Source organism: Oncorhynchus mykiss, chromosome 8 (genome assembly GCF_013265735.2).
Source record: "Oncorhynchus mykiss isolate Arlee chromosome 8, USDA_OmykA_1.1, whole genome shotgun sequence".
Classification (NCBI taxonomy): domain Eukaryota; kingdom Metazoa; phylum Chordata; class Actinopteri; order Salmoniformes; family Salmonidae; genus Oncorhynchus; species Oncorhynchus mykiss.
The window spans coordinates 74,564,833-74,709,011 of record NC_048572.1 but is presented as its reverse complement, the minus strand read 5'-3'; the positions used below and the strand labels follow the sequence as shown (position 1 = coordinate 74,709,011).

Sequence of the window (144,179 nt, the reverse complement as noted above, 5' to 3'; positions counted from 1 at the left end):
ACTATGTTATCCATAAAAGGTACACATAACTTATAATATACAATAAAAACACAGAAATAAAATGTTTTAAATAAACTGGGATATGCTTAACACCCCGGCAGTCCTACAATCTGAGCTATATGCCCTCAATCTCACACAAATCATCAAGGAACCCACCAGGTACAACCCTAAATCTGTAAACAAGAGCACCCTCATAGACGTTATCCTGACCAACTGGCCCTCCAAATACAACTCTGCTGTCTTCAACCAGGATCTCAGCAATCACTGCCTCATTGCCTGTATCCGCTACGGGTCCACAGTCAAACGACCACCCTTCATCACTGTCAAACGCTCCCTAAAACACTTCTGTGAGCAGGCCTTTCTAATCGACCTGGCCCGGGTATCCTGGAAGGATATTGACCTCATCCCGTCAGTTGAGGATGCCTGGTCATTCTTTAAAAGTAACTTCCTCACCATCTTAGTTAAGCATGCTCCGTTCAAAAATTGCAGAACTAAGAACAGATATAGCCCTTGGTTCACTCCAGACCTGACTGCCCTCGACCAGCACAAAAACATCCTGTGGCGGACTGCAATAGCATCGAATAGTCCCCAGAATATGCAACTGTTCAGGGAAGTCAGGAACCAATACACGCAGTCAGTCAGGAAAGCAAAGGCCAGCTTCTTCAAGCAGAAATTTGCATCCTGTAGCTCTAACTCCAAAAAGTTCTGGGACACTGTAAAGTCCATGGAGAACAAGAGCACCTCCTCCCAGCTGCCCACTGCACTGAGGCTAGGTAACACGGTCACCACTGATAAATCCATGATAATCGAAAACTTCAACAATCATTTCTCAATGGCTGGCCATGCCTTCCTCCTGGCCACTCCAACCCCGGCCAACAGCTCCACCCCCCAGCTACTCGCCCAAGCCTCCCCAGCTTCTCCTTTACCCAAATCCAGATAGCAGATGTTCTGAAAGAGCTGCAAAACCTGGACCCGTACAAATCAGCTGGGCTTGACAATCTGGACCCTCTATTTCTGAAACTATCCGCCGCCATTGTCGCAACCCCTATTACCAGCCAGTTCAACCTCTCTTTCATATCGTCTGAGATCCCCAAGGATTGGAAAGCTGCCGCAGTCCGCAGTCATCCCCCTCTTCAAAGGGGGAGACACCCTGGACCCAAATTGTTACAGATCTATATCCATCCTGCCCTGCATATCTAAGGTCTTCGAAAGCCAAGTCAACAAACAGATCACTGACCATCTCGAATCGCACGTACCTTCTCCACTTGTGCAATCTGGTTTCCGAGCCGGTCACGGGTGCACCTCAGCCACGCTCAAGGTACTAAACGATATCATAACCGCCATCGATAAAAGACATTACTGTGCAGCCTTCTTCATCGACCTGGCCAAGGCTTTCGACTCTGTCAATCACCATATTCTTATTGGCAAACTCAGTAGCCTCGGTTTTTCTAATGACTGCCTTGCCTGGTTCACCAACTACTTTGCAGACAGAGTTCAGTGTGTCAAATCGGAGGGCATGTTGTCCGGTCCTCTGGCAGGCTCTATGGGGGTGCCACAGGGTTCAATTCTCGGACCGACTCTTTTCTCTGTATATATCAATGATGTTGCTCTTGCTGCGGGCGATTCCCTGATCCACCTCTATGCAGACGACACCATTCTGTATATTTCTGGCCCTTCCTTGGACACTGTGCTATCTAACCTCCAAACGAGCTTCAATGCCATACAACACTCCTTCCGTGGCCTCCAACTGCTCTTAAACGATAGTAAAACCAAATGCATGCTTTTCAACCGTTCGCTGCCTGCACCCGCACGCCCGACTAGCATCACCACCCTGGATGGTTCCGACCTAGAATATGTGGACATCTATAAGTACCTAGGTGTCTGGCTAGACTGTAATCTCTCCTTCCAGACTCATATCAAACATATCCAATCTAAAATCAAATCTAGAGTCGGCTTTCTATTCCGCAACAAAGCCTCCTTCACTCACGCCTCCAAACTTACCCTAGTAAAACTGACTATCCTACCGATCCTCGACTTTGGTGATGTCATCTACAAAATAGCTTCCAATACCCTACTCAGCAAACTGGATGCAGTTTATCACAGTGCCATCCGTTTTGTTACTAAAGCACCTTATACCACCCACCACTGCGACCTGTATGCTCTAGTCGGCTGGCCCTCGCTAAATATACAGACCCACTGGCACCAGGTCATCTACAAGTCCATGCTAGGTAAAGCTCCGCCTTATCTCAGTTCACTGGTCACGATGGCAACACCCACCCGTAGCACGCGCTCCAGCAAGTGTATCTCACTGATCATCCCTAAAGCCAACACCTCATTTGACCGCCTTTCCTTCCAGTTCTCTGCTGCCTGTGACTGGAACGAATTGCAAAAATCGCTGAAGTTGGAGACTTTTATCTCCCTCACCAACTTCAAACATCTGCTATCTGAGCAGCTAACCGATCACTGCAGCTGTACATAGTCCATCGGTAAATAGCCCACCCAATTTACCTACCTTATCCCCATACTGTTTTTATTTATTTACTTTTCTGCTCTTTTGCACACCAGTATCTCTACCTGCACATGACCATCTGATCATTTATCACTCCAGTGTTAATCTGCAAAATTGTAATTATTCGCCTACCTCCTCATGCCTTTTGCACACAATGTATATAGATTCTTTTTTTCTTTTTTTCTACTGTGTTATTGACTTGTTTATTGTTTACTCCATGTCTAACTCTGTGTTGTTGTCTGTTCACACTGCTATGCTTTATCTTGGCCAGGTCGCAGTTGTAAATGGGAACTTGTTCTCAACTAGCCTACCTGGTTAAATAAAGGTGAAATAAAATTAAAATAAAATAAATAATACATGATATATTCTTACGTTCAGACTTTTCGCTCTTAAAGTAGCCAACCAGTTTGATATCCTCCTCAATGTTATGGAAACCTTTAACCTCCGAATCGTTCTCAATGATCTCAACTGGGTCTTCAAGAACCTTGAACAGAGTAAAAGAAGGATGGATGTACAGAATATATTAGTAGTGGATAAATAGTCTGTTTCCTACAAATTGCAGCCAGGTAAAAGAGAGCATAAATAGATTACATTACTCTCACATACATCATAGATGAACTCCACAATTGTGTCTGCAGCAAGCTCCCCATCGTACTCAATGATCTCGTTCTCGGTGAAAATGTAGATGCTGTCGGCCTCCTCAAGTCCTGAGGAGACAACAGAATTTCAACTCGGGGCTTACATATCCAGTCATACCCGGGAATCCACTAGAGGTCAGGCTTGCTCATAGGTTGCCTGAGCACAGTGACACAAGATGTGCATCTCAAAAGTGTAGTGGCTTCTCCTTGTTTCCTTTACTTCATCATCATTGAGGTGAGATAATTAAAAAGGTGATGTCTCAGTGGGCAATGGGCGTCCAGCATATTGCTTTCTCCTATAATATATTTCCTAATTCTGGGAGAGTGTAAGTCTCAGTGACCCCTTCCTTCAAAATAACCTTTTTGAAAAACAGTACTCTGCAAAACTGTCATCGTAAGAGTGAGGTATCTTAGTCAGCAGCCTGTCGAAGTGTGACCCGCACAGCAGCTCGTGCACATAAACAAGTAGAAATGGGAAATAGTGTTCTGCAGCGCTCTCCACAGGGGAAATTATCTACATTGATAGTTGCAGAGGAAGGAGGCAAGACAAGGAGAGGAATCCATGTATGACTATTGAGATGCATCCATTGAGACCGGTCAAGCAGTTTACTCCACTGAGCACATACCTGGTCAGTGGTGATGTCTAGATTAGATTGTGACACTTTGACAAATGGATCATGTTTAAAGATGGTGACAATTTCACCATAACTGGCCTCAGAACTATAAATAATCCTGTGAATCTTGAATATCTGTAATAGTGTCTATTTCTGTGGGTATTTACCTAGTTTCTTAGCAACAACACTGCCCTTCTTCTCATCAACAAGGCCAAATCCAATATCCTCATCGTCAAGGTCATCAAGTACCTGAGCTGCAAGCTGTGAAAAAAAAAACACTTTCACATAACTGAAAACACAGTGGCAGTCTTATGCCTGAGCAGGAATATCTTCTGTATAATGTACGAAGAACTTATAAGGACTTTTGGGGAGTTTGTTTTTAAGTTTATTTATGAGTATTCTGTAAGGAAATTGATGTGCATTCACTTCACCCTCAGCTTTGTGGGTTTGCTGGAGGGACAGGTGTCATTCTCAGTGCAATGTGTACGCACTAAAGCAAACAGAAATGTTGTTGTTTTATTTCACACATTTTCATTCAGTTCCTCCACCATAAAAGCTTGGGACTCAGAGTGCTGTCCATGCACTTTCTAAATCTGTGTGAAACTTGACCCTTATAACTGACAACCGGCTCAACCAACGATGTTGCCACATCCGTGGCCTGCTTATGGAGGGGGTGGGATAACAGTTCTGCTGACTGCGTTGGGGTAACTGGGTGCTTGGATAGCAACAGGTGCAACCCTGCTTTCACATATCTCTTCTAGCACTTCATCAAGGAGGTGCAGGCACCCAAACATACATACACAGAGACACACAGACTGACATGAAGGATAAGTTATCAGTGCTTCTGTGCAGTTAATTTTATTGCATAGCAAAATCCCATAACCAGGCTGTCATGTTCCACACCATGGTAATGATGATAGCTGGCACTGATGGTAGGCCTAAAGGCCAGAAACCACAGGATGCAAGCAAAAGTGGCCCTTGCTTTATGTCTTGGTGTGCAGTTTGATATTATGTACCTTTTGAGGGAATGTTTATTTGTGATTAACTGTAAAACAGCGGCCCAAATGTCAGAGGTGAATTATTATACTGTATTATAATAGCAGGCTGTCCCAGGAAAGCTGATTTTCAGCTAAAGTCCCCACTATTTACTTGTCAGATTAATAGGTTTTTCCTCGTAGACACTTCCCACTGTGTACAAACTGGTTTAAACAAATTTGTTTCCATGTCATTTCAACAACAAAAAATTCAATCTGATGACGTTGAATCAACGTGGAAAATTGCATGAATTTAGGGACTTTTTGTATTTTTTTTCACCCAACCTAAATTCAATGACATGGTTTGACTTTTTGGTGTTTTCACTTTGAATTCATGTTAGATGACAACTCAATCAAATATGAATCAAAACTACACGCTGAACTGACATCTGTTCCCAGTGAGCTATGTGTCCATATTTGTCATGGGGGGAGTGGTATTCATATGAAGAGGTTCTAAGGGGGTCAGGATCTAGATCGGCCTGTTAAATAGATTGAGGGCTAAACTCAGCTAAAGGCTTTTAGCCAAACAGACTACTACAGCTATATAAGGTTGCTGTTTGGGGGCATGAGTTGTGAAGCGGGCAGGTTTGTTGCCTGAGTGCAAGGGGAGAGTTCGCTTCGTGACAAATCAGGGAAGGGAGGAGGGAGAAGCACATACTGTACATCTAAATGAGATGACATGCTATCCTCATCTATCTCATTGCCTGACCTAGATTATACCATAGAAATAGAATGAATAGAATGGGTGTCTCCATTCAAGTCGATGATGGCATAATGGGTGGACTGGCATCAATTCATGAGCTAGCCCACTGCAAAGGACATGAGGCCCAGCCTTTCATAAATATGTGGGACTGACTCATAAACGATATGTAAAATCTGATATGGACAGTGTTGTATAACAGTCTCATCGGTTGTTCCCTACAAATGCTGTTTTGAATTCAAAATAAATTCTACCTACACACTGAAGAAGGCTGCAAAGCCGGAACGTCTGTGTACGCTATCCCTGATGTAGTGAATTGTTTCTCTCAAAATTAAGTAAGTTTTATGAGACATCTTTTTGAGTGCAGACCCATTACACCTTTTTTACCAAGCTTCTGGGAGAGCGCGATGGTTCTCTTTTGATTAGCCATTGAGAGCAGCAAAGCAGGAAGAAAAAGCAGGAAGTGTACCCATCAATCTGTGCTGCGATTTGTTGAATCAACTCAACTGACACTACAAAAAAATGTATTCCATTCCATGAGCCACATCAGTTAGCATCATTTGAATGCAGTGGAGGCTCCTCAGATGAAGAAGAGGAGGACCATCCTCCTCAGTGAATTTCATAAAAATAGTGAAACATTAAAAAAAGTTAACATTTTTAGATAAAACCATATGCATGTCACCAAATAATTGATTAAACACACTGTTTTGCAATTAAGGTCTACAGTAGCCTCAACAGTACTCTCTGGGGTAGCTCCATGGTGTAGCTGGAGGACAACTAGTTTCCTTCCTCCTCTGGGTACATTGACTTCAATACAAAACCTAGGAGGCTCATGGTTCTCACCATCTTCCATAGACTAACACAGTAATTATGACAACTTCCAGAGGACGTCCTCCAACATATCAGAGTTCTTGCAGCATGAACTGACATGTTGTCCACCCAATCAAATGATCAGAGAACAAATCTGAAAGCATAAGCTACAGCTACCTAGCACTGCAGTGCATAAAATGGGATGAGTAGGTGACTCAAATAGAGAGTGACAATAGTTGAACAGTTTTGAATAAATAAATATTCAAAATGAAGGAGACACAAGAGATAGAGAGAGAGCTAGCTATATTTTGTTGTATACATTTTTCCACTTCAAGATGCACTATGTAGAAGTTGCTCTGCCATTTCCTTCTTGCTAAAATTCTAATAGTTCACTTAATTTCAGTTTGTAACAAAACAAGTATAGTGTAGATAATCATTGTACCATCTAAACTGCTGTGAAATAGTTAGCTAGCTAGCTAGTTTAGCCTACTGAGACACACGGCTCAAACAGAGGGATGCTATGTTAACTAGCTATGGCTTTCCAACACTGGAACTCTTCCAAGTCAAGGTAAACTTTTGGTTTTATTAATCTATTCCCACAGGGGCCTGTATCGCTTGCTGTACACTGTACTGCATGATTGTATCGGGTTTACTAACACGTTAGTTTTAGTAGCTATGGTGACAATGATGTAGGCCAGCATTTCCCAAAGGGTTGCATGTTTGTTTTTTCCCCTAGCACTGCACAGCTGATTCAAATGACCAAGGCTTGATGATTAGTTGATTATTTGAATCAACTGTGTAGTGCTAGAGTAAAAACCAAAACGTGCACCCCTTGGGGTCCCGAGGACTGAGTTTGGGAAACCCTGATGTAAGCTGTGTGTAGCGGTTACGGTATGAAGGTTTGGCTTAGAATTATTTTTTTTGCCTGGTCACAGAATAGCGTATAGCTGCGAGAAGGAATTATACAATGAGCAAAGAGATCATGCTGTTTGTATGTGGCTGTTATGAAAGTGAGCTGTGGTTGGGGGTGATCATGGGTGTATTCCTTTCACCGATTCTGTAAAAATTAATCTTAAACGGAAGCAAACGGAACAGAGTGCTGATAAACATACCTGAACTTGTCCAATAGAAACTCTTGTTTGCAACTGTTTGGACGAATGATTACACCCTAGATCAGCTAGATGCAGGCAAGAGTGTAAGGTGGTATTGAATAGGCACACTATGTGCTTACTTAAGTCCGATTTGGATATATTTGGCAGTTTTTGCTGCATAACATCTCTCTCTCTCTCTCTCTCTCTCTCTCTCTCTCTCTCTCTCTCTCTCTCTCTCTCTCTCTCTCTCTCTCTCTCTCTCTCTCTCTCTCTCTCTCTCTCTCTCTCTCTCTCTCTCTCTCTCTCTCTCTCTCTCTCTCTCTCTCTCTCTCTCTCTCTCTCTCTCTCTCTCTCTCTCTCTCTCTCTCTCTCTCTCTCTCTCTCTCTCTCTCTCTCTCTCTCTCTCTCTCTCTCTCTCTCTCTCTCTCTCTCTCTCTCTCTCTCTCTCTCTCTCTCTCTCTCTCTCTCTCTCTCTCTCTCTCTCTCTCAGACCAAAACAGAGTGCAGAGTGCACATTAATTTCACATAATGTCATGGCACTACTACCTTTCAAATAGCAACACAGCACTTTAGGATACACAAACATCCACAACAGCAGCACTCGATAAATATAGACCCAGAGCCACACCAGCCAAGGACTATTTTGGCAAGGTGCTGGTGACGCTCAAGTCTCTAGGATCCGCTGACAGGTACAGTACTGCAGCCGTCTGTCAGTCATCCCAGTCCAGTCAGCCGACACCGCAGTACTGGGGCCTGAACCTCCTGGTCTAGGCCTCGATGTCCCATAACATACAGAGGAGGGGGCAGGCAAGCATTCTCAGATGATGATTAATATATCATTAATCAAAACACCCTGCTGAGTAGACATATGTCTCTCACACACACGGACCTACATACATGCACACACACGGCCCTACATACATGCACACATGTCGGACCTACATACATACATACATACATACATGCACACATGTACTCCTATACACCCACATGCACACACGCAAGTGGATGTGTTCGTTTCCTGAAGCGTTTGTTTCCAACCTGGGAACCTGGTCATGGCCAAATTCTACAGTAGACTTTGGTATATTTGTTCGTGATTCGTTTTCCAGGTGATTAAATGAGTAAAAGAAAACCATACAACTCCTTAAGAGGCACCAGTCCCAAAATAGCTCTTCAGGCTTTCAGAGCTGTGTTGTGTTTCTCTTCAGGGAATCCTGGAAGTTGTAGTCCAAAGTGGTTAAATTGTAGTCCTAAGAATTTGGGCCAGTCCTGGCAGAGCTGGATTTGAGAGGATTAGCTCATTGGCCATCTGAAGAGCATTTATATTTCTTTATAAACCACCAGTCATTCACACCCATTTGTCTTCAATTTCAGGCCATCCAGGGGTACCTATGGGTTTCACTGCTGAATGAGATAGCCTTTGTGCCTCCTGAGAGGGCTACTGATTTCACTGGAGATCAAGAACCGGTATCCCCTTTCAAGGGTGAGAGAGTGCAGGGGTTTAAGATTGAAATCACACAATGTACACATTCTTGACATCCATATTGTGAATGAATGAGGAACAGCTGCACATCTCTCACTGAACGTATGGAATTGTGTTGACAGTAGGCCTATGTGGAGTTCTCTAAGTAACAGATTTACAATGGAGTGGTGTAGCCATTGAAATAGAATGTACACATTTTATTTCTATGGGTGAATTTTTCTTCTATGTACGGAGCTGTAGTCTGAAGCAGACCTACGGTGTAACTCTGTCAGACACTGTTGAAATGAGGTGATGACACGTCTAAATGATCATGCTATGGATGTAACCCTCTCACCAGGCTGAACGGGACTGTTCTGCAGCTGAACGTCTTGAGTGACAGGATGGAGCTTTAACCTTTGACCTTTAGCCTATCGTGAGGGGTTATTGGGATGGCATGTTGGCTGGTAGGAAGGCCAGTTGGAAATCAGGGAGAAGAAAAAGGGCAGTTGAGTGTGTGATGGATGTAGCGAGGGGCGTACTTCAAAGAACAGGGTTACATAAACAGACACACACAACACACCCATGGTGACACACACATATCAACATGGACATATGACCATTTACACACACATATGGATTTACTCCGCACACCCTATTACAATCAATACAAGAAATGTAGGACATTTCTGATAGAAGTTAGAAAGTTAGAAAAGATTATCCTTATGGATTGTAAAATTAGATCAGTCAACGAGCTGATGACTTGGGGTCCTGCTACTTCTGTCCATGTCATGTTTGAGTCATAAATGGTCGACAGTACAGATAGCAGGTCGAACACCTGCTATCTGTACTGTCAACCATTTGCCAGGACTGGTGATGGGATCCCGTGTCCTCACGACTCAGCACTTTGCATGTGAAGAATGCTGTCTCACACCCCCTCCATGCCACAGGCACGTGACAAATGTTTTTGTCTCAGTTGTCAGTATTTCTTATGTCTCTGCACTAATTCCTGCCCCACGCCATTCCTTAATAAAGACAGACCCATCCCTGCCATCTCCCATTTCATCTAAGACCACAAAATCATGAGTCAGTCTTAAAACAATACACCCCAGGGATATTTCCAGCAACCCAGAGATTTCTGGAACAGCAGGTGAGTCAACACAGTACCCCTACAGTCCCCTCCAGGCACTAGCGCTTATTTGGCAATTTATCAGCTGATTATTAATTTATGTTACTATCTCATGTCTGCCTCTACCCATTTACCCTGATGACCACATTCATTCACTAAAAAGCCTTTCAAATTCAGTAAACTGTCCAATCCATGCAATAGTGGGACCCTTGCAGCTTTTGCTTCTTATATATTGCCTTGAACATCTTAATTTAATCATTGTCTCTGTTGTGGCATGTTTCAAAGGCCACATTTGAGTTGCCTTACCCTTAACAACAACACTTAGTTACCTGTAAATACTGTCTGTATCCACGTAGCCCCTTAATACACACTATCATGCCTCATCCAGTTGATTAATTATAGCAGTGATGGTGCATCCCTACCCAGGCACTGTGTGTCCCACTTCTAACTCCCAGTTACCCATCCCCTCTCCTCACCATCCCCCACTCAGTTGCCCGAGTCCTTCCAGTCGCCTGACCCAGTCCTCTCAGTCCCCTGACCCAGTCCTCTCACTCCCCTGACCCAGTCCTCTCAGTCCCCTGACCCAGTCCTCTCACTCCCCTGACCCAGTCCTCTCACTCCCCTGACCCAGTCCTCTCAGTCCCCTGACCCAGTCCTCTCACTCCCCTGACCCAGTCCTCTCAGTCCCCTGACCCAGTCCTCTCAGTCCCCTGACCCAGTCCTCCCAGCCCCCTGACCCAGTCCTGCCAGTCCCCTGACCCAGTCCACTCAGTCCCCTGACCCAGTCCTGCCAGTCCCCTGACCAGTCCCAGTCCCCTGACCCAGTCCTCTCAGTCCCAAGTCCTCCCCACAAGAGGTTGGTGACACCTTAATTGGGGAGGACAGGTTGGTGGTAATGGCTGGAGCGGAATCAGTAGAACGGTATCAAATACATCAAACACATGGTTTGATGCCATTCTAGCCGCTCTGTTCCAGCCATTATTATGAGCCGTTTTCCCCTCAGCAGCCTCCACTGGTCCTCCCAGTCCCTTGACCGTCCTCCCAGTCCCCTGACCCAGTCCTCCCAGTCCCCTGACCCAGTCCTCCTAGTCCCCTGACCCAGTCCTCCCAGCCCCCTGACCAAGTCCTCCAAGAACCCCTTAACTTCCTAGACCCATGACCCAGTCCTCCCACCCCCCTGACCCAGTCCTCCCAGTCCCCTGACCCAGTCCTCCTAGTCCCCTGACCCAGTCCACCCAGCCTCCTGTCACCTGGCCCAGACCTCCTAGTCCCATGACCAAGTCCTCCTTGCCCCGTGACCCACCTCCAGGGCCAGTTCCTCGATTTCAAACTGTTTCTGGGCAACGGCATCGGATCCGGGATGCTCATGGTAGTACAGAACCATCACATCATGCGTCTTCATCACAGACTTGTAGTTCTTGTTAGTCAGCTCGATGACCCGGTCCATCCCATCATACTCAGGGAAGTCCAAACCCTGCTCACCCCATGACAGTCCCCCACAAGACAGAAGGACTGCCATAAGCACCCAGCTCCAATTCATGTTTCTTTGCTTATTTGGAAATTAATTGTAGTTTCAGTGAGTAAAAATGTAAATAATTTCTTAAAAATGAGGAAGGACTTCCGATCCCCACCACCCAGAGCAGAGCAAGACCAACTCCTCACACGTGGAGCTGGAAACAGGGCAGAGAGAGCAAGAGGGGGTGGGCTCAATTTTGGATGTGTGTGTGTGTGTGTGTGTGTGTGTGTGTGTGTGTGTGTGTGTGTGTGTGTGTGTGTGTGTGTGTGTGTGTGTGTGTGTGTGTGTGTGTGTGTGTGTGTGTGTGTGTGTGTGTGTGTGAGCAGAGGGCATTTCGGGCTGGACCATTTTTAGCTCAGTGCGCTTGTTTAACTTGTTTTGTTTTGTTTTGCACAAAATTGTCATTATATGGCTCATAATTAGTTCCTCAAGGGAAAAAAAATGGGCTGGTGTGTTAAAAATGGAGGGGCGGAGTCTGGTCCCAGACCGCGCCTGTGTGTGTGTGTGTGTGTGTGTGTGTGTGTGTGTGTGTGTGTGTGTGTGTGTGTGTGTGTGTGTGTGTGTGTGTGTGTGTGTGTGTGTGTGTTTGTGTGTGTTTGTGTGTGTGTGTGTGTGTGTGTGTGTGTGTGTGTGTGTGTGTGTGTGTGTGTGTGTGTGTGTGTGTGCTAGTTTTCATGGGTGTGTGTCTGCATCTGCGTGTTGGGTTAAAAGAAGGCAGAGTCAGAGAGGAATAACAGACTGCCCCCAACTCTCCTTCAGTGAGGAAGAGGACGGTGGGAGACAGAGGCGATGGTTTCAAATAGAAAGAGCAAGAGATCGATTGACAGCCCATTGGAAAAATGAAGACAGACTAGGAATGATGGGCGGGGGGATGGGCACAGATAGTCCTGGAACACTTTCCCCATACTTAGTTTTGATAGATTCCGATCCTGGCAAAAAAAATAATAGATTTAGGATGATGAGGGGACATGTTGGGAGGGGTGCTGGTCTAGTTTACTGCTCTTGCACTGCCCGGTGCTAGAATGTGGCACAAGGTCACACAGGGACAGGGGGACAGGGGCGAGAGATGAGAGTGACGCTTCTGGTTTGGTTTCACTAGAGTTACAGTACATAGGTCAGTTGGCCTGCCCTAGGGGATATCAGTCTTCACTCAATGGTAACAGACATAGTTTTACCATTGTGAAAGCATTTTCATTTGTTTGCGCTCTCTGAATTTGTTGATTTGCAAGTGTGTGTCTGTGTGTGTGTGTTGCCTGTGATATAACTTTACAAATTGAAAGGGGAGAAGTGAATTATAAATAAAAGTCTGCTACATGATCTCCCCCTCTGTATTCAGTGACAAGCAGTGCTAATTCCTGTTTAGTCACCCCCACCCCACCGGCTCTTGTAGAGGGAAATGAGGGGGAGAGGGATGTAGAGATGGGATATGTGTACTGTAAGGGGACAAGGTGACAAGGGGAGTGTTGACTGAGATGACAAGCATATTTGGTGTCATTGACTGTAGAAAATGTATGTTTGCTTAACCCATGGCCTGTTGTGTTTCATTTGTCTCTGTATCGGAGAGAAAGAGTGTTTAGTGAGGAGCTGTCATATTAATACTTACACAATACGACTTTTGTAAGCATTATGTATTTCAAACAACTGTGGAGTCCTATCCTAATGTGTCTTTGTGGGTGTTAGTTGTACAGGAGAAAAACAATAGTTTAGCTACATGGGCCAAGTGTGGTTGATGCGTAAACTCATGCAACTGAAACGCACTGCCTACTCTTAGGCAACAGCAGCCTCTAGTGGTGTAATATGGCATGGCACCAAATATGTGCAGTAATTTGGAGCAAAGCAGCCTCTCAGGATCGCTAGTTTCTCCAGCCTATGGACTGTTTTGAAATGATTGCTTTGATTGATTGATGTTTTGATACGTTTGGCACATATACCATTGTGTTGTAAACAGAAACTGAACACTTGGATTTAATTTAAGAATCTTTATTTTGGTCAGCAATTAACATAGAACAGATCAAAATTGGTTAAACAATTAAAAAATATATATACACACAGTATATCACAAAAGTGAGTACACCCCTCACATTTTTGTAAATATTTGATTGTATCTTTTCATGTGACAACACTGAAGAAATGACACTTTGCTAAAATGTAAAGTAGTGAGTGTACAGCTTGTATAACAGTGTAAATTTGCTGTCCCCTCAAAATAACTCAACACACAGCCATTAATGTCTAAACCGCTGGCAACAAAAGTGAGTACACCCCTAAGTGAAAATGTCCAAATTGGGCCCAAACTGTCAATATTTTGTGTGGCCACCATTTTCCAGCACTGCCTTAACCCTCTTGGGCATGGAGTCACCAGAGCTTCACAGGTTGCCACTGGAGTCCTCTTCCACTCCTCCATGACGACATCGCGGAGCTGAAGGATGTTAGAGACCTTGCACTCCTCCACCTTCCGTTTGAGGATGCCCCACAGATGCTCAATAGGGTTTAGGTCTGGAGACATGCTTGGCCAGTCCATCACTTTACCCTTAGATTCTTTAGCAAGGCAGTGGTCGTCTTGGAGGTGTGTTTGGGGTCGTTATCATGTTGGAATACTGCCCCGCGGCCCAGTCTCTGAAGGGAGGGGATCATGCTCTGCTTCAGTATGTCACAGTACATGTTGGCATTCATGGTTCCCTCAATGAACTGTAGCTCCCCAGTGCCAGCAGCACTCATGCAGCCCCAGACCATGACACTCCCACCACCATGCTTGACTGTAGGCAAGACACACTTGTCTTTGTACTCCTCACCTGGTTTCCGCCACACACGCTTGGCACCATCTGAACCAAATAAGTTTCTTGGTCTCATCAGACCACAGGACATGGTTCCAGTAATCCATGTCCTTAGTCTGCTTGTCTTCAGCAAACTGTTTGCAGGCGTTCTTGTGCATCATCTTTTGAAGAGGCATCCTTCTGGGACGACAGCCATGCAGACCAATTTGATGCAGTGTACAGAGTATGGTCTGAGCACTGACAGGCTGACCCCCCACCCCTTCAACCTCTGCAGCAATGCTGGCAGCACTCATACGTCTATTTCCCAAAGACAACCTCTGGATATGACGCTAAGCACGTGCACTCAACTTCTTTGGTCGACCATGGCGAGGCCTGTTCTGAGTGGAACCTGTCCAGTTAAACCGCTGAATGGTCTTGGCCACTGTGCTGCAGCTCAGTTTCAGGGTCTTGGCAATCTTCTTATAGCCCAGGCCATCTTTATGTAGAGCAACAATTCTTTTTTTCAGATCCTCAGAGAGTTCTTTGCCATGAGGTGCCATGTTGAACTTCCAGTGACCAGTCAGTATGAGGGAGTGTGAGAGCGATGACACCAAATTTAACACACCTGCTCCCCATTCACACCTGAGACCTTGTAACACTAACGAGTCACATGACACCGGGGAGGGAAAATGGCTAATTGGGCCCAATTTGGACATTTTCACTTAGGGGTAATCTTGATGTGATTGAAACATGGCTGAAACATGACTTAAGCCTGATGAATTTACTGTGTTAAATGAGGCCTCTCCTCCAGGTTATACGTGTGACCGTATCCCCTAGGCATCCCGATAGCAAATTTCAATTTACCCCCCAAAAATGACTGCGTTTTCATCTTTTGAGCTTCTAGTCATGAAATGTATACAGCCTACTCAATCACTCTTTATAGCTACTGTTTTACAAGCCTCCGGGGCCATATACAGCGTTCCTCACTGAGTTCCCTGAATTCCTATCGGACCTTGTAGTCATAGTGGATAATATTCTAATCTTTGGTGACTTTAATATTCACATGGAAAAGTCCACAGACCCACTCCAAAAGGCTTTCGGAGCCATCATCGACTCAGTGGGTTTTGTCCAACATGTCTCTGGACCCACTCACTGTCACAGTCATACGCTGGACCTAGTTTTGTCCCATGGAATAAATGTTGTGGATCTTAATGTTTTTCCTCATAATCCTGGACTATCGGACCACCATTTTATTACGTTTGCAATTGCAACAAATAATCTGCTCAGACCCCAACCAAGGATCATCAAAAGTCGTGCTATAGATTCACAGACAACACAAAGATTCCTTGATGTCCTTCCAGATTCCCTCTGTCTACCCAAGGACGCCAGAGGACAAAAATCAGTTAACCACCTAACTGAGGAACTCAATTTAACCTTCCGCAATACCCTAGATGCAGTTGCACCCCTAAAAACTAAAAACATTTCTCATAAGAAACTAGCTCCCTGGTACACAGAAAAAACCCGAGCTCTGAAGCAAGCTTCCAGACAATTGGAACGGAAATGGCGCCACACCAAACTGGAAGTCTTCCGACTAGCTTGGAAAGACAGTACTGTGCAGTACCGAAGAGCCCTTACTGCTGCTCGATCATCCTATTTTTCTAACTTAATTGAGGAAAATAAGAACAATCCGAAATTCCTTTTTGATACTGTCGCAAAGCTAACTAAAAAGCAGCATTCCCCAAGAGAGGATGACTTTCACTTTAGCAGTGATATATTCATGAACTTCTTTGAGGAAAAGATTATGATTATTAGAAAGCAAATTACGGACTCCTCCTTAAATCTGCGTATTCCTTCAAAGCTCAGTTGTCCTGAGTCTGCACAACTCTGCCAGGACCTAGGATCAAGAGAGACGCTCAAGTGTTTTAGTACTATATCTCTTGACACAATGATGAAAATAATCATGGCCTCTAAACCTTCAAGCTGCATACTGGACCCTATTCCAACTAAACTACTGAAAGAGCTGCTTCCTGTGCTTGGCCCTCCTATGTTGAACATAATAAACGGCTCTCTATCCACCGGATGTGTACCAAACTCACTAAAAGTGGCAGTAATAAAGCCTCTCTTGAAAAAGCCAAACCTTAACCCAGAAAATATAAAAAACTATCGGCCTATATCGAATCTTCCATTCTTCTCAAAAATTTTAGAAAAGGCTGTTGCGCAACAACTCACTGCCTTCCTGAAGACAAACACTGTATACGAAATGCTTCAGTCTGGTTTTAGACCCCATCATAGCACTGAGACGGCACTTGTGAAGGTGGTAAATGACATTTTAATGGCATCGGACCGAGGCTCTGCATCTGTCCTCGTGCTCCTAGACCTTAGTGCTGCTTTTGATACCATCGATCACCACATTCTTTTGGAGAGATTGGAAACCCAAATTGGTCTAGACGGACAAGTTCTGGCCTGGTTTAGATCTTATCTGTCGGAAAGATATCAGTTTGTCTCTGTGAATGGTTTGTCCTCTGACAAATCAATTGTACATTTCGGTGTTCCTCAAGGTTCCGTTTTAGGACCACTATTGTTTTCACTATATATTTTACCTCTTGGGGATGTTATTCGAAAACATAATGTTAACTTTCACTGCTATGCGGATGACACACAGCTGTACATTTCAATGAAACATGGTGAAGCCCCAAAATTGCCCTTGCTAGAAGAATGTGTTTCAGACATAAGGAAGTGGATGGCTGCAAACTTTCTACTTTTAAACTCGGACAAAACAGAGATGCTTGTTCTAGGTCCCAAGAAACAAAGAGATCTTCTGTTGAATCTGACAATCAATCTTAATGGTTGTACAGTCGTCTCAAATAAAACTGTGAAGGACCTCGGCGTTACTCTGGACCCTGATCTCTCTTTTGAAGAACATATCAAGACCATTTCAAGGACAGCTTTTTTCCATCTACGTAACATTGCAAAAATCAGAAACTTTCTGTCCAAAAATGATGCAGAAAAATTAATCCAGGCTTTTGTCACTTCTAGGTTAGACTATTGCAATGCTCTACTTTCCGGCTACCCGGATAAAGCACTAAATAAACTTCAGTTAGTGCTAAATACGGCTGCTAGAATCCTGACTAGAACCAAAAAATGTGATCATATTACTCCAGTGCTAGCCTCTCTACACTGGCTTCCTGTCAAAGCAAGGGCTGATTTCAAGGTTTTACTGCTAACCTACAAAGCATTACATGGGCTTGCTCCTACCTATCTCTCTGATTTGGTCCTGCCGTACATACCTACACGTGCGCTACGGTCACAAGACGCAGGGCTCCTAATTGTCCCTAGAATTTCTAAGCAAACAGCTGGAGGCAGGGCTTTCTCCTATAGAGCTCCATTTTTATGGAACAGTCTGCCTACCCATGTCAGAGACGCAAACTCGGTCTCAACCTTTAAGTCTCTACTGAAGACTCATCTCTTCAGTGGGTCATATGATTGAGTGTAGTCTGGCCCAGGAGTGGGAGGGTGAACGGAAAGGCTCTGGAGCAACGAACCGCCCTTGCTGTCTCTGCCTGGCCGGTTCCCCTCTCTCCACTGGGATTCTCTGCCTCTAACCCTATTACAGGGGCTGAGTCACTGGCTTACTGGTGCTCTTCCATGCCGTCCTTAGGAGGGGTGTGTCACTTGAGTGGGTTGAGTCACTGACGTGACCTTCCTGTCCAGGTTGGTGCCCACCTCAGGTTCTTGCCATGGGGGAGATCTTTGTGGGCCTTGTCTCAGGGTAGTAGGTTGGTGGTTGAAGATATCCCTCTAGGGGAGTGGGGGCTGTGCTTTGGCAAAGTGGGTGGGGTTATATCCTGCCTGTTTGGACAGGGCCACAGTGTCTCCCGAACCCTCCTGTCTCAGCCTCCAGTATTTATGCTGCAATAGTTTGTGTCGGGGGGCTAGGGTCAGTCTGTTATATCTGGAGTATTTCTCCCGTCTTATCCGGTGTCCTGTGTGAATTGAAGTATGCTCCCTCTTATTCTCTCTCCTTTTCTCTTTCCCCTCTCTCTCTTTCTCTCTCTTTATCTCTTCTCTCAGAGCCTTGATGTCCCCAGTCCACCTGGCTGTGATGTTGCTCCAGTGCAAATCAAATCAAATCAAATCAAATTATATTTGTCACATACACATGGTTAGCAGATTCCCATCAATTTCCATTATTAAAGTGGCTGGAGTTGAGTCAGTATGTTGGCAGCAGCCACTCAATGTTAGTGGTGGCTGTTTAACAGTCTGATGGCCTTGAGATAGAAGCTGTTTTTCAGTCTCTCGGTCCCTGCTTTGATGCACCTGTACTGACCTCGCCTTCTGGATGATAGCGGGGTGAACAGGCAGTGCTCGAGTGGTTGTTGTCCTTAATGATCTTTATGGCCTTCCTGTGACATCGGGTGGTGTAGGGTGTCCTGGAGGGCAGGTAGTTTGCCCCTGGTGATGCGTTGTGCAGACTTCAACAGCTTCAACTATTCTGCCTGCGGCTATGGAACCCTGACCTGTTCACTGGACATGTGATAACGTGCGTCTCGGCGAGAGGTGTAGGAGTCAGGCGCAGGAGAGCAGGGATGTCTGAGAAGCGTGTTTAATCATATAGTCCCCCAATACAAAAATGGCACAGACGAAAATACAAAAACTACGCTCTCGATATTCAGACGTTCCTCCGTGCAAACGCATGGAGTGTATCCGTGAAAACAACAAACATCAAAATACAATCGAGCGCAATACACACAAGTCTAATCCCGCACGAACTAAAGCAGGCAACAGGTACCCTATATACACACTGAAATAAACACAAATTAAACCAGGTGTGAAAAGAATCACAGACAAAACAAACAGAAAAGGAAAAAGGGATCGGTGGTGGCTAGTAAACCGGCGACGCCGACCGCCGAGCACCACCCGAACAGGGAGAGGAGTTACCTTCGGTAGAAGTCGTGACAGTACCCCCCCTAACGAGCGGCTCCCGCAGCGGACCCGGATGGAGGCGGTGAAACTCCCTTAGCATAGGTGGATCCAGTACGTCCTCCACCGGCACCCAGCATCTCTCCTCCGGACCGTACCCCTCCCAATCCACAAGGTACTGAAGGCCCCCCACCCGACGCCTCGAGTCCAGTAAGGACCGAACTGCATATGCCGGTGCCCCCCTGATGTCCAGTGGGGGCGGAGGGACCTCCCACACCTCATCTTCTTGAAGCGGACCAGCCACCACCGGCCTGAGGAGAGATACATGAAACGAGGGATTAATACGGTAATAAGGGGGTAGCTGTAACCTATAACACACCTCGTTTATTCTCCTCAGGGCTTTAAACGGTCCCACAAACCGCGGACCCAGCTTCCGGCAGGGCAGGTGGAGGGGCAAGTTTCGGGTCGAGAGCCAGACCCGGCCCCCCGGTCCGAACACCGGGGCCTCGCTTCGGTGGCGGTCAGCACTGGCCTGCTGCCCTTCGGCCCGTTTAAGGTACCCGTGGGCGGCCTCCCAGGTCTCCCTTGAGAGTCTCACCCAATCGTCCATCACAGGAGCCTCGGTCTGGCTCTGATGCCATGGTACCAGACCCGGCTGATAACCCAACACACATTGGAAGGGCGACAGGTTCGTAGAGGAGTGGCGGAGGGACTTCTGGGCCATCTCTGCCCAGGGGATGTACTTCGTCCAGTCCCCTGGCCAATCCTGGCAATACGACCGCAGAAACCTACCCACATCCTGGTTCACTCTCTCCACCTGCCCATTACTCTCGGGGTGACCGAGAGTAAGGCTGACCGAGACCCCCAAACGTTCCATGAACGCCTTCCACACCCTGGACGTGAACTGGGGACCTCGATCAGAAACAATGTCCTCAGGCACCCCGTGGTGCCGGAAGACGTGAGTAAACAGGGCCTCCGCAGTCTGTAGGGCCGTAGGGAGACCGGGCAAAGGGAGGAGATGACAGGACTTAGAAAACCGACCCACAATGACCAGGATCGTGGTGTTGCCCTGTGACGGTGGCAGATCGGTCAAGAAGTCAACCGACAGGTGTGACCAAGGCCGCTGTGGAAAGGGAAGGGGTTGTAGCTTCCCTCTGGGCAGGTGCCTAGGAGCCTTGCACTGAGCGCACACCGAGCAGGAGGCCACATAATCCCTCACGTCCTTGGCTAAAGTGGACCACCAGTACTTCCCACTAAGACATCACACCGTCCTACCGATCCCCGGGTGACCAGAGGAGGGGAACGTGTGAGCCCACCAAATTAGCCTGTCTCTACACCCATCCAGCTGGACACTGTGGTGGAGTAGGCTCAACACGCAATGCTCGTTCGATGTCTGCGTCCACCTCCCACTTCACAGGTGCCACTAGACAAGAGGCCGGGAGGATGGGCGCAGGATCGATGGCCCGCTCCTCCGTATCACATAGTCGGGACAGTGCGTCTGCCTTAGTGTTCTAGGAGCCTGGTCTATAGGAGATGATAAACCTAAATTGGGTGAAAAACATGTCCCACCTTGCCTGACGAGGGTTCAGTCTCCTCGCTGCCCGAATGTACTCTAGATTACGATGGTCAGTCCAGATGAGAAAAGGGTGTTGAGCCTCATCAAGCCAATGTCTCCACACCTTCAGGGCCCTGACAACAGCCAGCAGCTCCCGATCTCCACATCATAGTTTCGCTCTGCCGGGCTGAGCTTAGGAGAACATAAAGCACAGGGGCGGAGCTTCGGTGGCGTGCCCGAGCGCTGTGAGAGCACAGCTCCAACCCCAGCCTCGGATGCGTCCACCTCCACTATGAATACCATCAGCCGACCATCCCAGACGCAACGGCTCCCCCTTCAACAGTGACATAATGGGAGCAGCCACCTGCCCAAAACCCCGGATCAACCTCCGGTAGTAATTGGCAAACCCTAAAAACCGCTGCACCTCCTTTACCATGGTTGGAGTCGGCCAATTACGCACGGCTGCAATGTTGTCACACTCCATCACCAACCCCGATGTGGAAATGCGATACCCAAGGAAGGAGACGGCCTGTTGGAAGAACAAACATTTCTCAGCCTTGACGTACAGGTCATGCTCCAACAGTTGCCCAAGTACCTTGCGCACCAGAGAAACATGCACATGCTTGTAGCGGAATAGACCAGAATATCATCGATGTAAACCACCACACCCTGCCCGTGCAGGTCCCTGAGAATCTCGTCTACAAAAGATTAGAAGACTGCAGGAGCATTCTTCAACCCGTACGGCATGACGAGGAACTCATAATGTCCGGATGTGGTACTAAACGCTGTCTTCCACTCATCTCCCTTCCGGATACGCACCAAGTTATATGCACTCCTGAGATCCAGTTTTGTGAAAAAACGTGCTCTGTGAAATGACTCAATCGCCATGGCAATGAGAGGTAGCGGGTAACTATACCCCACCGTGATGGAATTTAGACCTCTATAGTCAATGCACGGATGCAGCCCTCCCTCCTTTTTCTTCACAAAAAAGAAACTCAAGGAGGCAGGTGAGATGGAGGGCCGAATGTACCCCTGCCCCAGAGATTTAGATATTTATGTCTCCATAGACACCGATACACGTGACTCCTGGGAAGTGCAGCGCCTACCAGGAGATTTATCGCACAATCCCCTCGTCGATGAGGTGGTAATTGGGTCACCCTCTTTTTACAGAAGGCGATAGCCAAATCGGCATATTCTGAGGGAATGCGCACGGTGGAGACTTGGTCTGGACTCTCCACCATCGTAGCACCGATGGAAACTCCTACACAACTGCTTGAGCACTCCTCCGACCACCCCTGTAGAGCCCTCTGTTGCCACCAAATCCTGGGGTTGTGATGGGCCAACCAGGGGATCCCCAGCACCACCGGAAATGCAGGAGAATCAATTAGGAAGAGACTAATTCTCTCCTCATGATCCTCCTCAGTGACCATGCCCAGTGGAGCCGTGGCTTCCCTGACTAGCCCTGCCCCTAATGGTCGGCTATCTAAGGCGTGTACTGGGAAGGGTTTGTCAAGCTGAACAAGGGTGATCCCTAACCTGTGCGCTAAACCGCGGTCAATAAAATTCCCCGCCGCGCCTGAATCTACTAGCTCCTTATGCCGGGAAAGAGGGGAAAATTCAGGAAAAACAATCAATACATACATATGACCAACAGGGGGCTCTGGGTGAGCCTGGTGTCGACTCACCTGAGGTGTCCGAGCAGTGCTCGGCCTGGGGTCACGACTCCCCCAGCACCGGTCAGCAGTGTGCCCTCTGCGACCACAGCTGGCACAGGAAAGGCCCCCCTCCTCCTGTTGCCCTCGCTGCAGCACCTCCGAGCTCCATGGGCGTTGGAGGGGAGGAGCTGGGGGATGGAACTGACAGAACGTCCGCGGGTCGCCAGCAAGTTGTCCAACCGAATGGACATGTCGATCAACTGGTCCAAGGAGAGGGTGGTGTCTCTACAGGCCCGCTCCCTACGGACGTCCTCACGCAAACTACACCTATAGTGATCGATCAAGGCCCTGTCGTTCCATCCCGCGCCAGCAAAGTCCTGAGCACTCCTCTTCTCCTGCCTCAGATGGAACAGCCGTTCACCCGCCACTCGGTCCTCAGGTGGGTGATCGAACACGGCCCGAAAGCGGCAGGTGAACTCTAAGTAGTGGTCCCTCGCCGAGTCAGGATCATTCCATACCGCGTTGGCCCACTCCAGGGCTTTACATGAGAGGCAGGAGACGAGGGCGTTCACGCTCTCACCTCCCGAAGGAGCCGGATGAGCGGTCGCAAGGTATAAGTACATCTGGAGTAAGAACCCCTGGCACCCGGCTGCCGTCCCATCGTACTCCCTCGGGATTGCGAGTCGAATCCCACTGTGCCCAGGCAATGAAGGAGAGGGTAGTGGTACTGGTTGGGGTGTGGCTGATGGAGGTGTGGGAAGGCCACCTCTCTCCCATCTTTCCATCGTCGCCATCACCTGATCCATGGTGGTCCCCAGCCGGTGTAACACTGCCTTGTGGTGTTGAACTTGCTCCTCCACGGACCCTGGGAGTGCGTCCGCTCCTGCTGACTCCATAGATTTGGTGCGGGATTCTGTGATAACATGCATCTCGGTGAGAGGTGTAGGAGTCAGGCGCAGGAGAGCAGGGATGTCTGAGAAGCGTGTTTAATCATATAGTCCACCAATACAAAAATGGTACAGACGAAAATACAAATACTATGCTCTTGATACTCAGAACTCGTGCAAACACAGTTCCGACACTTTACATACATGTGCGTAACCGTGAAAACAACAAACATCAAAATACAATCGAGCGCAATACACACAAGTCTAATCCCGCACGAACTAAAGCAGGCAACAGGTACCCTATATACACACAGAAATAAACACAAATTAAACCAGGTGTGAAAAGAATCAAAGACAAAACAAACAGAAAAGGAAAAAGGGATCGGTGGTTGGCGCTACCTTCGGTAGAAGTCGTGACAGGACATGATACTTTGTCCCGGACCTACTGTTTTGGACCCTCTCTCTACCGCACCTGCTGTCTCTAACTCTAAATGAGTTAGCCAACTGACAACTGAAAAGCCAACTGACATTTACTCCTGAGGTGTTGACCTGTTGCACCCTCTACAACCACTGTGATTATTATTATCTGACCCTGCAGGTCATCTATTAACGTTTGAACATCTTGGCCATGTTCTGTTTTAATCAGGTGGCCAGTCCTCAGAGCCTGGTCCCTCTCTAGGTTTCTTCCTAGGTTCTGGCCTTTTTAGGGAGTTTTTACCAAGCCACCGTGCTTCTACATCTGCATTGCTCACTGTTTAGGTTTTAGGCTGGGTTTCTGTACAGCTAAATTTTCCAAACCTGTTTTTGCTTTGTCATTATGGGGTATTTTGTGTAGATTGATGATGAAAATATTTATTTTATCAATTTTAGAATAAGGCTGTAACATAACAACATGTTGATAAAGGGCAGGGGTCTGAATACTTTCCGAATGCACTCTATATGAATGTGAATAGTGTGCATGGAAAGTATATTAATAGAAAAGGTGTATGCAGCATTAGCTACATAGGATGAGCCATGACTAGAATACAGTATATGAAGTGGTAAAGCAGTATTTAAATGTTATTGAAGTTACCAGTGTTCAATGAAGAGCTCCAAAAGTATTGGGACAATGACACATGTTTTGTTGTTTACATATACGTGAATTGGTCTCAATACTTTTGGTCCCATAAAATGTGGGGAACTATGTACGCAAAGTGCTGTAATTCATAAATGGTTCACCCAATATGGATGGAAACATCCTCAAATTAAAGCTGACAGTCTGCACTTTAACCTCATAGTCATTGTATAATTTAAAATCCAAAGTGCCGGAGTACAGAGCCGAAACAACAAAAACTGTGTCACTGTCCCAATACTTTTAGAGCTCACTAAACAGTTTAAGTCGAAAGTTTACATACACTTAGGTTGGAGTCATTAAAACTTGTTTTTCAACCACTTCACAAATTTCTTGTTAACAAACTATAGTTTTGGCAAGTTGGTTAGGACATCTAGTTTGTGCATGACACAAGTCATTTTTCCAACAATTACAGACAGATTATTTCACTTATAATTCACTGTATCACAATTCCAGTGGGTCAGACGTTTACATACACTAAGTTGACTGTGCCTTTAAACAGCTTGGACAATTCTAGAAAAGGATGTCATGGCTTTAGAAGCTTCTGATAGGCTAATTGACATCATTTGAGTCAATTGGAGGTGTACCTGTGGATGTATTTCAAGGCCAACCTTCAAACTCAGTGCCTCTTCGCTTGACATCATGGGAAAATCAAAAGAAATCAGCCAAGACCTCAGGAAAAGAATTGTAGACCTTCACCAGTCTGGTTCACCCTTGGGAGCAATTTCCAAATGCCTGAAGGTACCACGTTCATCTGTACAAACAATAGTATGCAACTATAAACATGGGACCACGCAGCCGTCATACCGCTCAGGAAAGAGACGTGTTCTGTCTCTCAGAGATGAACATACTTTGGTGCGAAAAGTGCAAATCAATCCCAGAACAACAGCAAAGGACCTTGTGAAGACGCTGGAGGAAACCGGTGCAAAAGTATCTGTATCCACAGTAAAACGAGTCCTATATCGACATAAGCTGCAAGGCCTCTCAGCAAGGAAGAAGCCACTGGTCCAAAACCACCATAAAAAAAGCCAGACTACAGTTTGCAACTACACATGGGGACAAAGGTTGTACTTTTTGGAGAAATGTCCTCTGGTCTGTTGGAACAAAAATAGAACTGTTTGACCATAATGACCATCGTTATGTTTGGAGGAAAAAGGGGGAGGCCTGCAAGTCAAAAAACACCATCACAACCGTGAAGCATGGGGGTAGCAGCATCATGTTGTGGGGGTGCTTTGCTGCAGGAGGGACTGGTGCACTTCACAAAATAGATGGCTTCATGAGGAAGGAAAATTATGTGGATATATTGAAGCAACATCTCAAGACATCAGTCAGGAAGTTAAAAGCTTGATCGCAAATGGGTCTTCCAAATGCACAATGACCCCAAGCATACTTCCAAAGTTGTGGCAAAATACCTTAAGGACAACAAAGTCAAGGTATTGGAGTGGCCATCACAAAGCCCTGACCTCAATCCCATAGAACATTTGTGGGCAGAACTGAAAAAGTGTGTGCGAGCAAGGAGGCCTACAAACCTGACTCAGTTACACCAGCTCTGTCAGGAGGAATGGGCCAAAATTTACCCAACTTATTGTGGGAAGCTTGTGGAAAGCTACCTGAAATGTTTGACCCAAGTTAAACAATTGAAAGGCAATGCTACCAAATACTAGTTGAGTGTATGTAAACTTCTGACCCACTGGGAATGTGTAAAATCTGAAAAAAAGAAAATCTGAAAAAAAGAACATTCTCTGCTATTATTCTGACATTTCACATTCTTAAAATAAAGTGGTGATCATAACTGACCTAAGATGGATTTTTTTTACTGGGATTTAATGTCAGGAGTTGTGAAAAACTGAGTTTAAATGTATTTGGCTAAGGTGTATGTAAACTTCCGACTTCAACTCTACATACGGCAGCAATCTTTTTTATTTATTTATTTTTATTTCACCTTTATTTAACCAGGTAGGCTAGTTGAGAACAAGTTCTAATTTACAACTGCAACCTGGCCAAGATAAATCACAGCAGATTGACACATACAACAACACAGAGATACACATGGAATAAACAAACATACAGTCAATAATACAGTAGAAAAAAAAGTGTATACACAGTGTGTGCAAGGTAAGATAAGGGAGTAAAGGCAATGAATAGGCCATGATGGCGTAGTAATTACAATATAGCAATTAAACACTGGAATGGTAGATGTGCAGAAGATGACTGTGCAAGTGGAGATACTGGGGTGCAAAGGAGCAAGATAAATATATAAATACAGTATGAGATGAGATAGTTGGATGGGCTGTCTACAGATTGCCTATGTACAGGTTCAGTGATCTGTGAGCTGCTCTGAAAGCTGGTGCTTAAAGCTAGTGAGGGAGATATGAGTCTCCAGCTTCAGTGATTTTTGTAGTTCGTTCCAGTCATTGGCAGCAGAGAGGCGGGGCTTTACCTAGCAGAGACTTGTAGATGACCTGGAGCCAGTGGGTTTGTTTACGAGTATGAAGCGAGGGCCAGCCAACGAGAGCATACAGGTCGCAGTGGTGGGTAGTATATGGGGCTTTGGTGACAAAACGGATGGCACTGTGATAGACTGCATCCAATTTGTTGAGTAGAGTGTTGGAGGCTATTTTAGAAATGACATCGCCGAAGTCAAGGATCGGTAGGATGGTCAGTTTTACGAGGGTATGTTTGGCTGCATGAGTGAAGGAGGCTTTGTTGCGAAATAGGAAGCCGATTCTAGATTTAATTTTGGATTGGAGATGCTTAATGTGAGTCTGGAAGGAGAGCTTACAGTCTAACTAGACACCTGAGGAGTGGCTTCCATCTGGCCACTACCATAAAGGCCTGATTAGTGGAGTGCTGCAGAGATGGTTGTCTTCTGGAAGGTTCTCTCATCTCTACAGAGGAACTCTAGAGCTCCAGAGCTCTGACCATGTATAGACAAGAGCAGCTTATGGACAGAACTGCATATGTTTTAAAAGTCACACATAGCTTACATACTGTATCAGTACAGACACACAAAATACAGTATCTGGGTCAGATAGGGGAGAGGGGTTGTGCCGTGAGGTGTTGCTTTATCTGTGTTTTGAAACCAGGTTTGCTGTTCACTTGAGTAATCTGAGATGGAACGGAGTTCCATGCAATCATGGCTCTGTATAATTCTGTACATTGTCTTGAATTTTCTCTGGATTTGCAGACTGTGAAAATACCCCTGGTGGCATGTCTAGAAGGGTAAGTCTGTATATCAGAGTTGTGTGTAAATTGACTATGCAAACCTTTTGGAAATTTCAACACATTCATGTTTCTTATCAAAAGAAGTGCAGCCAGTCTCTCCTCTACCTTTTGCAAAGAGAGACTGGCATGCATAGTATTGATATTAGCCCTCTGATTACACTGAAGAGCAAGATATGCCTATCTCCACCTTTTACATAGATGCTAACAGGGTGAATAGGCCGTGGCTCGAGTGGCTGAGGTCCTTGATGATTTTCTTAGACTTTCTGTGACACCAGGTACTGTAGATGTTCTGGAGGGCATGCAGTGTGCGCCCGATGATGTGTTATGCTGGCCACACCACCCTCTGGAGATCCCTGTGGCTGCGGGTATTGCAGTTGCCATACCAGGTGGTGATACAGCCTGACAGAATACATCTGTAGAAGTTTGTGAGGCCACATTTCTTCAGCCTCCTGAAGTTTTCAGTGTGAAGGGACCATTTCAGGTCGAGGAACTTGAAACTTCTGACCATCTCCACTGCGGCCCCATCGATTTGGATGGGGGCATGCTCTCTCTGCTGTCTCCTGTAGTCCACGATCAGCTCCTTTGTTTTGTTGACGTTGATGGAGAGGTTATTTTCCTGGCATCGCTCAGCCAGGGCTCTCATCTCCTCCCTCTCGTCGTTGTTGGTAATTAGGCATACCACTGTTGTGTCTTCAGCAAACTTGACGATGGAGCTGGAGACGTGCGTGGCCACGCAGTCATGGGTGAACAGGGAGTACAGTAGGGGGCTAAGCAGGCACCCCTGTGGGGCCCCTGTGTTGAGGGTCAGCGTGGCGGAGGTGTTGTTGCCTACCTTCACACCCTGGGGTTGGTCCGTCAGGTAGTCTAGGACCCAGTAGCTCAGGGAGGGGTTCCGACCCAGAGCCCTGAGCTTAATGATGAGCTGGAGGGCACTATGATGTTGAATGCTATTCTTACATAGGTACCCCCCCCCCTTCTGTAATTTCCTTCAAAGGTACACACGCAGTTCACAGAATGTAATTGCATTATTCAGCCACTCGAGGTCACCCTTGACCTGTTTACAACAGAGAGGAGAAGCTCAGAGTCCTGTTCCATCTACCCCCTTGGGTTGTGCCGTGGCGGAGATCTTTGTGGGCTATACTCAGCCTTGTCTCAGGATGGTAAGTTGGTGGTTGAAGATATACCTCTAGTGGTGTGGGGGCTGTGCTTTGACAAAGTGGGTGGGGTTATATCCTTCCTGTTTGGCCCTGTCCGGGGGTGTCCTCGGATGGGGCCACAGTGTCTCCTGACCCCTCCTGTCTCAGCCTCCAGTATTTATGCTGCAGTAGTTTATGTGTCGGGGGGCTAGGGTCAGTTTGTTATATCTGGAGTACTTCTCCTGTCCTATTCGGTGTCCTGTGTGAATTTAAGTGTGCTCTCTCTAATTCTCTCTTTCTTTCTCTCTCTCGGAGGACCTGGGCCCTAGGACCATGCCTCAGGACTACCTGACATGATGACTCCTTGCTGTCCCCAGTCCACCTGGCCGTGCTGCTGCTCCAGTTTCAACTGTTCTGCCTTATTATTATTGGACCATGCTGGTCATTTACGAACATTTGAACATCTTGGCCATGTTCTGTTATAATCTACACCCGGCACAGCCAGAAGAGGACTGGCCACCCCACATAGCCTGGTTCCTCTCTAGGTTTCTTCCTAGGTTTTGGCCTTTCTAGGGAGTTTTTCCTAGCCACCGTGCTTCTACACCTGCATTGCTTGCTGTTTGGGGTTTTAGGCTGGGTTTCTGTACAGCACTTTGAGATATCAGCTGATGTACGAAGGGCTGTATAAATACATTTGATTTGATTTGATCCACCACTCTCATTGAGCGGATTTAATTAAGCTGACTCGGGTTATACAAGGCTATGGCCTCATGTGAATGGGCAAAGCTGGTGAGGAAGGTTCGCCCTGCACAAATCTAACAGCAATCTGTGCCGCTCTGTCATGTTGTCAACAAGGTAGCATGATGCATCATTCAGAAATGTACAACATCTCTTTTCCATAAAATCCTAACCTTTTCCTAACCTCAACCTAATTATCCTATCCTGCAAAGTTAATCATCCTAACCTGCTGTGTTAGTTCTTCTAACATGCTATGTAAAATCATTTCAGACACAACCGTAGATGCCATTAGTTACCGAGAAACCATCAGTGTCACCACACATGTTCCAGAATGCAATCACTTCACCCGATGCAAACTACACCCAACCCAGTGCCCTGGTGAGATTAATCGAATAACCTCAATCTTCTCCGCCGCCTTAGACTGTTAATTTAAAGGTTGGTGGTTTAAAATCACCCAGGCCCGAAAGCTTTTCCGAGTTATTAAATTGTAATAATAAATGACATAACAATTGATAGGGTATAATTGGTATGTGGATCAATCAATCATGCGTATAACGATGCCATTTTGAGTGTCCTACAGGTGGGAAACAATTTTCGCCTAACTTCACTTTTTTACATTGTAATGGGAATTTTAATGTATGTTGCATTTCTTATAACTAATTTCTGTGTTCTATTCATGTGCTGTTCTATAAACCAATTTCTGTGTTCATGCAAGTGGCTGACTGAATGAATCCTCCCTATCAGTAGCTGCAATTTGGCAGTACGCCCAGAACTTGTTTTGAGAACGAAAGATATCTCAGTTTCAAGGTCTCAGCTGAGAGAGAAGAAGCCTCTTGAGCTATTGGTCTGCCACATGTTATGAACCTGTATTGGTCGGTCACATGAATTAAACAAAATGGTAATGCTTAATTAATTATGCTAAATCATGCAAATATAGCTTGTCTGTTATAGCCGTGTATAAGGCAACTGCTGGGACTGCCCAGGGAGAGCTCCTGATTGACATGTGTACTATGGTGCATTGAGTTGGTTGGAACCTCTCCAGCGCGCTGACAAATAAACAATGATTCATTTCAGATTGACTTTGAGTGTCCCTGTGTAAGAATTTCCACAACAACATATTCACAATATTTACATTAGATGACACGGTACATTATTTATATACAGACCCACATTTCCGGAGAAAGAAATCCTTCGCCGGAAAAGGAATGACCGAAAAACAGAAGCTGAACCGTCAAAACATAAACAGAGCTAGCACACACTCGTGAGCGCACATAGTCTTTAATTTGACTGTTTCTTTTGACACGCATTCTTCATGTCGTGTTTTTTTACTCCAAGATTTTCTATAGCTAGCTAAGTAACGTTAGTATAGTAGGTTGAAGACAGTAAATCTGCGCCGAAGATTAGAACAAACGACGTACTATTGCTAGCTACGCTCGTTGGGCCTACGACTTGTAGTTAGAGGTAACAGCTTTAGCTAGCATGCCAGCCATTGCTGTTTACTTCTTTTAACTGGCGTGAAATTGGTCAAACTCCTGAACAAAGTTTAACTAAATGTACCAAAATGTGTACATTTGCTAATCCAATCAACTAACAGAATAAGTAGTTAACATTATCTCTACAGCAGAATGGACATGGTGGCCAGTCAGCTGTTTTGACTTTTGTTAAATGTCAGTGTTGCTGCAGCAGCTAGCTAAGATTAGTTGGACAGCTAACGTTAGCTAGCTAACTTGCTTCCAATTCCAAACTACAGGCTGCAAGTCCTATGTTAGCTAACTAGAGACTGGCAGCTAGTGTCATGTGTTAGTGTGCACTCGATTTAATTTAGTTGCTGATATGTTAGCTAACTAGGTTGGCTAGTTTGCAAGATTTCCAATCATACCGTGACTTGAGAACATAATTCGTTCATCAGTCACAACTAGCTGACTTGTTGAGTGACATGTCATGCTACCTTGCTTTAATGAAGGCCATGTCAGTTGTTTGGACATATTGCAATTACTGGCAATCTATATGTATTATTATTATTAGGAGTCTTCAAAAGCAGCAGGCAGACTAATTAATTTGACCCTGCCTCGGTTTCATTCCAGGCTCTCCTCCTGTCCACACGAAGAGAGAAGCAGGATGGCTGAGGCAGATGGTAAATCCAGTGAGCTTAATGGTGAGGGATCACATAGGCCTCACTGATCACCCAGGCCTCACTGTTGCCGACTGGGAATACGAACATACACTGTTGTACTACTACTAGTAAGCCACACTACCAGAGCCAGCTACGTAAGACTAATGTGAATGTGTGGCCATATCTGTGTGTGTTTGTCAGGTGGGTCTGAGGAGCCAGATCCAGGAGAGGACCAGCGTGGGGAGGGAGATGCTTCCACAGCCACAGAGGAGCAGTCTGACTCTCAAGCAGGTAATCAATCATAGACTCAAACCGGAGGGACAGTCTGGCTCTCAAGCAGTTAATTATAGACTCAAACCAGTGCAGTATAAGAGAACTGTTGCTGTCATAGTCCAACATGTAGCCACAACACACAGGACACCATAACTGTGACATTATACACTCTACAAACAATTTGTTTTACAGTGGATAAGTTTCCTCCCTGCTTCTTGACAGTAGTGCTTTTTTTTGTCAATGTGTGACAACTTCCTCATCTTTCCCTCAGCTCCCAAAAAGGCAGAAGACAGAGCTAAGGACAAGCCAATGCCAGATGCAGAGGGTGAGAGGGTGCCTGGCGAGGGAGAGGAGGAGGAAGACACGGACAGCGTGGACGGCAGCGGCCTCTACTCCCTGAATGAGGAAGGGGAGCGAGATGGTGAGGGGGGTAGAAGAGAGCGAGTGAAGGAGAGAGATGCAGGTAAGAGGGCCGCCAGAAAGAGGAACCGCCCGAGCGGTGGCACCGCTCACCACTCCTCCAGCTCTGAAGTGGAGGATGAGGAGGAGGAGGAGGAGGAAGAGCAAGAAGAGGAAGACGAGCAGGCCATGGACGTGTGGCTGGGGGCGGAGCTGCGTGATCTTGGCAAGCCATCATGGCGGGCGGTGCCCTCCCTGCGGTTGAGGGAGATTGGCCGGTGCTCGCACCAGTTTGTGAGACGTGTGTGTGGCGCACGGGGGCTGGTCCAGAGGCTGGAGCTACAAGGGCGCCTGGAGAGACACACCGGCTGTGTGAACACCCTGCACTTCAACCCCTCAGGCACACGCCTGGCCTCTGGCAGTGATGACCTACGAGTGGTGGTGTGGGACTGGGCACGTCGTCGGGCTGAGCTGGAGTTTGACAGTGGGCATAAGAGCAATGTCTTTCAGGTGAGGAGGAGAGCACAATCAGGCTAGGTGAGGGTGAAACCGTAGAAAGGAGGGGAACACTTCTGGTGTTGTTGACACCCATTGAGAAACCATGTGAAAAATATGAAAGGAAAGCTAGAAATATGGTTCAGGACCTTTTTGAGAGATGTTGAAATGTACCTTTCTTCCTCCAAAGGCCAAGTTTCTTCCCCACAGTGGAGATTCCACTCTGGCCATGTGTGCCCGGGACGGTCAGATTAGAGTGGCTGAGCTCTCTGCCATGCAACGCTGCAAGAACACCAAGAGAGTGGCTCAGCATAAAGGGGCAGCACACAAGGTATGGTTTAATCTCGTTAATGATTCTGGCTACTGGTCTTACTGGCCTGACTTTGGCGGCGTCTCAAACGACACCCTTTCCTCCATACTGTGGGGAATGGGTTGTCATTTAAGATGCGAACGTTCTAAGCCTTTTTAGCTGAAAGCTGAGTTGATTTAAGTATGTTGTGTTTACTCTGTGTGTGTCAGCTGGCCCTGGAGCCAGACTCTCCCTGCTGTTTTCTGTCGGCTGGAGAGGATGCCGTGGTGTTTGGCATCGACCTTCGCCTCGACCGGCCTGCCAAGTGAGTGACATCACATGTCTGTCTGATATGCAAGTGTTAACGTCATTACTGCAAGATCGCCTGGATGTTACTGTACTAAGGCCATTTGTTTTTCCTGATCATGTGACCAGTCTGGGATAAACTTAAGTCCCAATGTAGAACATAACAGCCTTTTAACCCTTTTCTACTATTTGTTTCCTCTTTTCCTTTTCTCTCAGTAAGCTGGTGGTGGTGAAGGAGGGGGATAAGAAAGTGGGGTTGTATACCATCTTTGTGAATCCTGTCAACACACATCACTTTGCTGTGGGAGGGAGAGATCAGTATGTCAGGTTAGACTCAAATCCCTCTTGTGTCCGTAAAGCAGAGGAAGTGCATTGTCTTGGATTGTCTCTTACCTCTCCTCACCTTCTATCTCTGTAGGATCTATGATCAGAGGAAGATAAATGAGAATGTTAATAATGGCGTACTGAAGAAGTTCTGTCCATCTCACCTGGTGTCCAGCGAGTCCAAAACTAACATTACCTGCTTACTGTACAGTCACGATGGAACAGGTAAAACACAAGGACTCAAGCACACTTTTATTCGAAGTCGGAGTTCCTCTGGCTCTTGCTGTTATGACTGTCCTCATGTTTGTCCTCCCCATCAGTGACCAGGGATAGAAATGCCATGAATAGAGCAGAGGTGATTCCTTATTCTACATATGAGAGGAATGCTTTGTTCTACATAGGCTATTTCTATCTCCATGTTCCAAAATTTGTGTCCAGCTGAATGCGTCCCATGTCTGTCAATCTCTTCAGAGCTCCTGACTAGTTACAATGATGAGGACATCTACTTGTTTGACTCCAGCCACAGTGATGGTGCAGATTATTGCAGGCGATACAAGGGCCATCGCAACAACGCTACAGGTACTGAGTTAAAAGGGGAATGAATGATTATGAACTAGTCAATTATAAGTAACACGAACACTGGTGTTTTACCATGCTATAACTGTGACTTCCAGTATAATATTATCTCGCTGTCTCTTTCCCTACCCCTGTATTTTTCCATCTCACAGTGAAGGGGGTTAACTTCTATGGTCCTAGCAGTGAGTTTGTGATCAGTGGCAGCGATTGTGGACACATCTACCTGTGGGACAAGGTCTCAGCTCGCATAGTCCAGTTTATGGAGGGAGACAGAGGAGGAGTGGTGAGAGGGAGAGATGGTGTGTGGGTGGGAAGATGTATGATGGCCAAAAGAAATGGCTTGATAATTGGCAGGTGCAAGTAAAACCCTTAATTAAATGAAATTGAACACTTATCAGTTTCACAGTTTTATGCTCACTCACTAATCTGTCTATCCTTTAACTCTATCTCAACTTCTTCTCCAAGGTGAACTGCCTAGAGCCCCACCCTCACCTTCCAGGTCTGGCCACCAGTGGTCTGGATCATGATGTTAAACTTTGGGCCCCCACTGCCGAGAACCCCACAGGGCTCAAGGGCCTCAAAGACGTACGGTGGTTCATACCATTGATTCCACACACACAAACCTCAACATATCCCAAACATCCCACGGCATATAGGCTTGGATTCTGCATACCAAAGCTGTGAGTTTTGATGTGACTGGTGTTGTGGTCGTTCAGGTGATGAAGAAGAACAAGCGTGAGCGTGACGAGGACACTGTTCGACATGGAGATCAGTACGACACACAGCTCCTGTGGTTCCTCATGAGACACATGAGAAACAGACGGTCCCAGAGGGTGAGTGGAACACAACATAACACTGTAAGGGGTGTGTATGCTAGAGCCAGACCGATATGTGATTTTTGGATCCGATTTTAGTGGAAATATTTACCGATAACTGATATCTATTTTTATTAATATCACTGGATAGCACCAAAAATATGATTTTATTTTTGAATGAAAAACTGTTACTCTCGTGAAAGGAGGATGAACTGCACTGATTCCAGCTAAAAATGAGCCTCTGAAGACTGAGCTGCCTCATGCTATCCAGCTGGAAAACGAAATACCCATACATTGACAATGTGTACTATCTAGCTTCAGTATGTGTTAATCGATTGTGGGCTGTAGCTACTGAATTCTGTTGTCACTTGAAAGGAAAAGCATAAATCAAGCGCTATTTTGAACCTGCTATGTTTTTGTAGTGTCTCTGAAAACATTTGAATGACAGAGCTTGCGGAATACCCTTCGCAAAGAGCAAATATAACACCAGATTTCACAGGCTTCACTAAAGGGCTGTAACGTTAACACTACTACCGAATTGAACATTCTTAGCTCGGCACTTGCTTTACATTTGGGCATAGCATCCATTGTTTGTCACGGCGCCAACACCCTACTATTACATATATATGTATATGGCCAGTGCTAATTTTGGTCCGTTTGAGCTGACAAGCTTCTATCTTCTCAGCACTGACTAGAAGCAGTAACAGTTAGTTCACAGTTGTTCACTCTCTCTGACTGGTGTAGTTGCGTTGGCTGATAGTGTCCTGTCTTGCTGTAGCGCTCCAAGGCATGATAGCTATGAAATTATTAACGGGGTACCGCTTGCTATAAGGCAACAAAAAAACTACAAAAATATATACAGTTTAACTGTAGTTATACTTATCATTATGAAGGCAATTAAGTTCTAAAAATGACACAGCAATGCATTTGTGGAGATAGTAGATATTTTATAAAACTACAATTTATTTAGAAATAATCAGGGTAAAGCAATGAATGGAAAAATTGATGTGGCAAAATTATGTACTAATGTGATAGGCTACAGAATCCTTCACCTACATGGAATGATGATTAGAGGGCCTAAGATCAAACAAGCAGTTATTCTTCATATTTCAGAATGAAACAAAGCAGGGATTACAGAAGGAATATAGACAGTAATAATAAAAGTAACATACAGGTTACATGTTCAAGTTTAAATCAGGGAAAGAGGTGAGCTGGATACTCTTAGGTATTTCCTGTCTGGAACCGACAGTCTAAAGGGACCTCTCCATGCTGTAGAGTCCAAAACAAAGGAGTCAGAAGTCCAGTATCTCAAAGTCCCCGCAGGGGGTAGTGCTTGAATGATTCTGTAGTTCAGAAATGACAATAACCATATGGCTGGTTTACGGTCTGAACAAAAGGAGTGGTATTCACATTCTGTTTATAGTCCTGGACAGGAAGAGGTGAGGAAGAGGTGAGATGCAGAGCTGTGATTGGCTCAGGTGAGGGAATAATTCCTGGGACCGGGTCAGCCCCCATTCATCGACTACATTGTTTTGTGACTTATGGCAGGGCATGAGTTAATTAATTTTCTACATAAATGGAGGGGACTTTGTACACTCGTAACGTCTTCCACTGCCTTTGTGAAGACTGTGATTCCACAGATACCAAACGGTATACTTTTCCGTGGATGAATGAGGATACCTAATACCTGTTAATTGTCAGAAAAGCATATCACACACATTGTAAAATTCAGTCTTATTACACACGCATCTCAACACTTTTAACCATGTCATTTTCAGTCCGTTTACATTGTTTCATTGAGGAAATAAGAGTGTCACTGGGTGCTTTCCATTTTTCTCAATAGAAAAGTAGTTTGGCTGAGTCTTATTCTTCAGTGTTCATTGGAACCCTGCTGGGTCTCTGTCTCCAACAGGCCGTCTCAGTACCATTCGATTAAACTTACCACACGTGACCTGATAGGAACTTTGGTGTAGACTAGAGGTGTGAGATAAGCAAAAGAGGGGAAGGATGACTCCTGCTGGGAGCTTGTTATGAGTGCTCCCCTCCTTTGTTCTCTGGCCAGTGATGAGGCCCTTGTGTATTCTCGTTGGCGTGGATGTTAATTTGACGCTCCTCTACATCGTCCCCTGTTGGCCATCCTTTGAGGGCTGGACTGTTGAAGCTGATGGACAAATGGATCAGAGCATCAACAGCATTTGACATCACCTTTTCTTCTCCCCACATTTGATATGAGCTTGTAAATGTATATTTAATAAAGGTAGAGGAAAGACATGAACCTAGTGAGTGGGTCTTTAAAATAATTAAATCCTATTCAAAGTAATTATAGTTGATTCTAGGTTGTCATTTATGAGCAACACTAAATGGGTTCTTGGTTGTAAGCTTTGAAGAGGGTAGGGGACCTAAAGAAATAAGGGTGGTTAACCGGTGTATCAGTCTGCCCAAAATCTACATTACTGAGGACAGGTTTAGGCGTGTTGATAAAGATGTTATCAATGAGGGGTTTAGCGGAAAACAGTGGAAGCTGTCTGTTCAATGTCTAGAAAGGAAAAGGGCTAATCCCTCACACTTATTAGAAAACATATCTCTCGCCTCAGAGTTGACATGGATTGGAGTCACTGCATTCTGAATTCCTTCAGTGAATTTACGCACGTTAACCATCTGTACTTGGGCGTTGTCATGGGTCCTAACCAATGATGTGTATAAACCCTGGATGACTGACAGGGGGCGCTGTATTAAAGCCACAGGGAAGCTATAGAAATGCATTAATGTCTACATTAGTTTTTGACATGTTTGTTCTACTACAGACACCTTAATTAATGCATACGTTTAAAATATATTATGTGAGCTAAACATAAAAAATAAAACATTTTCCTGAAGGTATTTTCTTTTTAGTACTAATGTTACTGTTCTCACTACAACAACAAAATAAATGCATGTAATTTTGTCCTTTTAACATTTAATTGAAATACTGTAGAATTCCATTCTTTCCCTTGGAGGACTGCTCATACTAGGGAGTGCCAATATGGCCAACCGGCACCTTCAATACAGCATCAGCAATCCAGGGTTTATATACGTCATTGGTCCTACCTCGACAAATTCTGACAGAGGGAACTTTGAGTGCTGAATGCAGGTTGACTACGAGGAACGTACCCTCAAGTTTTACGAAAAAGATTAAAAGATAACACACAACCATTAATTATTTTATGCCTAACCAATACGATTCTGCGTCTACCTAAAATGCAGTTCACCCCGCTGGAATTCTTTCTGAGTTGCTTTGTAAAGAGGCTGTAACTGGTTAAAATGGGCAGCAAACTATGCAGCTTTTGCCTCTTTAGGGACATCTTGCGTCATCTGGACAATGGTCTCTTAAGTCGTTCCTGAGAGGTTATACCCCTGCAAGATGTACACATAAAAGAGCTTGTTGGCTCTGGAAAATGCATATACAAAATGATGAATGGTTCTGCATTGGGTGTGTACTGTAAATACAAAGGGATTTATGGCCTTGGAAAAGGTGTGCACCAATTATATTGGGTGGCAGTAAGAAATCACTAATTGAGTTCCAGTCAGATGGTTGAAATCAAAAAGGGAAATTAGATCAATGTAAATAACTAAGACTCATATGGAATGCGCAGAGATTAGTGTTCACTTAAAGTCTACGCCTACAGACTGGGAAAAGAGTGGGTTATTAATCTAATGGGTTAACCTTAACCCTGGGGCAAATTGGGTGACAAGTGGAGGTTGTGTAGCCTGTAATGCATAGGTTTTGATCACTAACAATGTTAATATGCTCCTGAAACAAAAACAGTACGCATAACTTATTAAAGAGCAGGGCACTTTCAGACATAAGTGTTAGATTTTCACCTAATGTAATTGTCAATCTAAATGATGGCTCAAGGTCAAGTTACGCTAGTATGGACAATTGAGGTAGAGCAGTGTCATTTGCTAGCAGAAAACCATTAGCAATACCAGTGGACCTCAAATATTAATTGGGTAAAACAATGTTACACCTAATTCAAAGAGTACGTTATCAAAGTCACAGCTTATCACTTACTACTAGAACATTTTAATTATGACTCGGTCTACTGAAGTCTCGGGGAGGGAGTTTTTCACTCAATTAGCAAGGGGTCTGAAACATTATCATCAGTAGCATCACACCCCAAGGGAAAACTTTTAAGTAATAGCGTTAGCTTATTCAACACCAAAGCAACCATTTGAATTGTTAAAGCAAGTCAAATCTTATGCAGTTTACACACACACAAATGATTAAGGGTGACTAACTTCTAGGGTAAAACCTTAACACGTCACAAGAAAAATGTAATGAGCCTACACTCTGGTAGGAGGTGAGTGGCTGAGACTGGGAGGGAGGATGCTCCTCTGCACCACCCACCAGGTCTCTTCCAGTAATCAAACCAGAACATCTCTCTCTCCCCTCTCTTTCTCCAGGAGTATCTACAGGGAATATTGTGTTGAGTGTTCTCTGTCTCTCTTTCTCCAGGAGTATCTACAGGGAATATTGTGTTGAGCGTTCTGTCTCTCTTTCTCCAGGAGTATCTACAGGGAATATTGTGTTGAGCGTTCTCTGTCTCTCTTTCTCCAGGAGTATCTACAGGGAATATTGTGTTGAGCGTTCTGTCTCTCTTTCTCCAGGAGTATCTACAGGGAATATTGTGTTGTGTTCTCCGTCTCTCTTTCTCCAGGAGTATCTACAGGGAATATTGTGTTGAGCGTTCTCTGTCTCTCTTTCTCCCGCTTTATTTCTTTCCCTCTTTCTTTTCTCTATTTCCTAGACACGTCGGGAGGGTGCAGAGGGAGACACTGATGAGTCATGGAGCTCTCCAGATTCCTCTGATGAAGAGGATGGAGGGCCAGACCACGTCCAGTGCATGTCCTCCTGAGCCAAAGAGATATATACAAGCCACACACACACACACACACATACAACGGAAAGGGAGTGTGACTAGTATAGATAGACACAAAACCTCACTTCTAATCAGACAGGGAGTGATTGTAGGCAATTGTGTTCATGCACAGTCTGAGGGGAGGGGGCTGATATACTCTCAACCCTGATTTTGTTCTAACCTGTGTTCTAGGGAGGCTGATGAGTGCTCACATCCTTACACAACCAGTAAGACTCATCTACACCCACACTTATGCTCTGCCAAGCCAGAGAACATAAGAACTCACACACATCTCACAATCAGCTGTCTGTCATCTGCAATGGAGACGTTACCCCCCTCTCTTTCCCCTCTACTTTTCTGTTGGGGGATTTGAAGAAAGGGGTTGATGTACCTTCAGACCTTTTGATCAACCCTAAAATGTGATTTTTTTTTTTCAAGGGCCAAACCAGAGCCCCTAACAACCTCTCTAGGGTTAGCCTCAGAACATCTGCATGTGGTCAATCAGCTTAGCCTGCAGATGGCTCATACCTGGTGACTGCATCCCTTATACTCTGCTGTGTTTTTTTTCACTCTCCCTCAGCCCAATACCTTCCAACCCCCCCCACACCTCCCATCCTACGCTACTGAGTGCACTTTAATCAGGGATGTTTGGGTTTTATAGACAAAGTGTGCGCTGGGGGGGCCAACCATGCATTGTTATGAAACATTGGCTACGTTGGCTCCCCAGAACACCTCAGTAAAGTAAAGGTGCGTTGTAAAATGAGAGGTATTTGACTAGTTGTTTAGTTTGGGATATGCACTTAGCAGGAGTGTCTTGAACAGAGCTCCAGCTGAAAGATTCCCTTTCCTTCCATCAACTTAACCCCCTCCCTCCTTCACACTCCTCCTGGACGAGTACCCTGACCTAAGCCTCTACCTCCCTAAAGGCCTTCCCACGCTGTACGTCAAAATCTGTATTTTACCATTATTACATGTCACACTGTGCGATGTTACCAAATTAAAATATTGATATCAACCTGGCCAGATTGTACAATTTGCTTCAGTTTTGTCGTCACATTCTGCGATTGGCTATTACAACTGCAGCAGTGTATTTGATCTGTGCATGTGCCAGCACCAGCAGCGCAAGCCTCCCAAGCATATTCGGAGAAAATTAAAGTATGCATCTTAGAAATAGTTTTCACATACAAACGTGTATATATGTCTGAATTCAGAATCAAATAGGCTTCCCAAAAATAACATGGTCGTTGTGGTGGAACTTTTATTTTGATTTGCGATTTTTAGCATTTATCAAAATCCCATCAAGTAGCCTGGTTTCAGATGTCATGTAAACAAGATAATTAGGGAAATCGTTCTTGCAAAGCATGTAAATGTTTAAATCAAACTATTATATTAATCTGACTTAATGTGTGCATAATCAGTGTCAGCCATGTTCTTATTAGTCGTAACACCAGCCACACAACACGTTAAAGGCCCAACATTTCTGACACGGCTAGAACTTCTGTCGAGCCATAGACACTGAACGACCCAAGATGTCCGACAATTGTTTACGACCTAAGAATTTGACCACGATGTGGATAATTTGGCTGTGATGGCAATATCGTGGCATAAGACGGCTGAAATCATAGTCTGTGCGAGCCTTAACCCATCTTTCTCTGAGAGTACACGTTATTGTGCTGGAGGGCTGCTCAGGAACACCTGAATGGTCTCATTGTGTACATCCAGTACACATACACATACAGTACATCCAAAAGGATTCTCACTTTTCTGTTTGAGGAGCCCTGAATATACATACATCCACGGCTCATGCCAGCTAGCAGTCTCTGCCAGAGTTCATACTCCGAAAAGAAGAAGCAGGGGTTTGATCAGTCTCTGGAGATCAAAGCATCTGGGTAGCAGTGCTGATCTTGGATCTGTTCATATAATCTTATTCATTAAGATCTGAAACTGATCCTGGATCAGCGCTCTTTGAGATGCTTTGTGGATACGGCCCAGATGTAAAGACTGCTGTTTGGCTCTCTTTGAACTTTGTGGGATTTAAGAAGCCGTTCCTCAATCTGTATTTGAGGCCATCTGCCCTGTCAGACCTTCCGGGGGGACAGGAGGGAGGATCAATCTGCTTGCCAGTTGTTTTTGTTTGAGAGCGATAAAGTCCATCTTTTTCTCTTTTTGTATGAGATTATAAATGTTTGATCAATTCATGTACATATATTAAAACTGTATAGAAATAATCTTTAGCAATGTTTGACTTAAGAAAATGTCAAAATATTGGATTGATATTGATGCAGAGGTTTATTATATATGAGGACGAAGTACTTTTAAAATGAAGATACGAAGATGGCTTTAGTTTTAGTTTTTCTTCTGTAAATGACATCCCCAATTGTTACAGTATATCGGTAGGATTCAGTTAAACAATGAATCAAGTTTGGTTCCTTCTCATTTTCAATTTACAATTTTCTCTCTCCCGCTCCCTGTTTTTATTTGTTCTTGTATATATATTTAGGCTTTTGATCAATGATTTATCCCACTGCTGCCTAATATTGTGTTCTACCGGTTCAGTTGGAAACATGTATGATTTGTGCAATAAACAGAAGACTGTCCCTTGTTATTTTGACATTGGTTGTTTTGAATTTGTTCAGGCATCAGGCTCTGTTATCCAACAACTGAAGACACTTCAAAATATTATTTTAATGTATGATTTTAATGAGTTATATTTTTTCATTCTCCTGTCCTTGTTTATTACTTATTTTGTTTTATGATGTGAAGCACTGTTACTTCTTTTGAAAAGCACCATATAAATAAAGTTAACTAGGAAGGAACTCAATTATTTAGAGTAAAACAGTATAGAATTTCACCCAAAAAATGCTTACGTTACACATGATTGTATAGTGGCCTAAGCCTGCATGAGGTATGGGGAACCGAACAAGTAGGGATATATGATAGACGACCTGGCTTCTAGTAAGGTTTGTCTGTGTGCTTTAGCCATTTCTTCTAACTTCTGTTATTTGTTGAACAGTGGAGGAGTTGCCTAATGCACAAACTGATCTGGCTAGTGGGCTAGAGACTACCCACATACTTGCTCAAACAGAAATCCACACACCCTTCAGCAAACCACTGGCTCTTTCTTGTCAGCAAGATAAAGACACAAATTAAGAAAATATTTGAATCAATATCTTCTTCACTGATACCTGTGAGACTGTTGGCAAATGGGTCATTACCTTGTCTCAGAGCTCTCCTTTTACCGTAAAAGCAAATCCATGAGTGATGGGTCCGAGCCAATGTCAAGTTTATTGCTGTGTGTATGTTTAACAGTGGCCTAGTTAAACAGTGACCATATTATTGATATAACAGTGTTTGCTACCTTTTCGATTCTCAGCATACAACCTCAGGCTCTATATTTATGCCCACAAATAACGCACATTCCCAAATGCTCAACTCTAAACCTTGTCTCAACTACTGCAACTCTTAAGACACAGGGATGAGACCTGAAATGTTGACTTTGATATACTCCTTAATTCTCTGCATTGTCAGCACTGGTAAGTCCTTGGTATATGTTTGTATTTATGTTAGGCTGTCTTACTCCTTAAGGTGTTGAGCAATATAATCATACTTTGATAGAAAATAAAAGTATAGCAAGAGTGTGTATATGACTATTAGTAAAGGCAAGAGTGTGTATATGACTATTAGTAAAGGCAAGAGTGTGTATATGACTATTAGTAAAGGCAAGAGTGACAGTTGTTTTTACCTGAACCCTGCTTTGCCTCAGACCTGTACAGAGCCATAGATACTTGTATTTATGCTGTACCTATAATGTTATGTTCGAACTATATTGCACACTTCTGCCAATTACTCAAGCACACACCCTCATCTCTCTCTCTCTCTCTCTCTCTCTCTCTCTCTCTCTCTCTCTCTCTCTCTCTCGCTCTCTCTCTCTCTCTCTCAGTAGTCTCGTCTGGAGTTTCTGTCTGCAGTACTGATGGCATGTCCATTCGAGGAGGGGAGTACAGTCTCTCAAATGGATCAAATGTGGGCAGTGAACTTTTGTACCACTGTCCTGATGGTTATTACCCTTACCCCAAACTTATGCACAGATGTCTGGGCCATAATCGCTGGTCCCCAAGCCCCAGTCGACGAGGCAGTGAGTGCAGGGGTGAGTATGGTGAATTGATGTTCAATTTGAAAAACTTAATTCTGTACTCTGTTCAAGATAACACACAACGTAGCACATCCACCCCTGAAAAGGTCCACCACCCTTGCCCAATCTGCCTTGTCATTCAAAGCAACAAAGAAATGGAATGGCCTTCCCTCCTCTCTGAAAGCGTGTAGTAGCTTCCAAGCCTGTCTGAGGCAAAACATGATAAAGTCCAATCAGACATGCTCACATTGATTTAAACCTAAAAGGCCACTGACTGGTTTTTATGCAACAGAAGACAAATCAGACGACTCACTGGACAGACGTTTTACATTTTCAAATCAAATGTTTGTACCTCCAATAAGTATGTTATGCTCGGTTTACAAATGCAACAATGGTATAGTTAATTAAGACAGAAATAAAAGTAGGGAGGTTGGTCATGGAGGATGGTTGGGCGTGTACTGCGACTGTCTAGCAATCAAAAGATTACATGTTCGAGTCTTGTTGGGGACAACTAACAATTTAGCTAACCCAGGTTTTCCAAACTCGGTCCCGAGGACCTCAAGGGGTGCACATTCTATCATTCATTGTTTTAATCAGCTGTGCAGTGCTAGGGCAAAAACCAAAATGTGCACCCCTTGGGGTCCCCAGGACCAAGTTTGGGGAATGCTGCCCTAATGTAACGTTATATATCATACTATACAGAGGGAATAACATTTACGTACCAAATAAAGTTGATGATGTGGCTGAGCATTTTAATCACCACTTCATTAAGTCAGGATTTCTATTGGACTTAGCCATGCCTCCTTGCCCATCCAACATTTCCTCATCTCCCACCCCTTCTAATGTGACTAGCCCCGATGCTCCTCCCTCTTTTCCCCCTGCCCCACTACAAAGTTTCTCCCTGCAAGCGATCACTGAGTCCAAGGTGCTAAAGGAGCTCCTTAAACTTGACCCCAAAAAACATCTGGGCTAGATGGTTTAGACCCTTCCTTCTTTACGGTTGCTGCCCATATAATCGCCAATCCTATCTCTGACCTTTTTTAACCTGTCTTTCCTCTCTAGGGAGGTTTCCATTGCTTGGACGGCAGCCACGGTTTGTCCTTTATTTAAAGAGATAGATAAAGCTGATCGTAACTGTTATATGCCTATTTCTATTTTGCCCTGTTTATCTAAAGTGTTTTAAAAACAATTATCAACTGACTGAATTTCTTGATGTCTATAGTATTCTCTTTGGTATGCAATCTGGTTTCCCTTCAGGTTAAGGATGTGTCACTGCAACTTAAAGGTCCTCAATGATGTCACCATTGCCCTTGGTTCTAAGCAATGTTCTGCTGCTATTTTTATTGACTTGGCCAAAGCTTTTGATACGGTAGACCATTCCATTATTGTGGGCCGGCTAAGGAGTATTGGTGTCTCTGAAGGGTCTTTGGCCTGGTTTGTTAACTACCTCTCTCAAAGAGTGCAGTGTATAAAGTCAGAACATCTGCTATCTCACATCAACAACATAGCTCAGGCAGTAGGAAGCTCTCTCATCCATTTATATGCAGATGCTAGTCTTATACTCAGCTGGCCCCTCCCCAGATTTTGTGTTAAATGCTCTACAACAAAGCTTTCTTGGTGTGCAACAAGCTTTCTCTGCCCTTAACCTTGTTTTGAACACCTCCAAAACAAAGGTAATGTGGTTTGGTAAGAGGACTGCCTCTCTCCCCACATTACTACCTCCTGAGGGTTTAGAGCTTGAGGTTTTCACCTCATACAAGTACTTGGGAGTATGGCTAGACGGTACACTGTCCTTCTCTCAGCACATATCAAAGCTGCAGGCTAAAGTTAAATTTAGACTTGGTTTCATCTATCGTAATCACTCCTCTTTCACCCCAGGTACCAAACTAACCATGATTCAGAAGACCATCCTACCCATGCTAGATTACGGAGACGTAATTTATAGATTGGCAGGTAAAGGTGCTCTCGTGCGGCTAGATGTTCTTTACCATTCGGCCGTCAGATTTGCCACCAATGCTCCTTATAGGACACATCGCTGCACTCTATACTCTTCTGTAAACTGGTCATCTCTGTAAGACCCACTGTTTGATGTCTATTTATAAAACCCTCTTAGGCCTCACTCCCCCCTATCTGAGATATCTACTGCAGCCCTCATCCTCCACAAACAACACCCGTTCTGCCAGTCACGTTCTGTTAAAGGTCCCCAAAGCGCACACATCCCTGGGTCGCTCCTCTTTTCAGTTAGTTGCTGCTAGCGACTGGAACGAGCTGCAACAAACACTCAAACTGGACAGTTTTATCTCAATCTCTTAATTCAAAGACTCAATCATGGACACTCTTACTGACAGTTGTGGCTGCCTTGCGTGATATATTGTTGTCTCTACCTTCTTGCCCTTTGTGCTGTTGTCTGTGCCCAATAATGTTTGGACCCTGTTTTTTGTTGCTGCCATGTTGTGTTGCTACCATACTGTGTTGTCATGTGTTGCTGCCATGCTGTTGTTGTTGTCGTCTTAGGTCTCTCTTTATGTAGTATTGTCTCTCTTGTCGTGATGTGTGTTTTGTCCTATATTTTTATTTATTTTATTTTTAATCCCAGCCCCCGTCCCCTTCAGGGGGCCTTTTGGTAGGCCATCATTGTAAACCAGAATTTGTTTTTAACTGACTTTCCTAGTTAAATTTTTTTAAATTACGAATATTCACTAATATTCTCCCTCTATCTCGCTCCCAACAGTCATGACATGCCCTGATCCCAGTGAGCTGAGAAATGGTGAGGTGTCTCCTGTCCTATTGCAGTATGTTGTTGGGGCCCAGACCACTTATGAATGCCATGACGGTTACGCTTTCGCCGGCTCCGCCTCCAGAGTCTGCCAGAGTAATGGGAAGTGGAGTGGTGACACGCCTATCTGTGATCATGGCTGTAAGTGAAAAGATCTCTTTGGTCCAACCTCTTACAAATCCCTTTACCAACCCCCAGAGATCCTGAAAGGCCCTGTGCAGTCCAAAACATTTTCCTGTCTTTTATGTATATTTCCACACTATTATGTTGGAATAACACTGAAATTGTGAAAATGATGATGATGCCCTTTTAATGTAATTGTTGATTGACAAAACCACCTGATATTTCTGCCTGTTTTGGTGGGATGGAGTTTTGGCCTTCCATGGTGACATCACCATGTGGTAAATTACTTAATAGACCAATAAGAAAGAGAGTTCCAAACTTCTCTGCCAATAACAACACATTTTTAGTTTTCCCCTCCCCACTCAGACCACTCCCAGACAGAAATTGCTCTTTGCTAAGAAGCTATTTTAGTTTCATTTTGACCATTTCAATTGAAAACAATCACAGTAAGGTACTTATTTCTTACAGAGAAATGTCTTTGTAATGAGATAAAAATGGCTGCATCGGGCCTTTAAGGGTTGATTAGGTCATGAGGACTGGAAGACATAGGGGAGGACTGGAAGACATAGGGGACGTCTGCATGTCACATGTAGAGTTGTCTGTGTTCCAAATGACACAGAGCGTTAGTCTATTGGAATAATGTGTTTTCTAAAGGTAAAGTTTTTGTATGTAAACGTAATTCCATTGTCCATTGTTTCCTTATCATACTCCACCTTATCCCACACCCTAGCTGGACATTGCCGTGACCCTGGCGTTCCCCCGGGGGCCAAGCGCAATGGAAATATGCTTGATATAGGTGACCGGGTGACCTATGAATGTTCTTTAGGACTGATGCTGCTGGGATCGAAGGAGAGGATATGCCTGGAGGGTGGAGACTGGTCAGGAACTGAGCCTGTCTGTTACAGTGAGGAACCATAAACCCATCCCTCACATTGTCAATAAACCCATGTAACACATAATACACAGATGCAGTTAGAAGCAGCTAAACTAGATACGTAGAGTTTGAACATTTACATTTTACAGGTAAAAACTACTACGACACCCCAGAGGAGGTGTCCAAGTACTTCTCTACATCCCTCGAGAATCGTCTGGCAATATCTGGCCTGGATGACAATAGTGAGTTGAGAAAGACCCATATGTAGTGAATGACATTGTTCCTCTTTTTGTTTTGTTTTATACACCCCGTGCTACATTTGTTTTGCTTTGAAATCTGAACCATGCGAATTGAATATTATCTTACAGCTGATGGGCAGCAAGTACAAAGGTCCATCCAGATGAGGCAGGGAGGCAAGCTCCACATCTACATTGCTCTGGATAATTCAGGGAGCATAAGCAGAGATAATTTTACTGTGGCCAAAAACTGTGTTAAAGCCCTCATCAACCAGGTACAGCATTACTAGTATTAAGACAAACGGACAGCTCAGATCTGTTGTACAATCTTTACACTACATTTAGGGCCCTATTCAGACTTGAGGTAAGTTTACTTAACGTGGATTTAAGTATGCTTCTTGGTTAACGTGACGTGGTGTGGCCACAACAACATACAGGAACTCAAGTCCTTCTGTTCACCTGATTTAGAATTCCTCACAATCAAATGTCGACCGCATTATCTACCAAGGGAATTCTCTTTGATTATAATCACAGTCGTATATATTCCCCCCCAAGCAGACACATCGATGGCTCTGAACAAACTTTATTTGACTCTTTGCAAACTGGAATCCATATATCCGGAGGCTGCATTCATTGTAGCTGGGGATTTTAACAAGGCTAATCTGAAAACAAGACTCCCTAAATTGTATCAGCATATCGATTGCGCAATCAGGGCTGGAAAAACCTTGGATCATTGCTATTCTAACTTCCGCAACGCATATAAGGCCCTGCCCCGCTCTCCTTTCGGAAAAGCTGACCACGACTCCATTTTGTTGATCCCAGACAGAAACTAAAACAAGAAGCTCCCGCGCTGAGGTCTGTTCAACGCTGGTCCAACCAATCTGATTCCACACTCCAAGACTGCTTCCATCACGTGGACTGGGATATGTTTCGTATTGCGTCAGACAACAACATTGACGAATACGCTGATTCGGTGAGCGAGTTCATTAGAACGTGCGTTAAAGATGTCGTTCCCATAGCAACGATTAAAACATTCCCGAACCAGAAACCGTGGATTGATGGCAGCATTCCCGTCAATATGAAAGCGTGAACCACTGCTTTTAATCAGGGCAAGGTGACCGGAAACATGACCGAATACAAACAGTGTAACTATTCCCTCCGCAAGGCAATCAAACAAGCTAAGCGTCAGTATAGAGACAAAGTAGAATCTCAATTCAACGGCTCAGACACAAGAGGTATGTGGCAGGGTCTACAGTCAATCACGGATTACAAAAAGAAAACCAGCCCAGTCACGGACCAGGATGTCTTGCTCCCAGGCAGACTAAATAACTTTTTTGCCCGCTTTGAGGACAATACAGTGCCACTGACACGGCCCGCAACCAAAACATGCGGACTCTCCTTCACTGCAGCCGACGTGAGGAAAACATTTAAACGTGTCAACCCTCGCAAGGCTGCAGGCCCAGACGGCATCCCCAGCCACGCCCTCAGAGCATGTGCAGACCAGCTGGCTGGTGTGTTTACGGACATATACAATCAATCCCTATCCCAGTCTGTTGTTCCCACATGCTTCAAGAGGGCCACCATTGTTCCTGTTCCCAAGAAAGCTAAGGTAACTGAGCTAAACGACTACCGCCCCGTAGCACTCACTTCCGTCATCATGAAGTGCTTTGAGAGACTAGTCAAGGACCATATCACCTCCTTACCGCCCAAATAGTTCCACAGACGATGCAATCTCAACCACACTGCACACTGCCCTAACCCATCTGGACAAGAGGAATACCTATGTGAGAATGCTGTTCATCGACTACAACTCGGCATTTAACACCATAGTGCCCTCCAAACTCGTCATCAAGCTCGAGACCCTGGGTCTCGACCCCGCCCTGTGCAACTGGGTACTGGACTTCCTGACGGGCCGCCCCCAAGTGGTGAGGGTAGGCAACAACATCTCCACCCCGCTGATCCTCAACACTGGGGCCCCACAAGGGTGCGTTCTGAGCCCTCTCCTGTACTCCCTGTTCACCCACGACTGCGTGGCCACGCACGCCTCCAACTCAATTATCAAGTTTGCGGACGACAGTGGTAGGCTTGATTACCAACAACGACGAGACGGCCTACAGGGAGGAGGTGAGGGCCCTCGGAGTGTGGTGTCAGGAAAATAACCTCACACTCAACGTCAACAAAACTAAGGAGATGATTGTGGACTTCAGGAAACAGCAGAGGGAACACCCCCCTATCCACATCGATGGAACAGTAGTGGAGAGGGTAGCAAGTTTTAAGTTCCTTGGCGTACACATCACAGACAAACTGAATTGGTCCACCCACACAGACAGCATCTCAGGAGGCTGAAGAAATTCGGCTTGTCACCAAAAGCACTCACAAACTTCTACAGATGCACAATCGAGAGCATCCTGTCGGGCTGTATCACCGCCTGGTATGGCAACTGCTCCGCCCACAACCGTAAGGCTCTCCAGAGGGTAGTGAGGTCTGCACAACGCATCACTGGGGGCAAACTACCTGTCCTCCAGGACACCTACACCACCCGATGTCACAGGATGGCCATAAAGATCATCAAGGACAACAACCACCGAGCCACTGCCTGTTCACCCCGCTATCATCCAGAAGGCGAGGTCAGTACAGGTGCATCAAAGCTGGGACCGAGAGACTGAAAAACAGCTTCTATCTCAAGGCCATCAGACTGTTAAACAGCCACCACTAACATTGAGTGGCTGCTGCCAACACACTGACTCAACTCCAGACACTTTAATAATGGGAAATGATGTAAAATATATCACTAGCCACTTTAAACAATGCTACCTAATATAATGTTTACATACCCTACATTATTCATCTCATATGTATACGTATATACTGTACTCTATATCATCTACTGCATCTTTATGTAATACATGTATCACTAGCCACTTTAACTATGCCACTTTGTTTACATACTCATCTCATATGTATATACTGTACTCAATACCATCTACTGTATCTTGCCTATCCCGCTCTGTACCATCACTCATTCATATATCTTTATGTACATATTCTTTATCCCCTTACACTTGTGTCTGTCTATAAGATAGTAGTTTTGGAATTGTTAGCTAGATTACTTGTTGGTTATTACTGCATTGTCGGAACTAGAAGCACAAGCATTTCGCTACACTCGCATTAACATCTGCTAACCATGTGTATGTGACAAATAAAATGTGATTTTATTTTATTTAAAATGTTGACTTGAGTCCTTGTTTTATTGACTTAAGTCCATGTTAAGTCTACTTATCTCAAGTCTGATTAGGGCCCTTAGTAATATATAATAATATATGCCATTTAGCAGATGCTTTTATCCAAAGCGACTTAGTCATGCGTGCAATACTTTTCTTTCAAGTAACACTATTGCAGTACAAATGGTCAGTTATGTGTTTTGATATCAAGAAACTTTTGTTTTGTTACGCTTTGGTTGTGTTTCTTTTGTCTCTCACACTTCCTCCTCTCCATTTTTGACTGGGCAGATATCTTTTTTTGAAGTCATCCCAAGGTACGGAATTCTGACCTTTGCTTCTGAGGTCAATGAGATTGTTGATATCTTATCTCCTTCCTCACACTCAGACATGGTTTTACAGAATTTAAATAATGACACCTATGGTAAGAACACAGTTTTTATTATTTGACCATCACAATCTACAGTATGTAAATAAATGATGTATTATTGTTCATTTTTTTTCCTTTTGTGTCTGACTGGCAAACATGTTAGTGGCAATGCATAGTTCTCAGAGTAAGATTTCCTCCTTCAACAGGTAAATTAAATGGTACTGGAAGTAACCTCTCAAGGGTATTTAAAAAAATCCTTGAAAAGATGGCTGTCTTTAAGGAACGAAATGAGCTTGAAGATACACAGCAGGCCATTATTATGTTTACAGATGGTAATGTTGTTGTGTGTGTGTATTTGGTTTTACTATCCTTGTGGGGAACATAAGTCCTCACAGTTAGTGGGGACATTTCCCGGTCCCCACAAGAAAACATGATATTTTAGGCTTAGGTGTTAGGTTTAGGGTTACACTTAGGGTAAGTTGTTAGTTGTTTGGGGTTAGGTTTAGGGTTAAGGAAAATAGGATTTTGAATGGGGCTCAATTGATTGGTCCCCACAAGGAAAGTAAAACAAATGTGTGTGTGGGTGTACAGGTGTGTGTGTGTGTGTACAGGTGTGTGTACAGGTGTGTGTGTGTACAGGTGTGTGTGTGTGTACAGGTGTGTGTGTGTGTGTGTACAGGTGTGTGTGTGTACAGGTGTGTGTGTACAGGTGTGTGTGTACGTGTGTGTGTGTGTGTCTGTGTGTGTGTGTATGTGTGTGTGTGTGTGTGCACGTGCGCGCACTGTACCAGTCAAAAGTTTGGACACACCTACTCATTCAAGACTTTTTATTTTTTATTATTTTCTACATCGTAGAATTATAGTGAGGACATCAAAACTATGAAATAACACATATGGAATCATGTAGTAACCAAACAAGTGTTAAACAAATCAAAATATATTTTATATTTCAGATTCTTCAAAGTAGCCACCCTTTACCTTAATGACAGCTTTGCACACTCTTGGCCTTCTTTCAACCAGCTTCATGATGTAGTCACCTGGAATGCATTTTTATTAACAGGTGTGCCTTGTTAAAAGTTAATTTGTGGAAGTTATTTCCTTGTTAATGTGTTTGAGCTAATCAGTTGTGTTGTGACAAGGTAAGGGTGGTATACAGAAGATAGCCCTATTTGGTAAAATACCAAGTCCATATTATGGCAAGTACAGCATAAATAAGCAAAGAGAATCAAGAGTCCATCATTACTTTAAGACATGGTCAGTCAATACGGAAAATTTCAAGAACTTTCTTGAAAGAAAGTTTCTTCAAGTGCAGTCGCAAAAACCGTCAAACGCTATGATGAAACTGGCTCCCATGAGGACCGCCACAGGAAAAGAAGACCCAGAGTTACCTCTGCTGCGGAGGATAAGTTCATTAGGGTTTCCAGCCTCAGAAATTGCAGCCCAAATAAATGCTTCACAGAGTTCAAGTAACAGACACATCTCAACATCAACTGTTCAGAGGATACTGTGTGAATCAGGCCTCCATGCTCGAATTGCTACAAAGAAACCACTACTAAAGGACACCATTAAGAAGAGACTTCTTATCATTTGTTTTTTCAACAATGACCCAACACACCTCCAGGTGTAATTGCTGTAAGGGGTATTTGACCAAGAAGGAGAGTGATAGAGTGCTATGATGACTTGGCCTCCAATCACCTGACCTCAACCCAATTGAGATTGTTTGGGATGAGTTGGACCGCAGAGTGAAGGAAAATAAACCAACAAGTGCTCAGCATATGTGGGAACTCCTTCAAGACTGTTGGAAAAACATTCCAGGTGAAGCTGGTTGAGAGAATGCCAAGAGTGTGCAAAGCTGCTATCAAGGCAAATGGTGGCTGCTTTGAAGAATCTCAAATATAAAATATATTTTGATTTAACACTATGATTTCTGCATAATTCCATATGTGTTTTATAGTTTTGATGTCTTCACTATTAATTTACAATGTAGAAAAGGGTCAAAATAAAGAAAAAACCTTGAGTGAGTAGGTGTGTCCACATTTTTGACTGGTACTGCATGTGTGAATGTATAATACAATTCAAGGTAGATTTAATGTATTTAATCCTCGCCATTCCTGCAGGAAATACTAACATGGGGGGAAGTGCAGAGCCCACTGTTATCAGGATTAGGAACCTGATGGAAGGAATACATGGCAAAGACTGGCAGAAATATCTGGGTAAGATTAAGTGCTGAACACTCTTGTTATAAATGTGCTCTATTCACCTTATGTAGGCCCGCCCACTTGACCCAGTTCTTGATCGAACGCTTTTGTCTTTCAAACAAGCAAAGCCAAACAAGCAAAACCATTGTTACGGTGCCTTCAGAAAATATTCACACCGCTTGACTTTTTCCACATTTTGTTGTTACAAAGTTGGATTATCTATGGATTGAATTGTCATTTTTTTGGTCAACAATCTACACAAAATACTCTTGTCATGAAAAATAATAAGAGTGTATCTTGATTAGATAAGTATACAACACCCTGACTCAATACATATTAGAATCACCTTTGGCAGCATTTACAGCTGTGAGACTTTCTGGGTCAATCTTTCCACACCTGGATTGTGCAAAATTAGCCCATTATTCTTTTCAAAATTCTTCAAGCTCTGTCAAATTGGTTGTTGTTCATTGCTAGACAACTATTTTCAGGTCTTGCCATAGATTTTCAAGCAGATTTAAGTCAAAACTGTAACTCGACCAAAACTAACTCAAACATTCACTGTCTTCTTGGTAAGCAACTCCAGTGTAGATTTGGGCTTGGGCTTTAGGCTATTGGCCTGCTAAAAGCTGAATTCATCTCCCAGTGTCTGCTGGAAAGCAGACGGAACCCGATTTTCCTCTAGAATTTTTCCAGCGTTTAGCGCCATATATATTTTTTATCCTGAAAAACACCTCAGTCCTTAATGATTACAAGCATACCCATCACATGATGCAGCCACCACTATGCTTGAACATATGGAGAGTGGTACTCAGTAATGTGTTGCATTGGATTTTCCCTAAACATAACACTTTGCTTTCAGGACAGAAAGTTAATTGCTTTGCCACATTATTTGCACTATTACTTTAATGCCTTGTTGCAAACAGGATGCATGTTTTGGAATATTTTTTAACCTGCACAGGCTTCCTTTTCACTCTCAGTTAGATTAGTGTTGTGGAGTAACTACAATGTTGTTAATCCATCCTCAATTTTCTCCTATCACAGCCATTAAACTCTCTAACTCCCATGTTGAAATCCCTAAGCAATTTCCTGCCTCTCCAGCAACTGAATTAGGAAGGACACCTTTTGTCTTTGTAGTGACTGGGTGTATTTATACATCATCCAAAGTGAAATGAATAACTTCGCCGTGCTTTAAGGTTGATGTCCGCGCCCCCGCAGAAATCTAATTAGCACAATAAAAAAATCCCCATAAAAATCTGTCAGTTTAAGATAGTTATCTGCATTGCATGCGTCTCAATCCACCGCATCCGCCTATGTCACACGTCCGCGTCTGCTGTGAAAGGTGACAGAGAAAGAGGGTGTTTGTCAGACTGAGTCATCCCAAAAATTGGTGTTCTCACAAAATCTGTATCGTGACCCCTCTCTTGAACGATGGGAATCTCACGAACACGATGGTGTTCTCCGTGTTCACCTACGACCACCACAAGCTACTCGTCTGAAGTCGGTACAGCCGATTTGCTAACTTCTGTCTGTATTGTAATGTGAGCAAAGTTGAGACTCTCACGAACGTGTCGGTTGTTTTGCTCTAAGACACCCACAGGCCTCACAAGGCTTGTCTTAAAGTGCCCTGGTACCAGTTGAATGGAAGTACAGTGCCTTCGGAAAGTATTCAGACACCTTGATTTTTTCCATATTTTGTTACAGCCTTATTAATTATTTAATTATTTTTTTCAGCAGTCTACAATACCCCATAATGACAAAGCGAAAACAGGTTTTTAGATTTTTTTTGGAAAATGTATTTAAAAAAATAAAATACCTTTACATAAGTATTCAGACCCTTTGCTATGAGACTCAAAATTCAGCTCAGGTGCATCCTGTTTCCATTGATCATCATTGACTGGTGTCAACCTGTGTTATATTCAAATGATTAGACATTATTTGGAAAGGCACACACCTGTCTATAAATCAAATTGAATAAAATGTATTTGTCACATACACATGGTTAGCAGATGTTAATGCGAGCGTAGCGAAATGCTTGTGCTTCTAGTTCCGACAATGCAGTAATAACCAACGAGTAATCTAACTAACAATTCCAAAACTACTACCTTATACACACAAGTGTAAAGGGATAAAGAATATGTACATAAAGATATATGAATGGGTGATGGTAGAGAGCGGCATAGGCAAGATGCAGTAGATGGTATCGAGTACAGTATATACATATGAGATGACTAATGTAGAGTATGTAAACAAAGTGGCATAGTTTAAAGTGGCTAGTGATACATGTATTACATAAAGATGCAGTAGATGATATAGAGTACAGTATATACGTATACATATGAGATGAATGATGTAGGGTATGTAAACATTATATTAAGTAGAATTGTTTAAAGTGGCTAGTGATATATTTTACATCAATTCCCATTATTAAAGTGGCTGGAGTTGAGTCAGTGTGTTGGCAGCAGCCACTCAATGTTAGCGGTGGCTGTTTAACAGTTTGATGGCCTTGAGATAGAAGCTGTTTTTCAGTCTTTCGGTCCCAGCTTTGATGCACCTGTACTGACCTCGCCTTCTGGATGATAGCGGCGTGTACAGGCAGTGGCTCGGGTGGTTGTTGTCCTTGGTGGCGTAGGTGTCCTGGAGGGCAGGTAGTTTGCCCCCGGTGATGCGTTGTGCAGACCTCACTACCCCCTGGAGAGCCTTACGGTTGTGGGCGGAGCAGTTGCCGTACTAGGCGGTGATACAGCCCGACAGGATGCTCTCGATTGTGCATCTGTAGAAGTTTGTGAGTGCTTTTGGTGACAAGCCGAATTTCTTCAGCCTCCTGAGGTTGAAGAGGCGCTGCTGACCCTTCTTCACGATGCTGTCTGTGTGGGTGGACCAATTCAGTTTGTCTGTGATGTGTACGCCGAGGAACTTAAAACTTACTACCCTCTCCACTACTGTCCCATCGATGTGGATAGAGGGGTGTTCCCTCTGCTGTTTCCTGAAGTCCACAATCATCTCCTTAGTTTTGTTGACGTTGAGTGTGAGGTTATTTTCCTGACACCACACTCCGAGGGCCCTCACCTCCTCCCTGTAGGCCGTCTCGTCGTTGTTGGTAATCAAGCCTACCACTGTCGTGTCGTCCGCAAACTTGATGATTGAGTTGGAGGCGTGCGTGGCCACGCAGTCGTGGGTGAACAGGGAGTACAGGAGAGGGCTCAGAACGCACCCTTGTGGGACCCCAGTGTTGAGCATCAGCGGGGTGGAGATGTTATTACCTACCCTCACCACCTGGGGGCGGCCCGTCAGGAAGTCCAATACCCAGTTGCACAGGGCGGGGTCGAGACCCAGGGTCTCGAGCTTGATGACGAGTTTGGAGGGTACTATTGTGTTAAATGCTGAGCTGTAGTCGATGAACAGCATTCTCACATAGGTATTCCTCTTGTCCAGATGGGTTAGGGCAGTGTGGTTGAGATTGCATCGTCTGTGGACCTATTTGGGCTGTAAGCAAATTGGAGTGGGTCTAGGGTGTCAGGTAGGGTGGAGGTGATATGGTCCTTGACTAGTCTCTCAAGCATTTCATGATGACGGAAGTGAGTGCTACGGGGCGGTAGTCGTTTAGCTCAGTTACCTTAGCTTTCTTGGGAACAGGAACAATGGTGGCCCTCTTGAAGCATGTGGGAACAGCAGACTGGGATAAGGATTGATTGAATATGTCCGTAAACACACAGGCCAGCTGGTCTGCGCATGCTCTGAGGGCGCGGCTGGGGATGCCGTCTGGGCCTGCAGCCTTGCGAGGGTTAACACGTTTAAATGTTTTACTCACCTCGGCTGCAGTGAAGGAGAGTCCGCATGTTTTGGTTGCGGGCGTGTCAGTGGCATTGTATTGTCCTCAAAGCGGGCAAAAAAGTTATTTAGTCTGCCTGGGAGCAAGACATCCTGGTCCGTGACTGGGCTGGTTTTCTTTTTGTAATCCGTGATTGACTGTAGACCCTGCCACATACCTCTTGTGTCTGAGCCATTGAATTGCGATTCTACTTTGTCTCTATACTGACGCTTAGCTTGTTTGATTGCCTTGCAGAGGGAATAGCAACACTGTTTGTATTCGGTCATGTTTCCGGTCACCTTGCCCTGATTAACAGCAGTGGTTCGCGCTTTCAGTTTCACGCGAATGCTGCCATCAATCCACGATTTCTGGTTTGGGAATGTTTTAATCGTTGCTATGGGAACGACATCTTCAACGCACATTCTAATGAACTCGCTCACCGAATCAGTGTATTCGTCAATGTTGTTGTTTGACGCAATACGAAACATATCCCAGTCCACGTGATGGAAGCACTCTTGGAGCGTGGAAGTCTTGGAGCGTGGAATCAGATTGGTCGGACCAGCGTTGAACAGACCTGAACAAATCCTCAGCGCGGGAGCTTCTTGTTTTTGCTTCTGTCTGTAGGCAGGGAGCAACAAAATGTAGTCGTGGTCAGCTTTTCCGAAAGGAGGGCGGGGGAGGGCCTTATATGCGTTGCGGAAGTTAGAATAGCAATGATCCAAGGTTTTACCAGCCCTGGTTGCGCAATCGAGATGCTGATACAATTTAGGGAGTCTTGTTTTCAGATTAGCCTTGTTAAAATCCCCAGCTACAATGAATGCTGCCCCAGGATATGTGGATTCCAGTTTGCAAAGTGTCAAATAAAGTTCGTTCAGAGCCATCGATGTGTCTGCTTGGGGGGGAATATATACGTCTGTGATTATAATCAAAGAGAATTCCCTTGGTAGATAATGCGGTCGACATTTGATTGTGAGGAATTCTAAATCAGGTGAACAGAAGGACTTGAGTTCCTGTATGTTGTTGTGACCACACCATGTCTCGTTAACCATAAAGCATACGCCCCCGCCCCTCTTATTACCAGAAAGATGTTTGTTTCTGTCGGCGCGATGCGTGGAGAAACCGGCTGGCTGCACCGACTCCGATAGCGTCTCTCGAGTGAGCCATGATTCCGTGAAGCAAAGAACGTTACAGTCTCTGATGTCCCTCTGGAATGCTACCCTTGCTCGGATTTCATCAACCTTGTTGTCAAGAGACTGGACATTGGCGAGAAGTATGTGTAACAGTATAATTTTAAACCGTCCCCTCGCCCATACCCGGGCGCGAACCAGGGACCTTCTGCACACATCAACAACTGACGCCTACGAAGCGTCGTTACCCATCGCTCCACAAAAGCCGCGGCCCTTGAAGAGCAAGGGGAACTACTACTTCAAGGTCTCAGAGCAAGTGACGTCACTGATTGAAACGCTATTTAGCGCCCACGCTAACTAAGCTAGCCGTTTCACATCCGTTACACTCACCCCCCTTTTGACCTTCCTCCTTTTCCCGCAGCAACCAGTAATCCGGGTCAACAGCATCAATGTAACAGTACAAATTTAAACCGTCCCCTCGCCCATACCCGGGCGCGAACCAGGGACCTTCTGCACACATCAACAGTCACCCTCGAAGCATCGTTACCCATCGCTCCACAAAAGCCGCGGCCCTTGCAGAGCAAGGGAAACTACTACTTCAAGGTCTCAGAGCAAGTGACGTCACTGATTGAAACGCTATTTAGCGCCCACGCTAACTAAGCTAGCCGTTTCACATCCGTTACATATGCTAGGGAGTGGTGCGCGATGTGCCCGTCTCCGGAGTCTGACCAGAAGACCGCTTCGTTTTCCTCTTTTACGAAGTCATTGTTTTGGGTCGCCGGCTGGGATCCATTCCGTTGTCCTGGGTGAAAGGCAGAACATAGGATCCGCTTCACGAAAGTCATATTCTTGGTCGTACTGATGGTGAGTTCTTCCCGACTGTATGTAATGAAACCTAAGATGACCTGGGGTACCGATGTAAGAAATAACACATAAAAAAAACAAAAAACTGCATAGTTTCCTAGGAACGCGAAGCGAGGCGGCCATCTCTCTCGGCGCCGGAAGAGAGGTCCAGTGGTGGAAAAACAACCCAATTGTCATACTTGAGTAAAAGTAAAGATACCTTAATAGAAAATGACTCAAGTATAAGTGAAAGTCACCCAGTAAAATCCTATTTGAGTAAAAGTGAAGTATTAAAATAAAAAATATGCTTAAGTATCAAAAGTAAATGTAATTGCTCAAATATACTTAAGTATCTAAATAATTTCAAATAACTTCTATTAAGCAAACCAGACAGCACGTGTTCTTGTTTTTTTTTACATTTACAGATAATCAGGGGCACACCAACACTCAGACATGATTTACAAACAAAACATTTGTGTTTAGTGTGTCTGCTAGATCAGAGGCAGTAGGGTTGACCATGGATTTTCTCTTTAAGAGATCATTTTGTGTGTCAGGGAAGATGTATGGAGTAAAAAGTACATTTATTTTCTTTAGTAATGTAGTGGAGTAAATGTGAAAGTTGTCAAATATAAATAGTAAAGTAAAATACAGATACCCCCCAAAAAACTACTTAAGTAGTACTTTAAAGTATTTTACTTAATAACCTCTTACAGCTACCCCCCTACTTTGTGCAATTTCCGCCTGAAGACATACCCAAATCTAACAGCCTGTAGCTCAGGCACAGAACCAAGGATATGCATATTCTTGGTACCATTTGAAAGAAAACTAAAGTTTGTGTAAATGTGAATTGAATATGTAGGAGAATATAACACAATAGATCTGGTTTAGATAAAACAATGAAAAAAAACATATGTTTTTTATTTTTATTTTTGTATCATCTTTAAAATGAACAAGATAAAACAAACATTCAGATAGGATGATGGGGACAATTTCAGTGAATAATATAAGAGGGCAGCAGTACTTGTGCAAAGTGTCAGAATGATAACTTCCAAAATGAGTGTGCTACATGACATTTATCATGAAATCACCCAGGTATCCCACACAAGTAGCCCAAATGTACCCAAGTGGCCAAATTGGTGAAGGTATACATTTTGAAACAAATAACTATATACAAAATACCAAAATGGTATTCTAACACACCCCCCCCCAAAAAAAAATATTTAAAAAAATGGGTAAAAAAAATTATTGATTCAAAAATATATGAAAATATATATATATATACATTTACAAAATAACATGGGTAACTATTTACACACTTTCAATATTTGGAAGACCCTCAGTCCTCTATCAAATCAAATCTATTTATATAGCCCCAGCCTAAAACCCCAAACAGCAAGCAATGCAGGTGTAGAAGCACGGTGGCTAGGAAAAACTCCCTAGAAAGGCAAAAACCTAGGAAGAAACCTAGAGAGGAACCAGGCTATGAGGTGTGGCCAGTCCTCTTCTGGCTGTGCCGGGTGGAGATCACAGTGGTTGTAGAGGGTGCAACAGGACAGCACCTCAAGAGTAAAAATGAACAGTTTAGGGTTCCATAGCCGCAGCCAGAACAGTTGAAACTGGAACAGCAGCAAGGCCAGGTGGACTGGGGACAGCAAGGAGTCATCATGCCAGGTAGTCCTGACGCATGGTCCTAGGGCTCAGGTCCTCCGAGAGAGAGAAAGAGAGAATTAGAGAGAGCATTCTTAAATTCACACAGGACACCGGATAAGACAGAAGAAGTACTGCAGATATAACAAACTGACCCTAACCCCCCCCCCCCCCCCCCCCCCCCGACACATAAACTACTGCAGCATAAATACTGGAGGCAGGAGGGGTCAGGAGACACTGTGGCCCCATCCGATGAGACCCCCGGACAGGGCCAAACAGAAAGGATATAACCCCACCCACTTTGCCAAAGTTCTACATAATATTGTGCTGCTGATGCCAGGTGCATTGCAGTCTATTTCTGCTGTAAAGCAGGGGGTCACCAAGCATGTGGCGCAGGTGATGGGGGACTTAATTTTGCAAAGAACACAGCGACGCCTCCATGCTGTGCCCTTTTGGCCCTGAGGCACATCCATGCCTGCAGAAATACATTTGGGCAGATGAACACCACTTGTGGCAGGAGCTGGATGAACCAGCTTCAGTGGGGGATGGAAACCTTGGCCCTGGGGGCTGCCATTCGGAGTCTGTGTCACTGTGAAAGAAAATCTTCAGTTAGAATAGTTTCACAAATGAGCCCTGGTATAATAAACATATATATATATATATATATATATATATATATATATATATGAGTACAGGGAACATAAGGTTGAATATATTATTATGACCTGCTAGATCTACTGTCTCTTTTATATTATGACATTTCAGCTAGATCTACTGTCTCTATTATATTACGACAGACCAGCTGTATCTACTGTCTCCATTTCACTTTGGCCATTGTTGTGGGCCTGCCCTCCCCTCAACAGCCTCAAATAGGCTATTTCATGTGGGTTGGGGTGGGGCGGCAGACACACGCATCTCACATTTCATGACATTACATGTTTATATATTGCTTCTAAAATGTAAAAAAAATCACAAATAATATTTTATATTATTAATTTCAACCAAGGGCATTAGCATGATAAGAACTTACCAGTCCAAAACTATGTCCTCTCCCGTTAAAAAAATATTCCTCCACAATCGCTAAATTAATCGTCCTACAACAATCTCTGTCTCACTTTCCCAATCAATTTATTCTAAAATTGTGTGTACATCTGTATATCTGGACTTAGATTTAGCTTTCCCAGACTTAGTCGCCATACTGATTGATATATAAACAGCTGAATCTGCGCGTTTACCAAACAATGCAGTGCGTACTATGTGTTTCTCCTTCCGGTATGAAACTTCAATAGCAAATGACTCTCTTTACGCTGGAGCTTACTACATGGGTTGGTCTTGCAACACATAAACATGACCTATTGCCGTTTACCTCAGCTCATTGGCTATCTACCCAGCTAGATTTCAATACGATCAGTGGTCATTGGGTTAAAAGACAGTCAATCAACGAAACAGTGGTCAAATCATTGGTGCACAATGATGTCATGACTTGTTGTCTTCAAATCGGTTTCTTTCAGTCAATACATCCCGCGAAATGGCCCATCATGTTTGATTGTGTTACAAACAAACAAGTTGATTGCAGTGAAACCAAACATGACTGGAAAAGTCACGTTCTGTGTGGGTTATTTACCTGGAATGTGTTGTCGAAAATGGAATGAGACGGAATTCACGACACAAGCGGTTCACAAAATGTTTTGTGTTAGGCTATAAAAACGGATTTTATCAAACAAAAGATCATTCATTGTGTAACAATGAGCATTGGAATTGCAAACAAAGACCGTCAAAGGTAAACTATTTATTTTAATGCAGTTTGTGCTGGTTGAAATTGTTGTTTTTTATGGGGCTCTATGCTCAGATAATCGCATCGTATTCTTTCTCAGTAAATCATTTTTTAAATCTGACAACGCAGTTGGATTAGCAAGATTCTAGGTTTTCGATACATGTGAGACGCTTGTATTTTCATGAATGTTTGATATGACTATTTATGTAGCGATCACCGTATGTTGTGGAATTTCAGCCCGCTAGCGGGTTCCGTGCGGAGAGAGGTTAAGTACTTTACACCACTGATAAGGTACCACAGTTAGTTGACAGTGCATGTCAGAGCAAAAACCAAGCCATGAGTTCGAAGGAATTGTCCGTAGAGCTCCGAGAATGGACTGCGTCGAGGCACAGATCTGCGGAAGGGTACCGAAAAATGTTACCAAGAACACAGTGGCCTCAGTCATTCTTAAATGGAAGACGTTTGGAACCACCAAGATACTTCCTAGATCTGTCCGCCTGGCCAAACTGAGCAATCGGGGGAGAAGGGCCTTAGTCAAGGAGGTGACCAAGGGCCTTAGTCAGGGAGGTGACCAAGAACCAGATGGTCACTTTGACAGAGCTCCAGAGTTCCTCTATGGATATGGAAGGACAACCATCTCTGCAGCACTCCACCAATCAGGCCTTTATGGTTGTAACGGTTTTCTTTAGGCGAAGGAGAGTCGGACCAAAATACAGCGTTGTGATGATTCATGTTTGTTTAATAAAGGAAAAACTATACATGAATAAACTACAAAATAAAGAAATGTGAAACCTAAACAGTCCTATCTGGTGCAAACACAGAGACAGGAACAATCACCCACAAACACACAGTGAAACCCAGGCTACCTAAATATGGTTCCCAATCAGAGACAATGACTAACACCTGCCTCTGATTGAGAACCATATCAGGCCAAACATAGAAATAGACAAACCAGACACACAACATATAATGCCCACCCAGCTCACGTCCTGACCAACACTAAAACAAGAAAAACACACACGAACGATGGTCAGAACGTGACAGTACCCCCCCTCCAAGGTGCGGACTCCGGACGCACAACCTAAACCTATAGGGGAGGGTGTGGGTGGGCATCTGTCCCGGTGGCGGCTCTGGCGCTGGACGTGGACCCCACTCCATAATAGTCTTAGTCCACCTCCTTAGCGTCCCTAGATAGGCGACCCTCGCCGCCGACCTTGGCCTAGTAGTCCTCATCAAGGGCCCCACTGGACTGAGGGGCAGCTCGGGACTGAGGGGTAGCTCGGGACTGAGGGGTAGCTCGGGACTGAGGGGAAGCTCAGCACTGAGAGGAAGCCCAGGCAGGTAGTTGGCTCTGGCAGATCCCGGCTGGCTGGCAGTTCTGGCAGATCCTGGCTGACTGGCAGTTCTGGCAGATCCCGGCTGACTGGCGGATCCTGGCTGACTGGCGGATCTGGAAGATCCTGGCTGACTGGCAGCTCTGGCTGCTCCATGCTGACTGGCAGCTCTGGCTGCTCCATGCTGACTGGCTGCTCTGGCTGCTCCATGCTGACTGGCTGCTCTGGCTGCTCCATGCTGACTGGCTGCTCCATGCTGACTGGCGACTCTGGCTGCTCCATGCTGACTGGCGGCTCTGGCTGCTCCATGCTGACTGGCGGCTCTGGCTGCTCCATGCTGACTGGCGGCTCTGGCTGCTCCATGCTGACTGGCGGCCCTGGCTGCTCCATGCTGACTGGCGGCCCTGGCTGCTCCATGCTGACTGGCGGCTCTGGCTGCTCCATACAGACTGGCAGCTCTGGCGGCTCCTTGCAGACTGGCAGCTCTGGCGGCTCCTTGCAGCCTGGCAGCTCTGGCGGCATCCTGCAGACTGGCAGCTCTGGCGGCTCCTTGCAGACTGGCAGCTCTATGCAGACTGGCAGCTCCTTGCAGACTGGCAGCTCCTTGCAGACTGGCAGCTCTATGCAGACTGGAGACTCCGGCAGCGCTGTAGAGACGGAAGGCTCTGGCAGCGCTAAACAGGCGGGAGACTCCGGCAGCGCTGGACAGGAGGAAGGCTCCAACTGCGCTGAACAGGCGGGAGACTCCGGCAGCGCTGTAGAGGCGGAAGGCTCTGGCAGCGCTAGATAAGCGGGAGACTCCGGCAGCGCTGGACAGGCACTGGCACTGTAGGCCTGATGCGTGGTGCTGGCACTGGTGGTACTGGGCCGAGAACACGCACAGGAAGCCTGGTGCAGGGAGCTGCCACCGGAGGGCTGGTGCGTGGAGGTGGTACTGGGTAGACCGGACCGTGCAGGCGCACTGGAGCTCTTGAGCACCGAGCCTGCCCAACCTTACCTGGTTGAATGCTCTCGGTCGCCCTGCCAGTGCGGCGAGGTGGAATAGCTCGAGGTGGAATAGCCCGCACTGGGCTATGCAGGCGAACCGGAGACACAGAGCGCAAGGCTGGTGCCATGTAAGCCGGCCCAAGGAGACGCACTGGTGTACTGCACCGGGCTATGCACCCGCACTGGAGACACTGTGCACACCACAGCATAACACGGTGCCTGCCCGGAATATATTTTTGGGGCTGACTCTCATTTTTTGGGGCTGACTCACATGTCTGTGGAACTTGTTCAGTTTAAGTCTCAGTTGTTGAAACTTATGTTCATACAAATATTTACACATGTTAAGTTTGCTGAAAATAAACGCAGTTGACAGTGAGAGGATGTTTCTTTTTTTGCTGAGTGTATATATATGGAGTGCCGAAACAAGAGGTTAAATAAATGTAAAAAAAGAAAAGTTACCTGATCTTTCTTATATCTCTCACATATACACCACCGGTCAAAGGTTTGGGGTCACTTAGAAATGTCCATGTTTTTGTCCGTTAAAATAACAGCAAATTGATCAGAAATACAGTGTAGACATTTAAAAAAATGTAATTTCATTTACAGTGAGGGAAAAAAGTATTTGATCCCCTGCTGATTTTGTACGCTGACAAAGAAATGACCAGTCTATTATTTTAATTGTAGGTTTTATTTGAACAGTGAGAAACAGAATAACAACAACAAAATCCAGAACAACGCATGTCAAAAATGTTATAAATTGATTTGCATTTTAATGATGGAAATAAGTATTTGACCCCTCTGCACGGTAGGCAATTAAAGTCACAGTTATGAAAACTTAGTACACCAAAGAGGCCTTTCTACTGAATCTGAAAAACACCAAAAGACTATAAATTACTATTGTAGCTGGAAACAGCTAATTTTTTATGGAATATCTACATAGGTGAACAAATGCCCATTATCAGCAACCACCACTCCTTTGTTCCAATGGCACATTATGTTAGCTAATTATTATTGTAACATTCTTTTTTTTAAACTTTTTTTATTTAATTTAATTTTTACCCCTTTCTCCCCAATTTCGTGGTATCCAATTGTTATTACTATCTTGTCTCATCGCTACAACTCCCGTACGGGCTCGGGAGAGACGAAGGTCGAAAGCCATGCGTCCTCCGAAACACAACCCAACCAAACCGCACTGCTTCTTAACACAGCGCGCATCCAACCCGGAAGCCAGCCGCACCAATGTGTCGGAGGAAACACTGTGTACCTGGCGACCTTGGTTAGCATTGGTTACACTGCCCGGCCCACCACAGGAGTTGCTGGTGCGCGATGAGACAAGGATATCCCTACCGGCCAAACCCTCCCTAACCCGGACGACGCTAGGCCAATTGTGCGTCGCCCCACGGACCTCATGGGAACATGGCCAAATGTCCTTAGGACATCCCCTGTTTGCTGGGTGCAATGTAGTCGGGCAGGAACTCAACCAATGTGAATACTTAAACTCAAGGAGAAATTTTAAAAAAGATCAACACACAGGAAATAAGAGGTGAAGGACACGTGTCGTAGATATCATAAGCTGTCTGTCACTTTTCTTTCAGATATTTATGTTTTCGGTGTGGGGGCAAAAATGAACGAGGAGGAAATCAACAAATTGGTGTCGAAGAAGAGTTCAGAAAAGCATTTCTACAAACTAAGAGATGACACCAAACTGACATCCTTGTTCAAGATGATTATAGGTCAGTGTAGGATTGCATGGGTGTATATGTAGTGTGTACAGATTTAATTAGTGCACCTTGGTGTACACGATCATAGGTGTGTTTTTTCTTTCTCTGCTTCTCTATAGATGAGAGTAACAGTGTAGACCTGTGTGGTCTATCCTGGGACCGTGATGGTGATGATTCCACTACATCCAAACGGCAAGAATACCCTTGGGTAGTCACAATCTCTGTCTTGGTGAGTCAATTAACAACAAATAGATCTTAGAGAAACATTTTACATGAAAGAGGAACTACTATACGGCTACTGTGTAGGCATGCTACAGTATTTATCTATTTCTCCTTCTTCCATTCAGGTCGGAAATGAGCACAGCTCTTGCATGGGTGCCCTTGTTACGCCTAGATTTGTCCTTACAGCTGCTCACTGTTTCAGGGATAAGCAGATAGATATGATTAAAGTGAAGGTATTTGACCAGGAAGGTACTGTGCTTCTCTGAACTTCTCTGGGCAATGTGTACAATGTACAATTCAATAATGGTGCCGGAGGGGAGGGCTGCCGTTTTACAGGCTCCTAACCAACTGCTATTTTTTTCCCCGCATTGCTGTAAACTCGTTTTGTACATAATGTTGTTGCTGCCATCTCTTATGACCGAAAAGAGCTTCTGGACATCAGTACAGCGGTTACTCTCCTCAATCTGGACGAATACTTTTTCTTTAATGAGTCGGACGCGGAGGATATACTGCTTTGTCGAGACAAGGACCAAATCCGCATCATCAGCGTGAAGAAAAGACAGAGAAAAGGGGGAGGAGGGCGGGCCTTGTAAGAATTTGCAGACGAGTAGGTAAACCACCACTACCCTCGAAATGTATTGGCCAACGTGCAATCATTGGAAAACCAACTGGACGATCTACCATTGACTATCCTACCAACGGGACATTAAAAACTGTAATATCTTATGTTTCACTGATACTTGGCTGAACGACGATGCGGATAATATGGAGCTGGCTGCCTTCTCTGTGTTTCGGCAGGACAGAGCAGCTACGTCTGGTAAGACGATGGGGTCGGGAGTGTAAGTTTCTGTTGGTCAATAACTGCTGGTGCGCGATGTCTAATATTAAAGACGTCTTGAGGTATTGCTTACCTGAGGTAGAATACCTCATGATAAGCTGTAGACCACACTATCTACCAAGAGAGTTTATATTATATTATATTATTCGTAGCTGTCTATTTACCACCACAACCGATGCTGGCGCTAAGACCGCACTCAACGAACTGTATAAGGCCATAAGCAGATAAGAAAATGCTCATCCAGAAGCGGCGCTCCTAGTGGCCGGGGACTTTAATGCAGGCAAATTTAAATCCGTTTTACCAGCATATCACATATGCAACCAGAGGAAGAAAAACTCTAGACCACCTTTACTCCAAACACAGAGATGCATACAAAGATTTCCCTCGCCCTCCATTTGGCAAATCTGACCATAATTCTATCCTCCAGATTCCTGCTTACAAAAGCTAAAGCAGGAAGTACCAGTGACTCGCTCAATATGGAAGTTGTCAGATGACGCGGGTGCTACGCTACAGGACTGTTTTTTTAGCGCAGGCTGGAATATGTTCCGGGATTCATCCAATGGCATTGAGGAGTATACCACCTCAGTCACCGGCTTTATCAAGAAGTGCATTGACGATGTTGTCCCCACAGTGATCATACGTACATTTCCCAACCAGAAGCCATGGATTACAGGCAACATCCGCACTGAGCTAAAGGCTAGAGCTGCCGCTTCCGGACGCTTACAAGAAATCCTGCTATGCCGTCAGGTGAACCGTCAAACAGGCCAAGCGTCAGAACAGGACTGAGATTGAATGGCTTTGACGCTCGTCGGATGTGGCAGGGCTTGAGAACTATTACGGACTACAAAGGAAAACCCAGCCACGAGTTGCCCAGTGACGCAAGCCTACCAGACGAGCTAAATGCCTTATATGCTCGCTTTGAGGCAAGCAACACTGAAGCATGCATGAGAGCACCAGCTGTTCTGGACGACTGTGTGATCACGCTCTCCGTAGCCGATGTGAGCAAGACCCCATAAACAAGTCAACATTCACAAAACAGTGGTGCCAGACGGATTACCTGGACCTGTACTCAAAGTATACGCGGACCAACTGGCAAGTGTCTAAACGAATATTTTCAACCTCTCCCTGGCAGCGTCTGTAATACCTACATGTTTTAAACAGACCATCGTCCCTGTGCCCAAGAAAGCGAAGGTAACCTGCCTAAATTATTACCGCCCGTGAAGCACTCACGTCTGTAGTGCTTTGAATGGCTGGTCATGGCTCACATCAACACCATCATGCCAGAAACCCTAGACCCACTCCAAGTCGCATACGGCACCAACAGATCCACAGATAACAGAGTCTCAATCACACTCCACACTGCCCTTTCCCACCTGGACAAAAGGAACGCCTATGTGAGAATTATTTTCATTGACTACAGCTCAGCGTTCAACACCATAGTGCCCACAAAGCTTATCACTAATCTAAGGACCCTGGGACTAAACACCTCCCTCTGCAACTGGATCCTAGACTTCCTGACAGGCCTCCCCAGGGGGTAAGGGTAGGCAACAACACATCTGCCTGGCTGATCCTCAACACTGGGGCCCCTCAGTGGTGCGTGCTTAGTCCCCTCCTGTACTCCCTGATCACCCACGACTGCGTGCCAAGCACGACTCCAACACCATCATTAAGTTTGCTGACGACACAACAGTGGTAGGCCTGATCACCGACAACAACGAGACAGTCTTTATTGGGAGGAGGTCAGAGACCTGGTGCCAGGACAACAACCTGTCTCTCAATGTGAGCAAGAGAAAGGAGCTGATTGTGGACTACAGGCAAAGGAGGGGCCGAACAGGCCCCCATAATCGACGGGCTATAGTGGAGCGGCTCGAGAGTTTCAAGATACTTGGTGTCCACATCACCAACAAACTATCATGGTCCAAACACACCAAGACAGTTGTAAAGAGGGCACAACAACACATTTCCCCCTCAGAAGACTGAAAAGATTTGGCATAGGTCCCCAGACCCTCAAAACGTTCTACAGCTGCACCATCAGAGCATCCTGACCAGTTGCATCACCGCCAGGTATGGCAACTGCTCGGCATCTGACCGTAAGGCGTAACAGAGGGTAGTATGACCCAGTACATCACTGGGCCAAGTTTCCTGACATTCAGGACCTATATACTAGGCGGTGTCAGAGGAAGGCCCCAAAAATTGTCAAAGACTCCAGTCACCCAAGTCATAGACATTTCTCTATGCTACCGCACGGCAAGCGGTACCAGAGCGCCAAGTCTAGGACCAAAAGGCTCCTTAACAGCTTTTACCCCCAAACCAGAAGACTGCTGATCAACTAATCAAATGGCCACCCGGACTATTTACATTGATCCCCTCCCCCCTCCTCAATTTGTTTTTACACTGCTGCTACTCTGTTTATTATCTATGCATAGTCACTTTACAAATTACCTCGACTAACCTGTACCCCCACATATTGACTCGGTACCGGTACCCCCTGTATTTAGCCTCGTTATTGTTATGTACATTTCTTGTGTTACGTTTTGATTGAATAGCTTTGTAAAAAATATTTTATAACTATTTCTTGAACTGCATTGTTGGTTAAGGGCTTGTAAGTAAGCATTTCACGGTAAGGTTGTTGTATTCTGCGCATGTGACAAATAAAATTAGATTTGATTTGATAATTCATTGTAATGCATTTCAATTCAATTGTAGCTTATTCTCTGATGCCTTGATTTCAGCACATGGTCATTTGTGAGGCAAACACCTGACTAATAAGATCATATTTGTCTGTTGATTCAGATATGACGTTGGAGCAGAAACCTATAATTCATCCAGATTATGATGTCTTTAAGAAGAAGGACAAAGGGGTTTCAGAGTTTTATGACTACGATGTGGCACTCTTGAAGTTGAGTAGTGATGTCCAAAGGTCTAAATATATCAGGTAAGTCAGGACATGGCAAACCCAAAATATGGCATGGTTTATGAGGACAGAGGACAATGAGAAATGTAGCTGTATTTTGCAGGCCCATCTGTATTCCTTGTACTATATCCTCCATCCGTGCGTCAGGTCTCCATACATCAACAACCTGTAAGGCGCAAGGTGAGTGACATAATTTATCTAATGAATGTAAGTGTGTCATAACTACCCAAACATAAGCACACAAAATATGAGCAGAAACTATTTATAGCGCCAATTATCAATAAGCAGAGGCTGCGCAACCATTTTGAACCGTCCCGTCCCACCCCCACAGGACACCTCTTTCCTTTTTTGTTTTTTAAATAAATAGATTAATTCGTATAAATACAAATCTGTTTTCACGTCAATACATGGGGTTCATTATTAGACTACTTAACATGATTTACGTATTTAATAGTGTCAATGGACAACTTGTTGGCCAGCTTCTTCTTTTTAATTCCGTTTATAGTTGTTTAAACAATGTTTGAGGGGACAAAAAGTATTTTTGTCTTCCAAATCTTATTGTTCACAATGCGTATTATTGTCCACCATAGATCTTTAGTACGCCTCTTTCCCATAGACAAACAACCATAGTATAACATTCTGCTCATGTGTTTCTTTATGCACACATTTCTTTACATAGCTCCTGCTCACCCTCCCCCTCACGTCTTGTTTCTCTTTTTACTCGCACTGTTTTTAACCCTTCCTATCATCTTTAAATTCTTGGGGGTCTTGATTGTTGACCAATGACCAGTCATCAGCATTGGCATGCAAAAGCAGGCTCACATATACTTGGGGCAGGGGTGGTCCAAAATAGGGGAGGATTGTCTAACTTTTGTTTTTACTTTGGGAAGGGTTGTGTGATGTTTTTTATTGGGCACATGGGACGATATTGCGTTTTTTCCCTGGTTTACGTTACCTCTTTTGCCGGTTTTACTATATAATTTCTTCCATCCTATCCAAATTTCTCGATCCAACATTAATAGTAACATTGATTGGATATTCTCTGAACTCTTTGGCCTGAATTCCAAGTGTCACGTCTGGAGGAAACCTGGCACCATCCCTATGGTGAAGCATGGTGGTAGCAGCATCATGCTGTGGGGATGTTTTTCAGCGGCAGGGACTGGGAGACTAGTCAGGATCGAGGGAAATGTGAATGGAGCGCTCAGACTTTAGACTGGGGTTAAGGTTCACCTCCCAACAGGACAACAGCCCTGAGCACACAGCCAAGACAACGCAGGAGTGGCTTTAGGACAATCAATCAAGCAATCAAATTTATTTATGAAGCCCTTCTTACATCAGCTGATGTCACAAAGTGCTGTACAGAAACCCAGCCTAAAACCCCAAACCGCAAGCAATGCAGGTGTAGAAGCACTGTGGCTAGGAAAAACTCCCTAGAAAGGCCATAACCTAGGAAGAAACCTAGAGAGGAATCAGGCTATGAGGGGTGGCCAGTCCTCTTCTGGCTGTGCTGTGTGGAGATTATAACAGAACATGGCCAAGATGTTCAAATGTTCATAGATGACCAGCAGGGTCAAATAATAATAATCACAGTGGTTGTCGAGGGTGCAACAGGTCATCACCTCAAGAGTAAATGTCAGTTGGCTTTTCATAGCCGATCATTCAGAGTATCTCTACCCTGCTGTCTCTAGAGAGTTGAAAACAGCAGGTCTGGGACAGGTAGCACGTCTGGTGAACAGGTCAGGGTACCATAGCCACAGGCAGAACAGTTGAAACTGGAGCAGCAGCATGGCCAGGTGGACTGGGGACAGAAAGGAGTCATCAGGCCAGGTAGTCCTGAGGCATGGTCCTAGGGCTCAGGTCCTCCGAGAGAGAGAAAGAAAGAAAGAGGGAGAAAGAGAGAGAGAATTAGAGAGAGCATACTTAAATTCACACGGGACACCGGATAAGATAGGAGAAATACTCCAGACTGACCCTATCCCCCCGAAACATAAACTACTGCAGCATAAATAATGGAGGAGACAGGAGGGGTCGGGAGACACTGTGGCCCTGTCCGATGATAACCCCGGACAGGGCCAAACAGGCAGGATATAACCCCACCCACTTTGCCAAAGCACAGCCCCCACACCACTAGAGGGATATCTTCAACCACCAACTTACCACCCTGAGACAAGGCTGACTATAGCCTCCTCAGTGTTGGGGGCTCCATAATCCTTCTTTGGGTTGTGTGCCTTGTTGCTATGCATTTTGCTTACATAACAACCTAAACTAGCCTACATGCAGGGTTTGTACTTTCTAATGTAATCCGTTAGTTACTAGTTACCTGACACAAATTCTAATCAGTATCTTTTGGATTACCCAAACTAGTAATGTAATCTGATTAATTTCAGTTACTTTGGATTACTTTCCCCTAAAGAGGCATTAGAAGAACACAAAAAGGATCCATCAAACGCATTTGCTGTGTCATCATAATGGTTTCAGGTGGAACAAACTTAAAAGTGCACCTTTACTTTAACACTGAATTTAATTTAATTGAGAAAACAAAGGTTGCATAATGTATTTTTTTCCCCGCAAAAATGCTTTCTGAATTTAAAAGTAATCCAAGAAGTAATCATATACTTTTTCAAAAGTATCTGTAATCTGATTAAAATGTTTTTGCTGGTAACGTAACAATTACAGTTACAGGTTTTTTTGTAAACAGATTAACAATGCCAACAATGCCTACATGTAGCCCAGCCCTGTCTGCAAATTGCATTGGGGCAGAACAATCTGCGATTTAACAATAAATAACATACAATTGTTAGTTCGCTTCTCAGTGACCAAGCAACACTGCACTATTTGATGGACAGCACATCATTGAAATTCGCCAGAGTAGCCTACTGTTCCACCTCTGTGCAACATGTCAATCATGTTGTTTCTTATCAACAAAGGTCGTTTATAGTTATAACAGACTAAGAAGTTTGTACAACATGTCAAAGTTTTTACAGCAGACAAAGAGATCATTGCCATGGGAGGTGAGGGGAACAGGAAAGAGGGGGAAGCAGCAGTGGAGGGATCAGCAGCTACGTATACAATTGTGTCCATAAAGCAGCACATGCTCAGAAAGTACGGTTGTTTAGCTATCGTTATTAATATTCAATGTGCATTTACGGTAGTATGCTATCTAATGGTAGTTGATCTTTCTTTGCCCAGAGGAATTCCTGTTGAATCAGAATTCTGTACCTGCCAGATTCATGTCTGAGTGGAAGGGTCAGATGTACGAGAAGGATGTTCAAATCAAATTGAAAGAAAAGGTGAGAATGTTTGTGTGAAAACCTTCTCGCCAGCAGAGAATCATGCTTTGAGATGGCCATGAGCAGGCAGGAACTCAATCAAACATGCCATAGCAATGTTTATGCAGTGTCTAGGCTTACACACTTTCACCCAAATACATGTAGTTACTTTTTATTCATAAAGCTGTAAGCATCTGCCTGTGAGGATGGTCTACTTGCTAATACAAGTAGTAGTAAGTCTGGAAAGTATTTTAACCTCTCTAGGGTTTGTGGGACGCTAGCGTCCAATCTGGCCAACATCCAGTGAGGTTGCAGAGCGCCAAATTCAATTACATAAATGCTCATTGTTTAAATTCAGAAAACAAAACATATTTTACATAGGTTTAAAGATTAACTTCTTGTTAAACCAACCACAGTGTCATATTTATAAAATGCTTTTCGGCGAAAGCATACCTAGCCCAGAACATACCTAGCCCAGAACATAGCCCAGTTGACAAATTATTACAAACAGTAACCAGCCAAGCAGAAGTGTTACAAAACTCAGAAATAGAGAGAAAATTAATCCCTTACCTTTGATGATCTTCATATGGTGGTAATCACATCAAACTCAATAAATGTTCGATGAAGTCTCTTTATATCCAAAAACCTCCGTTTTGTTAGTGCGGTTTCTTCAGTAATCCACAGTCTCAAACTCAGTCAAAACAATCAGACAAAAAAATCCAAATTGTACCCGTAAAGTTCATCGAAACATGTCAAGCGATGTTTATATTCAATCCTCAGGTTGTTTTTTAGCCTAAATGATATTTCAACCGGACAATAACGTCATCAATATTTACCTTTATTTAACTAGGCAAGTCAATTAAGAACAAATTCTTATTTTCAATGACAGCCTATGACGGTGGGTTAACTGCCTGTTCAGGGGCAGCTCGGGGGTTTGAACTTGCAACCTTCCGGTTACTAGTCCAACGCTCTAACCACTAGGCTACCCTGCCGCCCCGCTCCAAAGGTAAACAAGAAATGCACATGCGCCTGAAAAAACTCTGCGTCACGTTAGGGTCCACTCGTTCAGACTGGTCTTACTCCCTCATTTATAAGAATACAAGCCTGAAACGATTTAAAGTAACTAAAGTCTGTTGACATCTAGTGGAAGCCATAGGAACTGCAAATGGAGTCCTAAGTCAATGGATACTGTAATGGCATTGAATAGAAAACTACAAAAACCCCCAAAAACGACTTCCTGAATGGATTTTCTCAGGTTTTCGCCTGCTAAATCAGTTATGTTTTACACAGACACTATTTTAACAGTTTTGTAAATGTTATAGTGTTTTCTATCCAAATCTACCAGTTATATGCATATCATATCTTCTGGGCCCGAGTAGCAGGCCATTTAATTTGGGCATGCTTTTCATCCAAAATTCCGAATGCTGCCCCCTACCCTAGAGAGGTTAAACAATTCCACAATCTGATTCGTCCATGGGCTATAAGAATAAGAATTACGGAGTGAATACCACAATGATGGGTTCTCTGAACTCTGACAGTCTCGGTTCCTTTTTCACAGAGGGAGAGCTGTATTAAGGATGCAGAGGAAGCTGAGGGCATTAAAAACTACAAGGAGGCTGTGACTAAGAACTTCCTGTGTACAGGAGGGACAGAAGACAAAGTTGAGGACATTGCCTGCAAAGGTACATTCAATCAATGTATCAAGGAAATGTATCACTATGGAAACTAAACACAGTATTACAGGATAATTCTGCATTTTTATACAGTCATTTTTATATTTTCTAGCACATCCCATAGCTGTGTAACCTTTATGAATGGTCATTTACATGTATGGTGTCTCACCTGGCAGTGTGAAAATACAGTTAGGCTATATGACATTGTATTACATGTACAGTATGTGTGCATTCAAAGGTGACTCTGGTGGCGCCCTGTATCTGAAAAATCTAAAACGTCGGATTCAGGTGAGTGTACATTATATAACCTATACTTCCACGTTTAAATACTATGTTTCTTTTATCAGCATGGTGCTGGTTGTATCAAGATAAACAGGAAATTGCACCGGTGACATTCTCGTGAAATGTTCAGAATTAGGTTTCTCTTGAAATGTTGGACCTCTCTAGATGTTTTAAGGCCTTTTTAGTTCAAACTCTCAATTTGTGATGTACTACTATTCCTTTGAATGTGTTTTTGGGAGTTAAACTTGGCCACGTTAAAATAACAATGTCTGTATATCATTAAAGTAATCAACTTATTTTTGTCTTAGGTGGGTGTAATCAGCTGGGGAGTTAAGGACCTGTGTATGGGTAATATCCCAAAGCCTCTTTCAACTGCAACTACTAGAGATTACCACATTAACCTATTCCGAATGCAGAAGTTCCTCAAGGAGCACCTGGGAGAAAAAAAAAATGAAACTAATTATGAGCCTTTAAAATTTGTTGACTGATAATCATATGTGTAACTTGCATACATACTTGCTAAATACAGTAGGCCTATATCAACAATTCAAATAAAATGTAGAAGTTGTGCCCATGCAGAAGTTGTGAAGAGTAGTTCGTTATTTTCAGTCAATGTGATTTTGTCTGTATGTTTATTGTAGGAATATGAAATTAATGTCTGCAACGGTTTAGATTTTTACTACAAATGAACATGATTTGGTTTAGTTCAAATGTGTGTTTGTTGACAGTTCAGTCAAATATCTAATGAAAATCTGCCGTCTTTGACCTGTTGTGTAATTGGTTATGCATCAAAACACAATGATTGTCTTTGGACTTTACTTTGGTCAAGACCCAAAAGATAGTTTTACGGTAAGGGGCATGTCCTGGTTAATTTTCAACCCAGTCAAGTGTTCCGAGAAATTATTTTGAATTTTGCCAGTGGAGATGACAGTTGTGACAATGATGTTTTGTGTGTCATTGTTAGATTACAGTGGCTTTTGGGCATGGCATATTTTTTAAATCCAATACATTTTTCATTTTTTATTTCAATCTATGTGGGTACATCTTCTCATTCTAAATCAGGGATGGGCAACTTTGATGGGGGTGGGGGCCACAAATATCCGGCACTCATCATGAGGAGCCACAGTGGTTCGTGGGTTTGCATTCCCACATCCATACTCCCCCCCTCCACCTTGCGAAAAAAACATTTTAGCAGCCCCCCCCTCATCAAATCAAATCAAATTTTATTGGTCACATTCACGTGTTTAGTAGATGTTATTTGGAGGCCCTGCAGTTGTGAGCAGTACCAGGCGGTGATGCAGCACAACAGGATGCTCTCAATTGTTCATCTGTAAAAGTTTGTGAGAGTTTTCTCTCCGTGCTTCTTCACCTGCATTGCTTGCTGTTTGGGGTTTTAGGCTGGGTTTCTGTACAGCACTTTGAGATATCAGCTGATGTACGAAGGGCTATATAAAATAAATTTGATTGATTGATTGAGTTTTAGGTGACAAGTCAAATTTCTTCAGCCTCCTGTCTGTGTGGGTGGACCATTTCAGGTTGTCATTTAGTTCAGTTACCTTGCGTTCTTGGTTAATGACAGGGAAGAGAAACATTTTCCATTTTAAAGTTAATTTCCAATTCTGCACACTTGGCCATGGGGCATAGAGAAAGTTTTTCCATTTTAAAGCAAGTTTTCTGCAATTCTACACATTTTGCCATGCGGCGGAGAGTTAAATGTGTAGTTTTACAGCTAATTTCCTGCAATTCTACACATTTTGCCATAGGTTGGAGGCAAATGTTTGCAGTTTTTAATATGATAACTGATGATCAATGGGTCCCACCCCTGTCGGTAATTCTGCCATGCTTACTACAAGTTTAGATAGCTGGCCGCAAGACTAATTTACCAATCTAAAAATGTTTTGCTGACAAGGGCTAAATGAGTGACTGCTGATGCACAACCGAATTTCGAAATTGCACCTTGTGTATTCTATTATTATTGAATAAAATAAAATGTGTCAAATTGGTCCATGGGTCTACAAAAGGGATAGGCCGCCAGTTGCCCATCCCTGTTCTAAATCAACTAATATGGCAGTTGAATTACTCTAAGTCATTTCTACCATTATGAGAACATTGTGTCACCAGCAAGATTAGTAACACCAATGATGGGAACACCAATGACAAATCTGCGGTAAATTTAGTAACTCCAACGACACGTTAGATTTAGACATATCAAAATGTCACGACATGAAATGAAAGCATGCGATTTATTGGGCTACAGATTAAATAAATTAGGATGAACTTCACAGGGTGGTGAAAGTGCACAGTGATGAACTGGATGCTCCTTTCAATAAATATCAAGGGTCTTATTCTGGTACCATGAGGATTGATGCTTGGCTGCTGTTTGACAAATAAAAATAATCTCACACTTTTGTCCATAATAATCTCATCATGTACAGTATACCGCACTGTATCTGCAAGCTGTTGGCTATTTAATTTCATTTTTTATTTAACCTTAATTTAACTACGCATGTCAGTTAAGAACAAATTCTTATTTACAATGATGGCCTACTTGTAAAGCCCCCCACCCCCCCCACCCCACCCCGGCCAAACCCTCCCCTAACCCGGACAAAGCTGGGCCGATTGTGCGTCACCCTATGGGACTCCCGATCACGGTTGGTTGTGATACAGCCCGGGATCAAACCCGGGTCTGACGTGACGCCTACTAGCACTGCGCTACCCGGGAGCCCCCAAGCACACATGCCAATACCAGAGTTGATACTTTCACTATGCCTACGCACAACATTTTGTGACAGAACCAGTAGGCCAGTAGTAACTTTTATTTTTGATACGGCTCATGGGAATTTATGTCCACTACGTATTTACGCACAGACTTTTATCCACAACAAGTCAGTTTGATAGAAACGCAACTCTGATAGGAAAATGCACTGTGGTTTTTATTTTAGATTTTAGAATAGTGACATGAAAATCTGTCACCAATTCGATGGAAACCTAGCTATAGACACCCACAAAACAAGCTTGTAAGAATTATACTTAAACTCCCCCTCATACTCATCTGGATATCAAGCATTTTAAGCAGCTTTGCTGGCTATCATTGAAAAAAAAATGAAAAAGAGAAAAAGAGTAGTATTGATTCAACTTGGTCTGGTTCACAGAATTATCAAGGACTAGCCAGACATTATAATATTCACTGTTTTGAATATAGGAGTCTATCTGGTAAGAACAAATGCCTATATACCGGCGCTGTTGAGTGGAACAAACTACCACAGCAACCAAAAGCCATACCAACCATAAACACTTGTAAAAAATAATGTAGAAAGCATCCTAATGTGTGAACTGTAGAACCTTTTTTTGTCTGTCTGTAATGTCTGTATCTATGTAATTGTATATGTATTTATGTAAACAAGTAGGGACCATAATGGAAACTAGTGCCCAACATTATTGTGCAATCCTGGTCACTTAAAAAAAATATTTGTACTCTGTGTAGATATGTATTTTTTAACTGAGACACAAAATCAATCAGTCAATTCAAACTGTGCAACGGCCATTTGATAAATGGAAAAAGACGTATGTTACAAAACGGCAAAAAGTTGAATGACATTCAGAGATGGTCAAGCCAAGCCTTCGATACTGGGTAGGCCTACTATGTAGGGAGCGATGTATTTTCTGTTTGTCCAGACTGACATAGTCTATTTATTGTGGTGTTGAAAATGCAACACATGACCTTGAAGTGCATGAAGTCGGTATGCTTTGTTTATTGGTTGTGTGGTGCATCGGCACAGAAACCTGTTGGTGGAAAATGAGTTGCATATATTTGTAATAATTATACTGAACAAAAATATAAGCGCAACGCGTAAATTGTTGGTCCCATGTTTCATGAGGTGAAATAAAACATCCCAGACGTACAAAAAGAATATTTCTCTCACATTTTGAACAAAAATTTGTTGACATCCCTGTTATTGAGCATTTCACCTTTACCAAGATAATCCATCCACCTGACAGATGTGGCAAATCAAGAAGCCGATTAAACAGCATGATCATTTTAAAGGTGCAACTTGTGCTGGGGACAATAAAATGCCACTCTAAAATGTGCAGTTTTGTCACACAACACAATGCCACAGATGTCTCATGTTCTGAGGGAATGTGTGCAATTGGCATTCTGACTGCAGGAATGTCCACCAGAGCTGTTGCCAGATAATTTATGTAATTTTAGAGAATCAGGCAGTACGTCCAACCGGCCTCACAACTGCAGACCACGTGTAACCATGCCAGCCCAGGACCTCCACATCCGGCTTCTTCCCTTGTGGGATCGTCTGATACCAGCCAACAGGACAGCTGATGAAACTGGGTTTTCACAACTGCATAATTTCTGCACAAACTGACAGAAATCGTCTCAGGGAAGCTCCTCTGCGTGCTTGTCCTCCTCACCAGGGTCTTGACCTGACTGCTGTTCGGCATCGTAACCGACTTCGATAGCCACTGGCATGCTGGAGAAGTGTTCTCTTCACAGATGAATCCTGTTTCAACGGTACCGGGCAAATGGTAGACAGTGTGTATGGCGTTGTGTCAGTGAGCCGTTTGCTAATGTCAACTTTGTGAACTGAGTGCCCCACTGTGGTGGTGGAGTTATGGTATGGGCAGGCATAGGCTAAGAACAGCGAATGCAATTGCATTTTATCTATGGCAATTTGAATGCACAGAGATACCTTGACGAGATCCTGAGGCCCATAGTCAGGCAATTCATCAGCCGCCATCACCTCATGTTTCAGCATGATAATGCATGATAATCCATGTCATAAGGATCTGTGCATAATTCTTGGAAGCTGAAAATGTCCCCAGGTCTTCCATGGCCTGCATATTCAACAGACATGTCACCCATTGAGCAAGTTTGGGATGGTCTGGATCGATGTGTACGTCAGCGTGTTCCACTTCCCACCAGTTTCCAGCAACTTCACACAACCGTTAAAGAGGAGTGGGACCACATTCTACAGGCCACAATCAACAGCCTGATAAACTCTATGCGAAGGAGATGTGTTGCACTGAATGAGGCAAATGGCGGTCACACCAGATACTGACTGGTTTTCTGATCCACTCCCCTACTTTTTTTTGATGGTATCTGTGACAAACAGATCGATATCTGTATTTCCTTCTCGCTGTTTGTTGTCTGCAGCTGGCTCTGATCATAGTTTAGGCTAATGAAACAGGCAGGGAGAGTGGTCCGTGTTGTTCGGCGAACCCAAGTCGATTTCCACGTTTGTAAACACAGGGTTGCTACAGTACAGGGACAGCCGAAGAACCCTTAAAGGTTCTAGATGGCACCTTTTTTTCTAAGAGTGTACTGGCAAGTGACAATATGTCTAAAGATAAGCAGTTAGCTACAATTGCACTGCCTTCAATATTATGGGATGAAGATGTAACATGGCAAATTGATGAACATATTTGTGAGTAAGAACAGAGCTACCCAGCTGGCAATGAGCACTGTTCAGGCAGGCTGCCCTCAAAAGTGATGGTGTGGTGCAGACAACATGCTTTCCATCAGATCCTGCAACCTCTGCTACAAGTAGGTCATATGATTTTGCTTTCTCTGGACACCAGAAAAGTGACATGATATATCCCTAGTTGATAGTGACTGCTAACATAAATAAGATGCAGCTCCAGTTGCAGTTGTAAAACACAGTTTATTTATCTAGTATATCTTGCCTTTATAAAGTCTCAGTTTATGGCTGTAATGACAGGCTACATTTGCACGGTGATTTGTGCGTGCACGTGTGTGCACACTTGCACATGCATGCGCGGGGGGTAGCGAGTTCTGTACCACTCCTTTTTGAAGGTCTCAGGTCAAAAAGTTTGTATGGTCAAAAAGTCTATATGGTAGCTACAGATGTAGCTACCAGTATTTCTTACAATCTATTTTGACTGGAATTGTGTTTGGAATTGACTGGAATTGTGCGATTTGGAATTGTGTTGGTAAGTGCAGCATTTATTCCAGTTCAAAAATAGTTTTGTTAAATACTTTACACATGAGATGTTGCCGCTTTCCCCTCTTGTAATAATTGCTCAACTAGTTTGTGACCGCAGTTACAGTTCCGATTAACTTTTTTTTGTTTGAGCACATGCCCCTCAAACGGTCTGTGCATGGCCCTGGACAAAATGGTGTTCTAAGAGGACCTGACTTGTGAGTTATTTTAATAATACCTCTATAAGACTAAAATGTATAATAATAGTAAGAAATTGATTAATCTGATGGTATGAATTATTTGGTGTTCTTTACCAAAATAACAAAACAAACACTTTATTTTTTATTCAATCAACATTTAATAATGCTAATGAAGAAGTAGGAAATGGAATGAAAGATAAGAGACCTGGAGATATTTGACTATTAGGAATGTTACACTCAATCGGTGAGGAAAGTCTTTGTTCTCTATGTGGCCAAGTGTAACGGATGTGAAATTGCTAGCTAGTTAGCGATGGTGCGCGCTAAATAGCGTTTCAATCGGTGACTTCACTTGCTCAGAGACCTTGATGTAGTGGTTCCCCTTGCTCTGCAAGGGCCGCGGCTTGTGTGGAGCGATGGGTAACGATGCTTCGTGGGTGACTGTTGTTGATGTGTGCAGAGGGTCCCTGGTTCGCGCCCAGGTATGGGCGAGGGGACGGTCTAAAGTTACACAAGGATCAAAGGTTGAAGATAGCTGTTTGTGCATTGGTCCTGAGTTGAATTTCCTCTGTGCTCTTTTCCTCTCCTCAGAGTTTGGGGCTGCTTAATCCTTTTTTGGGTTGTGTCCCTTGTTGCTCTGCATTTTGCTTACATAACAACCTAAACTAGCCTACATGCAGGGTTTGTACTTTCTAATGTAATCCGTTACAGTTACTAGTTATCTGACACAAATTCTTATCAGTAACTTTTGGATTACCCAAACTAGTAATGTAATCTGATTAATTTCAGTTACTTTGGATTACTTTCCCCTAAAGAGGCATTAGAAGAACACAAAAAGGATCCATCAAATGCATTTGCTGTGTCATCATTTGCTGTGTCACCTTTCAGGTGGAACAAACTTAAAAGTGCACTTTTTTTTAACACTGAATTTAATTTAATTGAGAAAACAAAGGTTGCATAATTATTTTTTTTCCCCGCAAAAATCCTTTCTGAATTTAAAAGTAATCCAAGAAGTAATCATATACTTTTTCAAAAGTATCTGTAATTTGCTGGTAACGTAACAATTACAGTCACAGGTTTTTTTGTAAACAGATTAACAATGCCAACAATGCCTACATGTAGCCCAGCCCTGTCTGCAAATTGCATTGGGGCAGAACAATCTGCGATTTAACAATAAATAACATACAATTGTTAGTTCGCTTCTCAGTGACCAAGCAACACTGCACTATTTGATGGACAGCACATTATTGAAATTCGCCAGAGTAGCCTACTGTTCCACCTCTGTGCAATATGTCAATCATGTTGTTTCTTATCAACAAAGGTCGTTTATAGTTAGAACAGACTAAGAAGTTTGTACAACATGTCAAAGTTTTTACAGCAGACAAAGAGATCATTGCCATGGGAGGTGAGGGGAACAGGAAAGAGGGGGAAGCAGCAGTGGAGGGATCAGCAGCTACGTATACAATTGTGTCCATAAAGCAGCACATGCTCAGAAAGTACGGTTGTTTAGCTATCGTTATTAATATTCAATGTGCATTTATGCTGTATGTGTTTATGTGTATGCTATCTAATGGTAGTTGATCTTTCTTTGCCCAGAGGAATTCCTTCCTTCAAATATTATTTAGCCCATGCAGAAGTTGTGAAAAGTTGTGAATTATTTTCAGTTTGTGATTTTGTTTGTATGTGTATTGTAGGAATATGAAGCAAATTTCTGCAACAGTTTAAATTTTTTACTACAAATCAACATTAGGATTTGATTTGACAGCTCAGTCAAATATCTCATTGAAATCTGGCATCTTTGACCTAGTTGATTATGTGTCAAAACACAACGATTGCCTTTGGACTTTGCTTCGTTCAAGAACCAAAATATAGTTTTACGGTAAGAGGCATGTCCTTGTAATCATTATCCCAAGTAAGTATTGCGAGAAATAATTAGGGATTTTGCCAGGGTGAATGACAGTTGTGAAAATGATCTTTTGTGTTTTACAAGCATCTTATTATGTATACTACTGTGGAAATTGGATAAATACTTCTGTGTCGTTGTACATCATGACACTGTACTCAACTTAGTGAAACCCACATTGCAACCAGTTACAAATAGGCCTTATACTGTAAATATAATTATGTTGTCAAATAAACTGTTTACCAGCATACAAAACTAACTTTTCAGTGTGTGTGTGTGTTAGTGAGAGAGAGAGAGCTGCTGCATCATTTGGGGGATTTGGATTTGGGATTATACTTTTTGACAATCAAAAGTGATTTTTGCAGTATGCGGTTGATAGATTTCATTTTTGAACACGTGAGATTTTTTTTTGCAATTGTTGAAAATTGGTGCGTGTTTCTGTCTGTCTGTCTCAGTCTGGTCCAGGTCATTGTTCCTTTGCTATGGTAAACAGTCATAGTTTAGGTCCTCACTCCAAGTTAAAAATTAACACTGACTGAGTACATTAGAGGGGACTAGGCACTTCATCTGGACAGTGGTTTCATTGCTGACAACATGGGGTATTCAAAGCTCCTTGCAGCTTTCCTTCTCATCCTCTCCCTCTGCCGTTCATCTCTGGGTCAAACGTAAGTCTCTAAACCTTGTTTTGTCTCTCGGGTAACTGGTTACATGATGACTTAGTTATGATCTTATACATTTCTATAATATATAAAAAAAACAATGTTTTAAGTGAGAATAGGCATTGGTCTGAAGTCGAAAAAGAAAGCACCACAATGCCTACCAAAGTTTTCCAGCACACAGCTTTGACCTATTACAGTAGCTATGTTGGTATTGTATTTCAAGCTATGTGTAAATCAAATCAAATCAAATTTTATTTGTCACATACACATGGTTAGCAGATGTTAATGCGAGTGTAGCGAAATGCTTAAGCATGTTGATGAGGATTCATACCTTCTCAAACAGCCTAATTCATACTCTAAAGATTGATAATGGACTTTACAGTGTTGTGCTATTAAAATTATGTATACCGGTGTGTGTGTGTGTATATGTACACACTACATGACCAAAAGTGTGTGGACACCTGCTCATCGAACATTTCATTCCAAAATCATGGGCATTAATGGTCCCCCTTTTGATGTTGGAACATTGCTGTGGGAACTTGCTTCCATTCAGCCACAGGAGCATTAGTGAGGTTGAGCACTGATGTTGGACGATTAGGCCTGGCTCACAGTCACCATTCCAAATCATCCCAAAGGTGTTCGATGGGGTTGAGGTCAGGGATATGTGCAGGCCAGTCAAGTTCTTCCAAACCGATCTCAAAAAAACATTTCTGTATGGACGGGGACATTGCCATGCTGAAACCGGAAAGGGCCTTCCTCAAACTGCTGCCACAAAGTTGGAAGCACAGAATCGTCTAGAATGTCATGCTGTAGCATTAAGATTTACCTTCACTGGAACTAAGGGGCCTAGTCCAAACCATTATTCCTCCTCCACCAAACTTTACAGTTAGCACTATGCATTCGGACAGGTGGCGTTCTCCTGGCATCCGCCAAACACAGATTCGTCCATCGGACTGCCAGATGGTGAAGCGTGATTCATCACTCCAGAGAACGCGTGTCCACTGTCCCGGAGTCCAATAGCGGCGAGCTTTACACCCCTCCAGCTGATGCTTGGCGTTGCGCGTGGTGATCTTATGCTTGTGTGCAGCTGCCCGTCCATGGAAATCTATTTCATGAAGCTCCGGACTAATAGTTATTGTACTGACATTGCTTCAAATCAAATTTTGTTTGTCACATACACATGGTTAGCAGATGTTAATGCGAGTGTAGCAAAATGCTTGTGTTTCTAGTTCCGACCATGCAGTAATATCTAACAAGTAATCTAACCTAACAACTTCACAACAACTAGCTTATACACACAAGTGTAAAGGAATGAATAAGAATATGTAGATACAAATATATGAATGAGTGATGGCCGAACGGCATAGGCAAGATGCAGTAGATGGTATAGAGTACAGTATATACATATGAGATTTTTTATTTATTTTAATTGAATTTATTTCACCTTTATTTAACCAGGTAGGCAAGTTGAGAACAAGTTCTCATTTACAATTGTGACCTGGCCAAGATAAAGCAAAGCAGTTCGACACATACAACAACACAGAGTTACATATGGAGTAAAACAAACATACAGTCAATAATACAGTAGAAAGAATAAGTCTATATACAATGTGAGCAAATGAGGTGAGATAAGGGAGGTAAAGGCAAAAAAAGTTAAACACTGGAATGGTAGATTTGCAGTGGAAGAATGTGCAAGGTAGAGAGAGAAATAATGGGGTGCAAAGGAGCCAAATAAGTAAATAAATACAGTGAGGGGGGGGGGGGGGGGGGGGGGGGTCGTGGCAGAATAAGAATTAGTTAGGTAACATTGATAAATAAGATGTTTTATCAATTTTCATAAGTATGCTTATGTGGGAAAAGAGAGAGGGGAGAGGTCAGCCTTTTCTTCATATGTGAACGTATCTTTTAAACCATGTGAAGAGATGATTGAGGGGGAACCAATTATCTCTTGGCTCCACAATGTCTGTGTGCTAGTCACTCCCTACTTTTCCCATTTGGGGGAAGAGTATGGCAGTGTCTGGAACCATTGTATGTCCCCTCTGATGTTGACCTAGTATATGACCTAAGAGGCTCACTGTCTTTTCTGATCTTGTCCGGGAGGGGGTGTATTTGAGATGGGAGTATCTAGAATTGACAATTGATATATGCCATTGGATGAGGTAATGGTTTGGTACTATGTTTTACCAAGAACGAGATAAGAACTTCGTTTTAGAAGAGCAAACTTGTGTGGATTGTAGACTCCGTCTCATGCTACCACTAGAGTGAAAGCACCGCCAGCATTCAAAAGTGACCAAAACATCAGCCAGGAAGCATAGGAACTGTGAAGTGGTCTGTGGTACCACCTGCAGAACCACTCCTTTATTCGGGGTGTCTTGCTAATTGCCTATAATTTCCACCTGTTGTCTATTCCATTTGCACAACAGCATGTGAAATTTATTGTCAATCAGTGTTGCTTCCTAAGTGGACAGTTTGATTTCACAGAAGTGTGATTGACTTGGAGTTACATTGTGTTGTTTAAGTGTTAAATTACCACAACAGGAGGTAGTTGTTTGGGCTAAATTATAGATGGGCTATGTACAGGTGCAGTAATCTGTGAGCTGCTCTGACAGCTGGTGCTTAAAGCTAGTGAAGGAGATAAGTGTTTCCAGTTTCAGAGATTTTTGTAGTTCGTTCCAGTCATTGGCAGCAGAGAACTGGAAGGAGAGGCGGCCAAAGGAAGAATTGGTTTTGGGGGTGACCAGAGAGATATACTTGCTTGAGTGCGTGCCGCAAGTGGGTGACCGGCGAGATGAGATAAGGGGGGACTTTACCTAGCAGGGTCTTGTAGATGACATGGAGCCAGTGGGTTTGGCGACGAGTATGAAGCTTGGGCCAGCCAACGAGAGCATACAGGTCGCAGTGATGGGTAGTATATGGGGCTTTGGTAACAAAACGGATGGCACTGTGATAGACTGCATCCAATTTATTGAGTAGGGTATTGAAGGCTATTTTATAAATGACATCGCCGAAGTCGAGGATCGGTAGGATGGTCAGTTTTACAAGGGTATGCTTGGCAGCATGAGTGAAGGATGCTTTGTTGTGAAATAGGAAGCCAATTCTAGATTTAACTTTAGATTGGAGATGTTTGATGTGAGTCCGAAAGGAGAGTTTACAGTTTAACCAGACACCTAGGTATTTGTAGTTGTCCACATATTCTAAGTCAGAACCGTCCAGAGTAGTGATGTTGGATGGGCGGGCAGGTGCAGGCAACGATCGGTTGAAGAGCATGCATTTAGTTGTACTTGTATTTAAGAGCATTTGGAGGCCACTGAGGGAGAGTTGTATGTGGCATTGAAGCTCGTCTGCAGGGTTGTTCACACAGTGTCCAAAGAAGGGCCAGAGGTATACAGAATGGTGTCGTCTGCGTAGAGGTGGATCAGAGACTCACCAGCAGCAAGAGCGACATCATTGGTGTATACAGAGAAGAGAGTCCGTCCAAGAATTGAACCCTGTGGCACTCCCATAGAGACTGCCAGAGGCCCGGACAACAGACACACTGAACTCTATCAGAGAAGTAGTTGGTGAACCAGGCGAGGCAATCATTTGAGAAACCAAGGCTATCGAGTCTGCCGATGAGGATGTGGTGATTGACGGAGTCGAAAGCCTTGGCCAGGTCAATGAATACGGCTGCACAGTATTGTTTATTATCGATGGCGGTTAAGATATCGTTTAGGACCTTGAGCGTGGCTGAGGTGCACCCATGACTGGCTCTGAAACCAGATTGCATAGCGGAGAAGGTATGGTGGGATTCGAAATGGTCTGTAATCTGTTTGTTGACTTGGCTTTCGAAGACCTTAGAAAGGCAGGGTAGGATAGTTGTAGGTCTGTAGCAGTTTGGGTCAAGAGTGTTCCCCCCCCCCCCTTTGAAGAGGGGGATGACCGCAGCTGCTTTCCAATCTTTGGGAATCTCAGACGACACAAAAGAGAGGTTGAACAGGCTAGTAATAGGGGTTGCAACAATTTCGGCAGATAATTTTAGAAAGAAAGGGTCCAGATTGTCTAGTCCGGCTGATTTGTAGGGGTCCAGATTTTGCAGCTCTTTCAGAACATCAGCTGACTGTATTTGGGAGAAAGAGAAATGGGGAAGGCTTGGGCGAGTTGCTGTGGGGGGTGCAGTGCTATTGACTGGAGTAGGGGTAGCCAGGTGGAAAGCATGGCCAGCCGTAGAAAAATGCATATTGAAATTATCAATTATAGTGGATTTATCGGTGGTGACAGTGTTTCCTATCCTCACTGCATTGGGGAGCTGGGAGGAGGTGTTCTTATTCTCCATGGACTTTACAGTGTCCCAGAACTTTTTTGAGTTTGTGTTGCAGGAAGCAAATTTCTGTTTGAAAAAGCTAGCCTTGGCTTTTCTAACTGCCTGTATATATTGGTTTCTAGCTTCCCTGAAAAGTTGCATATCACGGGGGCTAATGCAGAACGCCATAGGATGTTTTTGTGTTGGTTAAGGGCGGTCAGGTCTGGAGAGAACCAAGGGCTATATCTGTTCCTGGTTCTAAATTTCTTGAATGGGGCATGCTTATTTAAAATGGTGAGGAAGGCATTTAAAAAAAATAACCAGGCATCCTCTACTGACGGGATGAGATCAATATCCTTCCAGGATACCCTGGGCCAGGTCGATTAGAAAGGCCTGCTCACTGAAGTGTTTCAGGAGAGCGTTTGACAGTGATGAGTGGGGGTCGTTTGACCGCTGACCCATTACGGATGCAGGCAATGAGGCAGTGATCGCTGAGATCTTGGTTGAAAACAGCAGAGGTATATTTAGAGGGCAAGTTGGTTAGGATGATATTTATGAGGGTGCCCGTGTTTACGGCTTTGGGGTGGTACCTGGTAGGTTCATTGATAATTTGTGTGAGATTGTGGGCATCAAGCTTAGATTGTAGGATGGCTGGGGTGTTAAGCATGTTCCAGTTTAGGTCGCTTAGCAGCACGAGCTCTGAAGATAGATGGGGGCAATCAGTTCACAAATGGTGTCCAGAGCACAGCTGGGGGCAGATGGTGGTCTATAGAAGGCGGCAAAGGTGTGAGACTTGTTTTTAGAGAGGTGTATTTTTAAAAGTAGAAGTTTAAATTGTTTGGGTACAGACCTGGATAGTAGGACAGAACTCTGCAATATAGCTAGCTAGCTTTCCTTGTTTGTTGGTTAGCTACCTAGCCAACGTTAGCTCTCATCTGACTGGTATAATGTTACGTTCGCTAGCCAGCTACCTAGCTAAATAATCAAAACAAAAGCACATTCATTGGCTTATTTTCCTGTTCGCTAGTAGCTAGCTTTCAGGTGACTGTTGTTTGCTAGCTACAGAGGCTAGCTGCTGGACTTTCTACTAGCAAGCTAACGTTCGCTAGTTAGCTACCTAGCTAATTAAAATATATGCTTGCATTTATTAAATTAAGCTTGAATACCACCATATAGCTAGCTATATACAATAGCCTAGGTTTGTTCGCAAACAATTCTTAAGACTGGCGGCATGGTGCAAGCAGCTCTGTTGTTGCCAAGCAACCTACCCGGTGTTCGAACTCTGAGATTCGGCTGAAAATATGTTGGTATTGTAATGAAACTTATAAACCCAGGGTCGTTACAGTATTATCAGAAATGCTACATAAAGGTAACACATTCTTGGTTCTTAACAGACAAACATGAGAGAGAAATTATAAATGTAATCAAAACTACAAACATATTCAGTCCTAAAGCTGGCAAGTCAAATGGTCACTTTATGGATGCTGTCGTCTCCACCGAGGTAAAGACAGATTCAGGTTGGTTATTCGCCTGTAGTTTCCCCAACAGCAGTTAGGGACTGTCAACAGTGACAAATCAAATTTTTCAAATTTCATTATCTCTAGCAAAACCGATGGCATAGACACACATTGCACACACTTTTTTTGTTGTTGATTTACACCTCGCACTATTTAAAATAATTTATTTAAATGTTTGAATTTCAATAGCTCCTTGGTCATTTGACCTACAAACTTCAAACAAGGTTCAGAATGTACAATCAGTGGGCCTACACATTGTTTGTCCATTTTCTTCTCATGCAATTTTACAAACTTTCGAATTTCAATTGCTCCTTGGTAATGTGACCTACCTACCTCAAACAACTTTCAGAATGTCCATGGAGTGGCGGTCATGGGCTCACGAGGCATCCAGTGCGGTAATGTGACCAATCCCGGAGAATCTGTCGGGAGCCCCGGGGAGAGTTCTCTTTTCTTTGTGAAGGGCAGGGCGCCCTGGAATGGGTTCGCCCCGAGAGAGGGTCCCAAGCCCTGGAAAGCGTTGCGGTTTCGGCGGCATCCGATGAGCTCTCCCTGGCTCTTGAAAATCCGGGGGAGATGGTTTAAATCTCACGCAGGGCCATACCCATATCTGCAACAGGTCTCCAAGGTGAACAGCCTCTGGCATGTTATAACAATGTAGGTAAGGGAAGTTGGCAAAAAAAGATCCATAACTTCAGGATAAGGATTGTCTAAGGGCTGGGTCGGTTGGGCTGGTGTGCGAAGCGGGGCTGGGACCGTGCCGCGGTTAGGGGAGCAGTCGCTCTGTCACCCTCCTCTCACCACCATTGGAAGTTTGTTGTGCAGCCCATCTCGCGGTCTCTCGTGTGTGGTCTCGCAAGGGGCTGCATGCGGGGGTTCATCGGGGTGGTGTCTGTCGGCGGGCCGAAGGCGGACCGGTGGGGGGTTGGCGGCGGCAACTCTGAACACACGCCAGGCCCTTATCGCGGATCTCCCCAGCTACGGCGCTCGCCGACCCCACACAATGTAGGTGGGAAGGTCTCTTCTAAGCTCACTAGACTTAAGGCGGAGACTAAACCCATTGCCCCCACAGTGATAAGGCATTGCATGGATCTGGCTCATGCCCTACAACGTGGGGAGAGGCATCTCCAGCTTGTCTGGGAAGGGAGGCCTACATCTGATGTGGGTAGTACCATCCACGCCCGTTGATTTGCTGCTGAACCATAAAACGGACAGAAAAAGCCTAGGTTCCCACTGGGCACAGATCACTAAATGTCAACTTGATGAAATTCAAAGGAGCGTACACACCTGTTGCGGTCACACTCAAATCACCCATGGGGTGACTGTGACACCCCCCCCCCCCCCCCCCCCCCCCCCCCAAAGTGAGGAATATCGATGAAGTGCTGGTAAAGGTGGTTCCTATGGTTCTGGGCTAAGTGCTTGCTTTTCAACCGATCGCTACCAGCACCTGCCCGCCCGTCCAGCATCACTACTCTGGACGGTTCTGACTTAGAATATGTGGACATCTACAAATACCTAGGTGTCTGGTTAGACTGTAAACTCTCCTTCCAGACTCACATAAACAATTTAAATCTAGAATCGGCTTCCTATTTCGCAACAAAGCATCCTTCACTCATGCTGCCAAACATACCCTCGTAAAACTGACTATTCTACCGATCCTTGACTTCGGCGATGTCATTTACAAAATTCCTCGTTTGGCCGCCTTTCCTTCCAGTTCTCTGCTGCCAATGCCTGGAATGAATTGCAAAAATCACTGAAGCTGGAGACTCTCTATCGCCCTCACTAGCTTTAAGCACCAGCTGTCAGAGCAGCTCACAGATCACTGCACCTGTACATAGCCCATCTGTAAATAGCCCATCCAGCTACCTCATCCAAATACTGTTATTTATTTATTTGCTCCTTTGCACCCCAGTATCTCTACTTACACATTCATCTCCTGCACATCTATCACTCCAGTCTCTATCACTCCAGTGTTTAAATGCTCAATTGTAATAATTTTGCCACTGTGGCCTATTTATTGCCTTACCTCCCTTATCTTACCTCGACTGTATGTTTTGTTATTCCATGTGTTACTCTGTGTTGTTGTTTGTGTCGCACGGCTTTGCTTTATCTTGGCCAGGTCGCAGTTGTAAATGAGAACTTGTTCTCAACCTGCCTACCTGGTTAAATAAAGGTGAAATAATGTTATTTAAAAAAATGTAAAAAGCCTGACTGGGCAAGCAAATTATTGAAAGGGGATGATTATTTTCTGTTGCTTCTTCCGACACCCGGTTGATGGTGCCACTAGATACTGAGAGGGGTATTTGGTTCTCAAGCTTATAAGTATTGCGCTGGCACTTGATGTCGATTGGGTGTAAAAACTCAGTTAAAGTCTGCTGAAGGTTAGTAGCGGCAACTGATGTCCAGTTTGTAAGACAGAAAAGCCTCTGATGATACCACCGGGTGTTACTCGGGCTGGGGGCAGGACTCAGGTTGTGGAGGTTGGGTTGGGGACTTATGCTCTGAGTGGATAAAAGCGGAAAGGTCACCAGGTGCACAGAGCTTGTTTCAGGTTACCAGGTGCACAAGGAGGCCTCCGTCAAGGCACTTAGAGTCCAAGCAAGGGCAGCCGGACTCTGGGGCTGGGGACAGCACTCAGGCCATGGAGGTTGGAGTGGGGACTTAGACTGTGATCAGAAAAATGCAGGCGGGTCACCAGGAGCACAGAGCCTGTTTCGGTCAATGGGGGCCTGCCTGGAGGTCAGGAAGGCCCCAGGGAGAAGGGCCAAGTGAATAGGTGTGTGAGTGACACTATCCTTCAGGGGGGCAAAGCAGGCAAATTAATGTAAAATCGTGTGAGATGAAAATGGACAAACTGAAGGGTGTGCAATTTGTAGGCCCACTGAGTGTACAGTCTGAACCTTGATCGAAGTCAGTAGGTCGCATAACCAAGGAGCTATTAAAATGTTAAAGATTTAAAAATTCATGTAAAATCGTGTAAGATGAAAATGGACAAACTAACTTGTGTGCAATGTGTAGGCCCACTGGTTGTACATTCTGAACCTTGTTTGAGTCCAGTAGGTCACATGATCAAGAAGCTATTGAAATTCTAAAGTTTGAAAAATTAATGTAAAAACGTGTGAGATGAAAATGGACAAACTAAAGGGTGTTCAATATAGAAGGGTAATCAGTGGACATTCTGAACCTTGTTTGAGGTCATTAGGTCACATGAGCAAGGAGCTATTGCATTTTTTTATTTTGAAAAATGTATGTAAGATTGTGTGAGTTGAAAATGGACAAACTAAAGGGTGTGCAATGTGTAGGCCCACTGAGTGTACATTCTGAACCTTGTTTGAAGTCAGTAGGTCACATGACCAAGGAGCTATTGAAATTCAAATGTAAAAAAAAAGGTTTGTACTAATTAAACTAGGAATACAAAATGCTGCTCACATTTCCACATGTTTATTAGCTTTGCAAAGGGAATTAAGGTCCAAATCGTGAAAATATGACCTGTGCAATTTTTCCAACATCGTGACACTTATTTGGAGTCTGTGGCTCAAGTGGTTTGAAAGCGTGAATATCCGTCTGGCTTTACCTCGGTGTAGTCTCATTCTTATCCAAGGCTAGATATTGAGCTCATTCTGGGCAAAACATTGTCTGACAACGTTAATGCTAACGACTCTGTTTAAAAATCCGGTATTTGGTTCTCGGTAAAGGACAGAAGGTTCATGAGGAGAGGCGAGGAGTGTGTTGTGTATCTCTAATCAAGTTGATTTGTGAATTGTCATCGAGATTGGTGTCATATTGGTTTAGATATGATGGTATGGAGATTTGAGCACTGAGCTTCAACCAATGCCTATATTGTTCACCATAAAGCAATGCTGAACTGATCAATGGTTTGCAAAAAAAAATTGAATTGACAACATCTGTAAAAATGTTGCATATATTTAGCTGTTTTAATATTTTATTTCAAGCCCACCTACATTATAAACTATGAGTACTATTTTGGTAATGTGTCCGTTTGTTGCAGGTACATAATGGTGGCCCCAAACATCCTTCGGGTTGGCAGTGAGGAGAACATATACTTGGAGAGCTCTGTGGGTGGTGAGGTGAACCTTATTGTGATGGACTTTCCTTTGAAAAGATCTAAGCTTTATGAAAAAAAACAGATCCTTGGAGACAACAACCAGGCTCTGCATCAGCTAAAGGTAAGATATTTGATTTGGATGAATTTCACATGCTCACAACACAGACCTAAGCCAAATGTATACCTTACGCAAGTTAACATTTGTGCTGCTGCAAACTTTGCATATTTTTGTGGCGCACGTATGCAGGGAAAACATTTTGTATGGCTGCGTTCTTACATTATGTACTTACATGATGTATACCTTATTATTTTAAATTCCATGCATTGTTTACAGTATATATATATATATTTTTTTTTTTAACACTTCCCTTCTCTCAAGGTAAGAATACAATTTAGATTGGGGTGAAAATCTCAAACCATCCCTTTAATTGTCCCTTTAAGGCTTTACAGTAAGGCACCCTTTATAAAGGCTTCATACAAGATTTAAAAGTGGTTAATAGATTGTTCACTATTCTCATTTATAGTTTATAAATCATTTATAAAGCCTTATTACAGTGATTAGCAAACTCCCCAATGGGTGCTCATTTTGGGGTTTTGCCATAGCACTACACAGCTAATTCAGATAATCAAATCGTGATGAGTTGATTATATGAATCCGCTGTGTAGTGGTAGCCCCTTGGTGTCAGAACCGAGGTTGGAGAAACGCTGCCTTATTACATATTGTTAAGGTTATTAACAAATGTGTGCTTGTCATTTTGGTCCTTTTGAAATAGGGAGATCAAACATAATAAAGGGTATGTTACTGTAATTGAATTATACCAATATGTATTCATTAATAGAATTCCCTTAATCTATTTTATGAGAATTTGTAAGATTCTTGTTTGCATAAAATAGACGGGGACCAGTCTTTTCAATAATAGGTAACAGAATTTATTCTCGGAGAGTGCTGCCACGTTACCACGAGCAACAGTTTATATACAATAACATGACGTCATTTAATTGCTTCTAGAATGAATCCCCTCCTCCCGACCTAGAATCAAGTGAGGTTAAAAGTTCATTCTAACTCACTAACACACTCACAGGTCACCCAACATAACTGAATTAACTTTTGACTCCTCAACATTATCGATCACCACTTAGCTGACAGTTCTAATTAACAGAAAACCTAGGAATGCACTCACCGTCTTATCTAAAACACCCCAGAGCTAAGTTTCGTCAGTTCAACCATAGGTTAACTACCTTATCTGTTTACTTAATCCACAACCCATTTCTTTCTTCCTAGTTGGAATGCTGTTCATTAACTTTAATTACTCCTTGTCCGTGTCACACAATCCCTTCTTATGAACTCATATTGTTAATCAGATATAATAAAACAGAGTATAAGTTTATTTAGTTACAGTTCCATACCTGTTGCGACGACCAAACCCGGATCCGGGATTCTATTTATAGACCTAAGCTCATTACCATAACGCAACGTTAACTATTCATGAAAATCGCAAATGAAATGAAATAAATATGCTATCTCTCAAGCTTAGCCTTTTGTTAACAACACTGTCATCTCAGATTTTCAAAATATGCTTTTCAACCATAGGAAAACAATCATTTGTGTAACAGTAGCTAGCTAGCGTAGCATTTAGCGTTAGCATTAGCGTTAGCATTTAGCAGGCAACTATCACAAAAACAAGTAAAGCCTTCAAATAAAATAACTTACCTTTGAAGAACTTCTGATGTTTTCAATGAGGAGACTCAGTTAGATAGCAGATGCTCAGTTTTTCCAAAAAGATTGTTTGTGTATTAGAAATAGCTCCGTTTTGTACATCACATTTGGCTACCCAAAAAAAAAAAAAAAAAAAAAAAAAAAAAGAAAATTCAGCCCTCAAAACGCGAACTTTTTTCCAAATTAACTCCATAATATCGACTGAAACATGGCAAACGTGGTTTAGAATCAATCCTCAAGGTGTTTTTCCACATATCTCTTCGATGATATATCCTTCGTGGAAGCCTGGTTTTTCCTTGTTCTCAAATGGAAAAATAATTGGACCTGGCTTTGCGCTCCAATTTCGACGCAGGGACACCAGGCGGACACTTGGAAAATGTAGTCTCTTATGGTCAATCTTCCAATGATATGCCTACAAATACGTCACAATGCTGCAAACACCTTGGGGAAACGACAGAAAGTGTAGGCTCATTCCTTCCTTTCAGAGTGTTTTCTTTCCAAAACGGTCAATAATATGCATAGTCGAGCATCTTTTCGTGACAAAATATTGCGCTTAAAACGGGAACGTTTTTTATCCAAAAATGAAATAGCGCCCCTAGAGATCCAAGAGGTTAAAATGATTTGTTCAGTCATTTAATCATAATTTTCCTAACAGGGTACCTTATGTGTAGTGCTACTGTTACCATTGTGCATTTGGGAAAAATGTTTTGTTAGCTATTAATAATTATCATGCCTTTGAACAAGCTTCACTAACATCCATTCTCTCTCCCTCGCTCTCTCTCTCTTGGAAGCTTGATCAAAAAGACTTCAAAAGCAATGTTAGAGGCAATCAGTATGTGCACCTGACAGCAACATTCGGAGGCAGACAATTGGAGACAGTTGTTTTGGTGTCCTTCCAGGCAGGTTATGTCTTCCTCCAGACAGATAAACCTATCTATAACCCTGGAGAGGACGGTAAGTATGCAGAAAACCTATCCTGTGCCTCATTCAAAGTGCTCCATCATTTTGCATATACAAAATTTGTTTTTTAGTGTATTCAGTCAACAATGGCAGAATGTCTTAACACATACATCACCATATTATTAAGGTGCAATGCATACAAAAAAGAATCATAGGCAGTTATGAAGCCTACAAAGGTAATTCATATCAAGAGAGCTTCACGTTAGGTTTAATTTTAGACTTTACTTGAATAATCCTCCCATTTGTGCATAATAAAAATGTGGTTTCCCCTTTTCAGTTAAGTACAGGCTATTTGTCACAAACCTTGACGCAAAGGCAGCAAAAGGTATTGTTGGTGTTGGTTTAAAGGTAAGATAAAATTATGCAATAGCCTACTTTACAGGTATCACATATTTGGAAAAGCACAGTGAAATATAGATCAACACAGAACAATTTTTGAAAAAAATCAGATGAATGTAGGATTATTTTATGAGAGCAATTTTGTAAGTCACTTTTGTTACTTCTAAAATATGTTGAATCAGTTGTTTGGAATTAGAATAACAATTGATTATCTACCTAGCAACTACTTAGCTCTAATCTGATTGGTCAGATGTTTGTTAATTGTTGCATGAGAAAAGGAAGTAGGGCAGTTAATTAATGACTGTAACAGGGTATTGACTAGATGGTAGTGCTGAGCGATAAATGCTTTTTCAAGTCAGTATGGTTTAGGTTCAATTCAATAAAAATATCTTGGTTTTCAGTTTCGGTTTAGATTAGTATTTTTTAAATTAAACGCACTATCATTATGTGCGTTGAAATAAATAATTAATAAAAGTCCCATGATGGTAGTGACTGCCCATTACTGCTAATCACTTATTAACCATCATTTATTCACATTATTTTACTGTACTTTAATCAAATATTTCAGTTGTGTATATTACATTTTTTTTTATGACTTTATTTAATTCCAAGTCATCTTATCTCTGTTGAGCTGCTGCCTATGTTCTTCAAAGTAAATAAGGCATACTTGACTGCTAAATGAATATCAATCACTTAGATCATGTATTTTCAGGTAGAGATACCTCATGAAGCAACTGCTCTCTATCCCTCTCTATCCCTCTTGATTTAAGCGTACTTCTGTCTCCTCTCTGTGTCTGCCCCACACAGACCGGACAAGAAGAAGCGCAATGGATTTTGGTCTTTGTAGTTAATTACCAATTTTTTTTGCACTAAACTATGGATACTATTAGTAATGTGTCAGTTTGAGTAACTTTTATTGTAAATAAGAATATAATGTTTCTCAACACTTCTACATTAATGTGGATGCTACCATTACGGAAAGTCCTGAATGAATCGTGAAAAATTATAAGTGAGAAAGTTACAGACCCACAAATATCATACCCCCCAGTTATGCTAACCTCTCACCATTACAAGCAAAACATTTTTTGGGGGTATGATATTTGTGCCGGAGTAGCTTTCTCACTCATCACTATTCATGATTGATTCAGGAATTATCCGTAATTATGGTAGAATCCACGTTAATGTAGAAGTGTTCAGAAGCATTACATTCTCTGGTGGACATCCCTGTAGTCAGCATGCCAATTGCACAACATTTTAGAGAAATGCGCTTTTTGTGCGAATGGAAAATGTGTCTGGGATATTTTATTCCAGCTCATGAAACATGGTACCAGCACCTTACATGTTGAGTTTGTTCAGTGTTACATGAATATCACGACACAATTGTTCTGATCTCTGAACAGTTCTGAGCTCATTGTAACTGTCGGCCTACATATACAGTGGGGAGAACAAGTATTTGATACACTGCCGATTTTGCAGGTTTTCCTTCTTACAAAGCATGTAGAGGTCTGTAATCTTTTATCATAGGTACACTTCAACTGTGAGAGATGGAATCTAAAACAAAAATCCAGAAAATCACATTGTATGATTTTTAAGTAATTAATTTGCATTTTATTGCATGACATAAGTATTTGATCACCTACCAACCAGTAAGAATTCCGGCTCTCACAGACCTGTTAGTTTTTCTTTAAGAAGCCCTCCTGTTCTCCACTCATTACCTGTATTAACTGCACCTGTTTGAACTCGTTACCTGTATAAAAGACACCTGTCCACACACTCAATCAAATAGACCAACCTCTCCACAATGGCCAAGACCAGAGAGGGTGTAAGGACATCAGGGATAACATTGTAGACCTGCACAAGGCTGGGATGGGCTACAGGACAATAGGCAAGCAGCTTGGTGAGAAGGCAACAACTGTTGGCGCAATTATTAGAAAATGGAAGAAGTTCAAGATTACGGTCAATCATCCTCGGTCTCGGGCTCCATACAAGATCTCACCTCGTGGGGCATCAATGATCATGAGGAAGGTGAGGGATCAGCCCAGAACTACACAACAGGACCTGGTCAATGACCTGAAGAGAGCTGGGACCACAGTCTCAAAGAAAACCAGTAGTAACACACTACGCCGTCATGGATTAAAATCCTGCTGCGCACGCAAGGTCCCTGCTCAGGCCAGCGCATGTCCAGGCCCGTCTGAAGTTTGCCAATGATCATCTAGATGATCCAAAGGAGGAATGGGAGAAGATCATGTGGTCTGATGAGACAAAAATTGAGCTTTTTGGTCTAAACTCCACTCGCCGTGTTTGGAGGAAGAAGAAGGATGAGTACAACCCCAAGAACACCATACCAACCGTGAAGCATGGAGGTGGAAACATCATTCTTTGGGGATGCTTTTCTGCAAAGGGGACAGGACGACTGCACCGTATTGAGGGGAGGATAGATGGGGCCATGTATCGCGAGGTCTTGGCCAACAACCTCCTTCCCTCAGTAAGAGCATTGAAGATTGTTCGGGGCTGGGTCTTCCAGCATGACAATGACCCGAAACACACAGCCAGGGCAACTAAGGAGTGGCTCCATAAGAAGCATCTCAAGGTCCTGGAGTGGCCTAGCCAGTCTCCAGACCTGAACCCAATAGAACATCTTTGGAGGGAGCTGAAAGTCCGTATTGCCCAGCGACAGCCCGAAACCTGAAGGATCTGGAGAAGGTCTGTATGGAGGAGTGGGCCAAAATCCATGCTGCAGTGTGTGCAAACCTGGTCAAGAACTACAGGAAATGTATGATCTCTGTAATTGCAAATAAAGGTTTCTGTACCAAATATTAAGTTCTGCTTTTCTGATGTATCAAATATTTATGTCATGCAGTAAAATGCTAATTCATTACTTAAAAATCATACAATGTAATTTTCTGGATTTTTGTTTTAGATTCCGTCTCTCACAGTTGAAGTGTACCTATGATAAAAAATTACAGACCTCTACATGCTTTGTAAGTAGGAAAACCTGCAAAATCGGCAGTGTATCAAATACTTGTTCTCCCCACTGTATATTGTTTACCGGATCAGCTGGTGTACGAATAATTTCAAGGTGCTCCTTAAAATATTTTTATAATGTTAATTATTTTATTTTCTGCTTTTCAACAGAGTGTTGATGGCACTATAATCTCGCAGACCAAAATGAGTCTGAGTGTCAATGGACTTTTTGCCCACCAATTTTTGCTCCCAGATATCGTCAAGTAAGATTAATCACCTTTGTGTGTGTGTGTGTGTGTGCGCAGGGTTATAAAGTACTTAAGTAAATATATATATATATATATATATATATATATATATAGTTTTTTGGGGTATCTGTACTATACTATATATATTTTTGACAACTTTTACTTTTACTCCACTACATTCCTAAAGAAGATAATGTATGGTTTACTTACATTTTCCCTGATGCCCAAAATTACTTGTTACTTTTCGAATGCTTAGCAGAACAGGAAAATGGTTCAATTCGCACCTTTTCAAGGGAACACCCCTGGTCATCCCTACTGCCTCTGATCTGGCGGACTCACTAAACAACAAATTATTTGTTTGGAAATTATGTCTCAGCGTTGGAGTGTGCCCATAGCAGCTATCCGTAAATATATATATATATATATATATATATATATATATATATATATATATTATTTTTTTTACAAATTCTGCCATCAGTTGTTGAATCTTATGTCAAATCAAATCAAATCAAATCAAATTTTATTTGTCACATACACATGGTTAGCAGATGTTAATGCGAGTGTAGCGAAATGCTTGTGCTTCTAGTTCCGACAATGCAGTAATAACAAGTAATCTAACTAACAATTCCAAAACTACTGTCTTGTACACAGTGTAAGGGGATAAAGAATATGTACATAAGGATATATGAATGAGTGATGGTACAGAGCAGCATAGGCAAGATACAGTAGATGGTATCGGGTACAGTATGTACAAATGAGATGAGTATGTAAACAAAGTGGCATAGTATAGTATAAAGTGGCTAGTGATACATGTATTACATAAGGATACCGTCGATGATATAGAGTACAGTATATACGTATGCATATGAGATGAATAATGTAGGGTAAGTAACATTTATATAAGGTAGCATTGTTTAAAGTGGCTAGTGATATATTTACATCATTTCCCATCAATTCCCATTATTAAAGTGGCTGGAGTTGAGTCAGTGTCAGTGTGTTGGCAGCAGCCACTCAGTGTTAGTGGTGGCTGTTTAACAGTCTGATGGCCTTGAGATAGAAGCTGTTTTTCAGTCTCTCGGTCCCAGCTTTGATGCACCTGTACTGACCTCGCCTTCTGGATGATAGCGGGGTGAACAGGCAGTGGCTCGGGTAGTTGATGTCCTTGATGATCTTTATGGCCTTCCTGTGACATCGGGTGGTGTAGGTGTCCTGGAGGGCAGGTAGTTTGCCCCCGGTGATGCGTTGTGCAGACCTCACTACCCTCTGGAGAGCCTTACGGTTGAGGGCGGTGCAGTTGCCATACCAGGCGGTGATACAGCCCGCCAGGATGCTCTCGATTGTGCATCTGTAGAAGTTTGTGAGTGCTTTTGGTGACAAGCCGAATGTTCATATATTCAGATGTTCATACAATGTTAAGTTTGCTGAAATTAAACGTAGTTGACAGTGAGAGGACGTTTCCTTTTTTGCTGAGTTTATTTTGCCGGGTGACTTTCACTTTTACTTGAGTCATTTGCTATTAAGCTAACGTGGAATTTTAAGATGGTCATACCAAAGATAATTTAGCTATTATATTTTCAATTTTAAAACCCCTCAAGTTATAAAAAAAAGACATAAAAAAATTATTGTATGCAACATTGAATTTGACATTACTGATATTAGCCAATAGAAACACATTGAATAACAGAGTCACCACATGGGAAAACAGATAGTCCCCCCCAAAAAAATCTAAAGGAAGTATGTTCTGAAGTATCTTTCCTATATCACAGAGATATAAGATCAGGAAACAAAAAAATATATATTTTTCAAAATATATTTATCCCCTTATTTTAGTGCCTAAAATATCTCCATTTATACTTCCATTCATTTTTAAACTGGTACCTGGACCTTCAGATTAGGCTTGTGGGCGTCCTAGTGCAAAATGGAGAACCCCATCGTGTTCGTGAGAGTCTCAGCTTTCAATGGAGTGGTCATTGTAGGCAAAAGCGTTTGTATGCTACAGATGTGTTCGTGAGAAAAATTTTTTTTCGGGATGTTATGTTTTAACATCGCTCTAGCTCTGCCACCTTTCACCCCAGATGTGGAGGGCAATATTGGCGGATGAGATGGATTGAGACGCAACCCATGCAAAAAAAAAACATATCTCTCACTTAAACAAACAGATTTTTAATGGGATTTTTTTGTATTATGTTAATTCAATTTCCCGCCGTGCGCGACCATTGTATGCCAATGGTTAAGGGTATCTTTACTTTTACTGAAGTATGACAATTGGGTAAATTTTCCACCAGTGTGTGTGTGTGTGTCTGTGCACCCATGAATGTGGCCAAAAAGTGTTCCATTTATTTTGTTACTCCACATTGCAAATGTGAAATTAGAAGTGGAACATTATTTACAATGTGTAAATAATCTCATGTATTCTATTCCCTTCAGGGAGGAAGGAACGTGGACCATCGAGGTGAAATTACAGAGTGAACCTGACAGGGTCTTTAACACCTCATTTGATGTGAAGAAACATGGTGAGACATCCATTCAAACACAACAGTATAGATTATCCATCTAACGGCAGGATTTTTTATTTCATTTTTTACTGTCCGCTGTCATTATGTGATTGTATTTTTTGTTGTTGTTATAGTGTTGCCAACATTTGAGGTCACATTGAAAACCAGGAAGCAGTATTTACATGTTCTGGACAAAGACTTTCAAGTGGATTTAGAAGCTATGTGAGTTTGAAAAATAATATCCAGCCTGGGGTGCTTGATCTGATGCCCTCTGGGAAATGTATTTTATTTGACATTTAATTTAACAGATAGTGAGCGAAGATGATAATGGGGAGAGAGAGAGGTTGTGTCAAAGGGCAGTAGGTGAGATTTGAACCTATGCTAACACTGTAGATATGTCAGAGGCTAATATACAGTGCATTTGGAAAGTATTCAGACCCCTTGAATTTTTCCACATTTTGTTACATTACAGCCCTATTCTAAAAATGTGTTAAATTGTTTTTTTTTCCTCATTGATCTACATACAATAACTGATAATGACAAAGCAAAAACAGGTTTTTAGAAATGTTTGAAATATCACATTTACCTAAGTATTCAGACCCTTTACTCAGTACATTGTTGAAGCATCTTTGGCAGCAATTACAGCCTCAAGTTTTCTTGGGTTTGACGCTACAAGCTTGGCACACCTGTCTTTGGGGAGTTTCTCCCATCCTTCTCTGCAGATCCTCTCAAGCTCTGTCAGGTTGGATGGGGAGCATTGCTGCACAGCTCTTTTCACATCTCTCCAGAGATGTTCGATGTTCGGGCTCAAGTCTAGGTTCTGGCTGGGCCATTCAAGGACATTTAGAGACTTGTCCCGAAGCCACTCCTGCGTTGTCTTGGTTGTGTGCTTGGGGTCATTGTCCTGTTGGAAGGTGTACCTTCGCCCCCAGTCTGAGGTCCTGAGTGCTCTGTAGCAGGTTTTCATCAAGGATCTCTCTGTACTTTGCTCCGTTCATCTTTCTCCCGATCCTGACTAGTCTCCCAGTACCTGCCGCAGAAAAACATCCCCACAGGATGATGCTGCCACCACCATGCTTCACCGTAGGGAGGGTGCCAGCTTTCCTCCAGACGTGACGCTTGGCATTCAGACTAAATAGTTCAATCTTGGTTTCATTAGACCTGAGAATCTGTTTTCTCATGGTCTGGGAGTATATTAAGTGCCTTGGCAAACTCCAAGCGGGCTGTTGTGCCTTTTACTGAGGAGTGGCTTCAGTCTGGCCACTCAAATTAGCATTTTTTTTTTTTTTTTTACTGTTTGTCATCTTTGTCATCATGGAGTATTGTGTGTCGATTGTTGAGAAAATGTTTATAGTTAATCTATTTTAGAATAAGTATTTAACGTAACTAAATTTGGAAAAGGTCAAGGGGTCTGAATACTTTACTGTACGCACTGTACGTTTTATATTTAAATAATCTGGTCAACAGTCATTTCAATTCTTGATATTTACCCCATTGATTTAAAAAATAATAATAAACTTGCCATGAGCTTAGCACACATTTCTTTCTCCATCATAACCCAAAATAAGTCTTTACAACAATATGCCATTGATAATATCTTGAAATAAACATTGTTAATATTGAAGTATACATTATATAAAGCATTGGAATTGTATTGACTTTAATGAAATTCTATAATAAATAAAACATTGACATCCTATAGTATTTACTCTATTTCAATTTTAATTCAAGAAGTAAATCTCAATTGACCCTTCACTAAGCCCCGCCCCAGACCTTTGGGAAACTAATTGCAGTGCTCCAATGGATACCAACTCTTGTCTAGTCCGACACCTCGGACAAGCTTATGTTTAAATCGCATGAAAGCTATGGCAAGTATGGAGTTTCCTTCAAAAAAATAAATGTTTAAATTACTAAATAGTTGAACAGTACATGTTGTGGAAAATCTTGAGTCAAATATTTACACAGATACCGGAACTTGTGAATTCAATTTAGACTTTATTACACACGTAACAGAGCCGAGCCCTTCCATGGAAAATATTAAATTCTCATATTACAGAGTCCTGCCTTTATAGTATTCTGTCTTTGCATAAAGTATAGAGTCCCCTCCCTCTATATGAAAATAGTTTCCCTTGACCTTTCTCCACCATTATCTTTTCATCTCAGTTCTTGCTTGTTAACGCCCACATCTGACAGCTGTATAGGTTTTAATGGTAGCGGGGCCCTGGTCCTATATGTTCCATGCCTTATATAGCCATTCTGTCTCTGCTCTTCAAAGTGGACAGCCTAGATGCTGCTAATAATGGAAATGTAATCATAGGCATGAGTTTTGCTCCCACATGCACCAGAAGTAGTTGCTCCTGTGATTCCTGAAATGCAGAGTCTGTTAGAGTATTTTTTGGAATCCAAAATTATACTTTTGTTACATTGCTTGCTAAGTCAGCTGGTTATCTAGCTAGCTCCCAGTCTCATTGACCTCCAAACATTTCAAACACTAGCTAGCTAGCCACTTAATATAACTTGTTTTCTCAAAATGTATGTTAGCTAAGTTAGCAATGCTATGAATACAACTCCCATCTGCTGTCAACATCTGGATACGATTAGAGAGCACTAATGAGCTCCTAAGTTGTTATAGCTTTGACTGCATGCATGCTGAAGGTGAATTCAGAGCAATTGAGTGGCTAGCCACACAACAAACATAATTTGACAAGGTTCCCGTGAATATATTGTAATGACAGTCCACCACAACATAAGCAAAAGTTTCCTGATTAGCAAGGGGTAGTCTGTGTTTAATTTAATTGTGTATTAGAAACACCGTTTGAGATCATTGGGGAGGGAATTTCGCCAATGGTTGAATGGGGAATTGGGTTTCCCGGGGAAATGTTGTCTGAGGTTGCAACAGTAACTAAGGGCGGCGGAGCTTAAGCGCAGATTCAATTTCATTTAACACTTGTTTCTCAGGTACTTCTCTGGAACGGCGGTTGTAGGCTATGCATATGTCATGTTTGGATATGTGTGCAAAAATGGCATGAAAATCCAGTTATCCACCTTACTACAAAGGCACCAATTACAAGTAAGTTTTTCTTGAACTGTGCTTTACTGATGATGCCCTTACAGCAAAGTTATTATGATCACTGGAATGTTTCCACAAGGTATGTTATGTATTATTTGGCAGCATATTATTGATAAAGTAATTGTACAATCTCTCAGCAATTCAAACTCAAATTCAAAGCAGTGATTTAGGGCAGGATTTACAATGCTATGATAAAGTATTGCCCCCTTTCTGATTTTCTGTGTTGTTGCATATTTTTTATACTGAATGTTTTCAGATCTTCAACCAAAACCTAATATTAGGTAAAGGGAACATGAGTTTACAAATAACACAAAAAAAGTATACTTATTTTATTTATTTCATTAACAAAGATATACAACACCCAATTTCCCCGTGTGAAAAAGTAATTGCCCCTTTACACTCAATAACTGGTTGTGCCACTTTTACCTGCAATGACTCCAACCTAACGCTTCCTGTAGTTGTTGATCAGTCTCTCACATCGCTGTGGAGGAATTTTGGCCCACTCTTTCATGCAGAAATGCTTTAACTCAGAGACATTTGTGGGTTTTCAAGCATGAACTGCTCGTTGGTAGACATTTGGTGAAAACCAAACACTGCATTCCCCAGTAAGAACCTCATACCAACGGACAAGCATGGTGGTGGTAGTGTCATGGTTTGGGGACGGTTTTCTGCCTCAGGACCTGTACGACTTGCCTTAATAGAAGGAACCATGAATTCTGCTCTGTATCAGAGAATTCTGTGGGAGAATGTCAGGCCATCCGTCTGTGAGCTGAAGCGCAGCTGGGTCATGCAGCAAGACAATGATCCAAAGCACACAATCAAGTCTACATGAAAATAGCTAGAAAGCAACAAATGTAAAGTTTTCGAATGGCCTAGTCAAAGTCCAGACCTAATCCCAATTTAGATGTTGTGACAGGATTTGAAACGAGCAGTTCATGCTTGAAAACCTACAAATGTCCCTGAGTTACAGCAGTTCTGCATGAAAGAGTGGGCCAAAATTCCTCCACAGCGATGTGAGCGACTGATCAACAACTACAGGAAGCGTTAGGTTGCAGTCATTGCAGGTAAAAGTGGCGCAACCAGTTATGGAGTGTAAGGGGGGCAATTAACTTTTTCACACAGGGGCATTGGGTGTTGCATACCTTTTGTTTATTAAATAAATTAAATAAGTATGTAATTGTTATGTTATTTGTTCACTCAGGTTCCCTTTATCTAATATTGGGTTTTGGTTGAAGATCTGATAACATTTAATATAAAAAATATGCAAAAGTAGAGAAAATTAGAAAGGGGGAAAATACTTCTTCACGGCACTGTACCCTTAGAATACTGATTTGTCGATATTCTACATTTAACCATCTTTTTGATTTTGTCTCTCAGACAGGGACAACCACAGCCATAGTGACAGTTGCTCAAATCATTGCTGCCGCTAAAGACGTTAATAGTATTGATGATATCCTTGAATGTTCTCTCTATGCAAGAGCTACTGTCTTCACTAGCTCAGGTGTGGTAATACCTATTGTGAATGCTATATGGATTCATCCATTCATATCCATCAGACCAAGGTCAAATACTTATGCAAAATACTTCAAAATTCTTGAAAGTATTTGAGGTGTGCTTGAATTAGCTTTGTGTGTGCATTTTTGGAGCTACTCTATTGGTTCCATGGAAAACTAAATCAAGCACAGCTCAAGTATTATATAATCATTGTTGTGTGTTCATAATCCCTTTATTACTGTTGCATGTTCAGTTTAATAGATTTTTTTAAAAACATGGAAACACTTATTAAGGCCGCATTGGGTGTCTTTGTTTTTGGACGATACATAATTCAAAGAGCATCTTCAATCCAGCCTGTTCTACTAGTGACTTTTACTAGTGACATCCATCTTTTTTTTCTGTAAATATACATAAGAGCATTTGGAATGTGTATTTGACCCTAATATCCACAGATTATATTTGTTACATCCCATATAACACCTTGTTTTCTCCTGGTCCGTCTCTTTCCTAGGCAGTGACATTGTAACAGCAGAACTCACAGGCATCAAAGTGGTTAAATCTCCTTACTCAATTTATTTTACCAAATCCTCCAAATTCTTCAAGCCAGGCCTACCATTTAATCTTCATGTAAGTTGCATACGTCACAAGGGTAAACTTTTGTCTTTAGAAATAAGCAGAATTATACCCTTACCAAGTCCTTAAATGTATATTGTATGTGAACTCTAAAAAATAAAAAATAGAAACAACACATTTACTTATTATATGTCTAGCAAACACTTTACTTGACACCCAGCGTCATAACACGTTATGACACTGTCATAGCCATGTTGTAATATGTCATAACAGGCTACCTGTGTAATTACCTGTTATAATATGGTCATAACACTATCATTACATATTTAGACCTGTTGTGACATATATTGCATTATTATATGGCTGGTTATGACACCTACATAAGAGTGTAAAAACCCACAAAACCTACCACACAAGTCAAAACATTACGTTACACCATAGCCTACGTATCAACAGTATGTTTGTTATATATACTTTTTAGAAATATACCATGTTAAATTATAATTGTAATTGTGCAAACATTGATGTCAGACATGCACATACCCCAATGCTCTGCTGCTGATGACTGGGATGAATGCAGGAGCAGATTTCCGGAGCAGGACAACAAACCCTCTTTCTGACTGATGACTGATATAGGTCATGTACGTGATAGGCCTATCTGGGTTATATGGTTATGACGGTCATAATGCTTCTTGACATTAACATAAAGTGTATTTTCTTAGTCCAAGTAAAAGTGACACATGATGGTCATAATGCTTCATAACAGGGTCATGAAGTTATTTAAAATACAATGAAAAAAGCGTTACTAATGAATTCATTACAACAAAAACTAAAGATTAAAAAGACAAACTTTCAAACAAAAGGGAACTTATTGTCAGGGAAAAAACTAATTTGAATAACTATGGGTTTTGAGACTTAAGTAAGTGTCATAACCAGCCATAAAATAACGCAATGTATGTCACAACAGGTGTAAATATATGGGTCATGACAGTGTTATGACCATATTATGACATGGTTATGATCGTGTCACAACTTACACTGGGTGTCAAATAATGTGTTACCTATGTTTATTTCTCTTTCAAATATCAAGGAATATTACTTTCGCTATAAAATTGTGTTTTCATGCACTTTAATGTTGCTAAAACTTCACTCTGAAAAAGTTCACTTGGAGCATAGTTTTTCTATATTTAAACACATACTGTATACTTTCAGTATATTATTGAAGTATACCAAATTATTCTACAAATTAGACAGTGTGTGGAATTCTGAAAAACATGCATTTTCAAGATAATCGCTAAATAAGAGAAAGGACACTTTTATTTGTTATGTATTCTGTGTATGCATAAACGATATTATTCAAAATATTAAAAAGAATACATATGAACAAAAAATACACTAAAAGTAATCTATCTTAAGACATGAAGTACATATACACCAAAAAAGTTCAAAAACACTTATTTAAATAACATTTCAAGGACTTTTTATTTAAGCATAATGATACATTAAAGTACAGTATAACTTTTTTTGATTAACTTCATTTACATAAGGGTAACTCAAACACATTAACACAAACGGCCATGCAACCTTTCTCACACTCATGCCCTCTCAACCCCTGTTAAACACACCCTCTTTCTTTCTCTCTCTCCAGGTATACCTGACTGACACTACTGGCTCTCCTGTAAAGGGCATTGAAATAGAGCGTGAGGGACTGAAATACTTCACAGACAGCCACGGAATAGCTGTCATCACCATTAACACTGTTCGCACAGACAAAACAAAAAATGTCCAAGTGACAACCGCTGTCTCTGGTTTACATAATTCTAGTCACCAGGCACGAAAAGATATCACACTTTTAGCATACGAGACAAAGACAGTCAAAGAGTACATCCACCTTTCTGTGGACAAATCTGTTGTGAAGAAGGATGAGAACCTCTACGTTGCCGTTAACTTCCTTGGAGAAAATGGGGCCCAGGTTTTTCAACAGGATTTCATTTCATACATGGTAAAACAACTGTAAATTAACTATGTTTTTCTTTATTGTTTTGCAATTCTATATTTTTGATTTTTATTACAGTCCGGTTTAAATGTTATATTAGGTGGTCAGCAAAGGGCGGATCATGGAAATGGGGAAGTGGAATTCAAAGGACAAAGCTCTCCTCAAAGAAACCTTGAAAGTAACTCCAGACATGCTCCCTTCCTTCCGCCTGGTGGCTTTCTACATTGTGCCATTGCAAGGTTATGACGTGGTGGCTGACTCACTGTGGGTGGACGTGGAGGACCAGTGCATGGGACAGGTAAACTCTAAAATATAACTTTTTTAACAATATACAGTGAGCTCCAAAAGTATTGGGACAGTGACATTTTTTTTGTTTTGGAATTGAAATGATACAATGACTGAGGTTAAACTGTCAGCTTTAATTTGAGGGTATTTCCATCCATATCAGATTAACTGTTTAGAAATTACAGACCTTTTGGTACATAGTCCCCTCCATTTTAGTCGGAAGTTTACGTACACTTACAGTGCCTTGCGAAAGTATTCGGCCCCCTTGAACTTTGCGACCTTTTGCCACATTTCAGAATTCAAACATAAAGATATAAAACTGTATTTTTTTGTGAAGAATCAACAACAAGTGGGACACAATCATGAAGTGGAACGACATTTATTGGATATTTCAAACTTTTTTAACAAATCAAAAACTGAAAAATTGGGCGTGCAAAATTATTCAGCCCCTTTACTTTCAGTGCAGCAAACTCTCTCCAGAAGTTCAGTGAGGATCTCTGAATGATCCAATGTTGACCTAAATGACTAATGATGATAAATACAATCCACCTGTGTGTAATCAAGTCTCCGTATAAATGCACCTGCACTGTGATAGTCTCAGAGGTCCGTTAAAAGCGCAGAGAGCATCATGAAGAACAAGGAACACACCAGGCATGTCCGAGATACTGTTGTGAAGAAGTTTAAAGCCGGATTTGGATACAAAAAGATTTCCCAAGCTTTAAACATCCCAATGAGCACTGTGCAAGCGATAATATTGAAATGGAAGGAGTATCAGACCACTGCAAATCTACCAAGACCTGGCCGTCCCTCTAAACTTTCAGCTCATACAAGGAGAAGACTGATCAGAGATGCAGCCAAGAGGCCCATGATCACTCTGGATGAACTGCAGAGATCTACAGCTGAGGTGGGAGACTCTGTCCATAGGACAACAATCAGTCGTATATTGCACAAATCTGGCCTTTATGGAAGAGTGGCAAGAAGAAAGCCATTTCTTAAAGATATCCATAAAAATTGTCGTTTAAAGTTTGCCACAAGCCACCTGGGAGACACACCAAACATGTGGAAGAAGGTGCTCTGGTCAGATGAAACCAAAATTGAACTTTTTGGCAACAATGCAAAACGTTATGTTTGGCGTAAAAGAAACACAGCTCATCACCCTGAACACACCATCCCCACTGTCAAACATGGTGGTGGCAGCATCATGGTTTGGGCCTGCTTTTCTTCAGCAGGGACAGGGAAGATGGTTAAAATTGATGGGAAGATGGATGGAGCCAAATACATGACCATTCTGGAAGAAAACCTGATGGAGTCTGCAAAATACCTGAGACTGGGACGGAGATTTGTCTTCCAACAAGACAATGATCCAAAACATAAAGCAAAATCTACAATGGAATGGTTCAAAAATAAACATATCCAGGTGTTAGAATGGCCAAGTCAAAGTCCAGACCTAAATCCAATCGAGAATCTGTGGAAAGAACTGAAAACTGCTGTTCACAAATGCTCTCCATCCAACCTCACTGAGCTCGAGCTGTTTTGCAAGGAGGAATGGGAAAAAATGTCAGTCTCTCGATGTGCAAAACTGATAGAGACATACCCCAAGCAACTTACAGCTGTAATCGCAGCAAAAGGTGGCGCTACAAAGTATTAACTTAATTAAGGGGGCTGAATAATTTTGCACGCCCAATTTTTCAGTTTTTGATTTGTTAAAAAAGTTTGAAATATCAAATAAATGTCGTTCCACTTCATGATTGTGTCCCACTTGTTGTTGATTCTTCACAAAAAAATACAGTTTTAAATCTTTATGTTTGAAGCCTGAAATGTGGCAAAAGGTCGCAAAGTTCAAGGGGGCCGAATACTTTCGCAAGGCACTGTAGGTTGGAGTCATTAAAACTCGTTTTTCAACCACTCCACAAATTTATTGTTAGCAAACTATAGTTTTGGCAAGTCGGTTAGGACATCTACTTTGTGCATGACACTTGTAATTATTCCAACAATTGTTTACAGACATATTATTTAATTTATAATTAACTGTATCGCAATTCCAGTGGGTCAGAAGTTTACATATACTAAGTTGACTGTGCCTTTAAACAGCTTGGACAATTCCAGAAAATTATGTCATGGCTTTAGAAGCTTCTGATAGGCTAATTGACATCATTTTAGTCAGTTGGAGGTGTACCTGTGGATGTATTTCAAGGCCTACCTTCAATCTCCGTGCCTCTTTGCTTGACATCATGGGAAAATCAAAAGAAATCAGCCAAGACCTCAGAAATAATTGTAAACCACCACAAGTCTGGTCCATCCTTGGGAGCAATTTCCAAACACCTGAAGGTACCATGTTCATCTGTACAAACAATAGTATGTAAGTATAAACACCATGGGACCACGCAGCCGCCATACCTCTCAGGAAGGAGATGCATTCTGTCTCTTAGAGATGAACGTAGTTTGCTAACAAGAAATTTGTGGAGTGGTTGAAAAATGGGTTTTAATGACTCCAACCTAAGTGTATGTAAACGTCCGACTTCAACTGTATATTTATATATGTGTATATATACATGTGTATTAAAGTAGTAAAAAGTTAAGTATTTGGTCCCATATTCATAGCAAGCAATGACTACATCAAGACTGTGACTCTACAAATGTGTTGGATGCATTTCCTGTATGTTTTGGTTGTGTTTCAGATTATTTTGTGCCCTATAGAAATTCATGGTAGATAATGAATTGTTTCATTTTGGAGTCACTTTTATTGTAAATAAGAATAGAATATGTTTCTAAACACGTCTACATTAATGTGGATGCTACCATGATTACGGATAATCCTGTAGGAATAATGATGAGTGAGAAAGAGGAATAAATATCGTACCCCCTGTCGTGTCTTTGGCTATGCCGGATTAAGTGATATGACATGCTATTCTATAAAATAATTTATCCGTAATTAATATCACCTGATTGAGCTAATCATGTAAATCTAATTAACTAGAGAGTCGGGCACCACAAAATAATATTTATAGAGCTGTTATCTTCCGAATAAACAAACTAGTAATATTTTACATCAATAGCAGTCAACATTAATCTTTATCTTACTTCAGTCTCATAATCTGAAAGTTGTAAATTATTTTATCTGCAAGAACCCTGGCTAACAATTTGAATCAGCAATACAAAATTGGGGTTAATTATTTATTTACTAAATACCTAACTAATCACACAGAATTCACATGCACACAATTAATCATAACTTGATTACAAATTACGTCATAAAGGAAAACGGCCCTGGCGGGCGGAACAGATATGACAGCTGGTTACACAAAGGAAAAGGGGCTGGGTTGAGTGAAAGAGCGGGAAAACCGGAACAAAGGCGAAGCTGTGCTATCGTAAATACAGTATCTTATGCATTCTAAATTACCGCCCATTTGGAAAAGGAAAATGCAATAAATATTTACTCTGAGCTGCGCTTCAGTAGGTTGGTGGTAGATGGAAAGCCGTGTTGCCAAACCAAGTCCTCTGTCCTTTGAAGAATGTCTCTGGTTGTCTATTGAATACGTTGTAGTAACGTTGTGTGTGATAGACGGGATACTCTGTCTGTTCCTTCCTAACCTGCGTTTGCAGCTGTGGTCGCTAACTCAACAGCTAGTAGGTATCACTTCTGTAGTGAATAAGAGTTCAAAAGTTCATACCATTCGCAACCAAAGCTCATGCTGATGTTGGCTTCGTTCTGTAGTTATTATCTGAACCATTCTGACATAGGACTGTAGCCCTCATATCCTCAGAACAGGAAGTTATGTTGTCGCCAAGGGCTTATATAGGAAGGGAGAGGAGGGTTTGTTTGAAAAGTTTTATAGCCCTTGTCCCTTCACAAGGGAGGGCCACTGAGCAGCCCTATCTTATGAACACCCAAATGTCACATTTTAGAAGCTAAAATCACATTTCATCCCATCACAAATAATTTAATATTCAAACATTTAAATTGAACAACAATTCCATGTGAATCCGATAACTCTGATGTGTAGACTTTCCACTGTAGAGTTTGTCATCTTATCATTGATGAGAAGGTCTCAGATGACAACCGAACTGACATCATATTCATTAAGTACCACCGCATATGTTCAGTTGTTCGGATTACCAGAATATACAGTGGGGCAAAAAAGTATTTAGTCAGCCACCAATTGTGCAAGTTCTCCCACTTAAAAAGATGAGAGAGGCCTGTAATTGTCATCATAGGTACACTTCAACTATGACAGACAAAATGAGAAGAAAAAAAATCCAGAAAATCACATTGTAGGATTTTTTATGAATTTATTTGCAAATTATGGTGGAAAATAAGTATTTGGTCAATAAACTTTTGTTATCTCAATACTTTGTTATATACCCTTTGTTGGCAATGACAGAGGTCAAACGTTTTCTGTAAGTCTTCACAAGGTTTTCACATACTGTTGCTGGTATTTTGGCCCATTCCTCCATGCAGATCTCCTCTAGAGCAGTAATGTTTTGGGGCTGTTGCTGGGCAACATGGACTTTCAACTCCCTCCAAAGATTTTCTATGGGGTTGAGATCTGGAGACTGGCTAGGCCACTGGCTTAAGCAGGGGGACACGTCTGGCACTGCAGGATTTGAGTCCCTGGCTGCGTAGTGTGTTACTGATAGTAGGCTTTGTTACTTTGGTCCCAGCTCTCTGCAGGTCATTTACTAGGTCCCCCCGTGTGGTTCTGGGATTTTTGCTCACCGTTCTTGTGATCATTTTGACCCCACGGAGTGAGTTCTTGCGTGGAGCCCCAGATCGAGGGAGATTATCAGTGGTCTTGTATGTCTTCCATTTCCTAATAATTAATTCAAAACAAGCTGCTTACCTATTGCAGATTCAGTCTTGGTGCAGGTCTACAATTTGGTTTCTGGTGTCCTTTGACAGCTCTTTGGTCTTGGCCATAGTGGAGTGTCTTTTATACTGATAACAAGTTCAAACAGGTGCCATTAATACAGGTAACGAGTGGAGGACAGAGGAGCCTCTTAAAGAAGAAGTTACAGGTCTGTGAGAGCCAGAAATCTTGCTTGTTTGTAGGTGACCAAATACTTATTTTCCACCATCATTTGCAAATAAATTCATTAAAAATCCTACAATGTGATTTCTGGATGTTTTTTCTCATTTTGTCTGTCATAGTTGAAGTGCACCTATGATGAAAATTACAGGCTTCTCTCATCTTTTTAAGTGGGAAAACTTGCACAATTGGTGGCTGACTAAATACTTTTTTGCCCCACTGTAGTTAATTTCCCCCCACATTCTGACGTTCCCAGAATGTCTATGTTAACCAAGGGTTTTGCAAATGTAACCTTAGTAGGGTAGAGAGAGGGAAAAGGGGGGGGGGAGGTATTTATGACTGTCATAAACCAACCCCCCAGGCCAACATCATGACACCCCCAAAAAGCTAACCTCACCTGTTATTGTAATGGTGAGAGGTTAGCATGTCTTGGGGGTAGGATATTTGTGCATCTAGCTTTCTCACTCATCATTATTCACGAAACATTCAGGACTATCCATAATCATTGTAGCATTCACATTAATGTAGAAGTGATTTGAAATATTTATATTATATTCTTATTTACATTATAAGTGACTCCAAAATGACACAATACGTTGTTTTCCATTCATTTCTATGGGGGGACTATGTACAAAAAGTGTTGTAATTTCTAAATAATTTACCCGAAATTGATAAAAAATACCCTACATTTATAGCCGACAATCTGCACTTTAACCTCATAGCCATTAACCATTTCACATCTAAAGTGCTGGAGTACAGAACCAAAACAACAACAAAATTGTCACTGTCCCAATACTTTTGGAGTGTACTGTACATTCAATATGTCACATCACATTTTTTTGTTCTCATTAATGTTCTTTGCATCTGTCCATGTTCTGATTTTTAGCTAAAACTATCCATAAAGAAATCTAATAAACGCACAAGAGACTTCCGCCCAAGAGAAGAGTTCTCTCTGAACGTCGAGGGAGACCCAGGTGCCAAGGTTGGGCTGGTGGTGGTTGACAAGGCTGCTTACATGCTGAGTAAAAAGGGCAATCTCACGCAGGCCAAGGTGACTCACTGAAATCTTGTTACATTTTTATATTCTGCTGCTTGAACCATTTTGACACGCCCCTTCTATCTCACTTTATTTCAGATCTGGGATGAAGTAGAGAGGAGTGACAAAGGGTGCACAAGGGGAGGGGGGCGAAACAACATGGCAATTTTCTCAGATGCTGGCCTCCTGTTTGTATCCAATCAAGAAAAAACAGCACCTAGACAACGTAGGAGCAATCTGCATAATATTATTTTATATACTATTACTACATTCCAGATAAGCATACGCTTGTTGAGATGCACTGATCACTGCAGCATTTGAATTACTAAGCTACTGGACAAATACTGTAGTTGATGTTCTCTTGGTTTCTTCAATTATGTTAGTTAAGAATAGACCCTTTTATCAGCTTCAGTTGCTTTTCAATCATCTCTTAGGATTCAGTTGTGACACAGAGGTACCTAAAAGGAGGCGACGGGCAGAGTCTTTACAGGAAGCCAAATATGAGCTAGGTGAGTAAGGGCTGATGTAACAGATCATAAATAGAATGAGGGTGAATTAACCGATATAGCTGCGTTATGTTATCTACTTCCCAAGCGAGACAGTATGAAGAGAATGCGAAGAGGTGCTGTCATGATGGCATGATGGACTTTCCCTTGGACTACTCATGTGAGAAGCGCTCGCACTACATTACAGAAGGGCCGAAGTGTGTGGAGGCCTTTCTACGCTGCTGTCAAGGAATCCAGAAAGATAAGATAAGCTTCACCACCCCAGAACTGATCCTCGCTCGCAGTAAAAGCATTTTTTCTCTCTTTTTTTCAGTCTGTCTTTGTCTGACATACATTTCATAGGCAAATCGATAGATTGTGTAAATATAAATGTCTATCGAGTTCTCTCACTCTCTTTCTCTTCTTCAATCTTGTTTAATTTTTCTGAAGCAAATGAAGATTTGTATGATGAAGTTGAGGAGGACATTATTATCCGCTCTAAATTTGATGTCAGCTGGATGTGGACCACCATACTGCTGAGTGATAAAGAAACAGATGCTGGGTAAAGACAACATTTAACAGGCAGTAAAACATGATTGTTCCTCATGTGTTACTGATTATGGAAAATTGATGGATTTAATCAGGTATGGGTTTCAGAATTTGGGAACCAGGTAGGTATCTCACATACTCGAGATCTGACCAACCAAAGATAAGATATTCAAAGGGCTTTCAAATGTAAGCGAAGCCCCAGTTTAATGCAATTGCAAGCAAATGTTCTGTTTTCTATTAGACCTACAGCATGATGCATTGTTTTCTAATGATGTGGAGGAAGTAGTAGTTTAGATACTTTTGATAATATAATAATAATTTCCCACTGGTTCTGCTAAAGCAATCCCTCACATGTTAAATGCATCCAGCAGATAGAAATGTATATCATTCTCTCTTGCTCCCTTATTCAGTATTGTCACACATGAAAAGACTAACATGGTTCTTCAAGACTCCATCACACAGTGGATGGTCCTCGGCATCAGTACCTCTGAAACCAAAGGTGAGTGGCTCCAAGTACCATCTCAATTTCTAGCATGATGGTACGGGAAACATTTCAGATGGAGACATTGTTTTTTCAATGGGAGTCATCCATTATTGATGAATGACAACCGAGATGATGTCCAACAAAAAATCCACAATATATCTGCCTTTAAAGGGTCAATCTGGTTATGCTACATCCATTTTTGTACTTGGTAAAAAAAACATATGTATGAAAATACACTAGATTTTTACATGCATTTTTACTTATCTTATTTATCGTTCATTAGCCTAAAAATCAATGGTATGCCTATTTCTAACAATAAAGTAAATTATCATCTCTCAAGGTTTTGATTTAAAATGGTTATTTAGTCACAGCATAAAATAAATGAAATATGAACCACCATGACTACACAAACGTGGACTATATAATACAATTAAATTAACAAGTTATTAAGAACCCAGCAATTATTATTTTCGATTATTACTATTCTCCATGAGAATTAGAGTGAAAAGTGGTTGATCAATCCCCTTAGCCCTCATAGGTAAACATGCCTGTTACATGTTAAGTACACTCAGCGACTTTAAAACATCCAAGTAATAAAATAAACCATCATATCATAAGAGACTATCATATCCATCACATTACCATCCTGCAACCTCTAATCATGGTCACAATGATGTAGAAACGAAACAAATAAAATATGTATTCACAAATTAACCTTCAAGAGCTAACTTTCTTCAGTCTTGACACTGGTTTAAATAGTCTTCCTGCCCTTGACCTAATATGACCCAGAGTACCTTCAACTGCATAAGGAGTAACAGTGTTGTGTATTGTTGCAATAGTGGGTCTGTCAACACAGTCAGTGCGTAACTGATCAGGTAAGGGATGGTCTGAGTTTGGTAGGTCAGTACGGATATTGTAAGCAGACTGGTCAATTAGCTCACTCATGACACTGTTACGTCATGGTCAGATTCTTCAAGACTCTCTGATCGAGGCAGACCTTCCAGCTGCAGTATATCTTCCACAGAATGCAAAGGTGGAATATCCTAAGCATCCAAGGATTGCACATCACCCTCCAGGCTTGTGTCACCTGTTCCTTCAGAAGGCAACTCCGACACCCACAGTTTTATTCTGTACTCAGCATCATCATCCACTGCAATGTCCATGGCAGCTGAGACCACAAGGCCGTCATTCATGTCCTCAGACTCTGTTAATCCAGACATGTCTGTTCCATCATCAACGACAGCATGGGGAAGAGGAAGAAAGTTGACTGGCATTATCAGGTTGCGATGTACTGTCTTCTCCTGCCAAGTGGAGCTGTTCTGAATCTTAAAAGTGTGACTATCAGCATTCAATCCAGTGACAAGGTAGACAGTATCCTCCCAACGGTCAGCGAGGTTCCGCTTTCCGCGCTCCCCCTTGTTAGCCAGCAACACTCGATCACAAATCTCCACTGGTGCTCCTCTGACTCTTCTGTCATAGAGGTCAGCATGCCTCTTCAACTGCTTCTTCAACTGCTTCAACTGCTTCGCTTCAACTGCTTAGCCTCTTCAACTGCTTCGCCTGTGCTGTATTCATGGCTTCTTTCAGATCTCTCCTCAAGGACTGAACAAACTGGTCATAGTCGACAACTTCTGGGTTCTCTATGACAGAGGCAAAGACTATGTCAACAGGCAGTCTTGGCTTCCTCCCAAACATTAGCAGGAAAGGGGCAAAGCCTGTGGTCTCGTGGATTGTACAATTGTACGCAAACGTGAGGGACTTCAGCGCCTGAGTCCATCTGTGCTTTGCTTTCGTCGACAGGGCCCGGATCATGTTTCCCAACGTCTTATTCATCCTTTCGCAGGACCCATTCCCCATCAGATGGTACGGCATGGTGTGAGACTTCTGAACACCTGCAACACTCAACAGTTTGTCTATTAAGCACTCTCAAAGTTGGGTCCCTGATCTGAGTGTATACGGCGAGGCATCCCATAGACACAGAAATAGTTGTTCCTCAATTGATGAGCTACAGACTTAGCAGACTGGTTCGGACACAAGAAGGCATGAGCTAATTTGGTAAAGTGGTCAGTAACAACGAGCACATCCAGGGACTTGTTTGAAGAATCTTCTGCAGACCAAAAGTCTATGCACACTAGTTCAAGAGGCTCAGTTGTTATTATGCTCTCAAGAGGAGATCTTGCTTCCGGATCAGGAGTCTCGATCACGACGCATCTCCTGCAACACTTCACATATGCTTTAACCTCCCTATCCAGGCCATGCCTCTGTCTTGTCAGGTAGACTGTTCTCTGTTGGCCCTGGTGGCCAGCTTCATCATGGACACCCTTCAACAGCATTCATGGAGGCTGGAACCACATACAGTTACTTTCTCCTCTTTGTAACCACATTCTTCGAAACACGATACAGTACACCTATCTTCATGGTCAACTTGTTCCAACTTCTGAGAAGACACACGACCTCAACACTCTCATGGGCACGCCCTCTCCGGGATGGTCTTCTCCCCCTTTTCACAAAGAAGATCACTCTGCTGATCACGTTGTCATCATGCTGCTTACTCATCAGTAGGTTGTGTGGCATTCCACATTTTGTTAGGTTACAGCCTTATTGTATTTATAGAACATTTTCCCCCTCAATCTACAAACAATACCCCATAATGACAAAGCAAAAACAGTTTTTTAGAATTTTTTTGCTAATTTATTATGAATAAAATACTGAAATATAACATTTACAAAGGTATTCAGACCCTTTACTCAGTACTTTGTTGAAGCACCGTTGGCAGCGATTACAGCCTCAACTCTTCTTGGGTATGACTCTACAAGCTTGGCACACCTATATTTGGGGAGTTTCTCCCATTCCTCTCTGCAGATCAAATGAAATGTTATTTGTCACATGCACTGAAAATAACAGGTGTAGACCTTACAGTGAAATGCTTACTTACAAGCTCTTAACCAACAATGCAGTTTTAAGAAAAATAAGTGTTAAGTAAAAAATAGATAAGTAAAACATTTAAATAAAAAGTAACAAATCGGGTTGGATCGGGTTCAAGTCCGGGCTCTGGCTGGGCCACTCAAGGACATTCAGAGACTTGACCCGAAGCCACTCTTGCGTTGTCTTGGCTCTGTGCTCAGGGTCATCGTCCTGTTGGAAGGTGAACCTTCGCCCCAGTCTGAGGTCCTGAGCACTATGGAGCAGGTTTTCATCAAGGATCCCTCTGTACTTTGCTCCGTTCATCTTTCCCTCGATCCTGACTAGTCTCCCAGTCCCTGCCTCTGAAAAATATCCCCACAGCATGATGCCGCCACCACCATGCTTCATCGTACGGATGGTGCCAGGATTCTTGCAGACGTGACACTTGGCATTCAGGCCAAAGAGTTCAATCTTGGTTTCATCAGACCAAAGAATCTTGTTTCTCATGGTCTGAGAGTCTTTAGGTGTCTTTTGGCAAACTCCAAGCAGGCTGTCATGTGGCGTTTACTGAGGAGTGGCTTCCGTCTGGTCACTCTACCATAAAGGCCTGATTTGTTGGAGTCCTGCAGAGATGGTTGTCCTTCTGGAAGGTTCTCCCATCTCCACAGAGGAACTCTAGAGCTCTGTCAGAGTGACCATCAGGTTCTTGGTCACATAACTGACCAAGACCCTTCTCCCCCGATTTATCAGTTTGTCCAGGCGGCTAGCTCTAGGAAGAGTCTTGGTGGTTCCAAACTTCTTCCATTTAAGAATGATGGAGGCCACTGTGTTCTTGGGGACCTTGAATTCTCAGAAATGTTTTGGTATCCTTCCCCAGATTTGTGCCTCGACACAATCCTGTCTCGGAGCTCATTGGACAATTCCTTCGACTTCATGGCTTGGTTTTGCTCTGACTTGCAGTGTCAACTGTGGGACCTTGTATAGACAGGTGTGTGCCTTTCCAAATCATGTACAATCAATTGAATTTACCACAGGTGGACTCCAATCAAGTTGTAGAAACATCTAAATTAGGTATTTCTTTTTTTTGTTTTTAATACATTTGCCAGAAAAATAACTGTTTTTGCTTGGTCATTATGGGGTGTATTTTGTGTAGATTGATGAGGATTTATTTTTATTTAATCCATTTTAGAATAAGGCTGTAATGTAACAAAATGTGGAAAAAGTTAAGTGTTCTGAATACTTTCCAAATGCACTGTATATTTCCTTATTGAAGCAATGCAATTAGAACAATACTGAATGCAAACATGTTCAACATATTTAGCAAATATGGGTCAGGCTATTTAACGAACTAGGCTATAGGCCTAACGGACTAACATTGAAATTGGAGTTGATGACAATGCAATACATAAAAGACTGTAAATACACAACTTGAAGCAACCACAGTGGTGTAGTAGAGGGTATACGCATACGCCATATACCTACTTATTTTGCAGTAGTGATAGCATATATACTCTCTTCTTAATCCCCACAATGCGTATCAAAGTAGTGTAGGTAAACACTGTATCAATTAATAGGCTGATGGAACAGATCAGAATGTTGAGCTTAAAATGTTGATAAACTATTATTTATTCACATTTTAGGAGCAGCAATGGAAATATCAGTTTGAAATTTAGAAAGAGAGGAGATCTAAAGATGCAACAACTATCATGGGTTGCTAAAATGACTAGGATAATGCCTTTGTCTGCTAGACAATGAAAGAAGGTTGAAAGAACCAATAGAACAGGAGAACGCATATGAGGAAGTCTTTATAAATAATTTCCTCCATGTTTCTATGGTCGGATTTTGGCTATAGGCTACTTTGAAGCAAGGGAAGACATGCCTCATAATATGAACTAAAATGTCCAGGTTTCAAACAACTAAGAAACAGGAAAAATATAACGATGCTAATAATAGGCCTAACCGTCTTCTGGTAGATGAAAAGGCTTTCCCAAAAACCTTCTCAATTAAATGTTAACTTGCTACGAAAGCCTTTTGCAAACTCAATATTATGTGCAGGCACATGCATGGAAAAGGTACTCAATTGTCATACTTGAGTAAAAGTACAGATACCTTAATAGAAAATGACTCAAGTAAAAGTGAAAGTCACCCAGTAAAATACCACTTGAGTAAAAGACAAAGTATTTGGTTTTAAATGTACTTAAGTATCAAAAGTAAATGGAACTGCCTAAATGTACAGTGCCTTGCGAAAGTATTCGGCCCCCTTGAACTTTGCGACCTTTTGCCACATTTCAGGCTTCAAACATAAAGATATAAAACTGTATTTTTTTGTGAAGAATCAACAACAAGTGGGACACAATCATGAAGTGGAACGACATTTATTGGATATTTCAAACTTTTTTAACAAATCAAAAACTGAAAAATTGGGCGTGCAAAATTATTCAGCCCCCTTAAGTTAATACTTTGTAGCGCCACCTTTTGCTGCGATTACAGCTGTAAGTCGCTTGGGGTATGTCTCTATCAGTTTTTCACATCGAGAGACTGAAATTTTTTCCCATTCCTCATTGCAAAACAGCTCGAGCTCAGTGAGGTTGGATGGAGAGCATTTGTGAACAGCAGTTTTCAGTTCTTTCCACAGATTCTCGATTGGATTCAGGTCTGGACTTTGACTTGGCCATTCTAACACCTGGATATGTTTATTTTTGAACCATTCCATTGTAGGTTTTGCTTTATGTTTTGGATCATTGTCTTGTTGGAAGACAAATCTCCGTCCCAGTCTCAGGTCTTTTGCAGACTCCATCAGGTTTTCTTCCAGAATGGTCCTGTATTTGGCTCCATCCATCTTCCCATCAATTTTAACCATCTTCCCTGTCCCTGCTGAAGAAAAGCAGGCCCAAACCATGATGCTGCCATCACCATGTTTGACAGTGTGTGTTCAGGGTGATGAGCTGTGTTGCTTTTACGCCAAACATAACGTTTTGCATTGTTGCCAAAAAGTTCAATTTTGGTTTCATCTGATCAGAGCACCTTCTTCCACATGTTTGGTGTGTCTCCCAGGTGGCTTGTGGCAAACTTTAAACGACACTTTTTATGGATATCTTTAAGAAATGGCTTTCTTCTTTCCACTCTTCCATAAAGGCCAGATTTGTGCAATATACGACTGATTTTTGTCCTAAGGACAGTGTCTCCCACCTCAGCTGTAGATCTCTGCAGTTCATCCAGAGTGATCATGGGCATCTTGGCTGCATCTCTGATCAGTCTTCAGTATGAGCTGAAAGTTTAGAGGGACGGGCAGGTCTTGGTAGATTTGCAGTGGTCTGATACTCCTTCCATTTCAATATTATCGCTTGCACAGTGCTCCTTGGGACGTTTAAAGCTTGGGAAATCTTTTTGTATCCAAATCCGGCTTTAAACTTCTTCACAACAGTATCTCGGACCTGCCTGGTGTGTTCCTTGTTCTTCATGATGCTGTCTGCGCTTTTAACGGACCTCTGAGACTATCACAGTGCAGGTGCATTTATACGGAGACTTGATTACACACAGGTGGATTGTATTTATCATCATTAGTCATTTAGGTCAACATTGGATCATTCAGAGATCCTCACTGAACTTCTGGAGAGAGTTTGCTGCACTGAAAGTAAAGGGGCTGAATAATTTTGCACGCTCAATTTTTCAGTTTTTGATTTGTTAAAAACGTTTGAAATATCCAATAAATGTCGTTCCACTTCATGATTGTGTCCCACTTGTTGTTGATTCTTCACAAAAAAATACAGTTTTATATCTTTATGTTTGAAGCCTGAAATGTGGCAAAAGGTCGCAAAGTTCAAGGGGGCTGAATACTTTCGCAAGGCACTGTACTTAAGTAAAAGTATAAACCGTTACAAATCCCATGTACAGTGGGGAGAACAAGTATTTGATACACTGCCGATTTTTCAGGTTTTCCTCATTTTTATCATAGGTACACTTCAACTGTGAGAGACGGAATCTAAACAAAAATCCAGAAAATCACATTGTATTGATTTTTAAGTAATTCATTTGCATTTTGTTGCATGACATAAGTATTTGATCACCTACCAACCAGTAAGAATTCCGGCTCTCACAGACCTGTTAGTTTTTCTTTAAGAAACCCTCCTGTTCTCCACTCATTACCTGTATCACCTGTTTGAACTCGTTACCTGTATAAAAGACACCTGTCCACACACTCAATCAAATAGACTCCAACCTCTCCACAATGGCCAAGACCAGGGAGCTGTGTAAGGACATCAGGGATCAAATTGTAGACCTGCACAAGGCTGGGATGGGCTACAGGACAATAGGATAGCAGCTTGGTGAGAAGGCAACAACTGTTGGCGCAATTATTAGAAAATGGAAGAAGTTCAAGATGACGGTCAATCACCCTCGGTCTGGGGCTCAATGCAAGATCTCACCTCGTGGGGCATCAATGATCATGAGGAAGGTGAGGGATCAGCCCAGAACTACACGGCAGGACCTGGTCAATGACCTGAAGAGAGCTGGGACCACAGTCTCAAAGAAAACCATTAGTAACACACTAGTTTGCCAATGACCATCTGGATGATCCAGAGGAGGAATGGGAGAAGGTCATGTGGTCTGATGAGACAAAAATAGAGATTTTTGGTCTAAACTCCACTCGCCGTGTTTGGAGGAAGAAGGATGAGTACAACCCCAAGAACACCATCCCAACCGTGACGCATGGAAGTGGAAACATCATTCTTTGGGGAAGCTTTTCTGCAAAGGTGACAGGACGATTGCACTGTATTGAGGGGAGGATGGATGGGACCATGTACAGTGAGATCTTGGCCAACAACCTCCTTCCCTCAGTAAGAGCATTGAAGATGGGTCGTGGCTGGGTCTTCCAGCATGACAGCGACCCAAAACACACAGCCAGGGCAACTAAGGAGTGGCTCCGTAAGAAGCATCTCAAGGTCCTGGAGTGGCCTAGCCAGTGTCCAGACCTGAACCCAATAGAACATATTTGGAGGGAGCTGAAAGTCCGTATTGACCAGCGACAGCCCTGAAACTGAAGGATCTGGAGAAGGTCTGTATGGAGGAGTGGGCCAAAATCCCTGCTGCAGTGTGTGCAAACCTGGTCAAGAACTACAGGAAACGTATGATCTCTGTAATTGCAAACACAGGTTTCTGTACCAAGGCATTTATGTTTAGTGAATCCGCCAGATAAGAGGCAGTAGGGATGAGCAGGGATGTTCTCTTGATAAGTGTGTGAATTGGACAATTTTCCTGTCAAAATGTAACGAGTTATTTTAGGTGTCAGGGAAAATGTATGGAGTAAAAAGTACAATACCACAAAAAACTACTTAAGTAGTACTTAAAAATATTTTTACTTAACTACTTTACACCACTGGCAGAGCACATGTCTCTTTGTCATTCCAGTCTCCAAAATGCACTTTTCGGTGGTGGTATAATTTCCACAAAAATGTTAAATTGTTTGTCTACATTTTTTGTCATTGTTGTTCTGAACCCACTGCCCGCAAGTCGTAGTTAAATTCTCATTTACGCTTCAGAAGCAAAACATTGTGTCTTGATTGTTGAACAAAGTCCAGTCTTCAGCATTCGTGCGCAAAGGCAGGCTCACATTTTGGGTTATATGACCTCGTATCCTCCCCGACCAACCTCCCTCCTTTTGTTTCTGTCTTAAGTAAGTATACCAAACATAACATATCATAGGAATTGGAGGGACACAAAAAACATCTACTCAGAGCAACCAGGCTGAATATGTATGTATTACTCTGTTTACAACACCGTAGTTAAATAAACACCACTGTATAAATTATAATCCACATATTCGAACAAAAGTTTCAAATTATGTCACACTGTGAGATTACAATGAGGTTAAAAGTATTTGTTGCACTTTGCACAATTATTTTGCACTATGACAATGTTTCACTTGTTTTATTTTGAAACCATACAATGCTGGCTTAAAGGACAAGTTAGCATTTTTTGTAAAAAATTTTTTTACCTAATCTCACATTTTCTAATGTAAATGGCATGTTATATAAGTGTCCAGAATTTTTTTTTTTTGCAATTTCACTTGGTTTTGAGAAACTTAGCCCACCAGCGATAGACATCCTCAGGCTTGTTCTGCTGTGCCAGTGCACAGATAAAACATGATCAAAGGCTCCAAAAACACAACATTTCATCCTTTTAGAAACGTCAATGCACTCAGTATAGTGATGCAGGTATATAGGTGTTGTACACATGAAATTGTGTCCATTCCATTTTGTTGGAAAGAGCGATACTTTTCCTTGTGCGAGCATGAGCGTGCTTATAGATAGCACGTGCATGCTCGCTCACGGAAAGTATTGCCAGTATACCCACTCGCTGGTGGGGTGTCTGGGCACTTCTATAACATGCCATTTACATCAGAAATAGAGATTTGGTTCAAAAAAACTAACTGTCCCTTAAGGTTGCATTTGGGCCTATTTTAATTATGGTTTATTCAGATGTTAATTGCACCACCAAAAACATAGGTAAATGTTTGCCCAATAGGTTTGAGTTTGAGTTATGATGAAGTAAGACAGTTATACTGCATAAGCTCATGGGAGACTTATGTTATATGTTTCAAGAATCAAAGGATTCATTGAAATGACCATCGAGCAGCAGAAAATATCACAGGTTGTACCTCTTTGGCCCTTATCAAACAACCCCAGATGACAATTAACAACTTGTTATTTATCATGACATGATCAGTCTGAAACACAGTCGTTAAAACTATATTTTTCTGTTTGCAGGTGTATGTGTAGCAGAACCTGTAGAAATGACTGTTGTAAAGAACTTCTATGTGGACCTGCGCCTTCCATACTCTGTTGTAAACAGAGAACAAGTGCAGATCAAAGTAGTTATACACAACTACGATGAAGAGTCTCAAGAGGTAGATGTCTTGTTTGAAGTCGCTTGATCAGTAAGGCAGTCACTTTAGGCCGATGACTATATATACAGTGTATATATATATATATATATATATATATATATATATATATATGAATGGGCAAAGCCATCGATCACGTGACACCATTCATTCCTATGTGAAGACTCAATAGCGCATTGAAGCCAAATGAATTCAGTTAAGGTTAAGATTGCGACATAACATACGCAGTTTGACCTACTTCAGGAAGTGATGTTGCAGGCCATCTCAGTGCTGCCTCCTCTCATTGAGTAATTAAAGTTGAAGGCCGACTGGGGTAATGCAGAATGCCATTATCAACTGAATGATCCTTATAACTTCTGTATGTGATTTAAAAACAATCCGTTCAAGGACACACATCTGGTGTATTAGAAGCCATTATTGGTACCATCATTGTCTTCAATTTGTATTTTTCCATTCACTATAATGGGGGATCCTATTTACTGCAAACAAGGCCTGAAGTACCGCGGTCGGCGTTGAACTTTCGTGGCTTCAATGAGAGGGGACATTCTAGACACAACTAAAATAACTTCTCATCTCGATTTGTAGGTCACAGTTTTGTTAAAGACCAGTGAGGATCTGTGCACAGCAACGAATTACGGAGGATCCTACAGGAAAAAAATTTATGTGGACAAAACGTCACAGAAAGTCCTGTACGTCACTGTCATTCCCATGAAACCAGGCAAACACCAAATCACTGTAACGGCCCGGAGCGAGCATTATAGAGATGGCATAGAGAAACAACTTCTTGTTGTGGTGAGGCTGCCTGCACCTGCTCGTGATGCTCACAGTTTAGTTGATGACACATAAAATGTTTCTTTAAAATGTTTCTCTCTCTCCCCGTTTCTGCTCATATCACAGCCAGAAGGAGTGGAGATGGCCAAACTAGAGGAAAGGTTGTTGCAACCAGATTTTATGAATGGTTTGGACCAAAACAGCTGTTTACCCTCCATTAGATCTTAAAAAATAACATGGCTTAAAGGAGTGGTTCAGAACTTTACAACTTGATGTTAGATGGTTCCTCACCTTGAAAGTATTCTATGGGCGAGAGAAACTGTAATCCATGGTTCGGTTTACTTTAAACAGAACTTTACAACTCGATGTTAGATGGTTCCTCACCTTGAAAGTATTGTATGGGCGAGAGAAACTGTAATTCATGGTTCGGCTTACTTTAAACAGCCACTACAAAATTCAGCTAACTTCAGCCACTACAAACTAACAATCAATGGAAGTATGGCTAATGTATGTTTTTTACATTAAAATGGCCATATCACCTGTAAGTAAGATCAAACCAAATATGGAGTTGATTTGAGTTGATTTCAGGCGATTTGTTCTGAGAAAAAAAAACATGCTCAACTGCCTTCATCACATCCATTGATTGTTAGCTTGTGGTGACTAAATTTAACTGAAGTTTGAAGTGGCCGTTTAAAGAAAACCGAACTATGGATTACAAGTTATAAAATCCTGAACCACTCCTTTCAAATGTATTAAGGCCATTGTCGAGAATGTGCCAGAATGTCCTCCTGAGATTACACAGAGGCCTAAATCTATGATATCAACAACATTGGTTGATATTATGTAGGTGTGAACATGTAATTGGATATTTTTGTGTTGTTCCCTGTCAAATGAAACAGGGAAGCAGACAGGAGAAGTTAACATTAACCTGAAGAACATGCTTCCAGACACAGTGTCAAGTACTTACATCACTCTAGAAGGTATCCTCAACCTAAAAGATTGCTTATTCTAATAAAAATAAGTTAGTTGTGACTACTATATATTTAAAAGAAAACATTAATGAAACAATCCAATGGTTTTTGATGTTTTGCTGTCAGTGTGTAGCCTGGTGGAACCAGCCTCATCGCTGAGTTTACCATTCTGTTTCACTTCATGTATCAGTCTGGCCTTCCTCCAATAGATGGGTATTTGGAATAAGTTAGCAAATGACTGATCAAATCACCATCCTCTCAGAAGCAATGGGTGGGTTTATGACAAAATGCCACGTGGCCAAACACTGTGCTTTGAATTCGGCCGTCCTCTGATTGGTTGATGGTGATCCAATTGCAGACAAGTTCGTTTTGAAAAATGCCCCTCATTACAGACGTTGGCTCAATAGAGAAGTAGGCCAGACTGATATGTGAAGAGAAATGGAGTGGTGAAATCCAATCAAATTTTATTTGTCACATGCGCCGAATACAACAGGTGTAGTAGACCTTACAGTGAAACGCTTACTTAAAAGCCCTTAACCAACAATGCAGTTTTAAGAAAATTCCAACAACAACAAAAAGTAAGAGATAAGAGTAACAAATAATTAAAGAGCAGCAGTAAATAACAATAGCAGGGCTATATACAGGGAGTACTGGTACAGAGTCATAGTCAATGTGCGGGGGCACAGGTGTCGAGGTAATTGAGATGATATGTACATGTAGGTAGAGTTATTAAAGAGACTATCAAATCAAATGTATTTATATAGCCCTTCGTACATCAGCTGATATCTCAAAGTGCTGTACAGAAACCCAGCCTAAAACCCCAAATAGCAGGTGTAGAAGCACGGTGGCTAGGAAAAACTCCCTAGAAAGGCCAAAACCTAGGATCAAACCTAGAGAGGAACCAGGCTATGTGGGGTGGCCAGTCCTCTTCTGGCTGTGCCGGGTGTAGATTGTAACAGAACATGGCCAAGATGTTCATAAATGACCAGCATGGTAAAATAATAATAATCACAGGCAGAACAGTTGAAACTGGAGCAGCACCACGGCCAGGTGGACTGGGGACAGCAAGCTTGTTATGCATAGATAATAACAGAGAGTAGTAGCAGCGTTCCGGGAGGGGAGGGGGGCCTATGAAAATAGTCTGGGTAGCCATTTGATTAGCTGTTCAGGTACCGCTTGCCATGCGGTAGCAGAGAGAACAGTCTGACTAAGGTGGCTGGAAACTTTGACAATTCTTAGGGCCTTCCTCTGACACCGCCTGGAATACAGGTCCTGGATGGCAGGAAGCAAGCTTGGCCCCGGTGATGTACTGGGCTGTGCGCACTACCCTCTGTAGTGCCTTGCGGTCGGAGGCCGAGCATTTGCCATACCAGGCAGTGATGCAACCCGTCAGGATGCTCTCGATGGTGCAACTGGAAAACCTTTTGAGGATCTGAGGACCCATGCCAAATCTTTTCAGTCTCCTGAGGGGGAATAGGTTTTGTTGTGCCCTCTTAACGACTGTCTTGGTGTGCTTGGACCATGTTAGTTTGTTGATGTGGGTGCCAAGGAACTTGAAGCTCTCAATCTGCTTCAATACAGCCCCGTCGATGAGAATGGGGGCGTGCTCTGTACTCCTTTTCCTGTAGGCCACAATCATCTCCTTTGTCTTGATCATGTTGAGGGAGAGGTTGTTGTCCTTGCACCACATGTTCAGGTCTGACCTCCTCCCTATAGGCTGTCTCATCGTTGTAGATGATCAGGCCTACCACTGTTGTCATCAGCAAACTTAATGATGGTGTTGGAGTCATGCCTGGCCGTGCAATCATGAGTGAACAGGGAGTACAGGAGGGGGCTGAGCACGCACCCCTGAGGGGACCCCGTGTTGAGGATCAGCATGGCGGATGTGTTGTTACCTACCCTTACCACCTGGGGGCGGCCCGTCAGGAAGTCCAGGATCCAGTTGCAGAGGGAAGTGTTTAGTCCCAGGGTCCTTGGCTTAGTGATGAGCTTTGAGGGCACTGTGGTGTTGAACGCTGAGCTATAGTCAATGAATAGCATTCTCACATAGGTGTTCCATTTGTCGAGGTGTGAAAGGGCAGTGTGGAGTGCAATAGCGATTGCATCATCTGTGGATCTGTTGGTGCGGTATGAAAATTGGAGTGGGTCTAAGGTTTCTAGGATAATGGTGTTGATGTGAGCCATGACCAGCCTTTCAAAGCATTTCATGGTTACAGACATGAGTGCTGAGTCGGCAGGCTACCTTAGTGTTCTTGGGCACAGGGACTATGGTGGTCTGCTTGAAACATGTTGGTATTACAGACTCGGACAGGGAGAGGTTGAAAATGTCAGTGAAGATACTTGCCAGTTGGTCAACGCATGCTCGGAGTACACATCCTGGTAATCCGTCTGGCCCTGCGGCCTTGTGAATGTTGACCTGTTTGAAAGTCTTACTCACATCGGCTGCGGAGAGCGTGATCACGCAGTCATCCAGAACAGCTGCTGCTCTCATGCATGTTTCAGTGTTACTTGCCTCGAAGCGAGCATAGAAGTTATTTAGCTCTTCTGGTAGGCTTGTGTCACTGTGCAGCTCTCGGTTGTGCTTCCCTTTGTAGTCTGTAATAGTTTGCCAGCTCTGCCACATCCGACAAGCGTCGGAGCCGGTGTAGTACGGTTCGATCTTACTCCTGTATTGACGCTTTGCCTGTTTAATGGTTCGCCGGAGGGCAATGCGGGATTTCTTATAAGCTTCCGGGTTAGAGTCCCTCTCCTTGAAAGCAGCAGCTCTTCCCTTTAGCTCAGTATGACTGTTGCCTGTAATCCATGGCTTCTGGTTGGGGTATGTACGTACAGTCAATGGGGGGACAACGTCCTTCATGCACTTATTAATAAAGCCAGTGACTGATGTGGTGTACTCCTCAATGCCATCGGAAGAATCCTGGAACATATTCCAGTCTGTGCTAGCAAAACAGTCCTGTAGTTTAGCATCTGCTTCATCTGACCACTTCTTTGACCGAGTCACTGGTGCTTCCTGCTTTAATTTTTGCTTGTAATTTTTGCTTGTACGCATCTCTGTGTGTGGAGTAAATGTGGTCTAGATATTTTTTTCTCCCTCTGGTTGCACATTTAACATGCTGATAGAAATGAATTAAAACTGATTTAAGTTTCCCTGCATTAAAGTCCCCGGCCACTAGGAGCGTTTTCCTGTTTGCTTATGGCAGTATACAGCTCATTGAGCGTGGTTTTAGTGCCAGCATCGGTCTGTGGTGGTATGTAGACAGCTACGAAAAATTCAGATAAACTCTAGGTATATGATAAGCAGTAGACCACACTACCTCAGGCAAGCAAAACCTTAGATATCGTGCACCAGCTGTTGTTTACATATGTGCATAGGCCCCCGCGCCTTGTCTTACCAGAGGCTGCTGTTCTGTCCTGCTGATAGAATGTATAACCCACCAGCTGTATGTTCTTAATGTCGACGTTCAGCCACGACTCGGTGAAACACAAGATGTTACAGTTTTTCATGTCCCGTTTGGAGGATATACATGCTTTCAGCTCGTCCAATTTATTTTCCAGCGATTGAACATTAGCTAGCAGGACGGAAGGCAAGGGCAGATTAGCCACTCGTCGCCTGATCCTCACAAGGCACCCGGATCTTTTTCCATGAAATCTCAGTTTCCTTCTCCAGCGAATCACAGGGATCTGGGCCTAGTCGGGTGTCTGTAGTAGTATATCCTCTCATCCGACTTGGTGAAGAATAACCTCAAAATCAAATCAAATCAATCTTTGTCCAGTTTGAGGTGAGCAATCGCAGTTCGGATGTCCAGAAGCTCTTTTTGGTTATAAGAGACGGTAGCAGCAACATTATGTACAAAACAAGTTTAGAACAACAGGGGAAAAAAATCAAAATGCTTGGTTGAGAGCCGATAAGACGGCAGCCCTCCCCTCCGGCGCCATTGTGAACGCAGCGATCAGTCTGGTTCTACCAGGCCCAGTGTATATATGACAAAATAATGTACATGTGGGCTAATAAGCATCATCCGGTATAGGCTGCATATATCGGGTAAACCCGATCATTACAATTTTGTAGCTAGCATGAACGGTGTAAAATAGATTACAGTATTTGGAATTTGCCTTTCTAAAACAAGAAAACACAAGTTTAAAATGTTGTCTTGGATTAGGGGACTCCCTGGCAGATACAGTAATCAACTCCATTGGTGGCGCAGTGCTGAGTAAACTCATTAAGATGCCGGGTGGCTGTGTCGAGCAGAACCTGGTTTCAATGACTGCCCCCATCATCGCCACACACTACCTGGACCACGCCAATGCCTGGGAGGAGGTGGGAGTGGAGAAGAGAGCTGAGGCGCTTGAATATGTAAAGCTAGGTGAATATACTGTACCATAGAGGCATCACCTGCTTTCTTTGGTGGACATGTGTACATGTTATACCCCTGAAAGAAGGAAATAGATCACATGGAGATGTAGCTTTGGCTTCAAGTTGACCAATCAAACGCAGATCAGACATCAATCGAGTACACAGATCACATTATCAACATTCAGATAAATGAATAGCTTATTACATACTGGTACGCATTATGATTCTCTATTATTATTTTGTTATTATTAAGGCACTTTTAATTCTATCACATTTAATCAAACGTCCTTTTCTCTTCCTCTCTTTCTCCAAATATCGCCCCCACTCTCTCATGTTGTTGATTTCCATAGGCTATCAAAGACACCTTAGTTACAAAAACTCTGATGACACGTATCCTCCATATTCACATGGTAGAATCCCAAGCACATGGTAAGTGAATTTATCAGTTTCGTCTCACTGGGCCTCAATTGTCATTGGTGTATGCAGTTGCATGAATGGTTGTGTATCATTGTAGATTGCTTTACCTGCATTATGGTGGTTAGTTACAATTGTTAAACACATCAGCCTTCTCTTGTGAAACAGAGAGCCACACATCAGCGTTCTGATTCCTAAACTTATGAAAATCAACCCTATGGATAATCACATTTTAAAACGACATGATTTTCAAGTTTTTCAGTTATTTTAAGAATGTTAATACAATACAATTCAGTTCTCAAATGTAAGCTCTTACAAACTGAGCCACACAGGACTGCTTACATCAGACTTACTGTATGATATGACTCGTCAGGCTCCAGAATAGACAATACTGTGTCTTGGTCCCCAGGGTGACAGCTTACACTGCCAAGGTGTTTGCAATGGTGTATATGTTTGGGGACGTGGAGGATATTAGAGTGTGCAAACCTTTGAAGTTCCTTGTAAAAAAACAGAACTCTGCAGGAATTTTTCAAGAAGACGCTCCAATCAATAGTTTGAGGCTCACAGTAAAGTTGTTTATCTCATTTATACTTTTTGTCCACTATTATAAATATAAAACATAAAATCATGTCAAGCAAACATGTTTGGTAAATCCCTTTGAAATGTACTATTTGTCCTGTAGACTTTTGTATGTTTCAGGTAATGTAAGCACAAGTTTTAGCACTAATATTGTACTATGTTCAAAGCTATAATTTCCTTGACTAAAATCTGTTCTTCCATCTCCACTCAGGGTGGGATATATACGGAAGGAGATGTGGCAACAACTGCTTTTGTTCTGATAGCCATGCAAGAGACCCTCGGGATCTGTAAGGATATAGACACGGTAAACTAGGATAAATAACTTTAAGGGGATGCATTGTTGATGGTTTGAGTAGCCTACTTTTGACTTAGTGAAAATTAGTATTGATCACTACATTTGTAAGTCTGTGTGATGGTCTGATGAAAAATTAGATCAGTTTTTTTCTGCAGTGGACAATTGGGGCTAAGCTGTAATAGTTGGGTATACGGTAGCGTCAGTGAAGACTAGTGTGCTGCTCAGTAATGTGGACCTCTATTCTGCGATGAATATGGCATTCTGGTTATTGTTACAGATTTAAGAGGTCAAACTATTAACAAATTATTAGTTATTAATTATTAGTCTCATTACGGTGTCATTCTTCTTCTGTGTGTGTGTGTTTCTCATAGGACCTAGATGGAGCCATGAAGAACGCCTCAGATTACATATTTAATGCACTTCCTGCTCAATCCAGTCCCTACTCTGTAGCCATATCTTCCTATGCCCTGGCACTGACTAAAAAACCTGAATGGAAAGAGAAAATCTTAAAAGAATTAGATCGAACAAGCACAGGTAATATTTTCAGTGCTAATGTTAGTGTTTCTTTTATCCATTGTTTCCCCCAGTTATCTCTTAAAGCCATTTTACTGTGTTCTCTCAAATACACGGAGTCTACAAAACATTAGGAATACATGTGTAGGCCGTCATTGTAAATAAGAATTTGTTCTTAACAGACTTGCCTAGTTAAATAAAGGTAATAAATAAATAATAATAATAATTCCATGACATAGACTGACCAGGTGAATGCTATGATCCCTTATTGATGTCACTTGTTAAATCCATTTCAATCAGTGTAGATGAAGGTTAAAGAAGGATTGGTAAGCCTTGAGGCAATTAAGACATGGATTGTGTGTGTGAGCCATTCAGAGAGTGAATGACCATGACAAAAGATTTAAGTGCCCCTGAACAGGGTGTGGTAGTGGGTACCACGCACACTGGTTTGAGTGTCTAGAATTGCAACGCTGCTGGATTTTTCAGGCTCAACAATTTCCTGTGTGTATCAAGAATGGTCCATCACCCAAAGTACATTCAGCCAACTTGACACAACTGTGGGAAGCATTGGAGTCAACATGGGCCCGCATTACTGTGGAATGCTTTCGTCCACGCCACGTTGAATTGAAACTGTTCTGAGGGTCAAACAGGGTGCAGCTCAATATTAGGAATATTAGTCTTATTAGTCTTGTCTGAAATGCCTGTTAGTCTTATTAGTCTTGTCTGTAATGCCTGTTAGTCTTTTTAGTCTTGTCTGTAATGCCTTTTAATCTTATTAGTCTTGTCTGTAATGCCTTTTAATCTTATTAGTCTTGTCTGTTAGTCTTGTCTGTAATGTATTTTAGTCTTGTCTGTTATGTGTCTGACCCCGGTAAGACCCCTGTCGCCATTGGCGTCAGCTATTTATTTAACCTTTATTTACCTAGGCAAGTCAGTTAAGAACAAATTCTTATTTACAATGATGGCCTACACCGGCCAAACCCGGACAACGCTGGGCCAATTGTGCACCTCCCTATGGGACTCCCAAACACGGCCGGTTGTGATACAGCCTGGATTCGAACCAGGGTGTCTGTGGTGACGCCTTTAGCACTGAGATGCAGTGCCTTAGACCGCTACGCCACTCAGGAGCCCAATAATGGGGATCCTTAAACATCAAATTCTTATTTCTTTGATATGAAATCTCTCTCTGTTAGTCATTTTTCTGTACCTTTCAGACTTTCACCCTGTACCTGTCTCTTTCCATCTTTCCTCAGAGGGCACTCATTGGGGTGGAAATGATGATAAAGGGGTGGAGGCAACAGGGTATGCACTTTCAGCACTCGTGACACTGGGTGAGCTTAAGAGATCAGAGGCTGTGAGTGACTGGCTGGTGGCCAAGAGTCAAGCAAATGGCCAATTTGGGAACACACAGGTAACAACACAATATAGACAGAAAATGGTACTACTCATGGAAGTAAACACAGTCTGTCATTTCAATGGTTTACGCTGTTGTCTCCCTCCCCCTCATCCCCACCCCACTCCCTTCTATCCCCTCTACTTGCTTCGTGTTTCTCTCTCCAGTGCACCATAGTGGTGTTCCAGGCCCTTTCTCTGTTCCAAAAACAGAAGCCTGCCCCACCGGGTAATGACATAAGAGTAAGCCTGTCTGTCAACAGCCCTGTCCGCACGGGCCAAAGCAGCTCTATCAAATGGAATTTAGACCAGAGATCCAGGTTTATGTCACGATCTGAAAGGGTGAGTTACATTGGACTAGCAAACCAATTTGAACAACACAGGCAAATATGGTGTAGTGGCTTTTGAATTCTAGTGGCTTTATTTTATATGCACTTGATTACTGCAGATACCACAGCTGACGGATTTCACTTTCGAAGCAAAGGGGTCAGGGAGAGCAAAATTAAAGGTGTGTGGATCATTTCAGCTGTATTTGGATATTTGTGCACAATAAATATTTCAGTTAATGTAGTATACTCGATGTGTTTGAATATTCTTCCCATACTCATGATAAAATAATATCTATGACATACTGTAAGAATTCTGATACTGTCATCATTGTGCTCTTTTCAGGTCCTGACAACATACTACGCAATGCTTGTGAAAGAGCAGTCAGTTTGCAAAGGATTTAACATGAGCCATTCAATAGAAAAGATGAGTATGTTCCTGTTTTTCTGAAGAATAACTTTACTCAACCCCTTTTGTCCAAGTGTCTTTATGTTATTACTGTTATTTGATCACACCATATTTTAATTACAACCATTTTTTTTGCCAGTACACTTTGGATGTAACTGCTCTGTTTTTATGCAGATGAAGCACAGGCTCCAGACGGTGTTGTCGGTGTCTACAAACTGACCATATGTGTTAGGTGAGAACTAAGGGAAGTTACAGTATGTAACGTGTACGTGCATGTACGTGCATGTACATGTGGATGATATGATCCTGTTATGTTAGCAGACAGTGGAGAGCAGACAGTAGAGAGGAAAACTACATAATTACACATTTATCTGCAGCTATATACAACATATAGATTGAGAACACACATATTTGAGGATCTCAGAATTTCCCTTGTTGTTCCCTTGTGCATATGCTTACAGTATGTATTGTGGTAGAAGTTTTGGAAGTGACTGATGGGTATCGAAGTACTATATGTAAATGTATTTACAGTAGTGTTGGTGGTGTGGAAGATCTGAATTAACATATTAAATATTTATCTCTCTCTCTAAATGTAGGCCTCTTGAAGGGACCTCCAACAAGATGACCATTCTGGATGTATCTCTTCCTTCAGGTTTTGTGCCTGACTATACAAGTCTCAATGAGGTACAGTCATCAAAACAAAGTAGCAGTATGTAGAAAGTATCATTTTCATGTTTAGTATCTACACTATACACAATAAAAGGATATACTCCTTCACTAATTGATCATGGAACTCTGAGCTACAGAACATTCCATATGTTTCTGTGTTTGTAGTTGTTGTCTCGCAAGGACAAGTTGATTCACTTCTACCAACTGGACAAGGAGCTTTCTGATAAAGGATCTCTCATTATTCACATATACGATGTAAGTAATTTGGAAACCTATTGAGAACACTGGCAAAGGTAGAGAGTAAGGGGCATTCTAAGTCAGATAAAAAAACTACAACTATTCCTTATTTTTAAACAACCTACGTTAGAACTACAACAACTAAGAAAGCACCATAGAGAATATGGATGTAAAAATGTGATGTAGTGGCTTGCAAATTGGAAGGTACAGGTTACTTGACCAGGAAAAGCACTGGGCCCTAAGGTAAGACAAGTTTTTCCTGACCTTGTGAACTGATCAGTCGAAAACTTTGTGTCATAACCATACACTGAGTACACTGAGTGTACAAAACATTAGGAACACCTGCTCTTTCCATGACAGCCTGACCAGGTGAATCCAGGTGAAAGCTATGATCCCTTATTGGTCACTTGTTAAATCCACTTCAATCAGTGTAGATGAAGGGGAGGAGAAAGGTTAAAGAAGGATTTTTAAGCCTCGAGACAATATTAGGAAGGTGTTCTTAATGTTTTGTACAGTGTATGCCTTTTTTTCCATTCTCTTCAGCTATCTCCTAGTCCTAATTCTGATTACTGCGTACCAGTGACTCTGTATCAAGAATTTACTGTGCGCCTTCTACAGCCTTCTTCAATTAGGGTGTATTCCTATTACCAATCAGGTAAGATCCTTTCAATGTACGGGTTGTCCTTGGTTCGGCCCACCATTGATTTGGGAGTTCAACACATCTGTTTTAAAAAATGCTCTCAATTTCTATTTGAAGTTCTTGTGTCCAACCACTTATGTATCTTTATATTCCCTTTTTTTTAAAATAAAAACACTAAGTGGACTGTGTGCCCGCCCCACCAGTCAAAAACCTGGCATGTGCGGCTACTTTCCACCGCACTGATAGAGGACTTTTGAATCCCCTGGAATTTATGTAAAAAATCTTTATTTACAACATCGTGTCAACATTTGAGTCTGATGTAAAATTTAGACTGTACAATTATTAAAGGTGCACTGTGCAGAAATCGCTCTGCCATTCCCTGGTTGCTAAAATTCTAATAGTTTGCCTAATTTCTGTTTATGTGACAAAATATGGAAGTATGTAAGTATCATTGTACCATCTAAACCTCTATGAAATATATTTTCCAAAACCAAAAATATTGTTTTTTCAACTGTTTAAAGCTGGTGTAAAAAACTAATTTGGTTGGGTCGCCCAAAAAAGTTACATATTGTAACGTCAATAAAACGCTTTCACTTATTCCATATTTTAGTAATTTATTTAACTTTGTCTCCTCGGTAAGAAAAGTTCCTCAAGCACCACTTATTTTTAAAATTCGGAATCCAATGTGCCATTTGTTTATTTCTCTGTTTACGTGACTAATGCTACTACTTTTTGGAAAATGTGTTGTACAGCCCAGCAACAGCTATGGAACCCAAACAATATTGACGGAATGATATTCCTCTGTGTTTCAGAAAAGAGCTGCACCAGTTTCTACAGCCCCTTTAAGAGTAGCACAGACGAGGACATTATCTGCAGCAAGAATGGATGTGCGTGCATTGACAGTAAGATGCTTATTTCATACAACCACTGTATATTGGTGGATATTTCAGGGATCTACTGTAAAGATAACTATTGAGAGGCCATTGTTTAGCTATACAACTGTACAAAATTAAATTAGCAACATAATTGTTTACATTTATTTTATTTAACCTTTATTTAAGTAGGCAAGTCAGTTAAGAACAAATTCTTATTTACAATGACGGCCTACCCCGGCCAAATCCTAGCCCAGATGATGCTGGGCCAATTGTGTGCTGCCCTATGGGACTCCCAATCATGGCCGGTTGTAATACAGCCTGGAATTGAACCAGGGTCTGTTGTGACGCCTCTAGCACTGAGATGTAGTGCCTTAGACCGCTGCGCCACTCGGGAGCCCAAATCATTACTACTAACGATTTTTTGCAGCCATTCATTATTTTTATAGTTTCAGAAATTTCACGGTGGTGATTATTTTGCTTTTGTAGTATGCACATGTACTATGTTTTCACTTCATGTTTAGCATCTCTGCCTAAGCTTGACTTTTATGTTGCCTGCTTGCCAGTTCTCTTAAGCATTGGGAAACTCTATTGTTTTGTCGCCCCAAGATTGTTTCCAACCTTAATTTTATCTGACAGAAAATTGTCCATCCGTGAAGAAGGCTCAGTCGTTAACAGCTTCTGACCGTGAAGAGAGAGCCTGCTTTGGGACTAACCCTGGTAAAACAGCACTCACATTTCTCTGACTTCCAATAAACCCTTCTGACACATACTGCAATCATAGTCGTGGGAAGTAGAAGTGCTGAGGGTGCTGCAGCACTCCCTGATCAATCAGAATCATTTATAGGAAGAAAAACAATAATATATATATATTTTTTATACAGAAGTAGTGCACTAGGTCTTTACTAGTCTTGTATGAGTGGACCTAAATATCCGTCAGCAGCACAGGGAGTGTCACGCCCTGGCCATAGAGAGGCTTTTATTCTCTATTTTGGTTAGGCCAGGGTGTGACTAGGGTGGGCATTCTAGTTTCGTTATTTCTATGTTTTCTATTTCTTTGTTTTTGGCCAAGTATGGTTCCCAGTTAGAGGCAGCTGTCTATTGTTGTCTCTGATTGGGAATCATACTTAGGCAGCCTTTTTCCCACCTGTGTTTGGTGGGTAGTTGTTTTCTGTGTAGTTTATTGCACCTTACAGGACTGTTTCGGGATTTTCCACTTTGTTATTTAGTTCAAGTGTTTTGGTTAATAAAGAATCATGAACACTTCCAACGCTGCGTTTTGGTCCGATCCTCATTACGACGAGAGCCGTGACAGGGAGAGAAAATATTCTCAGCTGCAACACCACCCCCACCCCTAATCATCTTCCCACGGCCATGACTATACCTACAATAGTATAGGGATAGACACAGATGTATGTTTACCAAAAAATATTTGGTCAAACCCACTTATTTTCACTCTGTTTTCTGTCTGCAGTTTACAACATTCAAGTAAAACATATACAAGAGGATGAGAACACCCTGATCAAATATAAAATGGAGATTCAAAAGGCCTATAAACTTGGTAAATACTACAGTTTTTCCCAAAATCATGATTTGTGTTGCCTCGAGAGAATAAAAAAGTAAAGAGAGAGTGATAGAGGAATCATGTAATGGATATTGCTTATGCTGTCTTACAGGGAATGATTTACAAGTGGATGTTAAAACGGAGAGAGATTTCTATGCCCACCGCATGTGCCAGACTCTTGGTTTGAAGAAGGATAAATTGTATTTATTCATAGGCAACCCAAAAGACATAATAGTGGGTGATGATGGCAGGTTAGGATCACAATTACTCTGTTTGATTTGTTTCTTACATTACATGCCACATTTCATTTTGAATTAATGATTTGTTTGATTAAACCATTTCTGTTGTTTTTAAGTTATTCTTATGTCCTGTCGGGAAACACATGGCTGGAAGAATTTGAATCTGGGGGAGAACAGGCGACTTTCCTGAATAAGCTTGAGACGTCTGGCTGCAGCACTTGAACACAGTGGTCCAGTTTGCTGGTTCATCCCACATCTGTGCATGTAGATGACCCACACAGTTAACTTAACTAACTTTGAGACATGATGTTTATCCTATATTGCAAAATAAATGAAAATTAAACTGAAATATGCTATGAATTTTATGAATAATGACTAAATGATGTATACATTTAACATAGAACAGTAACTAACAATTCTACCCTGTCACTGTATGATTGTATGAAATTGATTAGAATCATAAATCTAAATCTGATGTGTGTAGTTCTAGTCAGAATTAGAACTTTTTGTTCCTTTTTAGTATGTAAGCAGAGTGCAAGTGTGAAACAAATTATAAGAGGAGCTATCGACAGACAAGCTGTACTACTGTGTTCCTTACAGGACATTCTGTCCCCACCCAGGGAGGGGAGAGATCTTGGGCTTGTAGTAGATTGTATAACAGGTGGCAGACAATGTATGAGTAGGAGAAGACTTAAGAACTATATTGTCATTGTTTCTGAGAGGAGGAGGGACATTTATGACGAAATGTGAGGTATATTGTCAGGTGCGTGAATGAGGACCCAAAAGCGAATTAACAAAACAGAGTTTCTTTAATGACGAAACACACGTAGGCTCAGATGGACAGGCAGATTCCGACAGGACAGGACAAGGTTAGATGAACAGGCAGATTCCGACAGGACAGGACAAGGTTGCAGCAAACACGACGATAGTCTGGTTCAGGCATGAGTAACACAAACGAGAATCCGACAAAGACAGAAGCAGAAACAGAGAGAGATATAGAGACCTAATCAGAGGGAAAAAGGGAACAGGTGGGAAAAGGGGTGAACGAGGTAGTTAGAGAAGACAAGGAACAGCTGGGGGAAAGAGGGGAAGAAAAGGTAACCTAATACGACCAGCAGAGGGAGACAGGGTGAAGAGTAAGAACAGGAACAGGACACAACATGACAATACATGACAATACCCCCCCACTCACCGAGCGCCTCCTGGCGCACTCGAGGAGGAAACCTGGCGGCAACGGAGGAAATCATCGATCAGCGAACGGTCCAGCATGTCCCGAGAGGGAACCCAACTCCTTTCCTCAGGACCGTACCCCTCCCAATCCACTAGGTACTGGTGACCACGGCCCCGAGGACGCATGTCCAAAATCTTACGGACCCTGTAGATAGGTGCGCCCTCGACAAGGATGGGGGGGGGGGGGGAAGACGAGCGGGGGCGCGAAGAACGGGCTTAACACAGGAGACATGGAAGACCGGGTGGACGCGACGAAGATATCGCGGAAGAA

The 144,179-nt window shown here is 42.6% G+C and overlaps 4 protein-coding genes across 11 annotated transcripts in view; 3 read left to right on the top strand and 1 right to left on the bottom strand.

Annotated features, from left to right (window-relative positions):
- Positions 1 to 11,663, bottom strand: part of LOC110530591 (calsequestrin-1) — a 15,455-nt gene extending 3,792 nt beyond the window's left edge. Inside the window, exons 1-4 of the mRNA XM_036986228.1 lie at positions 11,288 to 11,663; positions 3,929 to 4,022; positions 3,116 to 3,216; positions 2,882 to 2,993 (exon numbers count right to left, since the gene is read on the bottom strand). Of these exons, the coding sequence (XP_036842123.1) occupies positions 2,882 to 2,993; positions 3,116 to 3,216; positions 3,929 to 4,022; positions 11,288 to 11,524 (544 nt within the window). The 5' untranslated portion in view covers positions 11,525 to 11,663. The remainder of the gene's footprint in view (positions 1 to 2,881; positions 2,994 to 3,115; positions 3,217 to 3,928; positions 4,023 to 11,287) is intronic.
- A 17,754-nt stretch (positions 11,664 to 29,417) lies between these two features.
- Positions 29,418 to 42,574, top strand: LOC110530589 (DDB1- and CUL4-associated factor 8). 4 transcript variants are annotated; one of them, XM_036986216.1, is made up of 13 exons: positions 29,418 to 29,855; positions 31,562 to 31,632; positions 31,792 to 31,881; positions 32,135 to 32,772; positions 32,948 to 33,088; positions 33,277 to 33,371; positions 33,569 to 33,679; positions 33,771 to 33,901; positions 34,148 to 34,255; positions 34,405 to 34,535; positions 34,718 to 34,837; positions 34,969 to 35,085; positions 39,855 to 42,574. In XM_036986216.1, the coding sequence occupies exons 1-13, from the start codon at positions 29,809 to 29,811 to the stop codon at positions 39,960 to 39,962; spliced, it is 1,908 nt and encodes a 635-aa protein (XP_036842111.1). In that variant the 5' UTR covers positions 29,418 to 29,808; the 3' UTR covers positions 39,963 to 42,574. The 4 variants fall into 4 exon arrangements, with proteins under 4 accessions (XP_036842111.1, XP_021469461.2, XP_021469462.2 ...); XM_021613786.2 differs by lacking the exon at positions 29,418 to 29,855 and adding an exon at positions 30,658 to 30,738; XM_021613787.2 differs by lacking the exon at positions 29,418 to 29,855 and adding an exon at positions 30,671 to 30,938.
- Positions 42,575 to 43,311: 737 nt separating this feature from the next.
- Positions 43,312 to 77,715, top strand: LOC100653464 (complement factor B/C2). Of its 5 annotated transcripts, none has more exons than XM_021611252.2 (19): positions 43,313 to 43,498; positions 43,909 to 44,112; positions 45,976 to 46,050; positions 46,829 to 47,014; positions 47,727 to 47,900; positions 48,020 to 48,112; positions 48,239 to 48,381; positions 51,616 to 51,748; positions 51,901 to 52,026; positions 53,812 to 53,907; positions 67,008 to 67,145; positions 67,253 to 67,362; positions 67,481 to 67,604; positions 70,987 to 71,128; positions 71,211 to 71,287; positions 74,297 to 74,397; positions 75,935 to 76,058; positions 76,288 to 76,337; positions 76,640 to 77,713. In XM_021611252.2, the coding sequence occupies exons 1-19, from the start codon at positions 43,441 to 43,443 to the stop codon at positions 76,817 to 76,819; spliced, it is 2,334 nt and encodes a 777-aa protein (XP_021466927.1). In that variant the 5' UTR covers positions 43,313 to 43,440; the 3' UTR covers positions 76,820 to 77,713.
- Positions 77,716 to 84,920: 7,205 nt separating this feature from the next.
- Positions 84,921 to 143,254, top strand: LOC110530587 (complement C3-like). Its single transcript, XM_021613784.2, has 40 exons — positions 84,921 to 85,050; positions 94,847 to 95,024; positions 97,412 to 97,574; positions 97,858 to 97,928; positions 101,055 to 101,146; positions 103,562 to 103,647; positions 103,764 to 103,851; positions 106,588 to 106,699; positions 108,077 to 108,200; positions 108,705 to 108,820; positions 110,415 to 110,768; positions 110,863 to 111,060; positions 116,961 to 117,125; positions 117,210 to 117,336; positions 117,545 to 117,619; positions 117,705 to 117,899; positions 118,046 to 118,157; positions 118,555 to 118,643; positions 128,297 to 128,436; positions 129,019 to 129,225; positions 129,331 to 129,391; positions 130,104 to 130,184; positions 134,336 to 134,539; positions 134,880 to 134,958; positions 135,353 to 135,509; positions 135,734 to 135,826; positions 136,189 to 136,351; positions 137,584 to 137,741; positions 137,891 to 138,064; positions 138,171 to 138,230; positions 138,395 to 138,479; positions 138,632 to 138,689; positions 139,054 to 139,141; positions 139,292 to 139,381; positions 139,907 to 140,018; positions 140,816 to 140,905; positions 141,515 to 141,595; positions 142,350 to 142,436; positions 142,552 to 142,690; positions 142,795 to 143,254. Exons 1-40 carry the CDS (start codon positions 84,980 to 84,982, stop codon positions 142,898 to 142,900), a joined length of 4,929 nt encoding a protein of 1,642 aa, XP_021469459.2. The 5' UTR covers positions 84,921 to 84,979; the 3' UTR covers positions 142,901 to 143,254.
- Positions 143,255 to 144,179: the final 925 nt, after the last annotated feature.

Coding starts and splice junctions, on each gene's coding strand:
- LOC110530587 (XM_021613784.2), top strand. CDS start 84,980: ATGGGGTATTCAAAGCTCCTTGCAGCTTTCCTTCTCATCCTCTCCCTC. Junction 140,019..140,815: donor GTATTCCTATTACCAATCAG/GTAAGATCCTTT, acceptor TCTGTGTTTCAG/AAAAGAGCTGCACCAGTTTC. Junction 141,596..142,349: donor CTGCTTTGGGACTAACCCTG/GTAAAACAGCAC, acceptor TTCTGTCTGCAG/TTTACAACATTCAAGTAAAA.
- LOC100653464 (XM_021611251.2), top strand. CDS start 43,441: ATGAGACCTGAAATGTTGACTTTGATATACTCCTTAATTCTCTGCATT. Junction 52,027..53,811: donor CATTATTATGTTTACAGATG/GTAATGTTGTTG, acceptor CCATTCCTGCAG/GAAATACTAACATGGGGGGA. Junction 67,146..67,252: donor CTTGTTCAAGATGATTATAG/GTCAGTGTAGGA, acceptor GCTTCTCTATAG/ATGAGAGTAACAGTGTAGAC.
- LOC110530589 (XM_021613786.2), top strand. CDS start 30,683: ATGACCGAAAAACAGAAGCTGAACCGTCAAAACATAAACAGAGCTAGC. Junction 31,882..32,134: donor GCAGTCTGACTCTCAAGCAG/GTAATCAATCAT, acceptor TCTTTCCCTCAG/CTCCCAAAAAGGCAGAAGAC. Junction 32,773..32,947: donor ATAAGAGCAATGTCTTTCAG/GTGAGGAGGAGA, acceptor CTTCCTCCAAAG/GCCAAGTTTCTTCCCCACAG.